Source organism: Balaenoptera ricei, chromosome 4, assembly GCF_028023285.1.
Source record: "Balaenoptera ricei isolate mBalRic1 chromosome 4, mBalRic1.hap2, whole genome shotgun sequence".
Classification (NCBI taxonomy): domain Eukaryota; kingdom Metazoa; phylum Chordata; class Mammalia; order Artiodactyla; family Balaenopteridae; genus Balaenoptera; species Balaenoptera ricei.
Genome location: NC_082642.1, coordinates 63,168,362 through 63,304,564, shown reverse-complemented (window position 1 = coordinate 63,304,564; position 136,203 = coordinate 63,168,362). Strand labels below are relative to the sequence as shown.

At 39.4% G+C, this 136,203-nt stretch overlaps 1 protein-coding gene across 4 annotated transcripts; it reads left to right on the top strand.

Annotated features, from left to right (window-relative positions):
* Window positions 1–39,295: 39,295 nt before the first annotated feature.
* Window positions 39,296–114,296, top strand: GOLIM4 (golgi integral membrane protein 4). Of its 4 annotated transcripts, none has more exons than XM_059920484.1 (16): window positions 39,516–40,102; window positions 81,664–81,738; window positions 83,019–83,068; window positions 84,780–84,833; window positions 86,139–86,289; window positions 90,117–90,199; window positions 91,039–91,122; window positions 94,319–94,477; window positions 96,683–97,015; window positions 98,868–99,112; window positions 99,582–99,661; window positions 101,555–101,664; window positions 104,381–104,548; window positions 104,877–104,945; window positions 112,162–112,242; window positions 112,582–114,296. In XM_059920484.1, the coding sequence occupies exons 1-16, from the start codon at window positions 39,916–39,918 to the stop codon at window positions 112,729–112,731; spliced, it is 2,079 nt and encodes a 692-aa protein (XP_059776467.1). In that variant the 5' UTR covers window positions 39,516–39,915; the 3' UTR covers window positions 112,732–114,296. The 4 variants fall into 4 exon arrangements, with proteins under 4 accessions (XP_059776469.1, XP_059776467.1, XP_059776468.1 ...); XM_059920483.1 differs by having other exon boundaries at window positions 39,523–40,102; window positions 99,582–99,664; XM_059920486.1 differs by lacking the exon at window positions 91,039–91,122 and having other exon boundaries at window positions 39,296–40,102.
* Window positions 114,297–136,203: the final 21,907 nt, after the last annotated feature.

The window sequence follows — 136,203 nt, the reverse complement described above, 5'->3', positions numbered from 1 at the left end:
TTCAGAGAGTCTATTTTTCATACTTAGAAAAGTCCAATTATTTCTTATTCAATTATAAGCTCCTGGATTAGAAGAAAGTCACTAATAGTGATACTGTTAAGGGGATCTAATAACTTGAACAATATTTCATTATTTGGGGTTCTCCTAAATAGAAAACTATTCAAATCTTTTCACTTTAACTTTGTTTCCCACAGAATATATGAATAAAAGGAAAATAAGTTAGTCATATTCTATAATAATTAGTATGTCAGGAATTTCAACATGCTGTAAAGAAGTACTTGAAATGGAAAATGACTGCAAATTCCAGGGTTTCTTTTTTTAACATATGCTAGGAATAAGGTATTCTAATGTATAGAGGATTATTGTCTATATTATATAGAGAGTAAATATTGTCAAAGAATTACAATTTTCTAGATACTGAAGTGCCTTGGAAAATATAAATAATTTAATCTTTCTTTGATAAGTCAGAGGGTATTTAAAACTCTTACACATTTTGGTGGTCACAATAATAAATACCAATTATCACATTCTACCCTATTACTGCCAAAACACAAATGTCATTATTAAGAGAAATGCCAGGTTAATAGAGTGGCCAATAAACCATATTTTACTGTAACACACAATATTTTGGAAGATGTGTCCACTCTTTGTATTTTCATTTAAACTGTACTGTTAAGCAATAACTATTTTAGTGGTCATGAACCTCCACACTTTAGAACTAATCAAATGCAATTGCATATGATTTCTTGCCCCCTGCATGTTGTCATTACAAAAGGGGGATTTGGGGACTTCCCTGGCAGTCCAGTGGTTAAGATTCCACGCTTCCACTTCAGGGGGCATGGTTCGATCCCTGGTCAGGGAACTAAGATCCCACATGCCGTGTAGTGCAGCCAAAACAAAAACGGCGGGGTAGGGGGAGGATTTGGCATGACAAATATATTTCTTATTCCTTACTAAGACCCATGTGACATGAAGAGCCAAACCAGTTAAGAGCCACGTTTCAAATACACAAATGCAAATCTAAGAGATTCAACGATTTCTCATAAACCAATTCTCAACCTAAGAAGAGGAAACAACTTCCCATTCAACTTATAATTTGTAAGGAATCAACCAATTTTTCTATAGAAACTGGAAACAAACAGGTATACTTTTTTTAAATTTTTTTTTATTTTTGGCTGTGCTGGGTCCTCGCCTCTGTGCGAGGGCCCCCTCCAGCCGCGGCAAGCGGGGGCCACTCTTCATCGCGGGGCGCGGGCCTCTCACCGTCGCGGCCTCTCTTGTTGCGGAGCACAGGCTCCAGACGCGCAGGCTCAGTAGTTGTGGCTCACGGGCCCAGCTGCTCCGCGGCATGTGGGATCTTCCCAGACCAGGGCTCGAACCCGCGCCCCCCGCATTGGCAGGCAGACTCTCAACCACTGCGCCACCAGGGAAGCCCAAACAGGTATACTTTTAAAATTATTTCAAGTCATTATGACTCCTGAGAGAAATGTGCTTTTGCAATATTACAAAAGGAACCTCAACTTTCTCATTTGGAGGATTTGGAGGATTTATCTGGTAACTAATATTGATATATTGACTATAAAGGGCAGCTCTTTTGTAAATGGACTGCATTAATGCAACCGGTAGCATTCATTGAATGCATTAAACATCCACCAAACTTTAAAACAGAAATACTAACTGGGACATGCTCATCCATTATTTTCACAATAAAAACAGGCATAGTCTTAACATTTCAGTCATAGAGAGATTTCTAAAATGTTAAATGCCTTTGTAATAAAAAATAATTGGGTGGGGAGCTGTTTTGAGGGTGGAGAATAATAAAAACATTCTGCACATCAAATGGACCAAAGGGAAAAACTCTTGAAAACCACAGCCTCTAAATTATGGAACAATGATAACAAAAATCAGAATTGCTACATAATCATGGAAGAACTTCATGAAACCAGCTATCTGGAAAGTAGTTCTATAACTGTGCTCTCAGCAAGGTCTTCACAATTTATACAAATGTGTACTGGTTACGGTTCCATCATCCCCATTGTCATCTACACTACTTATTTCTATCTTAGCTTCCTGAAGCCAATCTTCAAAATATATATATTTAAAAGTATGTTTATAATTTCAAACATCATCTTCTAAGAATATAACAATGTTTATATAACCAACTTAAAAAGATGTATTAGTTAACCAAAAGTTAAAAATAAAGCATATTAATATTACAAAGTTTTCCCTATTCTTAGTTTTATTTTTGAATAAGCAATTCATTCACATAGTATAAGATTTAGAAGTTAATAATATTTTACAAACTTCTATATATTGTTGAGAGACATGACTATGCCCCAAGCAACTCCTAAAAATAGTAAACTTCCACTAATATCATGTCTTGCTTTTCTTCCACATCCTGTTATAATATTTCAGCCCTCTAGTTTTAACTCTGCATCTGTATCTTCAGTATTTTGAGGCACTGCTTTAGCCAATATGCAGAATTTCATTATGACATGCTTTATAAACTGTGTAGCGTTTAAATTTATATTTACAGACTTTATGCCATCTCTAGGAACTAAAATGACTATCAAAATAAATTGCTTCTCCATCTCATTTGTGGCTAGAGGACAACAGAATGGATAGTACAGCTCTACCACATTTGTTGATTTGTTTGGTATTTGGCGTATGATGGCTTGAAAAGTTAATTACTTTTCATGAGTAGATGACTAGACTCTAGACTGTCAGCTCCTATGTTATGGGAATACTTGCATAGGAGAACAAGTATTCAGTACTGGGGCACAAACAATTTGATAGAAAAAAGCATCATGTACAGAGGTTATCATAATACATTGTTATTAGGGTTAAAATAGAAATGCGAGCCCAATGCTGGGTCAGCTCCACAGTGCTCTATTCCCCTCATATATCTCAGACCTGCTTCTAATTACATTGCACCCAAGGAAGAAGGTAAGATACTACCCAAATAATTGAGAAATTATTAATAATTATAAATATGCTAAGTAAAGTAGAAGTGTATTTGGGAGTTCATAACTGAGAAAAACTCACCTAGTATGACAGTGAAATTTAAAACAAGACCTGAAGGGAATGTAGGACAAAAGGAAATAGGGGAGAGAGGAATGTTCTAGGCAAAAAGAAGAGCCTGTGCAAAGGCCCTCAGGCAGGAAGAAATGAAGAAAGGGCCCTGAGAAGCTACCTAGGAGCCTAAGGCTTGCCATATCCTCAGCACAATACACACGGCTTCATTTAGAACCTAAAGAAGTGAAACGCAGTGAAAACGTACCGTGTGCCTATCAGGGAATTTGGCCACAGAGTCCGGGTCTGAGGTTTGACTAAACCTCTGGGTCTGGTCTTAATGAGTTTTGGTGGCGGTGGGGGGTTATACTCTCTTCAATCCCATAATCTTTGGGAGATGTGACAGAGCTAAAATCTTCTGCATTCTCTCCCTAAAAATAGGATTTTATGAGCAGACATCTGAGGGAGAGTGAGGTCAGTCCCACTTGCTTCATGTTTGAGAAGTCAGAGGTGCTAGAACATCATGTTTAATGATGCAATCATTGATGAGCAATTCCTTGATTAACTGTCTTGATATTAAGATTAAAACAAACTGAAGGAGAGCTACCTTCTAAATAGGAACAGGAAGCCTAAGAATAGAATGAAAGACAAATAAAGCAGCTATATCAAAGTCCTAAGTTGTCCAAACTTCCAATTAATTAAATGTGACAGAAAAAGTCATGGCAATGCTGTTACAGTTATTTATTTTTAATTTGTGTCTCCTACACTCCCAAAATCAATGGAAAAATCTCTAACGGCTGCACTGGTGTGATTACAGCAGAAAGCAGTTTCTAGTTTTGAGTTCCTGCTTCCTATTATTCAGACATGCTTTGGAATTTTTCTCCACAATTTCAATCTTGGTCGCTGCCCTGTTACTTAGCCAACATTGCATGATTTTAATTGAGTATGGCTGTATCTAAGAGGGAAAGGGCACCAACTTTGAAAAGCAAACATCATACCAGCGTGGCTCAAGATTGCTAGCTGTTCTGCTGGCTGATATAAAATTTCTACAGATGTCAGAAACTGAATTATTATGGAATCAAAGTCCCCATTAAAATGCTCTATTTATCATGCTGAATCAATAGGATGCAATAAGTTAATACTGGTTTCCCAATGCAATGAATCATGAAATATTTTGAGGTTATATATTTAATTTCTTGTTCAGTTGAATTGTGAGTTTATCCAATGACTGCATAAGCACTCAATTAGCCTACTATTCTGCGTCCAGAATTCCTGGGACACTCTCCAACACATTTTTCTCTCCCATCAAAATAGTTTATAACTAGCAGGTTATATAACTTAACAGCTTAAGTGATTATTGAAACAAATTTCTTCTTTATGGAATTTAAAATATAAAAATATTTAAATTAAAAAAAAAACTTTTCTTTTCTATGAATAGGTCAGCGCCATTCACAACTCCAGTACTGTTAACAATAACAACAGTGACAAACAAACCTATATTGCGTGGGATTCAAGACCTTGCTACTGAAAAGCCCTTCTCTCATTCTTCTTTGCCAATGGGATCCCATTTTGGGGGGCTTGCCAATGAGCCTAAAAGGACACCTACTTAAACTCCCTTGCACCTGGGGGAGACTGTGTGACCGGATACTGGACAATAAAATATAGGCTGGACAATAAAATATAGGCTGAAATTCTTGGTGCGGTTTCTAGGAAAGCTACTGTTTTCTTAAATGTTAAAAGAACAAAAAGGGAAAGAGAGGGGTGGGGGAGGAAGGAGGGAGAGGGAGGAAGAGTGAGAAAGAAGGAAGGAAGGAAGGAAGGGAGGAAGGGAGGAAGGGAGGAAGGAGGGAGGGAGGGAGAGAAGGAAGGAAGGAAGGAGAGAGAGAAGGAAAACAGACTTTTCCTTCCTGCCTGGCGCCCACAAGTGGAGGCTGGCTATGAAGCAGCCATTCTGCAACATTGAGAGGAAACCTCCTATTACAGAAGACTGAAACAAGATGATCCGTGTCTTTGATGATTCCTTTTGAGAAGCTGTACATCAGTTCTGGACTGCCTCCTCCCAAATTTCTTATGATCTGAGAAAAAAAGTAATCCCTTTATGGTCAGGGAAGAGTGGCCAGGATTTGTGACATAGCTAAAAGAAATCCTCACTGATAAAATACCACTCTATGTGTCCAGTGTGGTTGGGTTACACAAGTCCAGTAAGCATCATTTATTTGTATCCTACACCAGGGGTCCCCAACCCCCAGGCCATAGACCGGTGCCGGTCCATGGCCTGTTAGGAACCAGGCCACACAGCAGGAGGTGAGTGGCGGGTGAGTGAGTGAAGCTTCATCTGTATTTACAGCTGCTCCCCATTGCTCTCATTACCGCCTGAGCTCAGCCTGCTGTCAGATCAGTGGCGGCATCACATTCTCACAGGAGCACGAACCCTACTGTGAACTGAGCATGCGAGGGATCTAGGTTGCATACTCCTTATGAGAATCTAATGCCTGATGATCTGAGGTGGAGCTGAGGCAGTGATGGGGAGCGGCTGCAAATACAGATCATCATTAGCGGAGAGGTGTGACTGCACAGAGACCATAATAAATCAATGGCTTGCAGACTCGTATCAAAGCCCTATCAGGAGTGGCAAGTGAAAACAAGCTCAGGGCTCCCACTGATTCTGCATTATGGTGCGTTGTATAATTATTTCATTATATACTACAGTGTAATAATAATAGAAATAAAGTGCACAATAAATGTAATGTGTTTGCATCATCCGGAAACCATCCCCCGCACCCCCAGATCCGTCAAAAAATTGTCTTCCACGAAACCGGTCCCTGGTGCCAAAAAGGTTGGGGACCGCTGTCCTGTACAACCACGTGGCCCTATAGCTGTCAGATGCTAAGCATGTTCTGAGGATTCAAAAATTAGTGAAATATGGATTCTGCCTTTCAGACGCTTACAACCTACTGAGACAAATTTGTAAACAGACAGTTACAAAATAATGTTACCTGTGAAGTCAGGGTCTCATAAAGGGTGTTCCCTGGGACAGCACTCAATTTAAAAAATGGTCTGTCATTACATCAGTTTGGGAAATGTACTACATCTTCCCAATGCACTCTGGCACATTAAAGGCTCCGAGGAGTACTGTAAATAGCCTGTAAGGACATTTAACTTTCTTTGACCTACTGTTTCTTAAAGCTATTTAATAATAAGACCCTTTTCCCCCCCTAGCAGTACCTCCTATTATCCCACAGACTAGTTTAAAAAACACACTTGAGGAAATGTTGTACTAAGTGACTTAATAAAGTTATAACCTTAGTCCTATGGCAAGTGTTACTTGTGGAAATAATTCAACCATATTTAAATTATTCACATATTAGTCCCTTTTTAAAAAATCATCTGTTGGTAGTTTGAATTGTGTTCTCCCGAAAGACATGCTGACGTCCTAACCCCTGGTACCTGTGTATGTGATCTAACTTGGAAATAGGGTCTTTGGAGATGTAATTAAGATACAAGTTAAGATGAGGTCACACTGGATTAGAGTGAGCTCTAAATCCAGCCACTGGTGACCTTATAAGAAGAACAAAGGATACCAGATGCATAGAATAGAAAGCCGTGTAAAGACAAAGGAAGAAATTGGAGAGATACAGCTGCAAACCAAGGAATGCCAAGGATTGCTGTCAACCACCAGAAGCAAGGAGAGAGCCCTAGAACAGATCCTCCCTCTGAGCTCCCAAGAAAGACCCAAGCCTGCTGACACCTTGATTTGTACTTGTGGCCTCCAGAACCGTGAGAAAATAAATTTCTATTGTTTTAAGCCACCTAGTTTGTGGTACTTTGTTTCCTCAGCCCTAGGAAACTAACACACAATCATACTTCCTATTTGGCTTCTATCAATTCTATTTGTTTGATAAATTTGTTTTCGTATTTTCTCCCTAGTCTAGCGGCTGGATTGCTTGAAGTCCAAAAGAGTTTGAGCCCTGACTCAACCTATTTTGAACTCCGAATTTAGGCAAGTTACTCAGATGTTCCGATTCTCGGTTTTCTCAACGATGAAATAGGGATAGAAACTTTCATTCATTCAAGTCATCCATTCCTTTGGCAAGTACTGATTCAACAGATACTGTCTGCTAAGCACTGTGCAAGATAGATAGATAGATATTAAATAGGCAATTACTAAATTCTGCAAAGGTAAATCAGGTGCTAAGGGAGGGCATAATTTGACCACATAAGCTAACCTTGAGGTGGTTATGAGGATTCAATGAGAAGTATGTGAATGTGCTTTATAATCTGTACTTTAAATATAAACAAAGGTATTATTATAAGTATATAATAATATAAGTAGGATCAGATGGATTAAAGAGAATGCGTATCTCTGTTCCCTCTGGTCAAACTGGTAAATATTAAGTAAAAAAAAAAAAATGTGTTGGTGGGATTTCAGAGGACTGGCCGGAGAAACTGTTGGAGATCATAAGAGGGAATCAAAGCACATGAGAGATTTGTGAATTTATTCATCACTCATTCAACAAAACAGACCCGGTCATGCTCCTCATGGAGTTTAGCCAAAGCCCACCAATCATGTATTGCAATTAAGTGAGATGGTTGATAATTGATCCTTTTTCCTTCCAAAAGGAGATAAAATGGATGTTCATGTTGACTCATTAAGTGGTATACATATAGGAAATAATATCAGTATATCAATAACAGGAAGGTAAAGTAGCTATTGGTGTTACATTGGGAAAACGTGTAATAGAACAGAACAGAATAAATTGTCTTATATCAAACATCTCTGAAGTCAGGCAGCTAAATATTTGAAAGTTCAAGCCACTGGTACCTGCATGATGATGGTGCAAAAATCTCCTCAGTAAACATGTCAGGGGTCGTCGTGTGATTTCTTTTGAAATCAGCCAGCCACTGGAAAGATTCCCCCCTTGGCATTCAGAACACGTGACTCTCCCACTCTCATAAAGTAAGTAGCCAAGAGTTTTCCATGCAAGCACAAGTACTGTCCTATTAAAACTTTATGAAGTGACATACAGTCGTCTTTCAGAAACCAGTCATGCAGCTACTCTATATTAAAATTCCCAACACAAAGGTTCATCCTCTAAATAAAGATGATACTGGAGTACAGAAAGAGTCACAGAGCCGGGGCTCTGGATACAAACACTGAGCACCTCAATCTACTGGCCCAACTCTTGGACTTTCCAGCTCAAGGGTCAATAACTTATCTTTCACTTTTTCCCCCCAAAGTTAAAAAAAGAACACAAGAACAAATACTAAAACAATGATAATATGTGTTGGTGTAAATAAATATGCAAAAGTTTATATTCCTACCTATTTCACAAAAGGCTTTGGAGCTGGGTTTTTTTTTAATACTTTTGACAATAAAATACTTAATTCTGCTATTACAGGACTTATATTAAGTCCTATAATATATGATAGGTTTTATTAAGAATATTAAGTTTTTAATATCACATATAAAAGTTTTAATATTACAACTAACATTTTTTCATGTTAATTCATGGTATAAATTTCATTTTAAAAAACTCATATTGGATTTCTTTTGTCTATTCAAGACTCAAAGAAGAGTAACTGTAGCTCCAAGCCTTGTCAGCAATAATTCAAAATAAACTACCTAATCAGCAAGAAGAGATTTGTTTCATGGACTCTGAGGGAATTCTAGTTAACAAGGCTCATACGCCTAATGGGCATCAAAAAATTGTGAGGAAAATATAGCAGCATGAATAGCATTTTAGTTATAATTATATCTACCTTAAAATATCTCAATTGTATTTATTAATTACCCTAAGATCATCCATACTTCTGAAGCTTTTCTGCTATCATATATTCTGGCCTCTCGATCCTTTTCTTTAACACTTCCATGGCACTTCTCATAGGGTTGACTGGTCCAGCTGAAATTGAAGTGGGCAAATGTGGTTTGAATATGGGAAAGATACGATTGAACAACAAGAGACAATCTGAGAGCCTGAACATTCTACTCAGAGATGGCAAGTGTGTATAAGAGAATATGGACATTTAGAGAAATCACAAGGAATCACAACAGGATCTAGAAGAATCTAGAGACATATGTAATATACATATACACACACATATATACATTCAGCTAAGAGGCAAAATATATCTAATTACTGTTTCAAACCTCTAACTGCAGTTATAAAATGTTAGCGTTGAAAAGGTATATGAGGTGATCTATATACCTCATTTTTCTCATTTTACAGTCATCTTAGTCATTTCAGGCTGCTATAACAAACTACCATAAACTGGTCGCTTAAACAAAAAACATTTCTCAGTCCTGGAGACTGGGAAGTCCAAGATCAGGGGACCTACAGATTCAGTTCTGGGGAGAGCCCACATCTTGTTTGCAAAAGGCTGCCTTCTCACTACGTCCTCGCAGGGCAGAGAGAGAAGGCTCTGTTGTCTCTTCCTCTTCTTATAAGGGCACCAACACTATCGGATTAGGACCTCACCCTGATGACCTTAATGAGCCTCCTCACAGTCCCTATCTCCAAATACAGTCACGAGGGGGGTTATGGCCGCAACTTCTGAATTTGAGGGGATACACACATTCAGTCCAAAACAACAGGTGTGTAACCAAGAGCAGGAAAGGTGAAATTGCTTATTCAAGGTCACAGACTACACAGTTGGTTGGAGGTGGGCAAGCCAAAACCTGAATAGCCCATGGTTAGGACAGGAGCCTAGACGTCACTGAGCTTGGAGAAGAGGGACTGACCTGGAAAGATTATGCTCCTGGAGAAAATCCTCCCCTTCTCTTTCCTTTTCTCCCTTCCATGGTCTAGGTGCTCCTCTAAAACTACATCACCAGTCACTTAGTTTCACTCCACATTGTACTTACTGACAGTCCAAGGGTTCATGTTTGTGTTTTTTTTACTGGAAACTAGCACATCAACTAACAGTAAATCTCAGCAATTCTTTACTCATCTGTGTATGTCCAACAATTATGAAGACATGCTCTTTTATTTATCTGATTGCATGATGAGAATCTAGAGGTTTTTCATTTCCTTTTTTTTTCCTCTTGTGCATTAAAATTGTGCACCCTTCAAGGGGAAACGTAACTGAGAATGTATGTGAACAAACTAAAGTTTGATTTAAATACTACCATTAGTTTTCTTCTATCCACTACCCATAGCTGTTTTTCTTTTTAAAGTAAGTAATTTTTGAACTCAGTATCATCAATATAATAAAATAAAGGCACAGGGCTGGCGTGTTTTGTGGCCCTTCAGCCAGAAAGGTGTCTTGTCTTCTTACTTTTTCTCCTGAGGCTCAGTCTTTGAAAAGAACAAAGTAGTTCTGGAGTTTCTCTTCCTTCCCCAGAGTCATTATCTGAAGAGCAAAGAAAATAAAGCAGAATGTTGCTTCACCAAGGCACTCCTCAATTTTCATGCTTGTTTCATCTTGTGATCGTGGTGGCATTGTTCCAGGCTATGGGGAAAATAGGCTCTTACATGAAGTGCTTAAGCAAAGAGTAATTTGTTAATACTAACACAGATGAGTACATAGGCACTACAAGAAATAAACAAAAGGAAGAAGCCCTTTAGGCATTCTTGCAACAATAAGGCACTATTCCCTCAAGGGCCACCCTAAGAAACAGTATTTTCTCTCAGGCCCTTGTCTCTAAAATTTCACACCTTCTACTGCTTTTTCTCAGTGCCCCAGTTTATTCCTAGGTGAACTAGCCAGTCTCTGGTCAGTCATAACAGAAGATTAGAATTAGAAGTATGTAAGATAGGTTATTTACTGCCTCACCTCAAAATGACATAATTGCTCCCTGAAAATTATCAAAGTTAGAACTGGTTTAGTTTTTCAGCTTGCAATACAAATTCAATATAGAAATGCCTATCTGGTGATTTGTATCTCATCAATCACCAAGGAGAGAAAATTAGCCCAGCTATTTTTTTCTCAGATATCGGACAACTATAATTTCCACACAAAATTTTCTATTTCAACACATTTTAAGTGGAAATCTTTCTAAAATGCATAAGAAGTTTTCACAACTCTACCAAGAGGGTAAATACAACGTAATTTAAGTTGTTACTAATCTCAGGATTATCCAAGTGGGCCCTGGTCTTCCAGATTAAGACACTGCTTTGTCGAAGAGCAACATGGCCTCTCCTAAGTGAACTGCAGCAAGCCAGGTAGCTGCTAGGTAGAAAGGATTCCTATGAGTCTAGGCCAGTGGTTATCAGATACTTGGCATCAGGACCTTCAACTGACATGACTATTCTCAGAAGTTCTGGGAAAGAGTCCTATTTAACTCTTCCAGAGCAAAGACTTGGCATGAGACCACAGCTACCCCAGAGTTACAGATGGGGCTGTCTCGTGATTCTGTGGGAAATTTGCTTCTTTACTTGGCACGTGCTGCACAGTATGTCATTTTCTGCCCACAGTTTGGTGAAAAGAGAACTTCTCTAAGCTCCTCTTTAAGCATGTACATGCAATGCAAAAGCTAGGCTTCTGAGTGCCAAGTATAACTGAATAAAGGACAAAGGAATAAGATCATCTATTCTCTAAAAATACCTTGTGTAATACAACCCAAAGAATGCACTCTACTTTCAAGCCTATGGCTAGTTCAAATAAATGTAATCATCACTACCCTTGAATTAAATGGATAATAAAAGGTTATAAACATGTTGTAAAATAATTCAAACTCAGTCATAGCAATGATTTTTCTATGTTTTGGGCAAAAGGTTAATCTCTGAAGAATACCAATAGTATAAATGGTTAAAATATCTATAAGAAAGATACTAATTCAAACCCCTTCACCTACTTGGATATAGTTTGCTAGAAATAAGTTTTGTTGACAGATGTTGATAGAGATACTTAAGAAAACATTATGAACAAAAAGAGATGTATAAATGTTATAGTTCAAGTATAATTCATACACTTCCTTTCCCAAGTTTCTTCATTATACACTAGCTTCAATTTTTTTTTAATAGTAGGTGTATTTTACAATACTTTGATCCTCTTCAATATTCTGGCATGACTCCCTTTTTCCTAATGAAGCCCATATTTTAGCATTCTTAAGTTTATATATTACAAATGTAAGAGTCAGGTCTCTCAGTTGCAAAATAACAGAAACCCTCCCAATTCAAAGTGGCTTAGTTCCTAAACGGGGAATTTATTGACTCATATAAACGGCCAATCCAGGGGTGCAGCAGACCTCAAATATAAAAGGATTTACGGGCTCAAAGAATTTCATTACAGTTCTCTCTCTCCATCTCTCTACTCTTTCTATATTTCTCTGTCTTCATTATTTAAGGAGATGTTTTCCCCATGGCAGTCAAGAAAGGCACCAGCAGCCTCAAGTCACAAACTCCAGGAAAGATAAACCATTGGCTCTTCTTGGGTTTCATAAAGTCATACCAGATACAGAAATAAAAGCATAGTTTCCTAATGGAACTCAAAGACAATAGAAGCATGCTGGACAGTAAAAAAAAACCCTACGAAATTACACTGCAAATCCAAATTAACTTTTTTTTTTTTTTAACATCTTTATTGAAGTATAATTGCCTTACAATAGTGTGTTAGCTTCTGCTTTATAACAAAGTGAATCAGTTATACATATACAATATGTTCCCATTTCTCTTCCCTCTTGCATCTCCCTCCCTCCCACCCTCCCCATCCCACCCCTCTAGGTGGTCACAAAGCACCGAGCTGATCTCCCTGTGCTATGCGGCTGCTTCCCACTAGCTATCTATTTTACATTTGGTAGTGTATATATGTCCATGACACTCTCTTACCCTGTCACATCTCACCCCACCCCCTCCCCATATCCTCAAGTCCATTCTCTAGTAGGTCTGTGTCTTTATTCCCGTCTTGCCACTAGGTTCTTCATGGCCTTTTTTTTTTCCCTTAGATTCCGTATATATGTGTTAGCATACTGTATTTGTTTTTCTCTTTCTGACTTACTTCACTCTGTATGACAGACTCTAACTCCATCCACCTCATTACAAATACCTCCATTTCATTTCTTTTTATGGCTGAGTAATATTCCATTGTATATATGTGCCACATCTTCTTTATCCATTCATCTGTCGATGGACATTTAGGTTGCTTCCATGTCCTGGCTATTGTAAATAGAGCTGCAATGAACATTTTGGTACATGACTCTTTTTGACCTATGGTTTTCTCAGGGTATATGCCCAGTAGTGGGATTGCTGGATCGTATGGTAGTTCTATTTGTAGTTTTTTAAGGAACCTCCATACTGTTCTCCATAGTGGCTGTATCAATTTACATTCCCACCAACAGTGCAAGAGAGTTCCCTTTCCTCCACACCCTCTCCAGCATTTATTGTTTCTAGATTTTTTGATGATGGCCATTCTGACCGGTGTGAGATGATATCTCATTGTAGTTTTGATTTGCATTTCTCTAATGATTAATGATGTTGAGCATTCTTTCATGTGTCTGTAGGCCATCTGTATATCTTCTTTGGAGAAATGTCTATTTAGGTCTTCTGCCCATTTTTGGATTGGGTTGTTCGTTTTTTTGTTATTGAGCTGCATGAGCTGCTTGTAAATCTTGGAGATTAATCCTTTGTCAGTTGCTTCATTTGCAAATATTTTCTCCCATTCTAAGGGTTGTCTTTTGGTCTTGTTTATGGTTTCCTTTGCTGTGCAAAAGCTTTTAAGTTTCATTAGGTCCCATTTGTTTATTTGTGTTCTTATTTCCATTTCTCTGGGAGCTGGGTCAAAAAGAATCTTGCTGTGATGTATGTCATAGAGTGTTCTGCCTATGTTTTCCTCTAAGAGTTTTATAGTGTCTGGCCTTACACTTAGGTCTTTAATCCATTTGGAGTTTATTTTTGTGCATGGTGTCAGGGAGTGTTCTAATTTCATACTTTTACATGTACCTGTCCAATTTTCCCAGCACCACTTATTGAAGAGGCTGTCTTTTCTCCACTGTATATGCTTGCCTCCTTTATCAAAGATAAGGTGACCATATGTGTGAGGGTTTATCTCTGGGCTTTCTATCCTGTTCCATTGATCTATATTTCTGTTTTTGTGCCAGTACCAAACTGTCTTGATTACTGAAGCTTTGTAGTATAGTCTGAAGTCAGGGAGCCTGATTCCCCCAGCTCCATTTTTCGTTCTCAAGATTGCTTTGGCTATTCGGGGTCTTTTGTGTTTCCATACAAATTGTGAAATTTTTTGTTCTAGTTCTGTGAAAAATGCCAGTGGTAGTTTGATAGGGATTGCATTGAATCTGTAGATTGCTTTGGGTAGTAGAGTCATTTTCACAATGTTGATTCTTCCAATCCAGGAACATGGTATATCTCTCCATCTATTTGTATCATCTTTAATTTCTTTCATCAGTGTCTTATAATTTTCTGCATACAGGTCTTTTGTCTCCTTAGGTAAGTTTATTCCTAGATATCTTATTCTTTTTGTTGCAATGGTAAACGGGAGTGTTTTCTTAATTTCACTTTCAGATTTTTCGTCATTAGTGTATAGAAATGCAAGCGATTTCTGTGCATTAATTTTGTATCCTGCTACTTTACCAAATTCATTGATTAGCTCTAGGAGTTTTCTGGTAGCCTCTTTAGGATTCTCTATGTATAGTATCATGTCATCTGCAAATAGTGACAGCTTTACTTCTTCTTTTCCGATTTGGATTCCTTTTATTTCTTTCTCTTCTCTGATTGCTGTGGCTAACACTTCCAAAACTATGTTGAATAATAGTGGTGAGAGTGGGCAACCTTGTCTTGTTCCTGATCTTAGTGGAAATGGTTTCAGTTTTTCACCATTGAGGACAATGTTGGCTGTCGGTTTGTCATATATGGCCTTTATTATGTTGAGGAAAGTTCCCTCTATGCCTACTTTCTGCAGGGCTTTTATCATAAATGGGTGTTGAATTTTGTCGAAAGCTTTCTCTGCATCTATTGAGATGATCATATGGTTTTTCTCCTTCAATTTGTTAATATGGTGTATCACATTGATTGATTTGCGTATATTGAAGAATCCTTGCATTCCTGGAATTAACCCCACTTGATCATGGTGTATGATCCTTTTAATGTGCTGTTGGATTCTGTTTGCGAGTATTTTGTTGAGGATTTTTGCATCTATGTTCATCAGTGATATTGGCCTGTAGTTTTCTTTCTTTGTGACATCTTTGTCTGGTTTTGGTATCAGGGTGATGGTGGCCTCGTAGAATGAGTTTGGGAGTGTTCCTCCCTCTGCAATATTTTGGAAGAGTTTGAGAAGGATAGGTGTTAGCTCTTCTCTAAATGTTTGATAGAATTCGCCTGTGAAGCCATCTGGTCCTGGGCTTTTGTTTGTTGGAAGGTTTTTAATCACAGTTTCAATTTCAGTGCTTGTGATTGGTCTGTTCATATTTTCTATTTCTTCCTGGTTCAGTCTCGGCAGTTTGTGCATTTCTAAGAATCTGTCCATTTCTTCCAGGTTGTCCATTTTATTGGCATAGAGTTGCTTGTAGTAATCTCTCATGATCTTTTGTATTTCTGCAGTGTCAGTGGTTATTTCTCCTTTTTCATTTCTAATTCTATTGATCTGAGTCTTCTCCCTTTTTCTCTTGATGAGTCTGGCTAATGGTTTATCAATTTTGTTTATCTTCTCAAAGAACCAGCTTTTAGTTTCATTGATTTTTGCTATTGTTTCCTTCATTTCTTTTTCATTTATTTCTGACCTGATCTTTATAATTTCTTTCCTTCTGCTGGCTTTGGGGTTTTTTTGTTCTTCTTTCTCTAATTGCTTTAGGTGCAAGGTTAGGTTGTTTATTCGAGATGTTTCCTGTTTCTTGAGGTAGGCTTGTATTGCTATAAACTTCCCTCTTAGCACTGCTTTTGCTGCGTCCCATAGGTTTTGGGTCGTCGTATCTCCATTGTCATTTATTTCTAGGTATTTTTTGATTTCCCCTTTGATTTCTTCGGTAATCACTTCATTATTAAGTAATGTATTGTGTAGCCTCCATGTGTTTGTATTTTTTACAGATCTTTTCCTGTAATTGATATCTAGTCTCATAGCGTTGTGGTCGGAAAAGATACTTGATACGATTTCAATTTTCTTAAATTTACCAAGGTTTGATTTGTGACCCAAGATATGATCTATCCTGGAGAATGTTCCATGAGCACTTGAGAAAAATGTGTATTCTGTTGTTTTTGGGTGGAATGTCCTATAAATATCAATTAAGTCCATCTTGTTTAATGTATCATTTAAAGCTTGTGTTTCCTTATTTATTTTCATTTTGGATGATCTGTCCATTGGTGAAAGTGGGGTGTTAAAGTCCCCTACTATGATTGTGTTGCTGTCGATTTCCCCTTTTATGGCTGTTAGTACTTGCCTTATGTATTGAGGTGCTCCTATGTTGGGTGCATAAATATTTACAATTGTTATACCTTCCTCTTGGATCGATCCCTTGATCATTATATAGTGTCCTTCTTTGTCTCTTGTAATAGTCTTTATTTTAAAGTCTATTTTGTCTGATATGAGAATTGCTACTCCAGCTTTCTTTTGATTTCCATTTGCATGGAATATCTTTTTCCATCCCCTCACTTTCAGTCTGTATGTGTCCCTAGGTCTGAAGTGGGTCTCTTGTAGACAGCATATATATGGGTCTTGTTTTTGTATCCATTCAGCCAGTCTGTGTCTTTTGGTGGGAGCATTTAATCCATTTACATTCAAGGTAATTATCGATATGTATGTTCCTATTCCCATTTTCTTAAATGTTTTGGGTTTGTTATTGTAGGTGTTTTCCTTCTCTTGTGTTTCTTGCCTAGAGAAGTTCCTTTAGCATTTGTTGTAAAGCTGGTTTGGTGGTGCTGAACTCTCTCAGCTTTTGCTTGTCTGTAAAGGTTTTAATTTCTCCATCACATCTGAATGAGATCCTTGCTGGGTAGAGTAATCTTGGTTGTAGGTTTTTCTCCTTCATCACTTTAAGTATATCCTGCCACTCCCTTCTGGCTTGCAGAGTTTCTGCTGAAAGATCAGATGTTAACCTTATGGGGATTCCCTTGTGTGTTGTTTTTCCCTTGCTGCTTTTAATATGTTTTCTTTATATTTAATTTTTGACAGTTTGATTAATATGTGTCTTGGCGTGTTTCTCCTTGGGTTTATCCTGTATGGGACTCTCTGTGCTTCCAGGACTTGATTAACTATTTCCTTTCCCATATTAGGGAAGTTTTCAACTATAATCTCTTCAAATATTTTCTCAGTCCCTTTCTTTTTCTCTTCTTCTTCTGGGATCCCTATAATTCGAATGTTGGTGCGTTTAATGCTGTCCCAGAGGTCTCTGAGACTGTCCTCAGTTCTTTTCATTCTTTTTTCTTTATCCTGCTCTGCAGTAGTTATTTCCACCATTTTATCTTCCAGGTCACTTATCCTTTCTTCTGCCTCAGTTATTCTGCTATTGATCCCATCTAGAGTATTTTTAATTTCATTTATTGTGTTTTTCAGCATTGCTTGATTCCTCTTTAGTTCTTCTACGTCCTTGTTAAATGCTTCTTGCATTTTGTCTATTCTATTTCCAAGATTTTGGATCATCCTTACTATCATTATTCTGAATTCTTTTTCAGGTAGACTACCTATTTCCTCTTCATTTGTTAAGTCTAGTGTGTTTTGACCCTGCTCCTTCATCTGCTGTGTGTTTTTCTGTCGTCTCATTTTGCTTATCTTACTGTGTTTGGGGTCTCCTTATCACAGGTTGCAGGTTTGTAGTTCCCGTTGTTTTTGGTATCTGTCCCCAGTGGCTAAGGTTGGTTCAGTGGGTTGTGTAGGCTTCCTGGTGGAGGGAACTAGTGCCTGAGCTCTGGTGGATGAGGCTGGATCTTGTCTTTCTGGTGGGCACGTCCACGTCTGGTGGTGTATTTTGGGGTGTCTGTGGCCTTATTATGATTTTAGGCAGCCTCTCTGCTAATGGATGAGGCTGTGTTCCTGTCTTGCTAGTTGTTTGGCATAGGGTGTTCAGCACTGTAGCTTGCTGGTCATTGAGTGATGCTGGGTCTTGATGTTGAGATGGAGATCTCTGAGAGATTTTTGCCGTTTGGTATTACGTGGAGCTGGGAGATCTCTTGTGGACCAGTGTCCTGAAGTTGGCTCTCCCACCTCCGAGGTACGGCCCTGATGCCTGGCTGAAGCACCAAGAGCCTTTCGTCCACACGGCTCAGAGTAAAAGGGAGAAAAAATAGAAAGAAAGAAAGGAAGGAAGGAAGGAAGGAAGGAGGAAGGAAGGAAGGAAGGAAGGAAGGAAAGAAAGAAAGAAAGAAAGAAAGAAGCTATAATATAGTGAAGTAAAATAAAGCTATTGTAAAGCAAAGCTATACAGACAAAGTCTCCCCCAGAAGCATATACATATACACTCACAAAAAAAAAAAGGAAAAGGGGAAAAATTAATATATCCTGCTCCCAAAGTCCACCTCCTGAATTTGGGATGATTCGTTGTCTATTCAGGTATTCAACAGATGCAGGCACATCAAGTTGTTTGTGGAGTTTTAATCCGCTTCTTCTGAGGCTGCTGGGACAGATTTCCCCTCCTCTTCTCTGTTCGCACAGCTCCTGGGGATCAGCTTTGGATTTGGACCCGCCTCTGCGTGTAGGTCGCCTGAGGGCGTCTGTTCACCGCCCAGACAGGACGGGGTTAAAGGAGCAGCTGATTCGGGGACTCTGGCTCACCCAGGCCGCGGGGAGGGAGGGGTACGGAGGAGGCGGGGCGAGCCTGCGGCGGCAGCGGCCGGCGTGACGTTGCAGCAGCCTGAGGCGCGCAGTGCGTTCTCCCGGGGATGTTGTCCCTGGATCACGGGACCCTGGCAGTGGCGGGCTGCACGGGCTCCCGGGAGGGGCGGTGTGGAGAGTGACCTGTGCTCGCACACAGGCTTCTTGGAGGCGGCAGCAGCAGCCCCAGCGTCTCACGCCCGTCTCTGGGGTCCGCGCTGATAGCCGCGGCTCGCGCCAGTTTCTGGAGTTCGTTTAGGCGGCGCTCTGAATCCCCTCTCCTTGCGCGCCGCGAAACAAAGAGGCAAGAAAAAGTCTCTTGCCTCTTCGGCAGCTGCAGACTTTTTCCCGGTCTCCCTCCCAGCCAGCTGTGGTGCGCTAACCCCTTCAGGCTGTGTTCACGCCGCCAACCCCAGTCCTCTCCCTGCGATCCGACTGAAGCCCGAGCCTCAGCTCCCAGCCCCGCCCGCCCCGGCGGGGGAGCAGACAAGCCTCTCGGGCTGGTGAGTGCTGGTCAGCGCCGAGCCTCCGTGCGGGAAGTGCGGGAATCTCTCCGCTTTGCCCTCCGCACCTCTGTGGCTGCGCTCTCCTCCGTGGCTCCGAAGCTTCCCCCCTCTGCCACCCGCAGTCTCTGCCCGCGAAGGGGCTCCTAGTGCGTGGAAATCTTTCCTCCTTCACAGCTCCCTCCCACTGGTGCAGGTGCCGTCCCTATTCTTTTGTCTCTGTTATTTCTTTTTTCTTTTGCCCTACCCAAGTACGGGGGGAGTTTCTTGCCTTTTGGGAGGTCTGACGTTTTCTGCCAGCGTTCAGTGGGTGTTCTGTAGGAGCAGTTCCACGTGTAGATGTATTTCTACTGTATCTGTGGGAAGGAAGGTGATCTCCGCGTCTTACTCTTCCGCCATCTTCTCTCCCCAAATTAACTTTTTAAGAATCTTACAGACTAACATAAGGATTAGCTTTATCATTTTTAAATTTTAGTGAAAACATCAAATCAACAAGCAAATATTATATGACTGTGTGTTATGCTCAAGGGATACAAATGTTATAAAAGCCAAAGTTTCAACCACTGAAGAATCATAGTCTAGTTGGTGGCTGACAAAATTTGATGTATGACAAATGAATGAATGGAAGATGTGATTTTAACCAAGTGCTAAATATTACAGCACATATTATAACCTTAATACTAATTCAGGAAAGAAAGGATGATTGTGGAGTAGAACAATCATTGAAGGTTTATAGAGATGGTGAAAACTATTTTGTTTCATGAAAGATGGATTGTCTTTGAATTGTTGGAAGAGGGTGGGAAAGAGTGAGGGTTGAAGGAAAAAGAATGAAATGGCTCAGAGGTGGGCATTCTATATGTAGAGACCTGATGGTAGACAACAGCCCACTCATAATGGAGAATTCATGTTGAGGATAAGGTAAGAGGGTTACAGAGAAGTTAGCTGATGGAGGATTTTGAATACTGGGTTTGAATTTGAATTAGTTATAATTTCCCTATATGTACGTTTGCAGAAGAATAGAGAGGGAAATCCAGCTGCAGGTCATGATATAATTGGAGTTCATTAGTTGGAATAATATTTCTGCTCTGTGACAGGGGCCATCACATCCATTTATGCAGGTTGTAAGCTGTACAACGCTAGTGGGCACCAACCACGTTGCAGTGTGAACGGTGCTTCTGAAAGTTGGGAAATACACAACCCTTATAAAAATATACGGTCCAATAAAAAAAAAATACGGTCCATCTAGATGACTTCAAGAAACAAAACATATCAATTTGAAGGGGGTGGAAGATAGGTAGGTACTAGGTAGAAGTTAGAGAGAAGGTTAAAGAGAAAAGTGGAGACCAGATTATGGAGTGCCTTGAATTCCAGGCTAAGAAATACAGACTTTATTCTGCGTTTAATGCAGGGAAATTGGGGAGCTATTGAAGGATTTTGACTAGAATAGTGAAGTAGCAATCAGTGTTTGAGGAAAATTAAATTTAGGCTACAGGTCCAGGATTGATTCAAGGGGGCAGAAATTAGCAAAATAGAGAACTATGAAAAGATCATTAGAGCAGTGCAGGAAAAAACTGGACCATAAGATAGAAAGCAAAGAAGATCTTTGGGAGGTATTTTAAAAAGAAAAAAAAGATAAAAAGAAAGAAAGTGGGATTTTGTGAACCTCTTACAAAAGGAACATATGCCCTGGGACATATTATTATTATTTAGGTAGAGAATAAAGAACAGAAATTACGTTTCTTTCAAATCGCTCCCAGTGACTTTACTGCTGGCAGTTATATAGTTCTTTAGAGTTTACACAGTAATTTCAAATATATTATTCCATTTGGATAAAGATATTTTTTGAAATCATGAAACTAAGCACTGTACTAAGGTTATATATAAAGGTAACATCTAAAATACAGAAATTTTTATTCATCACCTATGATAGAATGCAATTTAATATTGTAATGACAAACTTCCATGTGTTTATTTGGACCAGAAAAGAATGGGCAGTAATACCAGCATGCCTGAAACCAAACTTTCCATGTATTCTGGATCTTATTTCTTTCTGATCTCATTCTTCTTCAGGGACCTTGTTCCCTGTCTTTCCTCTTCCCATCCCTGATCTTCCCTTCAGCATTTTAGAAAAATATTCTTTAACCTATTTCCATCCTGGGTCATCTCTTCACTTTCCATCAATCTAAGCTGCTGACAGCGTAAGTGTATGTTTCATGTCTCTACCTCCTCTGTATTGGCACTTCTCAATCCATTCCACCTCTGTAAGGTTTTCTCCCTGGAGATAACACTAACTTCCTATTTGCTATTTCTGTTGGACGTTTTTCAGTATTTACCATATTTGACCTCTTGGCAGTGGATGATAGTTTTCCCCTTCTTCATTCTTGAAACTCCTGCCTTGGGTTCCTGGTCTCATTCTGTTATCTTGCCTCTGTGACTTTGACTTTCTCCTGTCCTTTCCTATTTATAATCCTCCAGGGTTCCATCCTTCACCCTCTACCCTTTCTTTTTATACATACTTTCTCTGGGGAATTTCATCCTCTTCTTCTAAAGCTTATATACTGACCACTGTCAATTCTGTATCTCCAATCCAAATCCAAAGCAGTATATTTACAATTGGATGCCCCATATACGCTCCACAAAACATGTCCAGCACTAAACTTCTCACCGGTACCTCAAGTCTGTCCTTCTTTCCATACTCTCTTCAGAAATTATGGACCCACTGTTCACACAAGGATCTAAGGTAGAACGCAGAGAATTGTCTTTGATTCCTTTCTTCTTCATCCTCCATGTAATGGTTAATTTTATGTGTTAACACAATTGGACCATAGGGTGCACAGATTTTGATTAAATATTATTTCTGGGTGTGTCTGTGAGGGTGTTTCTGGATGACGTTAAAGTTTAAATTGGTAGTCTGAATAAAGCAGATTGAGCAAAATTACTTTCTATGGGGCTGCATGTTTGCCATCCTTCCTGAAATTATATTGATTTTTCACAGGAATTCTTCCTAATAACACTCTTGCACACAAATCCTTTTTTCAAGGTCCCTTTCTGAGGACTCCAAGTTAGAACAACAAGTTTTAATGGCTGGTTAATATTTTTTTTTATACCATTTATACCAGAATTTAACTACTTCCCAATAGTTCAGTGTTTAGATTGTTTCTATTTTTCTCTACAATAACTAGCTTTGTAATGATTACAAATAGTTCAGTGTTTAGATTGTTTCTATTTTTCTCTACAATAACTAGCTTTGTAATGATTATCTTTGTATGCAAAAATGTTCTCATGTGTTCTAGATTGCTTTCTATGGATATATTCCTAGAAGGGAAATTACTAAATCAAAAGGATGTGTTCTAGATTGCTTTCTATGGATATATTCCTAGAAGGGAAATTACTAAATCAAAAGGCATGAAGGCATATTTTACAGTGCTTGATCTATCTGTATTGCTTTAAAAAATATTTTTACCACAATAAGCCAATCTTAATGTAAACATTTTAAAAAACTTATTTTATTAGTTATGAGATTATTAGCATTGTTTTCTTTGATCACTGAGATTAAATATTTTCTTACATATTTACTGGTTGTTTACCCTCTGTTTATAAACTTTGCAATTTTAAATTATCCTAGTGTTTTTTAACAATATACATACAATTATACAACTTAAAGTTGTTAAACTTTGCAATTTTAAATTATCCTAGTGTTTTTTAACAATATACATACAATTATACAACTTAAAGTTGTTAAACCTATACAACCTTAAAGTTGTTTAGGTTTAGCATTTATGCAATCTATTTAATCTATGCAAATATTCTGTTTGCTTTTAAGTGTTTAAAAATTGTTTAAAATACAACAGTTTTGATTTTTGAGTAATCCAATCTATTTATTTGTTTTCCTTTGTGATTTCTTCTAATGGTTCCCTACTCAGAAAGTTGTCCTGCAATTAAAATCAGATAAATTTTATCTTACATTTTTTTCTTGAATTTTTTCTCTCTTTCCTATGTCTCTCTTTAACATTTATCTTGTGAATCCCTCTGTTATTTACTTTGACATATGGCAGAGATCGAAAATAGATTCCATCTTGTGTGCCAAGTTTATTCACTCACTCAATAAAAATATATTCAATGTTTACTATGTACCAGGCACAGTGTTAGGCATCATTGTTAGAGACAAATGTTGAGAGGGATACTGAAGTCACATTTGAAGTCACTCAGTGGGAGAGTGCACTTAACTGATTGCCAATGGGAGAGAGAAGAGGGAGGGGAAATATGTGGCCCCTTAGCCTAGTGCTAGGGATTTTGCCCTCTTTTTGCATGTTATGCTATCAACTCATTACTTGTAGAGAAACAGATCTTATGATCAGGGGATATGCTCAATAATGTTAAAAAATGCAAATGAGTCAAAAGCATAATTATCCTGAAAAGAATAAATAGGTTTTCAGGAGTAAGTAAAAATATCTGCTCCCCCCCACCCCACTGCTTCATTTAATCACTTAAAAGTACTACGATATAACAAATTGCCTTTTATATAAGTATTTTAATATGGTTGTAATCATATTGTTTGTACAATTTTACATTCTACTTTTTCCATTTAACATTATAAAATATTTGCATATGCCATAAGCTTCTTAGTAAACATAATATCTGATAGTGATACCTAACAGGTTTTAATGGACCAATTACTCTTTTCAAAGCAGAGTTAGTTTCTTTTCTTAAATAAATAGACATTTTTACAGATTCTCTACTTGAGATATTATCAGACAACCATGCCCATTTTTTCAGGTGTACACATTTAATCCAAGTGAATTAATATAAGCACACACTACCTTACATCCTCAAGCAAATTTCTTTTTCTATTAGTCAGGCAGTGTTTTCAATTTTCTTCTTTTTGGTAACTCTGAAGACCATTCATTCCATAATTTATTGAGCCTCTAAAATGGAAAATGATCTATAAGAGGGCACTGCCTTAAGAAATCATGTTCCATATATTCTAATATATTTAAATGTAGCCCTTTACATTCTTAACCTACTCCTCTCTACTAGCTCCTTTCCAAAATGTTTAAGTGTATGCTAATCCAAAAACAAAACCCCAAACTCCAAAACCAAACTTTTTCTCAACCTGGTTTCTTCCTCAAACTCCACCCAATCTATCTTCCTTCTCAGCCAAACATAACAAAAGCACAGTCCACTCTTACTACTTCCCTTCCCTTAATTATCTATCACCCATTTATTCCCCAAGTACTGCAATCTTCCACCCCACCCCTAATCAGTTAACTTTACTTGACCTCTCTGTAACTCCATCAGTTAAGACTCCCCTCTCTCTGCAAAGTACTCTCTTCCCAACACCTTTGCTTTCACTGTCACTCCTCTCACATACCTTGTTCTTAATCACCAATTCCTCCTTTTATCTCACTAGCCTTTGAATGTACAGTAGAAGCCCTTAACTCCAGGTAACTAATTCACAGGATTCCCCTCTCTGTAAATGGGTTCCTTCCCCACCACACTTCAGGGCTGAAGGCTCCTGGCACAAAAAAATGAACCTCCAATCCATCTGTGTATACTTACTGACCTATATGCTCAGTCAGTAGAGACAAATAGTTTATTCTAAAAACTGTTTGTGCAATTACACTTGCTGTTTTTATTATGTAATTTAATCAAATGTTACATAAACTAACGAGATATGAGAGTAAAAAAAGAGTTGTTTCTATGAAAATTAATATGAGTGGTTTGGAAAAGCTTCATAATGGTTGGTAGCTTAAAGAAAAATTGCAGTCAAATTAGGTGAAAAACAAGGCCAAGAAAAATATTTTTCAAATCTTGACATATTTTACATTGAGTGACCTTACCATGCACGTGTCTTTAAGTTCTTGCACCACTCAACAAAGCTAAAACTGGAATCTGAATGATGCTCTATGGTTTAACAGAGGAAGGTGAGCTCCAACCAACAACAGATTCACACACAAAGCAAAGACCTTGACCCTGCATCAAGAGAGAATTAAAGGAAAGTAGATTTATATGTTTTAAGATGTTTATGCATCACTTATTTTTCCCAGCTGTAACTGACTCTACTGATTAACCTGTCCCAGTTGCCTTGTCTAAGAGGCATTCGTCAGAAATATCTTGATTACATCATGAGGCCTCTTCTTTCCTTGCTTTGCTGTCTCCTTGAGAAATTTAATTTCCAACCAGAGCTTCAGTGTAGCCTTTAAACAAATAACCACCACATCTGCAAGCTCTTCACAGAGGGGTCCAAGGTTCATTCATCATCAAACCCTCACCTTCTGCTGCCTCCCTGCACTGTGCCTTGCCCACAGTAACTACTTCAAAAATTATTGAGATATAAAGCATAATGAAAATGTTGGTCCATAAGTTACAACCCAAGAATTATTAGAAATCTGGTTGAAATTGGTGTATTACAAGAAAAATCCTCTGTTTGAAGTCATAATTTACCCCACTCTAAACAATTAAAGGAAAGAAACTCAATCGACAATTATAATCGGAAAACTATCAGTTTTAATTGGGTAGCTGAAGCTAACTTTAATTTTTTTTTTTTAATGCTATTCTTGTCTGCTTACATTCTTTTTATGTTTGTATGTATGTATGTATGGCTGTGTTGGGTCTTCGTTTCTGTGCGAGGGCTTTCTCTAGTTGTGGCAAGCGGGGGCCACTCTTCATCGCGGCGAAGCTAACTTTAAAAATCAACTATAGTTTCCCAGAAATGTACAAATTTAGGTGGACAATGGCAAGTACCACTACAGCTTTCAATTTTATCTAAATGAAGGCTAAGTTTTGCTAATCTCTTGAATCCTGTGGGTTTATTCTCTCTGAAGCAATTGCCTCTAAGCTAGATAGGACAGATATGATTATCTCTTCCATTTGACAAATGAGAGAATTAATGGCTCCTGACTTACCCTTGACCTTATAGATAGTTTGTGACTTAAATGGGATTTGTACCCAGGCATTAGGCATCTTGAGTCACCTTTTAATTTTTCCTAAGCTCCTTCCCAATTGGGCAGGAGAATCAGGAACTAAATAGCGAAAAGCCAAACTTTTCTATCCACAATTATCACTCCTCTTTTTACCAGGCTGTCTAGGATTATGCCTTTAGAGTTCAGCCCTTTAACACATTTTCCCACAAAATTCCTGGGAGGAATAATAAGTTAATAATGCATTCTTTAACATCTTTCTATTAATTAATATATCCAATTTGCTTTCCTTTGATTAAGTAATTACCTGAGGAAAAGGAAAGGAAAGGAATGGGCATTTTGAGAAAGAATTTGTTTCTTTTTTTTTTTGCATTTTTAAAAATTGAGGTTTCTTGCCCCATTTCTTTTCAAACCCTCATCCTGATCTCCTGTCGAAGATGGAGCCATCTTTGGCTTCCAGGCATCATTCTCCATCTAAGATCGACAAGGTGCTTACTAAAAAGAAAACTCATGTTAATTGAAACTGTTTTTTGTTTCGTTGTTTTTTCTGGCTATTTACATTTTGCCTGTACCTGTTTGTGACTATCGTTCTGTCCCTAGTCCATGAACGTTTTTCTTATGCTTTCAACAGGGAACTCTCATCATCATAATACAATTCCTAGTCACTTATCGCCTTTTTTCTGGCATTCCTTTAATCCAACTCTTCCCCATCTCATAAGCCTAAATTTACTTATCACTTGTGCTAGGATAACAAATACATCACACAAGCCAAAACTTAATTAGCATATTTTCTGAAATAATGTGATGTTGAATGAAAAATTCTGCTAATGCACATAAAAATTAGTATAACTATTCAGACCACGAAGTTGTTTATACACATTGTCTCAGAAATGGCATTCCTGGGAATTTATCCTTAAAAAATATAATTAGCAGATGTGAAAACAGACAAAAAACCAAATACAGCATTTATAAAATATTCACTGTTAATTATTTTTAAAAAAAGCTATCCAAATGTCCAAATATAGGAGACCAGCTAAGTACATGTTACATCATTGAATAGGATAGATAGGTAGACATTTAAAAGTATAATGATTAAGACTATATAGGAAACCAAAATATTATAAATGTAGTGGTAATTAAAAAGCATTATATAAAACAATATGCTGTTTTATAATTTTAATTAAATAAAATATAACTATGCAGATCAGAAATAGATCGTAATATGCAAAAGTGGAAATAGTTGCTGTGCTAAATGAAGGAGTTGTTAGTGAAAATTTTTTTCAGATATTATTATTGTCGCTACTTTGTTTTCTGTTTGACTTTTAGTTTTATTGATATTTTAAATTAATAAACAATGTTAATTTCATGTAAAAAATTGAGGTTTAATTGACATAATATTAGGTTCAAGTGTACAACATAATGATTTTATATTTATATATATTGTGAAATGATCACTGCAATAAGTCTAATTATCATCCATCACCATACAAAGTTACAAACTTTTTTTCTTCGTTTGATGAGAACATTTAATATTTACTCCCTTTGTGATTTTCAAATAAATAATACAATATTGACTACAGTCATCATACTGTACATTACATCCCCACGACTTATTTATTTTATAACTGTAAGTTTGTGCCTCTTTATCCTCTTTACTTACTTGCCCCACCTGCCACCCACTTTTGCTCTGGCAGCTACCAATCTGTTCTCTGTATTATGAGTTTGGGTATTTTTTCTGTTTTGTTTGTTCATTTGTTTTATTTCTTAGAGTCCACGTGTAAGTGAAATCACGTGGTATTTGTCTTTCTCTGTCTGGTTTATTTCACTTAGCCTAATACCCTCAAGGTCCATCAGTGTTGTCACAAACGGCAAGATTTCATTCTTTGTTAGGGCTTAGTAGTATTCCATTGTATATGATACCACATCTTCTTTATCCATTCATCTATCAATGAACACAGATTATTTCCATATCTTGGCTATTATAAATAATACTGCAATTACAGTGGGGTTGCCGAGATCTTTTTGAGTTAATGTTTTTATTTCCTTTGGACAAATACCCATGAGTAGAATTGCTGGATCATATGGTAGTTCTATTTTTAACTTTTTCAGGAACCTCCAAACTGTTTTCCATAGTGGCTGCACCAATTTACATTTCACCAACAGTACACAAGTGTCCCTTTTCTCCACATCCTCACCAATACTTGTTATTTCTTGTCTTTTTGATAAAGCCATTCTAACAGGTGTAAGGTGGTATCTTATTGTGATTTTGATGTGCATTTCCCTGATGATTAGTGATGTTCAGCATCTTTTCATGTGCCTATTGCCCATCTGTATGTCCTCTTTGGAAAAGTGTCTGTTCTGGTCCTCTGCTCATTTTTTAATTGGATTTTCTTCTGCTCTTGATTTGTATGAGTTCCTTATATATTTTCAATATTAACCTCTTATCATATATATGATTGGCAAATACTTTCTCCCATTTCATAGGTTGCCTTTTTCTTTCGTTGATGGTCTCCTTTACTGGGCAGAAACTTTTTAGTTTGATGTAGTTCCACTTGTTTATTTTTGCTTATGTTGACTTTGCTTTTGGAGTCATACCCAAAAAATCACTGCCAAGACCAATGTCACTTATGTTTTCTTCTAGAAGGTTTATGGTTTCAGGTCATACATTCAAATCTTTAATCCATTTTGACCTAATTCTTGTATATGGTGTAAGATAGTGATCTAGTTTCATACTTTGGTGTGTTGCTGTCCAATTTTCCCAACACCATTACTTAAGAAACTGTTTTTCCCCATTGTGTATCCTTGGTCCTTTGTCACAAATTAATTGATCATATATGCATGGGTTTATGTCTGAGGTCTCTATTCTGTTCCACTGATCTATGTATCTGTTTATATGCCAATACCATACTGCTTTGATTACTAAAGCTTTGTAATATAGTTTGAAATCAGGGAGCATGGTGCCTCCAGCTTTGTTCTTGTTTCTCAAGATTGCTTTGGCTATCTCAGATCTTTTGTAGTCCACACAAATTTTAGAATTGCTCTATTTCTGTAAAAAGTGCCATGGAATTTTGATAGGGATTGCAATGAATCTGTAGATAGCTTTGGGTAATACGGACATTTTAACAATGTTAAATGTTAACATCGTTAACATTTTTATCTTTTATCTATTTTTATCTTTTTATCTTTTTGGTTAAATTTATTTGTACGTATTCAGTGCAATTGTAAATGGTACTGTTTTCTTAATTTCTCTTTCTGATAACTCATTTTAGAGTATAGAAATGCAACCAATATTTGGATACTGATTTTGTTCCCTATAACTTAGCTGGATTTGTTTTTTAGTTCTAACAGTTTTTTTGTAGAGTCTTCAGGGTTTTCTACATATAAAATCATGTCATCCACAAATAGTGACAGTTTTACCTCTTCCTTTCCAGTATGGATGCCTTTTATTTCCTTTTCTAACCTAATTCCTGTGACTAGGACTTCCAATATTATGTTGAATAAAAGTGGCAAGAGTGGGCACACTTCTCTTGTTCTGGATTTTAGAGCTGAAAGCTTTTCACCTTTCAGTATGATGTTAGCTGTGGGCTTGTCATGTATATGTTTAGGAACGTTCCCTCTATACCTACTTTATTGAGTTGATTTTTTTAACCATAAATGGGTTTTGAATTTTGTCAAATGCTTTTTCTGCATCTATTGAGATGATCATATGATTTTTATCCTTCATTTTGTATCATGTTGATTGATTTGCAGATGTTGAATCATCCTTGCATCCCTGGAATAAATCCCACTTGATCATGATGTATGATCCTTTTTATGTATTGTTGAATTCAGTTTGCTAGTATTTTGTTGAAGATGTTTGCATCTATGTTCTTCAGGCATATTGGCCTATAATTTTCTTTCTTTGTGGTGTCCTTGTCCATTTTAGGTATCAGAGTAATGCTGGCCTTGTAAAGTGAGTTTGGAAACATTCCCTCCTATTCAATTTTTTCAAAGAATTTGAGAAGGATAGGTATTAAATCTTTTTTGAATGTTTGGTAGAATTCATCAGTGAAACTGCCTAGTCCTGAACTTTGTTTTTTGAAAGGTTTTTGATCACTGTTTCATTCTCCTTACTAGTAATCAATCTATTCAGATCTTCTATTTCTTCATGATTCAGTCTTGGAAGATTGTATGTTTCTACAAATTTATCCATTTCTTCTAGGTTATCCATTTTAATGGCATACAGTTGCTTGTAGTAGTTTCTTATGATACTTTGTTTATTGTGGTATCATTTGTAATTTCTCCTCTTTCATTTCTGATTTTATTTATTTTGGCCCTATTTTTTTTCTTAGTGAGTCTAGCTAAAGGTTTGTCAATTTTGTTTATCTTTTCGAAGAACCAGCTTTTAGTTTTACTGATTTTTTAAAATTGTCTTTTTAGTTTCTGTTTAATTTATTTCTGCTCTAATCTTTATTATTTCCTTCCTTCTACTAACTTTGGGCTTCATTTGTTTTTCTTTTTCTAGTTCCTTTAGGTATAAAGTTGTTCGTTTATTTGAGATTTTTGTTAGCTGAGATAGGTCTGTATCACTATGAACTTCCCTCTTAGAACTGCTTTTGCTGCATTACATAGATTTTAGTATGTTGTATTTCCATTTTCATTCGTCTTAAGGTATTTTTTTAATTTCTCCTTTGCTTTCTTCATTGACCTATTGGTTGTTCAGTAGCATGTTGTTTAATCTCCACATATTTGTGATTTTTTGCAGTTTCCTCCTTGTAATTGGTTTCTGCTTTCATATTATTATGGTTGGAAAAAATGCTTGAAATGATCTTCTTAAATCTATTGAGACTTGTTTTGTGGCCTAAAATATAATCTATCCTAAAGAGTGTTCCATGTACATTTGAGAAGAATATGCACTTTGCTGCTTTTGGATGAAATGTTCTCTATACATCTATTAAATTCATCTGGTCTAATGTGTCATTTAAGGCAAATGTTTTCTTATAGATTTTCAGCCTGGATGATCTATCCATCAACATAAGGGGGTATTAAAGTCCTCTATTCTTATTATATTGCTGTCAATTTTGCCCTTAGGTTTGTTAATATTTACTTTATATATTTAGGTGCTCTGATTTTATGTGCATAAATATTTACATATGTTATATCTTCTTATTCAATTGACCCCTTTATCATTATGCAGTGCTCATCTTTGGGGCATTAAAAAAACTCTATTTTGTCTGATGTAATTATAGCTACCCCAGCTTTCTTTTAGTTTCCATTTGCATAAAACATCTTTTCCCATCTGTTCACTTTGAGTCTGTGTGTCCTTACATCTGAAATGAGTCTCTTGTAGGCAGCATTTAGATGGATCTTTTTTTGTTTTTTAATCCATTCAGCCACTTTGTGTTTTGATTGGAGCATTTGGTCCATTTATATTTAAAGTAATTATTGATAGTTATGTACTTATTACCATTTTGTTAATTGTTTTCTATTTTGACGTTCCTCTCTGTTTTGTTCATCTTCTTTTGCTCTATTCCTTTGTGGTTGGATGACTTTCTTTAGTGTTATGTTAAGATTCCTTTCTAATTGTTTTTTTGTGTATAGGTTTTTTTCTTTGAGGCTCACATATGACAGCCTGTGTTTGTGTGTGTGTGTGTGTGTGTGTGTGTGTGTGTGTGTATATATTGAGATATATATATAGATATAGATATAGATATCAGTCTTTCATAAGTTGATAGCAAGTTTGAACATATTCTAAAACTCCACATTTTTACTCTCTTCCAACACTTTTTGTTTTTGATGTCACATTTCACTGTATATCCCTTAACTAATTATTGTAGTTATTGTTATTGTTACAACTTTTCTCTTTTAAACTTCATACTAGCTTTATATGATTAATCTACTACCTTTACTATATATTTACCTTTACCAGTGAGAATTTTACTTTCACATGTTTTCTTGTTATGAATTAGTGTCCTTTTTTTTCAGCTTAAAGAATCCCCTTTAGAGCTGTTACAGTGGAGGATTACTGGACTGAATGTCAATATTATGACATAGTATGAGTGTGTTTCATGTGTGGTAATTGCAATCATTGTCGCTTTTGTTGTGGTCATCCATGTACAATGCTTGGTGTCAGTCTATTTATCTCTTGTAAAAATAAAATACAGTGTGTGTGTGTGAAAAAAAATTTTACGAGAAGAAAAAAAAAAGGGAATGACAAATTTAAAAAAATTTTTAAAAATTTAAAAAAAAAGAATCCCCTTAAAAATTTCTTGTAAGGTCAGTTTAGTGGTGATTAACTCCTTTAGCTTTGCTTGTCTGAAAAACTCTGTCTCTCCTTCAATTCTGGATGATAAATTTGCTGGGTAAAGTATTCTGCTTGGAAGTTTTTTTATTTCAGCACTTTGAATATATCATGCTACTCTCTTCTGGCCTGCAAAGTTTCTGCTGATAGTCTTATGGGGGTTTCCTTGTATGTAATAAGTATTTTTATCTTTATCATTAACTTATGATATCTTAATTATAATGTGTTTTGGTGTGGATCTCTTTGGTTTCATCTTATTTGGAACTCTCTGTGATTCCTAGACCAGCATACCTGTTTCCTTCCCCAGGTTAAGGAAGTTTTCAACCATTATTTTTTTCAAATAAGTTTTCTGCTCCCTTTTTCTCTCTCTCTTCTCCTTCTCCGACCCCTATAATGCAAATGTTTTTCCACTTGATGTTGTCCCATAGGTCCACTAGGCTATCTTCAATTTTTAAATTTCTTTCTTTTTTGGGGAGGGTGCTGCTCTGTTTAAGTGAGTTCCACTGCCCTGTCTTCCAGGTTGCTGTTCTGTTCTTTGCTTCATCTAGTCAGCTGTTGAAGCCCTCTAGTGTATTCTTTCAGTTCGGTTGTTGTTTTCTTCAGTTTTGTGACTTCTGTTTGGTACTTCATTACATTTTCTGTCTCTTTGTTGAAGTTCTCACTGTGTTCATTCATTCTTCCCCCCAGTTTGGTGAGCATTTTTATGACCAGTACTTTGAACTCTTTATCAGGTAGATTACTTATCTCCATTTCAGTCCTTTTTCTGAGGTTTTATCTTCTTCTTTCTTTTGGAACATATTCCTCTGTTTCCTCATTTTGACTCTGTGTTAGTTTTTATGTATTAGATGCAACAACTACCTTTCCCAGTCTTAAGGATTGGCCTTGTATAGGAGATGAACCTTTCTAGCTCAACCTTGTCCTAGCTCTTGGCTTTCTCTCAAACATTTTGATTGTCTGAGCAGCCTAATTTATTCTTGATAGATCCCATTTGTTGAGCATGTGTGAAGAGGAGAAATCTCAGTCAGCCTGTTGAAAGCCAGACACTCAGGCAGCATTTTTTTAAGTATGCCAACATATACAGTCCTATGAATGGCACCTCATTCGTAAGCCCTGCTGGCCTCCAGACCAGGTGATCTGGAAGTGTCCCATGGGTTACAGTTGCAAAAATTGGGGCTCCAGATGAGTGTATAAGCTCCTTTCTGGGATGTACTAGTGAGCTGTAGTGAGGCCAAGGGAGAACACAAAGATGGCTCCTCCAGCCTCATTCCTGAGAGCACTTCTGTAGCCTCTAGATGTGTGGCAAACATGAAGCCTGACCCACAAGCTGATGCTCTGGGACAAGTAAATAGGCCTTTTTCACAGGCAGACTTGGGGTGTGTTTCAGTCTGGTGTCTGTGCAGTGCCCTGGGACTGGTAGCCTGCCAAGAACTGTCTCTCCAATTGTTTCGGTCTTGTGGGGCCCAGAAATGCAAGCTCCAGCTACCAGAGCCAGGCAATCAAGGAACGTTTCCTGTGTGGATCACATTTGCCTACAGCCTTAGTGAGGCAGCAGGGGAGTGCAGGGTCAAGGCATGCCCACCAGCTTTATCGAGGCAGTGAGAGAGCACAGGGTTGGGGAGCACCCACTGTTTTTTGCAAGGGAGTGGGAGAGCACAGGCATGGGGCACACCCTCAGGCTTTAGTGGGGAAGCTGGAGAGGGCTGTGATTGCACATGCCTGCAATGCTAGCAAGGTAGAGGGAGAGTGCAAAAAGAGAGAGCTGCGGGTCAGGCCCCTGACCCTAATGCTTTAAGATTAGCAAATGAACCTCCTTCACATTCAGCCTACAAGCTTTTCAAGCTGCTGCTTTTGCGTTGGGTCCCTGGGAACGTTAGTTTGCACACAAGCCCTCTAAGAGAGGAATCTCAGTTCCCTGCAGCCCTTTGGGTCTCCTGGATGTAAGCCCCATTGGTTTTCACAGCCAGACGTTTGAGGGGCTCTTCTCTCCGGTGCAGGTCCCAGGGGTTAGGGTGCCTGATGTGGTGCATGAGAGCTTCATTTCTCAGGGAAAAGCTCCGTATTTGTGAGATCCCTACAGATTGGGGCTCTCTGTGCAGGGGGTGGGGTTTCTGGTGAGAATGTGTCTCTCCCTCTCCTACCTGTCTCGATGTGGCTCTTTTATCCTTTGTTGTGGAGGAGCTGCTCAGCTAGTTTTCAGGTCTCTTTCAGAGGAACTTGTTCCATATGTGTGTCCATGGGAGGAGGTGAATTCAGGATCTTCTACACAGCCATCTTGAACTTCCTCTCAAGACTGGTGGAAGGATTATTTTAGATTAGTATACTTTGTCTTCAAGAAGGAAAGTCCAATGTATTATATGTACATGGGTGGGTGGTGAGGAGTGAAGGGCACAGTCAAAGGCAAGGATTCTGGGAAACTAAAGGCAATTATTAGGATGTTGGATGCCAGGAGTTGGAGTTGAACTAGAGAACAGAATGAGAAGGAGCAGAATAACACAAGACAAATGTTTCTATTTCACAATTTTTATTTGAGCTGAACTTAATCCTGAGGTAACTCGATTCTTCTTATTTATTTGAAAATTTGCTCTACTTTATTTCTAAGTAAAAACATTGATAGTCCCTTTGTTTTGACTCAAAATGTTCCTGGAAACTAGAGCATAAAGAATGTTTATGAAGCAGGTTATGATTTCCTTTAGGAACAGTTCTGAAACTGAATATAGAATATCTGACCCAGGACTCAGCATTAGATACATCATAATATGACCAGCCATGTCTCATGACGATTAAGAAATTACTATAAATACCTATCATATAACATATAAAATTATAATTCCAATTCTATAAAATGGTCATGGATAAACCAAACACCTCTTTAATACAAAGGACTCCAACAAACTATACGTTTAGAGGGGAACATTTAAAGATGTATGTTTCATTGGCCACTGATCTTTTCTGTGGTCCATCTGCTTATCTGAAGTGTTTGAGTTACTGAAGGCAGTGAGCTAGTGAAAAGCTGCCTGAACCAGGCAGCAGAAGATTTGGGAAGTTTGCTTCACTTCTGAGTCTCACTTACGGTCCCTTTCCATTCATTCTAACATTCTATGGAACTAAACTATTTTCTAAAATTAATATGTTAGCTATAATAAACATTAAGCAACAAATTCAAAATAATTTCTTGTGCCATCTTAGAATTTGGAAGAGTTTAGAGTATGATGGATGGTCCTGCTTTAGAAGGTTAAAGAAGTTTGAAATGATAATTTCTGTTTCTTTAGCTACACATCCAGTGGCAAGTAGAACCTTCTAAATCATTTCCTCCATTATCAGAGTGTGCTCACAAAGTATTTACCAGTGGTGCTGATGGTGTGGTTTCTGTTATTGAAAAGCATTTTACTTTTCATCTAATCATCTACTTTCCCCTTTACTCTCCTCTAACTCCTTAAATAGTTCAAAGTTACCCACGTGGCAGCTTAGAGACAGACCAAAGCAAGGCACCAAGACACATTGAGTGGGGTTTCAATTGCTTTGTTAAGCGTTTAGCCGCAGGCTTACCTTGTTAATCTGCTAACAATTACCACCAGGTCATTAGCAAAATCTTGTAAAAAGGAGTTATAAAAACATCTCTCACAGAATCCTCAAAAAGACAGAATACCTTGAATGTAGCTTCCTTTACCCCTGGAAACAGGCAGGTACAGGTGGCATGCAGGAAGCCTGTGTGCTAATTAGGTGCTAGCCAAAAGGCAGAGATAGAGTGAAGTTTCCTATAGAGAAAAAAAGATAGTTGATTTCAGCAGTTTTCATGTGAAAAGGTTAAAACTCGTTTATTAATACCGAAACGCCATTTAAAATTTTATTTACTTATTTTTAATTGAGTATAATTGACATACAGCATCATATTAGTTTCAGAGGTACAATATAATGATTTGATATATGCATTTATTTGAAATGAGCACTACAATGTCTAGTTAACGTCCATCACCACACCTAGTTATATATTTTTAAAATATGATTTAAAATTCATCATCTTAAGTGTTGATTTCTCTTGCAAATTAAAAAATATTGAATTCAATTTGTAAAGAGATTTAAATGAAAAATTTGCTCTAGGATCCTGAACATTATTAATTTAAAGTCATCTATTTTTATAAATTAGCTGTATCTCTTGACTATAATTTTCTTGCCTTCCCCTATTTTGAAAATGAACAAATTTTGTTAGAATGACAAATTTACTAAAACTGGAGAGAATACTAAGGCTCCCAAATGTTGCCTTAGCCCTTCTCAAATGTAAGATCTTGAAGCTCTTTAATTTCTTCCTGTCTTAGGAATAAAACATTAAACTGGTGAAATTCCTCAAGATTTACTTTTTTTTAAATTTTACATACTATATTGTTAAATATATGGCATACAGAAATATAATTACATACTATTTTTTAAATGCTAGAAACAAAAATAAGATAGAACTTAAAACAGAGCTAGCAAGACCAGTATGAATAGCTCATCTATTTCAAGCTCTGCCCAAAGGCAATGTTATGTAAATTCAATTTATAGACCTTGAATAGCCTCCCCAATGTTGGCCTTTGAAAAGCTCTACACTGATATTTTCAAGAAACTAGCAGCACACTCCAACCTGAAAAAGTAATACTGTGAAGACGCTGCCATTAGTGATTTTATGTATTTCTACATACCCTTCTTGAATTTGAAATAATGGATAAGTTCAGGTAATAATTTTTGTTCTCTTTCAAATTTTATGACTGCAATATTGAGTTGTGTTTTATGACCTACATTTATTATATTCTGTAGAGTCAGCCAGCAGCTTTAGGCACAGAATACCTTTGGAGTCTGAAATCAGACTTTGGGAAGAAATCAGAGGTTTAAAATGAGTAATCATGTATTCTGGAAGCATAGGAATTTTCCAAAGATTTTAAAAAACAACCAAATACTGCATACTGTGTAATATATAAGCAATAATTTCCCAGTCCTCTAGACAGTTTCTTTTTCTTTTGTGTCTAGGATAATTATCTATTCATGTATGGGCAAGGATTGTTGCTATAAAACTTAATTTCTTCCAGAGCAGTTTTGGTAGTTTTTTTTGGAGGAAGAGTTTGTTTAGCAAATTGTACACTGACAACGGTGAGGAATTTTTAGTTACGAGGAATTCTGACAAGGTCACAGGAATTACCCAGTCTCAGTTTCCAGTCTCGAGTCACATTGAAAGAATGAAATTTAAACAGTGGTAAATTCAATAACAACTAACGTTACGTAATATTTACATGACAGGACAAAAACTAAAACTTCAGACCTTTTTCTCTTTAAATTAGGTTCTCACGCTAATGGACCAGATATAATTTGTTTATATAACTTGCTTAAAAAGAATGAGAACCTGGCTTCTATAGGAGAAAGAGATCGAAAGAAGAAGATTGTGACCCGGGTTATAATCCTGTTGCGCTCCTAGCTTTCTAGAAGGTCCTAGAGCTATCACAGTACTTTGATAAGCTTTGCTTTCTTTATTTACCAGTATGTGAGCCAAATACTTAACCTGGCTGTGATGAGATAGTAAATGAAAGCATTTAAAAAATATAATGTAAGTTATCGTTTATTAGGGAAAAGCACATGCCAGGCACACTTAGTTTTCATGGTAGTATAAACGTCACAGGCTAGCTAGGTTGTAAATTTGGTTTCTTTTATGGCTTTTAACACTAAAAAATTTCTGCACCGGGGACTGTCTTTAAGTTGTATTTGTGGCTAAACAGATCTACCCTCATTTTGAGTACTCACTGGCCATTATTGATAGTGATAACTAAAATCTGGTTGAAGTATCTTAAAAAGTATGCAGTATGTGATAAATTCCATGACATTACTGAGGCACTTAAGAAATAATTTACTTTTTTAGAATTTAGGTCAAGAGCAGAAGCAAAATTATCATTTATGCATAACCTCAATTTTTTTCCCTCAAGTACATAGAAAGGACAAATGTACTATGGATTTTCTTTGAAGAGGTTTGTAGTTATTATGTTTGTTTTACTTGTTTTTACATAGGGAACCTTTGTTGGCCTTTAAAATGTAACTTAGCAGTGTAACTGATGTATTTTTGCCAACAATAGAACAAATACATATGACAAAATAAATGCATACTCATTTCAGCCTGTAAGATTTGTTTTAAAATTATTCTATTTGCAGCCAGGGAAAACATATGAGATCATTTCTTTCCCCTCTGCCAAAGACAAGCTGATTTCCCCAACCCACGTGTACACTTGAGCGGTAAGTCTAGCATGCTAGCGCGCTCGAGTCTCCGGACTTGTGTCTTGCCATCTGTGAGGACACACGCATCCGCGATAGTACACTGGATGGGGCAAGACTCAGTAGACAAGGCACCTCCGGTTCACAAGAAAATCGTGCTGACCTTGTAGCTATCCCGTGTGCCTGCCGCATCTGCCCACTGGACAGGGAAAGAAAGGGTGCTTGGTGGAGTGTACACAGCTGTTCCTATCCACTCTCTCCCACTTTATACACTGTACTCCTCTCCCCACGTGCGTTCCAAGGGCAGGACCACAAACACACACACACACACACACACACACACACCCGTATCTCTCTCCTGCGCACTCCGACCTCCCCGCCGCTGGCTCCGCGGCCTCTCCCCGCCACCAGCACTCCACGTGGGCGTACCCCGGCGCCAGGCGGCCGCGCGGCCCACGGAACCCCTCGCCGGCCCCCGCGCTCGAGGGAAGGCGCGGCCCCGGGGTCGGACGGACAAAGCGGACGTCCAATCGAGCCCGGCACTGCCTCCCCGAAGGGAGGGAGCGGCGGCTCTGACGGGCCCAATGAGCGGGGAGCCCGAGTGGGACTTCCTCCCGGAATCCCGTTGGCCAGAATAGCGGGGCCGTGGGTGACACGTAAGTTAGGTGGGAGGTGGCGGCGGCCGAGGCTCCGCAGCCCCGTCAGTGAAACCGGCCCGCCGTCCCCCAAACCCGGCCGGGGCAGCCGGCCCCCACCCAGCTACTCACCCCCGCGGGCCGCGCGCCGAGGCGCCGCCTGGAGCCCGGCTCCCTTTGTTGGGCGCGCACCCCCTCTTGGTGGCAACAAAGTCGCGCAGTGGGAGCCGCCGCGAGGGGGCGGGGAGCGGCAGAGGCGGGACTCCGAGCGCCGCCGGGGGCAGCCGGCCCAAAAAGTGGGGAGGAGGGAACAAGGCAGGCGGCATCTGCGGACCGGCGCGAGGACAGCCCGCTCAGAAGTATGCGGAGGGCCCCCTCCCGGGCCCAGGCACTCGCGGAGACACAGCCTCGCCAAAGTTTGGCGGCGGCGGCTGCCCCGGCGGCGTCGATGGCTGCACGCCCCGCGGCGCGCGGAGGCTGAGCGGGCGCCACTTCCCCTCCGGCCCAGCTTTTGTGTCTCGCGTCTCCTCCTCATGCTGCGTCCGGCCACCTCCTGCGGCGGCCGCTGCTGAGGCGCCCGCTCGGGCCGAGGGGAGGAAGGGACGGCGGCGGCGAGGACGGCCGCGGCGCGGGGTCCCGACGGGACTATGGGAAACGGGATGTGCTCCCGAAAGCAGAAGCGGATCTTCCAGACGCTGCTGCTGCTGACCGTGGTGTTCGGCTTTCTCTATGGCGCGATGCTCTACTACGAGCTGCAGACACAGCTGCGGAAAGCCGAAGCGGTGGCCCTCAAGTACCAGCAGCACCAGGAGTCCCTTTCCGCCCAGTTACAAGGTACGGTTAACGGGACGCGCGCGGCCGGTGGCCAACTTTGCCCCGCGCCTCCCGCCCCGGCTGGAAAAGTGGTTTTGATGAGCTCTTGGCACCGCGGGCACCACCTCTGACCTTCAGGGACATCAGAGGCAAGCCCCGCCGGACCCCGGAGTGTCAGAGATGACACATCCGCATCCTCCCGCTTCCTCCGGTGGTTACATTTGAAATTGGCAGCGCCAGCCCAGGTCCCACTGGGCGATGGATGGGCGGGCACACACTGAGTCTTTTACCCCAGCCCTTGTCAAAGGCCCAGCTGCAATCCGGGCAGACAAGCCAGGATCCCTGCCTCCGCTCCTGCCAGCCCATCCGGAGGGGCACGGTTTCCTGGTTTCTAGGCATTTGCTTTCCAGTTGACGTTGTCAGTAGCCTAAGAAATGGGGAGTTTGGCCGAGATTTCTCCAACTGTGCTGTTTCTTCAAGGGAAATTAAGCCATGACCCGGTGGTCCAAACTAATGGCCCAGTCGAATGGAGCCTAGACCTGCTAGTTTCTTATTTCTGTTAACTCACTAGTGTGACTTTAGAGATGTTGGATGTGTTGGAAAAGTCCACGCTACTGTTCACCATCCTACAGGTATGTTTTTGGAAAAAGAAAAAAATAAGTTTTATTAAACTGAGTAACTTTCAGTTTGTCCCGGAGAGGTAGGTGTGTGTGTGTGTGTGTGTGTGTGTGTGTGTGTGTGTGTGTGTGTGTGTGTGTGTGTGTTAGTTACAGCTAGCCTTGAGAAGTGCAAGAGGAGAAACCTGGTTTTTCACTTTGCCAGACACAGAGCAAACACAACGTGAGCAATACCTGCAGAAAGACGGAAAGCTCCTATCCTTCTATGTTAGAATCCCATTTAACGTAAATTTCGGGAACATAAATGATGCATGACTGCAAAGTAAGCACCATGTGGCCTTCTTAAGAGCAGAGTCGTCCTTTACATATTTTTTGAAAGCTTTTTCTTGTACTTGTGGTTAGTTTTCAACACTTATGCAGCCCTCTCTCCACCAAAAAAAGTAAAAATAGTAAAGGGCTGTGAGTAGTGAAATGTTGATAGTCCTTGCTGATCATGCAAATATAGCTTATTTCATATTACTAGGAAGATACAAGCTGCATGGATAGTATCTGTCATTGTATATTTGTACAAATATAAAACAGATACCTTTTCGTTGCTTTAGCTATTTTGAATGTTTTCTAGTAAAAAAAAAATATGAGAGAAAAGGATACACAGCTGATTCTTGGTCTTATTTGCTTTTCCCAATTTAGAAACAAAGGAAGTATTTTTAGCTTACTGAAGCTTGTGTAGCCACAGGCAATGAAAATACGTGAGCTGGGCTTTGCTCAAAAGGAAAATCTGTTTTGATTCAGTCTTACTTTAAAAATTTTTTTCTTTAAAACTTGTTGAAATTTACCCATGAGTTATTGTTGGTATGCAAAATATGGATATTTATTTATTTACTTGTTTACTTAGAAGACACCAGCAGCAGTTAGACCAAGGGAAAAATTTGCCATCCAGTAGTACAATGGCAGGACTGGGTTTTCACACACGTGACTGGAAGGGTGTATATGGTGGATTATGCAAGGTTGATGCCTTGTTCTCTTAGTTCAGGAGAGTCATGAGAGCAGGTACTGTCACATTCACCAATACATCCTCAGCGCTGCACAGTGCCTGACACTCAGGAGGGGGGTCAATGTATATACTTATTCAGTCAACAAACAAATTTTAACTGTGGTGAGAAAACTAGTCCCAAGCACTTTTGTCTCCTTTCTCAGACTTCACTTCCTTGTCTGCTTTTTGAAAAAAACCAAGTAACAACAATGAAATATTTTGCCCAAGTAGCACATTTGCCTAAACTCCCAGTGCTGGAACTCATTGACTGAGGAGGCCCTGATTTCTGAGTCATGGCCTTTATTTGCAGTATTCCATTTAGAAAATCCATCTCAGTTTTTTTTCTCCTTTTATTTGCCTTCTTTTGGTGGTGGTAGTGGGGGAGAGGGGTGGTGAGTGGTAATACAAGACCATTAAAATACACAACATTTGCTTTGCTGCAGTAGATGAAAAAAAAATGTTGTAGCTAGTTTGAACCAGTGGCCTTACAGTCCATTTCTTAATTTAGTCTTTTGCCATTTCCTCTTGAATTGTGGTGCTGCACAGTTGCAATATGATTATGTGTGAAGAATTATTTCCCAAGCAGGCTACAGTTTCTTCTTCTTCTTCTTTTTTTTTTTTTTTTTTTACAATTCTTCGTTTTTCACAATTCTATTCTGTAGCATATATTTTGGATTTCACATCTGCAGGCCATTTAATGAAGATTTTCTGATGGTACGCAGCTTTTGCTTCCCTTTTCCAATGACAAATGACATTTTACTCAGCGGTGCTATGTACACGTATAGATTTGTTTTTAGGACATTAAACTCTCCATTCTTAAGACTTGTTTAGTTATGTGAGATCTCTTGACCTGGCTTGGATTAAAATCAGAGTTAATTATGAGTGGCCTTCTTTTTTTAAAAAATGCCTCTTGAAAAAACGTTAAGTAATTTGGCCATTAATCTGAAGGTATACATTTGTTAAATGAACATATTTAGGTCATCTTCAGTTTAATAATGGGTTGTACACCAGACATTATTCTGAAAGTAGGTTATGTCTAACTCCAAGTGTATTTTGGAGTAGAACAGTTCCATAAATAGGAAATGGCAGGGGTTACATGGGGAAAGTTCCAGACTTTGGCAATGCTCCGTCCACTAAAAACAAATGTCTGTGTCTGCCAGCCTCTCTATCTTCCATCCATAGTGTTCCTTAATTATATTGAGGAGTGGGGCAGAGGTTACCTCTGGTGGCAGAGGCAGTAGTAACAACCTTTGACCAGCTCAGTGTTTAGTTAACTTAGAATTTTTTTTTTAAAAACTGCTTTTGGGACTTCCCTGGCGATCCAGTGGTTAAGTCTTGGAGCTTCCACTGCAGGGGGCGCGGGTTAGATCCCTGGTCAGGAAACTAAGATCCCACGTTCCTTGCCAAGCAGCCAAAAAAAAAAAAAGCAAAAATGCTTTTGGGGCCATGCACCATTTTCTGTGTCTATAAACAGTGGTTCTCAGCTTTGACTGTCCATTAGAATCACCTGGGGGCAACTCTCAGTCCAATTAACTCGCAATCTGTGGGGTGGAACATACCTGGCAATCTCCCCAGGTGATTGCAATGTGCAGTCAAGGTCGAGAACCACAGCTCTGTAATCTTAAGACTGAGCTGATTCAAACGTTTACTTCGCTGGCTTGGCTGCAAAGACATTTGAGGCTTTTTTCTTTTACCCCAAGCATGTGATTCAAATTCTAGCCCTGCAACTTTTTGTGTGATCTTGGGCCTCATTTTTCTTATTTATATAATGGAGATTAGAGTGACCTATTTTATAAAATACTGTGAGGATAAAATAATTAATACCTGTGAAGCTCCTAGCACATACCTAGCACATAGTAGGTACTGCTCATTCAACCTTAGCTGTTGTTATCATAACAGTCCCTGTTTGAGATATTTGATCATTTTCTCTTCCCAGGATCGCCATGGGTAAAATTTTGAAATTGGCAGAATTTGTTTTTATAATTAGCTCCTTTTTTGTTGTACCTAAATGAACATCAGAGAAAATAGGCAGACTGGAATAAATCCAAGTACTTTACTCTGGAGAAGGGACCCTCCCTGACAATTTAAATTTAGAATTCAAGTCTGGTTACTAATTAACTCTCTTTATATCATGTCAGATTAGGAGAGGGTGTGATTGCTAGAGGTAGGCAGTAACCTTGTGCAGTAAGATCTGGGAGAGGGATGTAACTATTTAAATTTTTTTTAAAAAGTAGGGGCAAACAGTCCCTCATTCTTAAAACATTGTATTACATTATTGCAGTGCTCCTGGTCTTCCCAGTGATGACCAGAAACCATCAAGAAAAGGTTCATATGATGTCTTCTATGCTCCTATTCCAGATAAGTGTATTACAGTTATTTAAAACAAACACGTTTGGTGCTTCTAAGGGTGACATGGTTATTCAAGTTAGTTGTCCTTTGCATTATGTTCCCCTGAGACGTAGAATGGCCCATTTGCCTGAGCATGAAAACATATTGTATCTGGTTTCTTCTTTGTTTCCAACCTACCCTGAATTTGCTTTAAAAAAAAAAAAAAAAAAGTTCTCCTTCAGCTCAGGACCAGCCTTTTAAAAAATTCTTTCATCTCCAGTGCTAAGTGCTTGGCATATACTGTAGTAGGTGATCAATAAATATATAGGTCTATACCTATATATTCATTGGCTCTCTGCCAATGAATGTGCTTATATATGGTGAGCAGTGAAATGTAGTGGATGTGGGCTGAGGAGTCAAGAGCTCTTGGATTTGATGTCTTGCTATCTTTTTTTTTTTTTTTTTTAACCAGCTGGGTAATCTTGGGTTACCTAACATCTCTGTGATTTGCTTTCATCATATGTAATAATCAGGATAATGGTGTTTATAATAGTTTGTCATAGGATCAATAGTGTTAGTGGGTATACAGTGCTTAGAAGGGTGATACTTGCATTTTGGAGTACTGGGGAACTTCATGTGCAACAGAGTGGTTCACAGACCTCAGTAATTTAGCCCCACGGGTATAGGCAATGCGTAGTAGGGATACTCGTTTTCAAGCGCAAAGTTAGGACATACAAACATCAATTAGATGTTGTCTATTAAATGGACATTTTCACTGAAATACATACATCGTGCAGTTGAAAGGTGAAATTTATCAAGCTGTTTTTGTTTAATTCTGTTCTATTTTAAAAATGGAACAGACATAAAAACTCTTTATGTAAAAACCCTGCCTTAAGATTTATTTCCTGAATAAAAGATAGATAACTTTTGAAAATATGACTCAGTTAAACATTCTGTTAAATATATATGACATGCACGAATATGTGTGATTCCACACATTGTACCTGCCTTAGTCGTCCCTGTAAATTGGAACTCCCCGATATTGGTTCACCGGGGAAGAGAATTGCTCAGTATCTGTGAGCCTTTTGTTTAAGTCCGAGGTAGAAGACCCAGGCATGTTATACAGTTCACTACATCCAAGTAGATTGGAAAACTTACCTTGACCTTTTAAAATTCCCACCTGTCTTACCAAGAGCTGGGACACAAGACCAGGTTTTAGAGACTTAAGTAATGAGTGAATTGGAGTTTGAGAATGACGACTGAAGCCGGGAGGACGAAAATGCAAATGATTTGAGAGAAAATAGAAGACGTGAGAGAGAGAGAAGGGGACTAACATCAGTTTATGACATTTCAAAGCATTGGGGAAGATTCTTGCCCACATCTGCATGTCCTAAAAAGAAAGAAATGGGGACTAGTGAAGGGGGAGTGGGTTTGGCATCAGATACCGTTTGAATGCAACACTGGTGTTTACCAATGGAGTGACCTTGAGCAGGCAGGTAACCTCTCTGAACTTCGGTTTCTTCCTAGTTCGCTGGGGATAGCAATGTCTATTTTGCACACTTGCATGCACTAGAAATAATACATCTAATGTGACTGGCACAAATCCCAGAGCGCATCACTATGACATTTACTAGGTAACCAGGACTGCTGTTGCAGGATTAATATTGGGCTACTTTTTATTTTGCCCGCCGTGTATTACATCTAGTAGGTAATAGAGTCATTATCTGTGGTCTAAATGTGGTTCTTTTCAGAGCCATATGCCCACCTTGGCTGAAACTTTTACTTGATTAAAGACACTCTCACTCTGTCTTTTCTACCATATTGACCCTTTTTTGGTGAGACAGGACTTGAGAACACTTTGCATGGTAGCAGCTAAGAGTTGCTGTTTTTCATTTTGACAACTAAGTGTTCTTATTTTATCACTGAGGACAAAATGTGTTTGCTACTTTTGCCAGTCAGTGGTTTATGGGTTTTGTAGCTTTGTTTGGAAGTGAAAGGTATGTATAATATAACTTTACTGTAAAATAAAAATGGCCAACTGTATTTTTCCTTTCAAGCCACTCTTATTTGAAACGAATTTATTTTGATAGAAATTTGAAAATTTCCTTGAAAGAATTAAATTATGTTAAATACATAACCATTTATTGAGTGTCTGCCACATTCAGGTGCTGGGCTTAAGCACGTTACATGCATTTTCTCACCTAACCCTGACTGAGCACTTCGGTGTGAAGGAGCAGTCTGAGACTCAGAGGGGTAAATTCACTTGCCAGTGTCAAGGTCGAATCTAATGACTCTGAACTTGGAACCCCAATGTGACTTCCTAGCCTGTGTTCTTTCCACAGTACTCCATTGCCCTCAAAATTATTTTAGTGTCTCTGCGACAATATTACAGGTTTTGAGAAAGTGGGTTAGGTGGGTCGTGTGAGGATTCAAGGTAAAATTTAGAATCAGAAGTAACAGGTGTGATTATTTGATGCAGCATTTCCAGAGTGTAGGACATTCGGTGCTGTTGAAAAAGGTGATTTTAGTTGATACTGGAGTTGATTTTAGGTGATCTGCAGATGCTGCATAAAATAACATCAAATCACATGAGAAACTTCTGCCCTTTTGAATTCCCTTTCAGTGTTTTCTTGACAAGTCAAGGAGACACTCTCGGTTTGATACTAGAGCCTCTCTCCTAGATATAGTTGCTCATTTGTTTTCAGAGAGCAGACTTCAGGCAGCCAACAGCCTGACAAGTAGACTTTAATAATTGTTTTGTTGTTTTATTGTATTTAAATTTTACGGTTACTACCCATTAATGGCACGTTAAGTCAGATTTTTCATTTACAAAGTAGTAGTGTAAAGTTTCCTTTTTAGAAGTTTATGTTAGGGTAAAAAGTGAGCATTTGGCAACCCATTGTACCTAGACAGGTTTTGCATGTGTAAAATAAGAACTCGTGTTATGAGTACCTGCATGTCTTGACGTTTAGGAACGCATCACTTGGTGATGCAGACACTGAATCCTACAGTTAAGAAAACAATCCCGAAGAGGATGGATCACTTAGCATGTCTCAAGCTGAGCCCAGAGCCCACGTACGCTGATTTCCAGAACAGCGTAGCACTCCTCACGGCGCCCGGCTGGAGACCGGCAGCACCCGCCTCTCTGTCTGAGCAGCATGGGTGTTGCTATTTTTAAACAATGCTATGTATTTCTGAATGGCACACTTGTGTTCTTTGTTTTTATTGGCCCGTGGGTGCATTTCCAGAGGACATGCCAGCCACTGCCCTACACTAATAAGGCTCACTAAATAGGCTCATAGCCTGGAGGGACATGGGCATGAAATAAATTGCTCGTTATAATAGTATGACATTTAAAAAAAAATACTGCTTTAGCTATTTTTCACATATAAAATGTCACAATATGATACGTAGTGAATAGAAAAGTGAAAGATGTGCTGTCATTCTGAAGAATGAGGCATTTTAGAACATTTGAATGACACCATTTCCTTTCCTTTGAGAGTAAATGAACTTAAGAAAAATATATAATCATTTTAGGAGAGTCAAACATTCTATTTCCCATTTCACCTCTCATTTAAAGCCCTTCTTTAAGTGGAATTTTTGTAAAAAAAAAAAAATTCTACAAATCAAGGTATGTAAGAGAACTTTGACGTTGCTTGTATGCTCTAGACAATAGCTATGATACTATAAAATAAGTATTCTAAATGTAGATTAATATTGGGCAGCTGATTAAATTTCTTGATTAGTTTGGTTAGTGTAGAACAGTTTATCAAGTTTTACATTAGTGAGATTTAATATTGTAAATCTATGCTTCCTACTGCAATAATCTCTCAACCTATTAACAAACATTTAGAGGTAAGTTTTAAAAGGACTTTATATCCTTTTTAAAGGTTTGATTCTGTAAAACATGTTAAATAGTCCTGATGTCAAACATCACTTTTATTAGAAGATGAAAAATATATCCTCTTTACTAGATAGGTGAGTATCAGCTCAAAATCCAGAAGTCATCTAAGTTTTATCCGGGTGTGGGTATGGCTCCTTGGATATAGTTCCTCAAGTACAACTTCTCAAGTATAGTTCCTCTTCATTGGTAGATCTGTGAGACTAAACCTCAACATAAGCAACATACAACAGTGGGCCAGGTATACGATACCTACATATTCTTATTCAAAATAGCGGAAAGTGCAAGGTGTGTAGGAGTGGCTGGTCCATGAAAATTCTGAAATCCAGTTAGGCAAATGTTCCTCAACTAGGTACAGGCCCGGGAATAATTCTCCATGGTTCTTGATTCTACCCTATGGACTACTGAGTCATGCTTCGTTTTTTCATGAAAGGTAGCATGTGTTGGCAGCTGAGTTTTCTCAGTCAGCTTCCTGCCTGTAGAATTTGGGGCATCTATGGCCTTTTTGCATTTAGGACCGTCTGCATTCCTTCCAGTCCAAACTGGCAGTGTATCTGCTGGTAAAATCCTCGCAAAATTTGTGTGGGTCTCCTGTGAAACTTGTTGAGGTTTACTCTGTTCGACAAAAAACCACACCCATCTTGGAGATGATTCCTTCTCTACCTTGAGTTTCTGCAGAGGCAAGGGAGAGACAATGCCCTTTAACTTACCAAAGGCCTGTTGAGAGTATCCGTGAGTCACACCCTTAAAGTTGTAGGAGATCCTGTGGTCTGATTGAATAGTACTCTGAGATGCCATGTTTCCCAGGGCTTACCAAAAGGATTTCAGAAGCTACACCGTTGATCTCACTTTAGACCATGTTTTCTCAGACAGTTCCCTAGAAATGATCTTTGCTTGGAAACTATTTCTTAACTTTAGCATTGTTTGCTGTCTAGAGAGACTGAGGATTTTCAAAACCTTCGGGTCCTGCCTCCTTTTTTGTTTGGTAGTCCCTCCCCCGATTTATATTCTCATAGTTTGCTATAAACAGCAAGAAGGAACCAGGTAGCATCTTCAGTACTTTGCTGGGAAAGCTCCTTAACTAAATCACCCAGTTCATTTGGCACTTTTTAAACGTCTCACATAAATGCATGGGTCTGCAGGTCACGTAACTACACGTAAGTGTCGTATTGTTAAACCTTTTGCCACTATGTAATTTCTAGTTTCCAATAAGATTTTCCTCACCTTCATTCATACCCTTAATAGAAATCTCTTCAAAGTCCAATATTCTGTGAACAATGTGTCCAAGGCACTTTACACTGTCACTGGCACTCTTCTTAGGCCCACTACATGGTTCCAAAGCCTCTACCACCTTTTAGGTTTTTGTCATGGCAGCACCCCACTTCTAAAATCTAGATTAGTTATCCTGTTGCATAGCAGATTACCCCCAAACTGAATCGGCTTAGAATGACAAATATTATCTCACAGTTTTTGCTGGAAAGGAATCGACTTAGCTGGGTGATTCTCTCAAGATCTCTGTCTCACGATGTTGCAGTCAAACAGCCGATCAGGGTTGTAGTCATCTCAAAATTTGACCGGGACTGAAGGCTCTGCTTCAGAATTCACTGATGTGGTTGTTGGCAGGCCTCAGAAGATCCAATTCCAATCTCACTCATCCGGGCCTTTTTGAAGGAACTTCCATGATTCCAACCTGGAACTTACAACGTAATAGCTGGCTTCCCTCAGGGCAGGAGATCCAAGAGAACGCTAGAGAGAGAGCGTGTATGAACCCAAGATGAAAGTGAAAGTATTTTAATCACCTAATCTTGAAGGTGATAACTCATCACTTTCTGCCATATTCTGTTCATTAGAATCTAATCACCAAGTCCAGCCTATGCTCAAGGGCAAGAATGACAGAAAGTAAGGATCACCTGGGGCCATCTTAGTAGCTGCCTCCCACAAGGTGAGAATGACATTGTCATTGTTGGCATTCTTCGAGCACTTGCTATGTGCCAGGCACTGTTCTAAATTATATTCTTGGAATATCCAACATAATACTTTCGTTAAAATGTTCTATATATTAAAATGTGATTTACCATTTAATTTGACATATATTAGTAAGAAGTGGCATTTGTAAGAAGTCATGGCACTACAGAGGGAAATTATCTGCTGTTTAAACCATCTGACCTGGAAGAATTAAAATTGAAAGAGATTTCCAGGTATCTCTCAGAAGTATAAACCTAATAACTAGGAGGCTGTTAGGGGAAATCCCAAAGTGGAAGCCATCCTGTCCTTGGGGAGTTTCAAAATCCATTGACAATTTGTGAAAATTTCCCACTCCTACAAATGACTGTATTTCTTTGGCAAGTAGATAGGAATGCAGTGCAGTGTGTTTGTTCATATAGTATTTTCATTTGCTTCTGAATGTTCCTTCTGACTTCATATAGCCTGCAGTCCTTGGTGAAGACCTCATTATTTGATAATCAGAAGATATATTTTTTAATGGAGTTCAACTGGTCTTAGAAAGATAAATATCTTTGATTTAAAGAAAGAGCATTAATTGCATGACTAGTAATTTCAACTTGTTCATTCATCCCTATTTTGAAAGTCAAGTTTTAAATATTGCAATACATGAGGTATTCTTTTGTGATGTCGATAAAATAAAAAATAGAGCATATGAGCATATTATGAAAAAGTCATTAAATGTTTTATGAACAATTGTAATTTCAAATTCACAGTACCGCCTCACTCTTCCAAACATACTTTAATAATTAGAGATACATGAGATGAATATTTCTGTTTTCCATTTGACTTCCATTGTACTTTCCTAAACATATTTCTGTAAGAGATTAGATCGGGAAGTGGGTGGAGAATATTTTGTCAAAATGTTTGAGGCCATACTTGATTCACACATCAGGGAGAGTTCTGTTCTTGTCAGTGAGAAGTTGCTGTTGAATTTCTAGGAAATCAGTGATTCTCTTCCTGCTCTCCTGCTATCTATGTGGGTGCCAGATTGCTGCCGTAATCCTCTCTGTTAGGCTGGGTTGCTGGGGACGTCTCTTGGTGATACTGTCAGTGATTGTAAGTCCTTTGGGACATGTGGTCTCTGTTCTTTGTCCCAAAAACCAAAATGGGAAAATTCCCCACGTGTTCTACAGTATAGTACTAACATGTGCAGTGTGGTTCTTAGGGACACCTAACAGGCTGCAGATTGTCTTTTTCTCATTTACCTTTTGCTCCCTGGGTTGGTCAGGGTCCATATGGATTAAGCTAGCAGATGCTCTTTTCTGTTGAAACTGCCCAAGGAAGCAGTAGCTACTAACCCAGTTAGCTAGAATGATGGTATTTTTGAATACATGTGAGACCCCATTTTTTAGCCCCCGAGAAGTGTTCATCTGAGGGTCCCACAGTAGCAATACTTTGAGCAGAGACCGAGCCTGTAAAGAAAGACTGCTTTGTTTTTATTGCAGGCCTCCAGCTGTTCTCAAAACTGCCTCCTATGTGGAGGCAGCTCAGTCCTAAGACCACGTCGTGTGTCTTGTCTGTGAACCCTCTCTTCCCTGAGGGTGGCATTTTCAATTTGGGATCTGTGGGGTGTATGAATTTTCTGAAAATTTATGTCAATTTTGTATAAGTGCCTTTTTCCAAGACAGACGCTGCATCTTTTATCAGATCCTCAAAGCATCTCAGTGACCTGAAAAAGGTTAAGAACCCCTGCTTTTGGGCAAATTCCCCCTTCTGAGGTTTTTTTAAGTCCATCTTGGAATTTGACCTCCCCTGGTTCCACGCCATGAACCCTCTAGAAAGTGGCCAGGTTTGTAATGGAGTCATCGGTGCTGACTGCTATTCCTCTAAAGCCCAAACCCACTGCACCTCCCTCAAATGTAAGAATCCTGATTAGAGATTTAAATGACATCTAATAAATTGCATTCCTAGAATCCACTAGTAATTGCTTAGTAAATAATTTAAAAAAATGCCTTGCTATCACATGAGACATTTATGCTTTTCAAATTGCTTTGTATTCATGATATCATTTGGTCCTGAAAACGCTGTGATGTTGAGTAAAGCAATATGCAATAATATTACCATTTTGAATTTGGGGAAACAGAAGTCACACAGCAAGACAGTGACACACTTGGGATTAATGCTCAAATTGCTTGAATCGTAACTCAGGACTCTTACTAATCCTCAGTTTCCAAGGCTCCCTCACCCTGGAGCTAAAAGGAGGCTTTGACAGTACCTATTCACAAAACAGAGTTTTTTACTTTGCCTCCTCAGAGTTAAGAATATTCCCAGATGGTGCCGCAGCTGGACTTGAGAACCGGCCTCCTTGGGGTCCGCTGCCATCCCCCACCACTTCCCATCTCCGTGTCCTCGGAAGGTGCTGCTGGCTGCTCACGCTACCGCTTGCTGCTTCACCTCTGCAGCTTTCTACTGTCAGCAGCATGTTCACGGTGTCCCTCTCTGCATCTCGTGCCCTGAAGGATGGAGGCAGGCTCCACAGGGTTGGGTCCCAGGGTAATAAGAGTGATAGTCAGTGTGGTGAACTTGGCTTCACCGCCCTTTCCATCTCTCTCCGGCACATTGTCCTTGATCCAAAATTAGGGGCTTGGGCTGTCCCTAACCGTCAGATGATTCTTTCTCAGACTCCTCCGCAACCTGGGGTGTAGACATGGCACGGGCCCACACCGGGATCCTGCTAACTTTCACCACAGGCTCTGTAGCTTCACCTTGACTTCACAGGGGGGCTTTGAAGCTCACCACTCAACTGATTCTCCAGCTGTGTTTTTTAGTTTCCAGATGTAGAAGCCAAATCACTCCTAAATAAATCACAGATTGGAAAAACAGGAAAGAAGCTTTGTAGAACCCAGGTTGCAAAGAGCAGCATATGGATATGTTTTGGTTTGGCCCACACAGTGCTTGGAAAAATTTCACGGTAGTTGTCTACATGGAAAAAGAAAGATATTTCATGTGAGCATCCGGATTTCCAACTTTGTCTGAAAAGTCATAGGATCCCCTCGACACTGCGCTGCATTCCTGCGTGGCCTGTGTTTTGAGTGCGGCATGTGGGCTTCGGTTGGCACACATTTCTGCTGGGAATTCTTCCTCTCGAATACCTCCTTTAGTTTATCAATGAAGAAAGCGAGCCTCAGAGAGATCGAATGACTTGACAACTATGCTGTCCAGTGTGGTAGCCACTGGTCCTGTGTGGCAGAAGCACTTAGAGTGCAGTTAGTGTGTGACTGAGGAATGGAATTTCATATTTTAACTAATTTAAACTTAAAATTTTTAGCCGAAGCATTGTGAAATATTTTTCTGTTAAACACAACTTTATTGCTTTGGTGGCACTACATTTCGATGAACTCTTGGGTCGCATTAGATCTTATTGGTGTATTGCAGTGCACATGTACTTCCTACCTTTTAAAATGTGGCTGCTAGAAATCTAACAATTACAAATGTAGTTCACGGTGTATTTCTGTTGGACAGTGTTGACCTGACAGAGCTCACACAGCTTGTTGGTGGAAAGTCTGGAATTTGTCAGCTGATATCCACGGTTCTAACCATTCTTTTTCTCTATTACTACACTCTTGCCCAGCTTTCCTTCTAATTCTCAAAACCTTTTCATTATACCAGACAATCTCATAAACCCCTGTAAGAGTTTATTTTTCCTCATTTTTGAATGGCACATGATACAGAAATGATTTTATGTAAATGAAAATTTAGCTTTGTGTATTATCAATGATCATATAATAAAGGTAATTTTAAAGATAATATAATTAATATTCATGATATATAAAGACTAAAATTATTTTTCTCATTTTAATTGACACTGACCATTTAGTTGTCTCTGAATTATTTGTCTAAGAAAACAATTTTCAACACATTCAAAATAACATTGTATTTGATTTTCGACACAGATGTATATTAAAATGTGGTCTAAAATTAGTTACATATTGTAGCTCTAAAACTAGACAAAATTACTTTTAGACTTAATATATTGAGTTCCTATATTTGACATGAGAAGAAAGAAATCAAACACTTCACAAAACACTGGGCATGTGAATAGCCCAATCAAGTCTAATGTTTACTTTCTTTTTTTACATTTTAGTTATTATGAATTGTGACATACATACATAAAAGTGTACAAATTGTAAGCAAGGCAGTTTGATGAATTTTCACAAACACATTTGTATAATCAGCAACCTGATCAAAACACATAATACCTGCACCCCGGAAGTTTCCTTGAGCCCCTTTCAGTCACTAACTGTCCCCCACCCCCTAAGGATAATTGCTGTGAATTGATTTTGCCTGTTTTTTTACTTTACATAAATGAAATCAAACAATATATAATCTTGTTTCTGACTTCTTTTTTTTTTTTTTAATATTTATTTATTTATTTTATTTATTTATTTGGTTGTGCTGGGTCTTAGTTGCGGCAGGTGGGCTCCTTAGTTGTGGCTCACAGGCTCCTTAGTTGCAGCTTGTGGGCTCCTTAGTTGTGGCATGCAAACTCTTAGTTGTGGCATGCATGTGGGGATCTAGTTCCCTGACCAGGGATCGAACCTGGGCCTCCTGCATTGGGAGCGTGCAGTCTTAACCACTGCGCCACCAGGGAGGTCCCCTGACTTCTTTTTCTTAACATTGTTTGTGAGATTCATCCAAGCTATTACATGTAGTTATAGATTGTTCACTTCTTTTAGTGTGCCATCTTATATGTCTATCACAATTTATCCATTCTACTATTGATAAGCATTTGAGTAATAGATCTGCTGCTATGAATGCTCTAGTTCCTTTTGACTTCTTTTTTTTTTTAAGGGCTAGTGACTTCTTGATGTGCTTGATGACTATTTTGAGTAAGATAATGCAACTTAAGGACTATTTTGAGTGCATTTGCAAAATTGTTATTTTATTATTTCCCTTCTACTAGTGCTAATTTAATATCCTTATGCATCCTGTCTGTATGCACTGGACTATTATCAGTACAAATTTAAAAATATGAGCAAAAATAAAAACAACTAAAACCTAACATTCAAAATGCAAGTATTGGTGTCATTGCTCAGCCAAGGATAAGGATAAGCTGCCCAAGGGTCCGTCCAGATGTGAGCTGACTTATCTGTTTTCCATTCACCATCATTCCTGCTCTTTTGATACATTCTTTTCCCATTTGTGTTGTGTAAAAGGGTCATTTTTAAAGTAATTATTTTATTTAAAAAGTGGAAATTAAAATAGACCTGATTACCGCCTTTTGTTAATTTAGTGAAACAGGTTCACAATCCCCCTGATTTGGGAACACTGCCTCTCACTGGAAGGGTCCAGAGGATAACTGAACATTTGGGAGCAATGTTATAGAGTTAACTCAAATATCTGGTGGGTGGTTGAAGTAGCCTTAAGAATCTTTCTAAGCTAAAATATTGTTTTTATATTCTGTGATGCTAGCTTTAGTGAACAATAATGAAAATAAGAATTATTTGTAGTGACTCATGCTCAGCCAATTATTAATATACAGTTTTCACACTGTATATTAGTTTTGCTTTATTATATATAAATGGCTAAAAAGGCAATGATGTTCTTGGAATTGATTCATGAAAATCTCATTACTTTTATAACTTGTCTTAATTGAATTGTGTTAGGCCACAGTTTGTCTTCATACAAATTATGACAGAAAAAAACTAATAAAATATTTGTGTAAACAAAAATCTACCCTACTTTTTAAAAGAATAGATTTCTAAATCACTTAGCATAAAAAGGAAAGACATCCTCCTAGCCACAGAATTAACAGATGATTCCTGTCTTGTGATTCAGGCAGACCCTAAAAGTATTATTATTCAAAAGTAACAAAGATGTACTTTCTAAACTCTTCTTTAATTCAAGATTTTTACTAATTTATACTGGTTCCCCCTCCTAACACTGCTTAGTTCACACCTGCGAGGTTTTGAAGGGAAGCTATTCAGGAACTGCTCAAAAAACCAGCGGTTTTTGAGCGGTTCTGGAGTATTTCAGATAGTTAGGGAGATGGGTTACTTTCAGTTCACTTAGAGAACTGCTTGGTAAATTGTAGACATATCTGAGGTTACAAAATTATAACTTGGGTTTGTTAAAATATAGTTTATTTGGCATATCGTAGTTTATTTCTGAGAATTAGACTTCATAGAATATCTTTCTATGACAACTTTTTCTTTAAAAATTCCTTTATTAAAAAGATTTCTAATTCTGTTTTCTGGAATAGAAGATAGCCAAAGAAAATTACTATTATTAATTTAGGATAGGTAATCCAAGGAGGTGTGGTTTGATGCAACTAATGTTACATGAGTAGCCATATAAAGATACTGAACATTGATATATTTTTGTTTTGTAACAATTTCAAAATCTCAGTTCCTTAAAAGAACAAGCATATTCATGGTCACAGGTCTGCAGTTTGTTTGTGATTTGACCACTGTCGACTGGGCTTGCCTGGGACTGATTTGTCTGGATCTAGGCGTAGACAAGCTTGGAACTGACTCACTGTCATTTCTATTATCCCATTGACCAGGTAAGACACGCGGTCAATGCCAACATTGATGGACTGGGGCGTGGAAGAACATTCTGCGCACAGCTAGGCACTACTGCCTGGGTGGCAGGGTGTGAGTATATAATTACAGTAGTGAGGGGTGAAAAATTAGGAGTGATGACCCTATGTACCATAGTCAATTTCAGAATTGGTACAGTGTGAGATAAAAGAAGAAAGCTTCCTTCATTTGAAGAATTATTTTACAGTGATTTGACGTAGACTTTTAAAAAGGTTAACATAATTTTAGTCATATTTGAGTTTTCTTGGCAAAAGGAATGAGTTCATAATGAAAAGGCACGTAGCATAAATTATAAACAAAAGGCAACGAGTATATATGTTCTTTTAATCAACAAACTTTTTCTGAAGCACCTGCTGTCCACAGGCTCTCTTGGGGGATATAATAATTTTACTGGTGCTGCCATTAAGAGATAGACCGTAAATGAAGTATCCTTTAAAGCTGAAGGCTTTTCTATCGGATTTTTATGACTGCTCTTTCAGTGACATAGAATAAGTAGAACTTCTCCACTGAAGTATTTCAACATTTAATATGCTGATTTTAGCAGCAAAAACAGATGTGATCAAATACAGGATTTAATTTAATACACTGATTTATGTGGGTTAAGAAAAAACTAGAACAGTATAGAACATGGACCCATGGATAGGCTTGGGCATTTAAATTTTTTTGTAGACTTCTCATGGATATGCAAGTAATGCTTGGCTTTTTAAAAATATTCATTATATATTCACTGGGATTCTTTTCTTTAAAAAAATTAAATGAAAAAATTATGCCAGGGCTTCCCTGGTGGCGCAGTGGTTAAGAATCCACCTGCCAATGCAGGGGACATGGGTTCGAGCCCTGGTCCAGGAAGATCCCACATGCCGTGGAGCAACTAAGCCCGTGCGCCACAACTGCTGAGCCTGCACTCTGGAGCCCGCGAGCCACAACTACTGAGCCCACGCGCTGCAACTACTGAAGCCCGTCTGCCTAGAGCCCAGGCTCCGCAACAAGAGAAGCCAGCGCAATGAAGAGTAGCCCCCTGCTCGCCGCAACTAGAGAAAGCCCGCGTGCGGCAACGAAGACCCAAGGCAGCCAAAAATAAATAAATTTAAAAAATTATGCCATTAGTATTTACTTGAAGGTTCTAGCGCCTACTATGGCAGCTATATATTTTTATACCCAAGGTCTTGGGAAAAAAATATGGAAAATTTAGAGAGATGGGTGCCCTGTCTTTTTGTCAGTCTTTCTGTCTTTTTAAAGATTTATCTAATTTTAAGCATTTCTTTAAAACACCCTTATTTTTCAAGTTGCATATTTATTAATTCCTTCCATTTAATGTGAGATGTATATATATGTATATATATATATAGTATATATGTGTGTGTATGATTAGTAAGTTAAGAATTATATTGGTCTTCTGTAGTAAGATAATCCTAATAACAATTTGTTTATATTTTTACTTTTTAAAGCTTGATTCTTCATGTCTCAGCTTGAGAATATCAGAACTTTTTTTTTTACTAAAAAAGGGAAGCTGAAGGCTGGTCCCCAGGTACAAAAATATGGCCTTGATTTGGAAATAAATATTTCCTGTGAGTCGTCCTGACATGCTTTTTGTGTATACAATAGAAGAAGCAGTAAGAAAGGCAGGTTTTTTCGACAAATTCATTTCTGTACTTGTGAACAATGCCTGCTCAGAAAATTTTCAGAGTAGGAACATGTAGATTCTTGTTAAGCCCCAGTAAGTAAAACTCGAATACTCTATGAAACCAGTGAATAATTGGCCAGTTACCATGTATTTGTTCTTTAACTTAAAGAAATACTTCCTGTCTTTAACTTTGTCCCTTTGGATATATGTCGATGTGGAAAGAAAATCTGACTTTATATTTGGTTTTCCTTATCTCTGTTTTATTACTTTTTTTTTTTTAAACTCTGCTAGTTGATTGCTTAAATACTTTTTTTTTTTAAAACACTCTGGTTGGCACCAATTGGACCAGATGCCAAAGAGAACATTTCTACTGACTGCTTAATTATTTTGTAAAGGGAAGAGTCTTACCAGACCCAACAGCATTTTAACTGCAAGAAATTACAATTTTTAACCATCACACCAAGAATTATGTCTTGAATTTTGAGTTGTGTCTCATTCGATCATATCTAATTTCCCCTCTTTCTAGGTCTGTTCTGGTGTTATCCAGGTGACTCAAAAACCTATTGGCATGGTGTAGACTACGTGCATGCTTTTTATATAGTTGTGTTGCCTCCACTTTGAAAATACATTTCCTGAATCTTACCAATCTGTGATATTTCTGTTTCTAACATCCTAGTCTGATAACCTGTCATCTCTTGACTGGGCTAGTTGCAGGAAGCTTCTACCTGGTTTTCTTGCTTCCACCCTTACCTCCCACATAGTAGCTCAGTAGTTTATAAAGATTATTCATTGTAAAATATAGGGTAGGTAATATTTCCTATCTCTCTTTAAGAAAAATTTCACTTTTCTCTTACCACTTGGTGTGCTTCACCAAGTTTCCAACCACATGGGCCTTTTACCTGTTGCAGTGACACCCCAAGCTCACAGCCTTCTCAGAGTCTTTAAACCTGCTATTCTCTCTACCTGGAATCTTCTTCCCTAAGATCTCTTCATCATTGACTGACTCCCTTTTATTCAGGCCTCAGCTCAGATGCCAACTCCTACAAAGGCAGCAGTGTTAGCTGTCTATTGCTGCGTAACAAATTACCCCCGAACTTAGCACTTTCACGTAACAAACATATGTAACCATTAACTGTTTCACATAGCTTCCTGAGGGTCATGAATCTAGGAGCAGCTTAGCTGGACAGTTCTGGCTCAGGGTCTCTCATGAGGCTGTACTCAAGCTGTTGGCTGGGCTACAGTCGTCTCAGGATGGGCTGGGGGAGGATCCACTTCCAAACTCGTTCACGTGGTTGCTGGCGGGCTTCAGCTTCTCACTGTTGGTCAGATACCTCTGTTTTCCACTACAGAATGCCCCTCCATAGATTGCCTGAGTGTCCTCATGACGTGGCATCCCCCACAGAGTGAGGGAATCTAACAGAGGAAGAGCCCAACACAGAAGCCAGGCTTTTATAATCAAATCCACTTGCGCTGGATGCTATCAATCACGCAGACCAACCCTGGTACAGTGTAGGAGGGGAGTGCACAAGAGTATGAGTACCAGGCGGTGTGGGGATCATAGGGAACCATCTGGAAGGCTGGCTACTACAGCACCCCATGGGAATTTCACTGGTTACTTTTGAGAAGCCCGCATCTTTCATATTTTTTACCCCTGAACAATCTTTAGAAGTCATAGCTGCGTCTCTTCCTTGATATAAGGGAATAAGCTGAAAAATGATGATAGCTCTCTATCCCATTATCCTACATTATTATCTTTTTGCACAGATGACTATCTGAAATCCTGTATTGTATCTCCTTGTTAATTGTATCTTGTTTGTCTGTCTTCCTCTATGAGAGTATGAGACCTTGAATTCAGAAAACGGGTATTTCATGTCCACTATTTTAATCCTTGGGCTTAGAACAATGCCTGAAATGTAGTAGATCATTTTGTGATAAATGAACACATAGGTTACCTTTTCAACCATTTCATATGGAAGTTGTTTCTACAGGCATCCCTGTATTCTAAAATTGAGTGTACTGAACATAAATTTCATTAGTTTAAGTAATATTTGCTGAGTTTACCTTATGTAGAAGGCACTGTGCTAGATACTCTGAAGTTACAAACGAAATAATCTTACCCCCAAATGGTCTTTACCCCCAACGAGTCCTTTAAGTAAGGGAGGGTATGTGCCATATGAGAACAAGTGAAATAACAAGTAAAGTAAAGAATGAGTAAAATAAAGAAGAGGGAAAAAATTGCAGTGCGAGAGGCAGAGTGAGAATTGGAGGGGGCTTCACAATAGAAGGCCCTCTTGATGTCTTAGGGTCAGTATGTTATTTTGTCGTGTAATATTGTGTTTCTTTTAGCATTCTCAGAATGTAAGAAGGAAAAAAACCATATTTCCTGAACAACTAAAAAGTCAGGAGGCCTGGTCTACAAGAGTATTATAGATATGGTAAATTGTTTAGTTATGTATTTTTAAAGATCACCTTGCTGAAATGACTAAAAATAAAGGAAATCATGTTTCATAATGTGTGGTTGTCATCATATATAGAGCAGTTGCCCATACTTTAAATAGCCTTCAATCAGTGTATCTTTGCAATTCGTTCTCCGAGTAACAATTGTATTCTTGTATTGTATAGTATTCTTCACTGTTATCAGCTTCTTATGGTAGTCATTCTGTCTCCCTCGCCTTAAAAGTTGCTTCATCTAATTTTGCCGTGGACTTGAAAGCCCAGTAACCACGCTTGATAGAATTATGTATAATAAGAATAAACGAGACTATGAAAGAGTTTTCAAGTAATTAAGTTTTAAGGGAGGTTTTCTTTTTAGTTTAGCTCTTGGTGGCTCATTTTTTCATCTTTCTGGTACTCACCTGTGTTTTAACAACTTCTCTTAATAGACAAGATGCTGTTTTACTTAGGTTTGCTGTTGAACTTTTTGTCTCTGTTCAATATGTCACAGTTGGCTTTGAAGTCAGACTGACTCATAAGTCTGCCAAATTTTAGTTTTACGTCCTTAAACAAATTGTTGTATCTTTCTGAGCCTGATTTTTAAAAAGTTGTATCTTACCGTGTCGATGTAAAGAGTAAATATGTTAAAGGCCTAGAACGTTACTGGCATGGATTTTCTTCCGTCCTCTCTTCCTTCCCCAGTCATCCCCACCAGGTTGAATGGGCTTCACACTCTACCACCTGGTGCCTGGCAACAAATGCCTTGGTAAGCAGCATCCATATGCATGCCACTCTGACAAGGATGTCCTAGCTTATACCCAGCGGTGTAGAGCTGGACTCGGAGGACCAGTCCTGCAGACAGCTTTCTTTCCTAACATTGTCAGCACAACTTGGGGAGCAATCCAAGATTGAGTTTCATGGCAGACTGGTACCAGTAACTTGGCCCTATGGAAAATTCACAGTCCAAGATTGACTGTAAAATTAAACTCACTCTCTAGGTATCCTTTAGAGGTTTGATACCCTGAAGCAGGTATTAGCTGCTACATGGTATTTCACTCCCTGCCTGGGGTTTACAACAGTGGAGTTCAGAGGCAGCTCAGCCCTTGAGAAGCATAAGGCCGTGGGGCTTTCATGGGGGGATGTATCAGTCCCTGTACATACTCAGAGTTAACAAAACATTCAGAGCAAGGAATTTTTTAATTAAGTTCTACAGCATCCATGTAATTACTTACATTTTTCCACTCCCTCACATATTTTCTCAGTTTATCCACCCTTGTGACTCATTCAGTAGCAAAATCAGTGAAATCAGCATTCTCTTCTAGTCATCAAGCAAAATGGGTCATCTCCCGGGCCTGCTGCATTGTCTGGTGTGCCCCAGAGACTCTCATTTCAGTTTAGGCCTCTTCCTGCTGCCCTATTTCCTTGTTTCCTCTTGGGTGGTTTCCACTGACCGTCAGAAACTTCTCACCATGACCGGTTTCTTCACTCCAGGTTGCTCCCTTCTGAATGTTGCATTTCTTGCATTTATTCATCATTCATGCCTAGAGAGTCCTGCCAAGATTCTGCCCTTTTCTTGCTTTAAATTCAGCGGAAATTCACTGAGTACCTATTTTGTCCCATACATAGAAATAGGCCCTAATACTTATATTATGGAATAGAAGAGTGAGCTTCAGAAAGGTTTTGTGTTCAGAATGACAAAGGTGGTATATGAGAGAAGGAATTTGAATGAAAATCTGCCCACTCTAAATTCAGGTTTCTTTCCAATTTAGCACAACTCCCGTTTCCTCTAGATGTGCCAGGGCATTGAGAAACTCGGATGATGTTAGCTGGAAGGCTTCATTAGGTCATGCTTAAGTCTGTGCCACTGGCCATCATCCCTTTTCTGACACAGGAGGCTGCTGTAAACACATGTGGCAGATGTGCCCTGGGCACCATTCTCTGGGTCCACCTTGAGTCTGTAATGCCAGCTCCTGGCCTGCAGGATGAAGACAAAGCTGCAGTTTTCAGTGTTGTTTTTTTTTTTTTTTTTTTTTTTTTTTTAAGAACTGGTCTTAAAAGTAGATTTAACAATTGAGGGTAAAAAAACCTCCACTCACTAAGAGGAGCGAACTTATTAAATGTAAAGAAGTCGGGGGAACTCCCTGACCTCAGTTTTTTCAGAGTATGGTTTTAATCTTTAATCAGAAAGGTGTTACATTGAATAAATAAGCTTTCCCTTTCAGGTTATAAAGCCACGTGCCTCTGTCCAGGCAGGCCGCAGAAACTTTTTCTTTTTTTAAATTCTTTAATAACCCTAATGAAAATGAAGGTGGTTTCCATGAGTTGAAAATTAGGCCATTATTGATTAATTTTATCATTGGAAGAGAATATTAAAAATAATTCATTTTGAGTTTTATAATGTGTTTTTAGAGGTCCTTTGAATCTGTATTTGATGAGGCAGACGATTACGTCAGATACTTTAATGAAGCTACAGTGTGAACACCCAACTCCAGAAGATGAGGAAACTATGCACTTTCCCAAAATTTGGAATGAGTGTAGACCAGGGTTCAAATCTGGACTCCAGAATTAAATACTTGGATGATCTTTGACAGGTCACCTAGCCACTCAGCCTGTTTCATTGCCTATTTGAACAAAGATTATACTTGCTCTCTGAAGTTATGAGTCTAATGAAAACATCTATTCTGTGCCTGGTACAGGGTAGACGTTTTGAAAAAGGTAGTCAACTCCACCCCACTTTAATTAGTTGATAAATTATGACTTCTAGAAAAACAAATTAAAATACTCCCCTTACTGTTGGTGAGTTAGTAACTTCATCTTTCTATACAAAGGCTTCATAGTTGAAAACTAGCTACGTTACATCAAAGTTTTCATATAACACCAACTTAGAGCTTTATGTACTATTTTTATTTTCTAATGACACCCTTTTAAGATCTCCATTAGGGCAAGTATGTTTAGCATATTAAAAGACATGATGTTTTTAACAGGCATTTTTATTTCTCTCATGAAGCATATTTTGGAACGATCTTTGAAAGGCTGCTGCTTCAATCGTTAATTCATTTTACTCAGAGACTGTGAACATCAAAGCAATAAAACTCAATTAAGTGGAATAGTCAGGAAATAGAATATTCTGGTGAATTCAGTTGTCAGTGTTAAATAAAAAACATATTACCTTCTCCACCCATGTGTTTTCTGCTCTCTGTATTTAAATCATTCTATTGAATTTGAGGTTGTATTGAAAGCTCCGTACCAAGTTTTTTTCTGGTAAAAGAGAAATCAATTAAATACTTTTTGTTTCATGTTATATTATTGAAAAGCATTTCAAACTGTATTAGTTGCTTTACTTCATTGTTAAGAATGGCCATCATTAAAAACAACAGTTCTCCTCTAGGGATGAAAATGTAGATCAGATATGAAGAAGATTCAACTAAATGTATATTGTCCCTTGGACATGGCAATGAACTTATCAACAGATTTTGATCTTTCCCTTTCTTTTAGAACATGAATACAATAAAAAAAAAAAATTCCACTTAAGTTATGGTAAAATGAGCATTAGCATAATTAATTATTATGATATAAACTTGAGTAGTTTATGTTTGTGTAGAAATTTGAAAAGTGCAGAAAAATTTTGAGACAAAAAGTCACTCATAATTCTTAACAACCAGAGCAATCTCTAAAGTTTTAGTGTTTAGTCTTTATTTAGAATCAAAGGCAAATGGATGTGCAGTTTTCTTTGACTAGTTTAAGCTTTTTAGAATCTGTTTAACTTGATGTTTTGCTTTATCTAGTCATATTTCCACTTTAAGTTTTAGAGAAATTTACAAACGGATGAAAAGAACAGAAATGAAACTTCCCTTTGTGGCTTAAAAACTCTGTCCTTAATCAGTATTGCATTGGGGAAACAGAAAAAAAATAACAGATTATTTTTAAACGGTTTTTATTCTGCAAGAAGTTGATATGTAAAATAGTAAATCAGGTACCTGCTTTCAGAATTCGGGAAAAAAGTTTCTCTGAAAAATAGAACCATTCAGAAGCCAAATTTTAAGAGGTTTTTTTCCACTTATTTTCTGACTTGGAGTATTGAAAGAAAAGTTTTAATCACAGTAATTTTTTGTTGGCTTGCTTTCAGGTTTTTCCATCACAATAAGGAATGTAAGCCTAACAGAAAAACGCAGCCATGAATTATCAATATTTTCTTTATCTTACATGGGTTAATTTCTGATAATTGACTGTAAGGAAAATCTTGTGAAAATTCTTTCAATCCTATAATACAGTATTATCAGATACATATTTTCATCAGATATATATCATATATAGTGATACTTTATAAACTCATTTAAATTCAGAGTGAGAAATTAAGCTCATAACATCTTTTATTTCTTAGTTATGAAGTTAAGGAATTAAAAAGTTATTTTTGTATATTCCTAGTGAAACACCAGGCCAGAAAATATGAATGTGCTCTTGTTAGATTTTTATCTATGTTCTTTTCAAATTCATGAACTCTGAAAGACGAAATGATGGAAATACTCCCTTTTTGCACCTCAGATAAATATCATGTATATTTTGCATGTTGATAATGTAGAATTGTCCTTTCTGCCTTACAGGAATCGGTAAGGGCCTTTTTTCCCCCCTCAAATGCCTGTGTTGTTTTCTCTCATGCTTTTAGTATGGGGATGATTTACTGAGCTCTGACAGTACATTGGCAACAATGTTTAGATCAGAGGGTTTTTTTGTTTTTTGGGGGTTTTTTGGTTTTTGGTTTTTTATATCGTGTGCTTGTGTGTGTGTATGTGTGTGTGTTTGATAGCCTCAGAAGAAAAACTTTAATAACTGTTTAGTGCTATTTTTTTGTTTGCCTACATATACTGCTAAATGTATTTATGCCTAATGTGTATTTGTAGATTTATTGTTTTGGATCAAGAGCTACAATTCCTAATTCATAAATTTGTGGTGTTGAAGGGATAGACTACTTGTAAGTACTGTAGTTTTTATTTCATCATTGAGTAAGTAACAAAGTAGCACAAAATTATCTTCATTAAAAGTAGAACTCAAAAGTGGGTTCTTTAAAATGTTAAAAAATTTACCTAGTGAGTTCCCAAGATTCTAAAGCAAAGATGAAAGAACCAAGCATGAATATTAACTAAAAATTGTCCCAATTCTCCTATGATAATTCATATTCAGCAGTAATTACAAAAAAAAAACCCTTTCTTTTATCTATATACTTAAATTCATACAGCTTTATGGTGGGGTGGTGGGCATGTTGTATCAATGATTTAAAGGTGAATTTAAAGATAATAATTTCTTTCTCACAGTCTCTTGAATGACAATCACGAAATTACCGTAATAAATGGATTCCTTTTCTTATGAAGTATCTCCCCAGAAATTCAGAATAATGGAACAAGAGTACACTAAATCACTAAAAAGTTTAATGCTTCTTAAGTAAATGCCTTTTCAGTACTAAGCTAATGGCTAAAGAAAGGTCACTGGATCCTCTAATGAATAGATAGGAGTAATTTCTTATTAGCACCTTGTTCCCCCACAAATTACATGTGAATTGGGTGTAAAAAAGCTCTTTGTATATAAATTGTAAAGGACTATAAAAGCATAGTTTTGCTACCAAAAGTGGTTCTTAAAGGACACTTTTTTCCCGTGAATATATGAACACTCATCTGCAAATGTATTTAACCTCTTAGTGACAGATTTATCTCCAAGGTGATAAAGAATAGAACCGAGATCTTTAGTGGAATACCTGTTTGCTCTTCCAGAGAAATTCTGATTTACACTTTGTCAACAGGGAAATAGCGTAGCATCAGAGGTGAAGTGTCTAGTATGCTAATGAATCTTGTTTTAAGTTATGGTTATAATTAGTTTTATGCTATATTACTTGAAAATCAAAATGTAGTATAATAATAAATGTCAGCTACTCTTGTCCAAATTACTATAAATATTGAATTGTCAGAATCTGGAACCAGTGAGGTTATTCTGTGCCTGCACTTCCTGTTTTCACCCACCTCCCAATTACTTGCAGCTGTCAAAATAATTTTAATCATTTTCAGATACTTTGCAGAAGAAAAGGGACTTAAGCCCTTCAGCCAAAAAAGATGTTGCCCCTCCTCTTGTGGTCTTCTTTTATAACCCCGCTGGGTCCCCCTAGTCTAGTCAAGCCAGCATTCTTTCTGAGCATCGCTATTATGCTGTAAGATCTTAAACATTTATCCAGGTCATTCCACAGTTCTGATTCTGTGTCCTTGCTTGCTAAACCACATCAGAGAATCAGAGAATCTTAGAGCTGGAGGAAGCCTCAGAAATCAGTTGCTAAGCCCCTTTATTTTACCAGTGATGAAACGTATGACATTAAATAAATACCTTTCAGATTAAAAATTAAACCCAAATCTCTGGACTTCTAGCCTTTGGCCTGTTCCACCAGGAAGTGTTGCCTGCAGATATGTGCAAGTAGACACATGCAAAAATCTGCCTATTCTGAAGAATACCTGATATTTGCATTCTCCCACCTCTGTGTCCAGGCTGTTCACCAGATATGCTTGGTTATGCCCTAGTATGGGAAAGAGCAAATTGAAACATGAATCAGGCAGGGAAAAAAAGGAGCAAGGATGTATGTACTTTACTGCTTTTGTTAGTCATTCAGTATCAAAGAAGGATAATGTGTCTGTATCTTTTAGAGTTGTACCTATAGAAAAGGAGAGCCCCACCATAGAACACATTAAGTATGACAAAAGGTCTTAGTTTATATATAATAGTTTTCAACTTATTGAAAATCATAGGTGACAGATAAATCTGAAATAGTATTCTTTTGTCAAAAACTTTTTCCTAAAAAATCAGAGCCTTTCCCAGCATTCTGCTAAATTGAATCTTTCCTCTCTTATTCAAATTTATTTATATTTTTTTAAGATTTTTTTTTGATATGGACCATTTTTAAAGTCTTTATTGAATTTTGTTACAATATTGATTCTGTTTTGGTTTTTTGGCCATGAGACATGTGGGATCTTAGCTCCATGACCAGGGATCGAATCCACACCCCCCTGCATTGGAAGGTGAAGTCATAACCACTGGGACGGCCAGGGAAGTCCCCAAGTTTATTTTACTGAGAATATACAAATCCACTTTGAAACGATTAGTGTATTGCTGATGCCACCTACTCTTCTCCTTTGCTTTAAATATGCATATTTAGAATTTTAGCATTGGAAGGACCTTGATGACTCAAATGTCCAACTACCTCATTTTATTGCTGAGGAAACAGAATTTGAAAGGTGAAGTTTCTTAAATGTGAGCACAGAACTGGTTAGTGTCTGGTAGCATGGAGCTCAGGAATCTTGGCTCAGGCCAGTGTTATTTCCCCTAAATTACTTGAAAAATTCTCATTAAATTGTCTCTTGGCTCCATCTGTTTCTGTCTATTTCTCTGTCAGTCTGTCTCTTTATTCCTTCTCTCTCTTTTTTTCTTCTTCCAGGTTAATCCATCTCAGTTCTATTAAGTCATTTTCAGTGGATTTAATGTGAATACTAACTATGGAATGGGTTGAAAAGAAAAACTGGAAGTTTAATTAGAATGCTGGTATCATCAACGATTTTTTTCTTTCTTTTAGCATCCAGTTATGTATGCACCTTTCTACAGATCTGGACTGTCTGTTGATTTTACTGTGCTTTCAAAGATCCCCATGTACTTTGTCAATTTAAACAATATAGATATTAGATATATTGTCTCTACCTTTCATAGAAAACCTTGAGAGGTTGCCAATGAATTCCTATGCTTATATTGGTATAAGTCAGCTGTATCAAATTTAAAGTTTCTTAAAGTTGGACTCTTAGGAATCCATCTTGATATGTAACCAAGTACAAGTTTTATATGTAAATTTTGTGAAATAATTGGTATGAAGAGTACATCGTTAATGTCATGTGCTGATTATCTTGGTTCAGTCATTTAATAAACCATCGGCAGCTATCCACTTTGTACCAGACCCAAGGCTGGGTGACAATTTGCACAGATTTGACTCTCTCATAAGTAATTCCACAAAACAGTAGGACTGACAAATCTGTATGTAAAGTATGATAATAAGACCACGGATAGAGATTTGCTTAGGCCCCCACGGAAGAATAGACGTGGGGCATCCGTACTGCCTGGAGAAGCCTCTGGGGACCACAGTGAAGGTGGGCACTGATCTCACATGTCGGGTTTCACATCGTGGATGACTGTGTTTACATGACGGAGGCCGATACAATTGCAGTACCTCAAGGGCTACTCACCAGAATTTCACAAAGCCCTCTGCGTCCTCCTCATGTCACATCATCATCACCCTAAAACCCACACGTCACCCTAAAACCCACACGTCCTGATACGTAATATACCCTTTCTTAAAGCATGAAGAAAAGATAATGTTTTTATTTGACCTTGGAGGGTCTCAATCAGTGAGCTCAGCCTTCTACTCTTAAGGGCTTTGATGGGCCCGTGCAGTGAGTGGAGATTAAAATATGACCCTTGCCCCGAATCAGGCAGTGCCCAGGATTTCAATGCAGGAGATATTCTTATTTAGAGTCACATATGATCTTAGCAAACTGAAAATATTCATTCTTCTGTGGCAAATATAAGGAAAGAAAAGAAATCATACCTAATTATACTCCTATCTCAAAGGAGAGCTTAAAATGTCCAAAAATGGAAAGAGAATGCAGGATATCACTAAGAATTCTAATCAAACTGGTGAAGCAGGTTTTAGACATCTGGTGTTGACTTTGTCCCCACAGTATCTTATCTTCTTAAGTTCCCTCAGTGGTAATTGGTATAAGTAGTTAAGCAGTTTAGTTGTGGGACAAAAAAAATGTCAAAAAACGTACAAGGTGGCTGTGGAGGGTAGGCTGGGGTTTACCTCAAAGGGGTCCTTGTGTTGGGTCTTCTTAGACTTGTAAGTGATAATGAAATAGATCTTCCCAGCAGTGACCTTCTAGCTGCTAGCAACTTGAGTGTTTCTTAGATTACTCTTCCTACTTCCCTGCACTATCTTGGTATCCCTCTCAAGCATTAAACGTGTCCAACGTGGGATGCAGGGTGCGTGATGCCCTGCCCCCGCCCACAGAGCTCCCACTGTCCTCCTTGGTCCTGGACCCTCCTTTCACGCGGTAGCATAAGCCGGAAATCTTTGCACCATCCTTGGATCCACTTTGATAACGTACTTTGAGTCAGTCACTGAGGCATTTTGCATTTATTGCTTAAATACATTTTGTTTCTGTGCATTCCCCTCCCTCCATCAATAATTACTGCATATACTTGAATATTACAAAGCTAGATTCCCTTCCTCCTGCAAAACTACTCCTCAGAAAAGAGGGGGTCTCGTTGTACTGGAGTGAGCATAAAGCCTCTGCTATTTCTGGGAGCTCTCCCAATTGCTTTATTTTAAACCACAGAGCACTGTGTGAGGGAGACACACTGGCCCAAAAGGGCCTCGTTTAATGCGACTAGATATTTATGAAGGGCACCTGACAAAAATCTATTTTTTGTTTTTAAAGGATGTGGCAGCATTTAAGATAGTGTGGGTATTTATTGCCAGGAATGTGATCTCACAACGGTAAATGCAAAATATCTTTATAAATAAGCCTTTTCACTACCCTCCCCACCCCTGCAAAAACAAAACAAAACAAAAACACCCCCAATACGTTCAGGAGTTAGGGCTACCAAAAGCATGAATCTGCACCTCCAAGACAAATGGAGATGTCAGCTATCCTAATTTTTACCAAATATATGTGACTTAGGACGTTTCCAGTGACCGCATCAGACAGAGATTCCACTAATGCTGTATTCCAGTGAAGATGGGTGTGCTTCAGAAAACTGTCAGAGGACTAAAATGCTGACTTGAGGTGATGCAGACGCAGATGTCAGACATGCCTGTGAAGAGTTTGAATCAAATTGGGGAGACGCGGATGGAGGGACAAAAGTGACCTATCTAAATGTTTTATATTTCCCTATTAATTTCACTTATGTAACTGAAAATAACAAGGACCATGATCTTACGTAAACACTTGTACATTCAGAAAAGTACATGAATCTTACGTATGGAGCTCAGTGAATTCTCACAAAGCAGACAGTGTGGAATCAGACCAGGAATCAGACAGTTGCCAGCACCCAAAAATGCGCCCTCCTGCGCTCTTCTGGGAACTACCTGTGCACCTCCCACTGCCAGTAGGCACGGTGTGAACAGGTCCTTCCTCCTCTCGCCACGGACTAGTTTCGCTTATTTTTGAATTTTCTGTAAGCAGACTCATTCAGTAAGCGCCACTTTGCTGTCTGGCTTCTTTCCTCAAGAATGTTTGTGAAACTCAAGTGTTGCTTCATTCGGTTTCTCCACGTTGCTGAGTGGTTATTTCATTTTATGAACAACCACACCTTATCCATTCTCCGGTGATAGATGTTTGTGTTGTTTCCATTTGGGGAGGGTTGTGAAGAGTCTTGTTCTTCCGAGTCTCCTCTGTGACTTCCGGTGACTGCATGCCAGCATTGGCTTGGGTACCTATGTGGGACTGGGATTATAGACCACACAGGATATCCCTCGTCAGCTCTGACGGGTGCTGGCAAACAGGTTTCTGAAGTGGTTGTACCAAGCTCCATGCCCATCAACAAGGTAGGAGGGCGCCTTTCTCCATATTCTTGCCAGCTCGGTACTTTCTGTCTTTTTTATTTTAGTCATTTTGAGGGGAGAATAGTGGTATTACGTTATGATTTTAACTTGATTTCCCTGATGACTTAACCCAGCTGACCACTTTTTCAAATATTTAACCACCATTAGGATATCCTTAAGCGTCTGTTCATATTCTTTTTCACTTCCCACTCATTTTCACTCCTCTAAAATTTTGTATATTCCAGTTGGAAAAGAAATCAACTTTTTTTTTAAATCGGATTATCTTCTTGGCAGAACTGGACATCATCTTATATTGGGGCAATATGGAAGTTATTGAGGTGACCTCCTAACTGATCCATCAACCTCTCCTCTCTCTCAGATCCTCTACTCCGTCTTCCGTGCTACCCATAAAGTTATTTTCTATACGCAGATCTGATCAAGTCAATTGTAGCCCTATCCCATTCATTCTCTCCCCTCCCTGATTACCTACCTTCCTATCGATGCTATGCTAAACAGAGTGTTTCCAGAACTCCCCTTTGAAGGGTCTTGGGGAGCAGGCGTTGGGCGGGTGTCGAGGCACACTTGCTAAATATTCAGATTATCAAGGCTCTTCCCTGGAAATTCTGATTCAGTAGCTTCCAGTGGGGCCCCAGGAATCTGTGTGATGAACAAGCACTCCAGGTTATTCTTATTTTCAGGGAAGTTTGAGGAATACTACAAACAGGTTGATTTTGTTTTTGCCTCAGTGCTCTTACATGTTCTCTGTCCACTGTCTGGGTTATTCTCCTCCATTGGAAGGAAACATCCGCACAAATGTTGCCTCTGGGAATCTAGACTGACTCCTGCAGGCTGAGTAAACCACTCTGTAGTCAGTGAAGTCTTACTCCCGATCTTCCTCATAAACCTAGTCCACGGTGGCTTTCCCCATCTCAGCTGATTACATGTGCTGGTTTTACCTTCAGTTTAAATTCAGAATCAGCTGCAGCTTGCACACAGTCCTACTCTCCCGTTACACTCGGGCCTGCGTGACTGCAGAAGCCCGCGACTAACTAGCTTTCCCGCTTGCATCTTGGGTCAGAGTGATCATTATTTTAAAATCTAAGTTAACATCACATGTTCCTGCTCAAAACGCTCCAGTGGCTCCCCATGTCTCTCAGAGTAAAAGCCAAGTCTTCATGAGGTCCTACAAGACCCATCGCCATCTGACGCCTTCCCCACCTTCACCCTTTGACCTTCTAGGCTCACTCTGCCTCAGTTGTTCTGGCCTCCCTGCTTTTAGAACATCCCAGGTATGGTTGCACTGTAGAGCTTTTGCACTTCCTGTTCTTTCTATCTGGAACACTTGCCCTGAGGCGTCTGTAGTACTAACTCCTTCACCACGTTTTTCAAGTGTTGGCTCAAACGTCTCCTTCTCAGTGAATCCTGTCTTGACCACCCTATTTAAAAGTGAAACCTGATCCATCCTTCCCACAACTCCAATCTCTTATACTCCGTTCTTTTCTCCCCCCCGTGGCATTCACTGACTTCTAATGTACTCTTAATTACGTTTATCATTTACATCTGTCTGCAGAATATGAGTTCCCCAAAGGCAATATTTTCTACTGTTGTGCTCACAATATATTCTCAAATATCAGAACAATGTCTGGCATATAATAAATGCTCAGTGAATATTTGTTTGATTTGTAGAATGTAATATTAAGGATGCAATAGAGAAGAGGCCTTACATAGTATCTCTTTATAAGCCAGGTTTTTTATGAAGCCTTTTCCAAGATATGTTGCATACCTTCACATTTTGAAGTGAAAACTTGACACTGGCGTTTGGATGAAGCTGGGGTTGCTTGTGTACTGCTTCATTGGTTTGAAGGAGAAGCCAGTTGCAGCCCAGCTCATCCTCCCTGAGTTGTGTGTATTCTCTGAGATACAGGTGTTTTTTTAAAAAATTTATTTATTTATTTAATATTTATTTTTGGCTGCGTTGGGTCTTTGTTGCTGCACATGGGCTTTCTCTAGTTGTGGCGAGTGGGAGCTACTTTTCGTTGCGGTGCACGGGCTTCTCACTGCGGTGGCTTCTCTTGTTGCGGAGCACTGGCTCTAGGCGCGCAGGCTTCAGTAGTTGCAGCACATGGGCTCAGTAGTTGTGGCTCGCAGACTCAGTAGTTGTGGTGCACGGGCTTAGTTGCTCCGCGGCATGTGGGATCTTCCCGGACCAGGGCTCGAACCCGTGTTCCCTGCATTGGCAGGCGGATTCTTAACCACTGCACCACCAGGGAAGTCCCGAGGTGCAGGTTTATACAACAGGGTTGATACTTGAGTCCTGGATGTTAGGTTTTTCCCTAAAAAATGCCAGCAAAGATGCTGGCATTACTTGAAGTGTCCGTAGAGGCAGGTTTCCATGAAGAAATCAGATAACTTAAGAAAATTAAATGTCTTTTATGTTTGGTTCAAGCACATCGATTTTGAAAAGTTTATGCATAAATTCTTAGTCCCATTATAAAACCAATGTACTTTTGCCTATTTTAGCCCATCTGAAGAGCATTCTTATATACCCTTGCATCAGTTTTGGGTGACCAGAAACCTAATCTTCTCTCTCATGCATTATTTCTTGAAATGCTGTGATGCAGTCCAGCTGAAATCTGATTGCTAGATAAGCACATTACTCTAGAGGGTCTATTTATATACATCTGATTTTAGAATAACTTTTACTTCTATTACTGTGAATTCGTAAGTTTCTAATGTATACGCATATGTACTTATTCATGCCTTTGAGAATGTAACTTTTACTTTGTTGAGTCCCGCATTTTCATGGGACAGGAGGATAATTTTTCTCTTAGCTTACCAAGAGATTATATGTAAAAATCTGCTGGCTCAGCAGGTCATTCTGTCATCCTGGCTTACCTAACCTTTGGTAAGCTCTGATTGTCTTCTTACTGTTTTATCTGTCTTAGCCTCCTCTCACAACCCAAATTTGTTGATTAGAAGCTTTTTATAAGAGTAATGCCTGTACTTTAGTGTCTCCCAAGGGGCCTGGAATACTGCTGGTGCTATGATAGCTCTGAGCAGCTAAGAGTAGAATTATCAGTAGCTCACCACTCAAAAGAATGCCAAGAAAAAGACTTGTGTGAAGACATATATCTTAAGTCAGCTAATATAATACTTGTTTGAAAAAGCCGAATCTCAATTAGATAGTGTCATGAGGGAAAGCCTTCGTATAGTTTTATCCAAAATAAGAAAGGCAGTTAGGCACCAATTCAAACCATGGTTAAAATTCCATTTAAATGACTTCATAAACTGTATGCATTAGCAAACTTAAAAATAGACACTTCGTGAACTATTATAGGAACTTTATTGTGCAGTAAAAAAAAAAAAAAAAAAATACAGCAATTGCCATGAAGTAGAAAAATACCTAATCAGACTGTCCTTTTTTTCTCTCAGCATTCTGAAAACTTCTATATTTCAGGGCTGTGATTTAACTAATGCTAATCTTATGAGCCTATACATCAACAGATAAATTTATATTTAATCTCTATTCTGTTAGCTGTCTATTCTCTGGGATATGTGAGTACTAATGAGCCAACAAATAGGGAAATTCAGTTAAAAATGCTGGGACTTAAAGGATGGCAGGCAAATGAGGAAGAGAATGAAATAGCTTCTAAATGCATTCATTTATTTCGCAAGAATTATTGAATACCACTAGATATTAGGAGCTGGGGGATTGGAACTAAAGTGGTAGTGAGGGTTGGGAATATAGAAGAGAAGGAAAGAGGAGCTAGCCAATCCCAGCCTTCATGGCACCCATAGTTCATTCATTCATTCATTCATTCATTATCTGTTGAATGCCTATAACTCACTGTAACAGGGATACAACACTGAAATAAATCAAACCAGAAATTCTTGCCCTGACTGAGCTTATATTCTAATGAGATAGAAAGGCAATAAATAAGGCCCCCAAAAGTAAAAAACTTAGTAGAAAGAGTTAAGGACTAAGGAGAAAAATGAAGTGGGCAGGGAGCCTGGAAGTGTTGAGGGTGGGAAGCAGGTGGCAGTCTTAGACAGGTTGTCCAGGAAAGGATCTGATGAGGAGGTATCTTTCTAGTAAAGATCTGAGGGAAGTGAGGGAGCTAGTCGCACAGATACCTGGAGGAGGAGCCACGGGTCTGTCAGGAAGCGGCAGTGTGAGGTGCTGAAGTGAGAGCTCGCCTGGCATGTTCGGGGAATAGTGAGGAGGCCGCTGGGGCTGGAGCAGGATGGACGATGGGGTGAAGCCTCGTGAGGGCTGTGGGTTTCGCCCAAGGCGTGACGGGAAGCCATTGGGAGGTTTTGCCCCCAGGCCTGCAATGTGACCAAGGGAACTAACCATAATTCAATTCAGCCATCAATGGTCGAGCAGACCAGAAAGGTTGACTTGTACTGGAAGTTGTAAAACCGGAATGGGGTGAGAAGCCAAAGCTGGACTTGATGTTTTAGGAGTTACCTGTGAGAAAAACGCTCCATGAGTCAGGAGGATGGGGCAGACTTTGTGGAAAGAGTGGGGTGGAGACACCAAAGAAGAGCCTTAGGGGCACCTTTGCCCACTCACGGGGGCTGGAGGGGGATCCGGTGTGATCCTCAAAATGGTAATAGGTGTCCCCCTTCTTTTGTCTTTTTACTTGTTTTATATGGGTTGTTTTCTAAGAAGATCTTTGGTATTCTTTCTCAGACCTCTTATGAGGTGAAATTATGAAAGAAGGAAGGAAAGGTAATTGCAAAACTGTATCTATGATGTTGTCTTCATGTTAATTACCAGCTCATGGTGCAGCGGAGGAGGTGGGTGGGCAAGTGGCTGGCCTCCAGCCCACTTCTGGCCAGTTAGAACCACAGTTGAGAACTGTTCGTAAAGATATAATAAATATCTACGATTTTAGGCCTAAAAAACCAAAATAAAGCAAAACCTCAAGGGTATTATCTTCTGAGAACTATAGTGATTTCAATTTATTTTCCTTTTTTGTCATCACTCTTGCTATCCTACTTAAAGATCTTCAGCCACAATTATCAAAACACAAATTTGTTCATTTTAATTTTTATCACCTGTAAAATGATAAAGGTACTCGCAAATCAGTGTTTGCACAAGTTGAATTGTGTGCCTTTCATACCAAGACTCGGTTGTGTGTTTTTTTTAAATAAAGATAAAACCCTGTATTGTCGTCAGGACTGAAAGCAAAATTTCACAGGCCGTTGCTTCTGCCAAAGAAACCTTGCCCTCTCTTGGCTTAAGGTGTTAAAACACTTAGCAGTGTTTTCTGTCTAATTTTAAACTGTTGTTTTCTAATTCTGAATTGGAGCAGTTTGTCATGGATGAAATGTCATAGATGTATATTTTACCCCTATGTGGATGCATGCACCTAATTTCTCTGTGCCTTTCGGATGGAAGTCAGAGTTAAAATGGAAAATTGCTGTCGGAAGCTGGCATATTTTTAAACTCTTGAGTGAGTTAAGGGGGGAATAAAAACTCTTTCCACCCTTGACTTCATGGAAAATATTAAACTCCTTGTCAGTAAGCAGGGGAGATGATGAGTATTGTGGATTTTCATCTTTCTCTCACGAGTTCTTATGATTCACATCCTATCCGCGTTGTAGTGTTGGTCTGCATTAATGATCTTGAATGCCGAGATTGAACCATTATTTTTATACTTATTTTTTTCTTGAACCTGATGGGTGCTTTGAGAATATTAATTATATACCTTTTTTGTTGCAAAGGTTCTAGCAGTTTGGTTTCATCTTGACTGATGCCCTTGACTTCAGAGTATAAATAGAAAAATAGAGATAGGTGACAGGGATTGATTAGCAATCTTCCTTCTAAGCAAAACAGTAAATAAACCTATCTAGATAAATCACCAGCCCCAAAGCCTGGAGAATGCATGCTAAAGAATTAAGGGTTGTGTGTGTGTGTGTGTGTGTGTGTGTGTGTTTAATTGATAGGGAAATTTTCTAGAAGAGCCACAAGAACACAAAGATTCTATCTGGTCCGTTTTGCTGTTCTTCAATTTTTATTAGAAAATAGGCTTATAGGTTTTACTAAGCTATTAGAATGATTATTTGCAACCCTCCCCCCTTTTTAAGGGAATTTTTTTTTTAAAGTAACAGGAAACTGCGATCAGTATTTCATTGCTGTTTCAAGTCTCTCTCTCAATATATATGTGTATTACTTTGTTATTATTAGACTTTAATTGTAGGGTTGAAAGAGCTCAGGGAATCACCTGATTCATCCTCTGGCACTTTTAAGCCATCACAGATAGCTGAAAAAATATTTTAGTATTTTTCTGGCATTTACTCTGTGCCCTGCCGTGTTTGAAGCACTTCACGTAAATTAACTCATTTAGCCCTGACATCCACCCAAAGGGATGGGCACTGTTTTTATTCCCGTGTACCGTATAAGGAAACTGAAGCACAAAGAAGTTCAGCAACTCTCCCCATAAGGAATGGATCTGGGACTTGAACCCAGACACCAGAGTCTGTGCTCTCGACCTTTACGTACCGCCTGCCTCTTTCCTTCTCCCATTCTTTCTAGAGTTCCAATTCTAAGGGTTAATTTTTACTCTCACTTTCCTTTACCTAACGTGGTTTCCTCAGCCTATAGTTTAAGGTTCCTTTTCGGTTTTGGGTTTTTTTTTTTTCCTTTTTCTGAGCACTTCTCCAGCTTTCCGTCAGTCACTGCTGCCCCATTCTCTCACCTTCCTCCTCGGTGATATTCTCCATCCCTCAAACCATTGCTGAATTCTTAGGTTGTATATCAGGACTAAAGCTGGTGGCTGTCATAATGGCCAGTTCTGAGTAAGACAATATTAATCGTACAGTTACCTCACGGTTCCTCACATACAGCCTCTGTTCCTGTTCACCACATCTTTTTTCTGCTGCATTTGCAAAAGCACGTTATTCATGCCTTAGGTCACGCTATGAGTGATGCCATTTTATGGATTCGTGGCTAGTCTCAGATTTCCCAAGACCTTTGGATGTGGACTGTAATCCATAAACATGCTCTCCTCTTTGTGGACATTGTATAGCATCTCTTTAGGAGATTTAGGTGATTTCGGAAAGTGTCTAACTGTGTATCCTAGGATCTTCTAGCTCTTGAGACACGCTGCTCTTAAGATGTCGAATGTGTAAATCCCCATTATACATACAACTGTCAAAGACAGTTTGGTCGATGGGGACTTTGGACCGGCCGTTGGCACATTATCCTCCTGGCTGAATCGCAGGGAAGAGAGTAAAGCATGGAGCACCGTCTCCCCTACCCCCCACATAGAGCACTCCTCACCCCAGTCCCCACACCCCCTCTCCGCTAGGTGGGATCTAGTGGCCCCTCCGCCCTTATCGAAGATGAAACCTGCAGATGAGTTTTCTGCTGCCTAAACCAAAGGTAAGCGTTCCGCCGTCACCAAGTGCCATGTGACGTTGAGTGACTGCTGCCGTATCTTATTAAGTCAGGAAGAATTTCACAGGATTAAAAGTTGTAACTACAACGTTTGCCGCCATCCTTACCCTTCCATGATAATAGTTAACATCTAGAGTCTGAGGTGGCTGGGGACGGTGGTGAGCAGTCCCCCACGTGTGTTTTCTTGGCTGTGCTGCTGCTGGGTTTTGTTGTTGTTGTTATCTTGGGTGTTGCTGGGCTGGATTGTCTCCCCATAATGGTCCTGACCCCCATTCAGGAGCCCCCTAGACTCAGGACCCCTGCTGCCACTTTTGACTCCGTTAGAACAAGATCTTGACTACTTTGCCTGTTGACCCTTCTTTGCAAGTGATGTACATGCTTTTGCTGAAATTGTCTGCAATATGTCCAATTAGTGCACCCAGATTCCCTATTACCCGGCATGTTTATGTTCCTGTGACCCTCTACCCAGACCGTGGGAACTTTGGCCAGTGGATTGGAGATGAGGGAGTGTTTTTCCTTCCAGCTGGGGAGCTTAGGTGTTCCCATGGCATCCTCTTCTTGCCTGTGTATATCACGGTAACACTGTAATTTATCTATTCCCCTGTAAGCCTCCACTACCTGACGGACATTCTCAAAGACTGTGAGCAGGCAGTTCTGGGTTTGGCTTGGTGAGGTTCCCCAGCACTAGTCTTTGTTTTCCCTCCCTCGTTCCAAATGTCATTCAAGATGGTGGTGTTAGTACCAATCCAAGGAACCTCTTGGTTTTAATAGGCTTTCAGGAATTGGCCGAGAGACTTATATACTGTACACCTATATGGTTGAAAAAAGTCTAATTTCTCAACAATGGACTTGGAACCAAGCTTTTTGGAACACAGCTGCCTTTAGTCCGATTTCAGCACCGCTGTGTCTTTGTCCCTGTGATGTGTCTTCCAGCAGTGCCTTTCTCCTGTGGTGCTCCCATCTGCCAACTTGTTCTTCACTCTCAAAGCCAGCCAAGAGATTGTCGCCTCTTTGAATCTCCCCTCGCTCCTCTCCCATCCCGAGCTCACCCCTCTCTTTCACTGGGTGAAAGAGTCCCGATGGGCTTCTGCCTGTTTTCATTTCATTATGCCAAATGCATTTAGCTCTAATTATTTAAAATTACCTAATCTATCTCCTGTGTTGGACTAGAGCTTCTTGAGGCCAAGGCCCATGTCTATTCATTTTGCATTTCTACTCATAATATGGGGCCAGGTCCATCGCAGCAGCTCAATAAATGTGGAGCTGGATTAGATCCCTTTGTAATAATAGCACTGGGGGAGGGGGAGGGATTATCTGGTGAATGGAATAGGAACCCAAGTGGAGAAAGGGAATGGAGCAGGTCATTATTTCGATGACTAATGGGAGGCTGAATTGAGGGGAAAGATGAGTTTGGGGCAGGCATGCCATCAGGGGACGACACCACACCAGTTTGGGTGGCGGCAGGCCTTCTAGGAGTTCTGGACTGAGATGCTAGCAGAGGTGTGAGGAGAGCTAGGGGCTGTGGGAGTTGTAGATGGAGCCCTGGGAATGGCAGGTTGCTATGGGACGCCAAGATGAGAGGTGCAGTGTTGGGAGAAGGGGAAGGACCCTGGAGATGATGGGCGTGTTGGAAGGAGGGCAGAGATAGCTGGTAACTGGCAGGGGTGGCAGTGGGGAAAGGGTGGGGGGAGGGAGGGGCAGGGGGTCCATCGGCAACAAGCAGATGTCAGGGAGGGGAGTTGCTGGGACCACGGCAACTTCAGGCGGCCAGCAGTGTCGGGCAGTTGTATGCACTGGACGGCGGACAGTCAGTGACTGGTGATTGAACTGTATCTTTGGGAGTCATGGGGAGCTAGGGATGGTAAAAGAACCAAGTGACGGGCTTGGCTGAGCTTGCAGGGAATGAGATCATTTGTGACCATAATGCTGAACAAACAGGATTAAAGGGCGCGTCAGAAACGTAACTTTGTTCTCTCTGCCTCTCCCCTCCTCTCCCCTATTCCAACCACTCTGCGGAGCTGGGTTTTCTGTCCCTGCATGAAATCTAAGACAGACTTCACTACTTTTCAGCTTCTCTCAGATCAAAAAAAATCTTCCAGTAACTTTTATCCATAAACACAGTCTTAGTTTAGTAAGGATCATGTCTGGTCTAGTCCAGTGCAGTAATACATATTTTTTTCATTTAAAGGTAAAGCTTCTAGCACTCTTGCAGCTCCCATTTGCTGTAGATGTGAAACCTGTAGTGGGGGAGAGAGTCCCGATGGGCTTCTGCCTGTTTTCCCCCTAACACATCTGCTCTCTCTCCCCGACTCACCAGGCAACTCCAGCTACTTCAGAGTAGATGGGGGAGGTGGGGTTGGTAAAATGCAGGAAGGTCCTACAGCAGGACATCAGTTTGCCTTGGGTTTCCTGCCATGGCAGATGTAAACCTGACTTGTTCCTTTGTGGGCACTTGTATAGGTTCTTTAGTGGGGAGAGTCTCTCCCTCCTTCATCTCTGTGGCTATCTTACCTAAGTTTTTCCTGACATGGTGGAATCCACCTCTTCTTTCAGCAAACCTTACTATGCTGCTGAGGTTTCCTCACCCACCCAGGCATCTTTAACTGAGACTCACTCAGCTCATGTTGACTTGGCAGTACTTATGGGATATCTGGCTGGAAATCCTCTCCTAGCACCTGAGAGAGAGGTGGGAGCTGGACACACAGATGTGAGGGTCAATGCTGTGTAGATGTTGGCTGAAGTCGTGAGCGTGGACACGCTTGTCCGGGAAGAGACCTGGAACCTCACAGAGACTCATGTTCCAGAAGCAGGAGGGCAAGGAACTGGCCAAGAAGGTGGAAGCCTCTTCCAGAGTGCTGGTTTTACAGAGGGGCAGACCGCATAGGAGTCAGCCCAGAATTATGTCTATTATCGTTTCCATCTTCTACCAACAATGTGGAACTTAAAATGCATACATTTTAATTTTAATTGTGAAAGGACTCTAAGCTGTCTTCTTCCTGTTTTGAAAATTGATGTTAATTTTACCTTAGAATTTCTAATTCTTTGAAGATAAGTTTTAACTTTTTTTTTTCCAGTTGTGTATGAACACAGATCAAGATTAGAGAAATCCTTGCAAAAGGAAAGACTTGAACATAAGAAAGCGAAGGAAGGTAAATAAATAATGTAATTTGTGTTCTGTGTTTTTATCATACTCTTCTTTGAAGCATCACGTACTTGCTTTACTATTTTTTTGCGAAGAAATTTTTCAAATCACCCAAAGTCAGTTTTATTTGGTGGGTGGAGAAGGAGATACCAAGCAATATGCTATACGTTGTGCGACAAAATAATTCCTGCTCAAGACTAGATTTAGAATCTTTCATTCAGTTGGTGCCACTTTGAGGTCATTCATATATTGGTTATATGTATTGCTTTGGAAATAACACACAGTTTTTCTTTGAATATTATCAATGCATACGTTACTAACACCTGAAACTTCTGTCCACAGGCATCCAGGAAAGTAACAGCATGCATTGTCCAGAATATGACAAACGTTATATAAACATATATGTATACATGTACATTTAGAACGTAATGAATTGATCTTATCGTACGATGTCTTTTAAGTTATACGCCTGTTTTCATCTTGTGGTAAAGGCTTTACTGGCACAACTGATTGGTTTGGTTTGAAAAATTAACATTTAGCACAGGTATTAGGCAATGCTGTTGATTTTTATCAGAGTTTTTCTATAAAGCATGGAGCTTATACAGGTTGTGATTTGAAATTACCTGCATTCTATTTTTATTTATTCATCTTTTTGGTAAATCTTGAGATTGAAGTGAGGTGTTCCGTCTGATTACCTTGGTGTGAGGTAGAATGAGGGAGAACAGAGGAGGGCAGTGTGGGCTAGGATGTTTTACTGAGATGTTTAAGATCATTAAAATGCTTTGATAGGATTTGGATTTCCCTTGTCTTTGAAAGCAGAGTGATTTTATAGAGCCATCTAGTGGACAATAAAGCTTTAAGAGCATTAAAGGTGGTTTGCACAGCTTGATTTCCTTTTCAGGTCCTGAATGATTTTCGTGTGCCATCTAGTGGCTGGCAATAAATCATCTCTGTCCTTAGGTGCACTTCATGTTTTTTTTCTCCTTAATTTCATGGACAGTTCATCACCAAGTACACATTCTAAATGAACTTTTAATCAGTTGGTTATAGTGTGTATTTTGTTGATACAAGATTCACAACTTTAAGGTAAAGAGGAAAATTATATAACAGTTTTTTTCAACTCTTTCTAAAGCATTAAAAGACAAAGTATATAAGTCACCAAGTAGATTGTTTTAAACCTGAAACATTTTTTAGGTCTGAGTAAAGTACGCCTATGTTCTTTTAGATGTCTAAAAATGCCACAGTGAATTAACTTTTACTCTCTTTTCTCCATTTTGTATTTTCTAGATTTTCTGGTTTATAAATTAGAAGCACAAGAAACACTAAATAAGGGAAGGGTGAGTTTTTTTTTCTCCCTTAATTTTTTATTTCACGAAACTTGAAAGAGGGGGAAATACAGCGCAAAACCTTTTACTCTGTTGATCATTAGGATTGAAGGGCTGAGATACATTTCCCTGCCTCCCTCCTTCCCTCCCTCCCTTCCTCTCTCCTTTCCTTCCTTCCTTCCCAAGAGATTCTCAGAGGAAGACCTAAAAACTGTTCTTTTGAAACCTACCTTCCTTTGTTTGTCACATTACTGTGATAGTGATAAATTGGAAATAGCCTTAATGTTCAACCATAAAGAGATTATTTTTATTCACTCATTTATTAATTTGTAGTCTCTCTTTTCTACAGAATGTGATATTTATTTTCATTTGCCTTTGCACGACGTTACTGTCACTTGCATAGACATTGCTGTGTAATGTCTGGCACGGTACCTGGCCTAGAGTTCCCATGTTCAAAAACATTTGTGGAACGAATGAATACATAAATGATATTGGCAGTTTAAAAAGTTTTAAAGTCCAAATTAACTGGAGAAAAACAAGTTTTTCTCTTACGTTAAGAAAAATATGTAAGCATTGGTTGAATAAAGCATTGGCGTTTTGGGGTATTAAAACTGAGAAGAGCCTGTCCCTTGAATAGCTAGGAGGCTGTCGGCTTTCAACTCTTACCTGCTTTTAAAAGCCCTAGCCAGAATTGTGTGTGTTCTGTTGTGCATTTTGTAATGTAATTTATTACAAATTAAAATGGTAAAGTTATCAAATAAAATGATAAAGCAAAAATGCAGTTCATTTAGAAGCTGCAAGAATATGAAAGAAAGAAGTAATTGAGGCTGTGCTCGTACCGGTGACGGGTAAAGCAAGGAGTGGGGCACATAAGATAGAACAACACAGCAGCCTGGGGAGAGAAAACTTTCAGGCGGTTTGTGGTTTGCACACTCACTGGTTATGGTTGCCCAGGACTGCACTTGTGTGAGGTCCACATGTGAAGATACTCCACTGGCACACAGAGACACACTCCTGGAGCGCGTGCTTCAGCCATAGGTATAGGCTCAAGTTTCGGTCCTGGCTCTGCTACTAAAGGAAATGTTTGCCCTGGCCTGTTCCTTAGCCTTTCTGTTTCTCACTCTGTGAGTTGGAGTCTAGTTGGGGTAAAGTCACATATGTAGAATTTCTTAGCGCTGAAGCTCAAGGCAGGAAAGTGCCTTTTCTCTCCCTTCCCGGAAGCCATGCGAAGCTGGTGAGGCCTGGTTTATCTCCTTTTCCCCTTGGAGCACCGGGCACAATATATTGCGCCACATCAGCCACATGCGGTGCTGCATCTCAGGACAAGTTCCCCTGTGCCTCTGGCATCAGTTTTTCTTCTCAGTATGAGAGTGGAAGTAAATCACCTCCAAGGGCCCTGTCAAGCTGCTGTTTGTTTCTTTGTCCATGTCCATGATTTTTCCATGAGGGGAAAAAATGGATGGATCTAATCCGTGGATCCATCAGGATCCATGTCCTGATTTTTCATTATTAAAGTCTAGCAAACTTAGAGCAATGTGAAAACTTCATTTCTGCTATTAAGTAAAGAGATGGCCTCAGAATTGTCCTGTTTCGAGCTTAGAGTTCATTTTCACTTAACACAAGTGAAATGAGTGAAATCCTTCCATTAAGACCTTTAAGCTCTGGTTAGCAAAAGAGCCAAATTTGTTACTTTTGTGTTAACTGTTTGCTTTTCAATTTACAGCAAGATTCTAATAGCAGGTACAGCGCGTTGAATGTCCAACATCAGATGTTAAAGGTGAGTAATTTAAAGTTGTTCTTCGTGAATGAATCAAAGGATTAACTAAGTAACTTAAGTGATCAAGGAAAGTTTACAGAAAGTTGATTTGTATTGTGATATGGTATATTAAAGTCATTTCTGGCTAAAAGTGATACATAATTGTAATGCTCCATCATGTTTATTACCTGATTACAAAGAACATATTTAGCTCATTACACATTTTTTCTAAATCAGGCTCTCTGGTCACCTAATTTTTAATTTTGTTCTCTATCCTTTAAGGATTTTTGTTTGTTTTTTAAATCTAATTTCTCAGAGTGGTTTTTCTTAGGTATTTTCTTTTATCTTAGTCTCACTGGAGGCAGTAGAAGTATTAAAATGTTGCCTTCCTGTTACTAATGTGTAATAAGTGTTCTGCCTATCACAGGAGCACAATTTATGTTTAAAGATTCTCCTTCCTTTGTTCTTGGATAAAACTCATTATTGTGTCAGGAAAATTGAAAAAAAGAGAGAGAGAGATGCATTATTTCTGTTCAGGCCAGAAGAGATGAGCAGCAGACATTATGCCACCCTGCACAGCAGGGAAAAAAACCGCGCCACTGTCTCCAGCCCCTACCCCCCAGCTTTTTGTTTGGTGTTGTCTTTTCTCCTATATCAGTAGGGCATATGCTTTTTATTGAAACCAGCATCTTTCCTATTATCAAGAAAGCAATACATGAATTAAAGCAGACCACCCTTTCACATTAAGCATTTGGAGACTGTAGAATTTATCTAGATTGTGATTACAGTATTATAATCAGGAGTAATATACGTAAGAATCATTCTATAAGCAATAGATTTATTACTTCCCCCAAATGGAAAAAAGTCTTTTTTTTCCCCCCCTTCTTTAAACTGGGTTACCAGGAAGGCTGAAAATCAAAGAAGGGAAATAAAAAATGTTGCTGGGAAAACATCAGATTGAAAGAGGCAGTCTAGAGTATCCACGGAGGGGTAATTTTTTCGTTAGCTTTACCCCGTTTCCACAGTAACTTGAGTCCCTGGGAATTTCCCCAGTTCCCTTCCTTTTCCATCTCTCATGCAAACTTCCAACTTCTTGTTGTTCCCATTAATGTTAAAAATTCAGGAGAAAATTATTTTTGGCCATGATCGCAAACTGTTCATTTGGAATGGAAGGGAGCTGCACATATTCGAAGCAAGCTGAGGAAAACGAAGTCTACTTCTTCATTTGTGCTTACTTTCTGGCAAGAGAAAGACTACGCTATCGAGAGACAGATTCTGATATAATTTAGAGAATGTACATCCCTGCTAAAGTTTTCATCTTTGCAGAGTCAACATGAGGAGCTAAAGAAACAGCACAGCGACTTGGAAGAGGAACACCGCAAGCAAGGAGAAGACTTCAGTAGGACATTTAATGACCACAAGCAGAGATACCTGCAGCTGCAGCAAGAGAAAGAACAAGAGCTTTCTAAGCTAAAAGGTATTTGGAAACCTAATTAGTCAGTGTGCATGGAAATGAATACTCATATTAACGTTTGAATAGAACAATAGACTTTTGTTTTATTTTGTTTGTTGCTTGGTGATTGATTACCTTACATGTGGTCCTTTACCAGTTACTTCTTACTTCTTTATGAAGTTTCACACTTATACTTATCTCTTTGGGTTCGTTTAGGGAAACAGAATAGAATACTTAGTGTTTCTCAACGGGGCACATTGGCCATGTTGGGCAAGACAGTTTTCTTTTTAAGTGTGTTGTGAGACATTTAGCATCTCCAACCCCACCCACAAAATGCCATCAGTGCTCCCCAGTTACAGTGATGCATTTCCAAATCTCCACAGGGGCATAAAGACTCCCTGTTGATCGCTAATAGTAGCTTCAAAAAGCTCAGGCTCTGGAGTCAGACTGCCCTGGTGAATGCCTCTTCAATGACTAGTTTATATCTGACCACAGGCAAGTTGTGTAGTGTAAACCGTCCTCATCTGTAAAAGCGGGATATTCATAAAAAGTATCAACCTTGTAGAGTTGGTATGAGGATTGCATTATGCAGAGCACCTAGAACAGTTACTGGTACATGGTAGACCTTCAGTCTATATTAACCACCATCAGCATCAGCATCAGGTATTTTCATAGTAATATGGAACAAAATATATCACTTCTAAGTACATGTGAGTTCTGGAAAAGGGCAATAGCATATTCTACAATCACCTATCCAGGTACTAAATAAGTTTGAAGTGTGAGATTTGGTTTAAAAACATACATGGTGCTTGCAGAAACACGGGTGAAATCCTGGTGCTTTGCAAAAACACGGGTGAAATCCTGGTGCTTGCAAAAACACGGGTGAAATCCTGGTGCTTTGCAAAAACACGGGTGAAATCCTGGTGCTTGCAAAAACACGGGTGAAATCCTGGTGCTTTGCAAAAACACGGGTGAAGAACAATTTCCTGGTTTTATATAAAATGTCATCATAGAAAGAAATTGTGTGAAGGGTCCTTTGGACTTTTCTGCGCTTTTTTTTGCAATGCTTTGTCTCAAAGTATTACAAAATAATAGGCTAATAACAGTATTCCAAAATAATAGGAATACTTTGTAAGTATTCCAAAAAGGCACCTGGGAGTTAAATAGCCACTGAGGCAGTTTACAAAGGGTTGAGGTGGTCTTGATGGAGCCAGATGTCAGCAGGTGACACCCAAGAGATGTAGACATGTAGGGGCCTTGGCTTGTTGGTGGTGAGCCAGGTGGTGAGGAGTCAGTAAGATAACAAAATAGAGAAAGGAAGAGACTAAACACTGAAAGTCCTTACAAAGGTGGTAAGAGGAAGAGAGAACCAGAAGACTCCATTGTGCAGACAGCACTTGCCACCCTGGGGATGCTACACCTTTGTGGTGAAGGAGGACATTTGACTTGTAGGATCCACTGTTTAGCATTTTCAAACCTGAGCCAAGCTGAGGAAATATATTTAATTATATTGCTATTAAGGAGATCCATTAAGGAGTGAGAAGTAAAATTTTCTAGGTGTCTGACCTTGGCATGCTTTACATAATTTAGTTCATTCAATTTTAGTAATAGCCCTAAAAGGCATATTATCTTGTGTCTACTCTATAGTTACTTCTTTCTTTGAAACCAAGTCCATGTATAGTAAAATTTTAACAAGAAATCAGAACCATGGAAAATAGGAGGATACTTGTCTGTGAGTTCTGCATACTCAGATAGTTCAAGCCTGATGGCCTGGTCTGAGCTTCCTAGAACCCAGAACAAAAGGAGAAATATAGTAAGTGATAGGGCTCTTGTCATCAGAAGAGAGAATCTACCAATACCTTGGTGGGTGAGGGAGCGACAGAGAGAGACAGAGATGGAGACAGAGGGCGAGAGAGAGAGAGAACAGTATTTTTGGTGTCAGTTAATTTTTGGAAGAAGTTTCTCAGAGAGACTTCAAACAACTTAATGTGACAGTGACTTTAATGACACTTTGGTAAGTGATTTTCACATCAGCACTTTTGTTTGATTATGGTCCCTGATAGTAAATTAAAGATAGACGCATCGTGATAGACGCGGGTCTGTAGCGGCAAACCTATGACGTGTGTAATCCGAGTAGTCTTTGGCAGATTACTATGACACGAGGAGGGAGTTTAGAATTTAGAATATGGATAGCTATGAGCTGATAGCATATAAACTTAGATGATTATTCTTCCCATTATCGTTACAAGAATAGCTGACACTTAACAAATGTTTTCCATGTGCCAGTACTGGGGGAAACTCTTCGTACAGGTATCTTATTTAAGTCCCATAACAACCTGCAAGGTAGGCATTATATTTAGTCTGATTTAACAAGTGAAGAAATTGAGGCCTGCTAAGGTTAGGTAACTTGCTCAGGGTCACACAGCAAAGGCACAGGAGACACCGTCATTAAGGTTATAAACTGAATTCCTTTAAAAGCCAGCCAAGTTCGGGTGTTTCAAGTGCACGTGTGCCTGTGTGTAGACTGAGGGCCCATCCAGCCGATAACACGCTTGTAGTCCTCTTCAGTTGCCACAGTGTCCTGTTTTGACCTTTGAGAAGATCCGGTGTGACGTGTAGGTGGACAACCCAACCACTGGCCACAGTTCCCACCTTGTTCTTGATCTCTCCCCAAACCCAGTCACGAAGCCAGCGCCCAGGGATCAAGCAGGGACTCAAGTGGAGTGAAAGTGGACAGAAAGTACGAGGCGGGATGGTGACTGGCACCTTCCCTCTGTGCTGAGGGCCACCCTGGAGGCATAAAGTTCTGCCTGCAGCGGGTGGCTGCCACTTTGGGGACGGTTTGCCCCACGTAGTGCAGGTCCACACCTGCTGCTGTCGCAGCGTAATTCTTAACAGCACCCCTTCCACTCTCAACAGTATCTCCCGTTGGAAATGAGTCATTATGGTCACCCAGCCACCATTTAACTTCTGCTGAGTGCTGTCTCATGAGAACTGGCCTAATGTTGCCAGAGTCTTATTAGACCCAGATTCTTGATTTTTAATTGGTGACAGCCCTTCAAATGTGGAAGACACTATGTGTAGGCCAACACTGCAGGGGCCAAAAAAAATGTTTGTGTGTTGGATTTGGCCCAAGCACTGCCAGTTCATTGCATCCAGATACAGAAAATGTGGGAAAATTAGCAAGAGGTTGTTCCCTGAACAGTGGAGCTTGTGGTTCAGGAGGTTTTCAGACTTTACTCTGATTGCTACAGTCTCACATGGTAGCCCTGGAAAGAACTGTCCTATAGCTATCGGAGGGAGAATTTGGATCAGTCAAGAACTCAATGGTGGGAGAAAGAAAATATATTTAGAATTTTTGAGCAGATGGGGTGTCTCTCTGTCTCTTGTTTATTTCTTGAGTTGCTTTTGTAACTGAAATACCTTTTGGGGACTGTGGAAATTATTCATGCTCTGAGAAATGTGGTTTTGCTTTTTGATAGCCCTGTTTTTAATTTGTGAAGAGATCAAAATCTTAGATGACTCCTACCCATTACATTTCATTCCTAAGGGTTTGCTTCTTAACAGAAACATTTCATTTTCAGCACAGGAGTAATTAAAAATCCTTAACTTCTGCGACGTGTAGCTTGTTTAAATGTATTTAAACCACTGAACCAGATTGTATTGGGTTGTCCAGCTGAATCCATGCCACATCCCAAAATGGTATAGGTTTTGTTGATTTGGAATATTGTACTGTCAAAGTTCAAAACAGTCCTAGAAAAAGTTATGTGAGGCTTTAGATGTGAAAATAATAGAATCAAGAGCCCAAAAGGCCCAGGGCTTTACGCATGATTTTCCTTTTTCTAAAATAGAATCCGTGTACAATTTGAGAGAAGAGAACAGACAGCTGAGGAGAGCGCATCAGGACATGCACACACAGCTGCAAGATGTCAAGGTAAAAAACAAAAAACAAAAAACCCAGCATTTGACTGTTTAGTGTTTGCCTGCTTTACTTTGTAGAGTGACCTTAAAAGTCGTTCCCTATTTGACATGCTTTACAGCGCACACTGTTATTTTGGGCTTTGCATAAACTGGACCAGGCCCAATACTTTTACCACTTCTGCATCATAAGCTAAACGATGATCTGGAAATCCCAACATTTCCATTAGTACTGAAATGATTCTTTTGCTAGATGGCTCAATCTTAATAAGCTTTTTTTTTTGGCAATATAGAAATACCTTTAATATCTTAAGTGAAAAATAAGTACATGAAATAGAATGCAGGCTATTATGATAGCTATATACAATTATGTAGAGAAGACCGAAAGGAAACATATAAAATCGTTTGTAACTTATTTAAGGATAGTGGGATTATATATTTCCCCATCTATTTTTCAAATATTCTGCACTACTGTTACAATGTTTTAATAATAAAAATGTTAATTCTAATATTATTAATAATATTTTTCACTTATGTCCAGTATGGCTGTAATGTTGCAGGTTTGTTAGATTAATAAGCTTTTTATTTACAAAGGTTTATTAATAATGAGAGGTATTTTTTTGTGTGTGTTGATTTCACTGTAAGTGATTGTGATATTTGGGTAGCACGTTTTAGATTGTGGAATACTACATTAATCATAGTCTTCCCTCTACAAAGATTTTGGAACTTAACAAATACTGCAAAAACAAACAAACCAGCAAGCAAGCAGCATCTGGGTGCTCATGCCACTGTCTGCCCAAGAAGAGTTTGTCCTAGAATGTTAAAACTCAACCTGTAAAATTCTTTTCTGTGTAGCAACAGCATAAGAATTTACTCTCCGAGCATGAACAACTTGTAGTGACTTTGGAAGACCACAAGAGTGCACTAGCTGCTGCACAGGTTAGAAGGGTAGCGGCCTCTCTGGGTTCTTTTTAAGTCTGCTTAACATTTCTGAATTCCTCTTTGCGTGTAGTCTCTTAAAGGCCAGGCTTCACTGAGTTCCTTAGGACAGAGCTTTCCTGATCCTGAAGATCATGCATGCTTTCAAAACTTGATCAAGAGAATATTAAATAAACCTTTGATTTTTTTTTTTTTTTGCACTGGCAGTGTGGTGCATATTACTTTTTCTACCCTCCTCCAGCCCCTGCATGCAGTAGTCTAATACTTGTTTCAGTCACAGAAATTATCCCACATATGTGGTCTTTTGCCACCGTATGACCTGTATTGACGCACGCTATATGATCTGTAGGATTTTATGATGCTAGCTACCTAAATAAATGATTGTCAAGCTCTATATTTTATTCCTCCCTCCCTTGCTCCCAGCTTTACAGCCTGCACACACTGCTTTTGGGACTAGGCTTATGTGTTGTTTGGTCAAATTACAGGAAATAAGAAGAGCTCTCAAGTCAATAGAGAAGGAAAATGAGAGTCGTAAGCTTCATTTGTTCAAAGCCTAGAACAGTCCTCGGCACAAGGCAGGCCCTCAGTAGACACTTACTGAATGAACAAATGAACAAATACAAGTGTTGGAGAGCTTATTAAAGTAATATCACATTGAGTGTTTTACAGCTTTCTAGTCGAAGCAAAGAAATAGGAATGGCTAGTTTAGTTGCTATGTCTTCTTAATCACCGGTCTTCACTTTTCTTCTCTTGGAAGAATGAAAAGAAAAGGGCAAAGGAAAACCAACTATCTGTGCTTACCAGGAGACCATGTATTATCTTTTGTCTTTATAAAATTATTAAAAGAATCATATGCTGGGCCCTGATTCATCTCAGAGGCTGTAGCATCTGTGTCTGTGGGGCCCTTTTTCAAGGCAGTCATTGATTATCTCCCTACAAAACTGTAGCTGTGTGGTAATTTTTTCCATGGGTATAAATTAAATTGACTTTAGAGGATATTATTACATTCAAAACCTTCTTTATAAAATTTTTACCAAGTATTATTATTTTCTCTGAGGCTGCTTTTCATACTGAAAAATGTGACAAACCAATTTGAATACTCTATGTACTATAATAGCCCTAAACATTAGACTAAGCAACAATGTGAAAATTCAGAAAAATATAAGTAAAATAGTTCATTTAATGACCAAAACCAGATTCTGTCGTAAGCATCCTGGGAGTACTGCCAACAAGGTTTTGCAACAGAAAAAATTTTTTTATTTAACTTACATATGATTTTCTATTTCTTTCAATAGCTTTTTGGTTCTTTTGGGTGGGGCCTCCAAGTTTCTCCTGCTCTTTTACCCCTGTATTAAAACTTTCCCCAGATCTGCTCAGAAAACAACTGCTATTTCAGGCATCTACGTCTCTCATGTAAATCATTTTATGAGATTCTGTCTTGACAACCTGATTTTTAAATGTAATAATTAAGGGCGGGAGAAAGCAGGAACAGAGTAGAATTTGAGAGTTTACAATTTATCAGGGATTATCATAATAACTTTATGTACAGAATTTTATTTACTATTCACAACCTACTGAGTTATAAAATATTGTATCTTTTTTATATCTAAATAAAGTAAGGTCAAAAGGAGTACTGTAGCTGGCCCGAAATCATTGCCCAGAACCAAGCTGGAAGCTTAGGTCATCCGGACATCAAAGTCACACTTAACTCTTCAGCTGGAATTTGTGGAGACTCCCTGTATCACAGTTACCTGGGCCTTGCTCCAGACCTACTGAATCATCATTTCTAGGGTTGGGGGGGTCCAGGAGCCTGCATTTTTAACATGATCCTTCCATAATTTAACATGATTCTTAATGCACGCTAGTATTTGAGAACCACAGCATTACTGCCTTCAAAGGTTATGTATCTAGGAGGAGGAGAAAGAAGAAAGACTAGAATATTTATCTTATTAAAAGTATCACTGTGTGGATGTCATCTTTTTTTCTTTGACCTCCAAAGTTGGTTTGCAAATGTTTTGGTAGATTTCTGGGCTAAGGGCCACTGTTAGCCGTATGGCACGCCTTTGTTCAAATGATAAAGAAGCACTCCCCTGAAACAGATTTAGCAAGCGGACTTCTGCACCTCTGTGTGAATTAGAAAAAGGCAGAAAGGGGGTGGGAGAGCACCATGCAGGTGCACAGCTGTGGCCGCAGGAGCACGACTCAACCAGCCTCGACTCCCGCTCTGCTGTGCACACTGAGGGCGGCGGCCCTGGCCAGCAGGCTCTTTCTTTCAGAAGAGATTTCTGGGTGCTTTGTGTTCATGTAAGTGTGTGTTTACACACACAGTATTTCTGTTTTAGGGTTACAGTGTTGGTGCATATGATGAGCTAAGTATAGTCTCTTGGTTTTCCTACTTAAAGTGTCTGATTTTTTCCGTCTTTCTAGCTTCTTGTATTAAAAATATCACAGACACACACACACACACACACACACCCTATCACATATACACACAGGTACGCACATATGAGTATATGAGTATATTCTAGACCTATGCCTTCATTAGTGCCTTTGTTGCTGTAGAAGAAAAGGACATTCAGAATTGAAGAATAAAAATCCAGCCTCATTTCATGCCTATGCTATTGCTTTCCAAAACTGCAGAGCACAATACAGGAAGCGTTCTGGAGAGGAAGGGACCCTATGTGAGCACATATTGACTGGAAGAAGAGGGTGGTCTGAGTGATTTTACATATATATTCAGTTAACTTATTTGAAGCCTATGGTTCTTTTCTGCTGAAAAGTGTTACTCAGACCATATTGGTAAAAGATAATCTGCACTTATATTTATATAATTGTGGAATTTTAAAATAGAGTTTAATGTCATAAAACTGATTGCATAGCTTTCTTACTTTTAATAATGATATTTAGACTAGAAATTTATATATAAAAATCCTGACTTAGTTTAATGTAGCATGGGAAACTAACATCTGTCTTAGATACTTTTTCTCTGTTCCCTTTAACTCTAATTTGCATGTGCTTAAAAATGGTTGAGCATGTCCAAGTAAGTATAGCTAATGCATGGAAGCAGTCTGCATATTTATCCTTTCTTGCATTTAGGTATATTTTTGTCTAGTCTTCCAGTGAACTGTCTATGAATGATATCCTTTTCCCTCCTCAAATTGTGCAATTTGCATCCAATTGTGCAACTTGTATGCAGACTCAAGTTGCAGAATATAAACAACTGAAAGATACTCTGAATAGGATTCCAAGCTTTCGAAAACCAGAACCAGCAGAGCAGCAAAATGTTACCCAGGTGGCACATTCTCCACAAGGTGTCAGCGCAACAAGGGACAAGTTACCCGGAGAGCTTCGGGAGGTAAGAGGCATGAACTGGTCATCTGTGGTCAGGTCAAGCTGACCTGTGCTTTCCCTGTCAAGCTGTGCTTTCCCTGTCAAGCTGTCCTCAGGTGAACGGCTCTAAATATTGCCAGCTCTAACTGCAGAACACCGGTTCTCACATTTTAGCATATATCAGAGTCCCTAGCAGGGCTGTTAAAACAGGAATAACTGGGCCCCAGCCCACAGTTTACAGTTCAGTTAATTTGGGGTGAGACCTGAGGATTTGCATTTCTAGCTGATTCGGCTGGTCTGGGGACGCACACTTTGAGAACTGCTGTTCTGTTTCCTGGAAAAGACTGAACTAGTTTTGTCTTTCTTCATGTGGGTATATTTGTCTGAAAGGAGCTGTTATGTCTGAATATTTTAGGGGTTTTTTGGGGGGGAGATTGGGGATAGAGTGAGACGGTTAAATGATCATGAGGATATTATATGACAATCAGCCCACTTAAGTATTAAAGCTGATAATATATTTGAACTTGATGCTGTGCTTGGTCCATACAAAACATGTCAAAGTTTGTATTATATAGCCTTCATAAAACTACAAGAGTATAAGTGCTAGTCACAGAATCCATTTTTTGTATTCTGTTCTTGATAAAATTAAGCCTTGTTGCTTAAGAATATCTCCCAAGTGAAACATCAAAAGTGATGTCGCCCATATGATTAATTCTTACAGAGGTGTTTTTGCAATCACACCTGTAATAAAAATGGCAAGTATGATTATCTTTCCCCCGACAAAGTCGTTTTAAACAATGAATGTTTGAGAAGACCTTCCCCAACTCACCTTCTTATCACCTTATGGGAATAATTAAGTTGAAGTGAGTGGACTTCGTTTGAATCTTCAGTCTGAGCAAAGCATTCCTTCAGACAGATTCTGTATCCTCCTGGATGCTTGTTCTTTGTCTGGGTCTTCTGTTGCTCCTAACTTAAGAAAGCACAACCAGAGCCCTGGTGTGGAAATTGGTTCTATTCTCTATCTAAGTTTAACTACCAGTTTACTGGATTAATCTTTTAATGACTCAGACTTTTTAGTTCTTCCATCTGGGAGGTGGAGATAATAGTCATCTGCTCTAACCTTTCTCACGGGGATGTTGTGGAGATAAGTGACAGGTGTTGGAAAGTACTTAGGGCCCTTCAGAGAAATATTTCCTGTAAAGCCAGGGCAGTATCAATTCAAACTTGCCAGGTTTGCAAGGACTTGGTAAAATGTACACCTCCAAAAGCTGTCCTCAGATGTCTGAGAAAGGACTTTTTTCCTTGGCTTATTTGTTTATGTATACAATCCAGTTTCTAAGTTATGTTTCTGCTAATTTAAGAACAGGGCTTCACATTTATTTCAATTACGGGACAGCAACCTGACCAAAGAAAGTATTCTTTCTGCTAAAGAAGGTTGGTGGGAGGGAGGACAGTGACACATTTTCCTATTGATATTATACCATCTCTCTTTTGCCTCTCTTTCCTAAGTAATGAAGACCATATAGAAATCTCTGAAACTTGCAGAGAAAACTGATTTAAATCAACCAGTTTTAGAAGAGGAGTTCTCTGTAAAAAGACACATCTTTTTTTTTTTCTTCAGGGTTTTCTGTATTAATAATATAAAATACTCACAAAAGACTTGCTCTGGTTTACAAAGAAATACCACTTTAATACGTCAAAAATGTTTAATTATGGCACTATTATAGCCAACATGGATGTCCATTAGTAATGGCATTCTTTTTTTTATATTAGCTAACAAAAAAGCTAACTCATCCTCTATTTGATCTTATCCTTTTCTTTTCAAATAATTATTGAAAACAAAATTTACCTTGAAGAAAATTATGTAAGTATTTGATCACTTGAAGTATGAGGGTTTTTCCCTTTCTATTCTAAGGGAGAACAGGCGTTAGATTGCTTTCGAGGGTAGGGTCTACTGAGATGTGGTCACTTGTAGGCTTTACTTTTAGGTTATTTACGGTATTCTTTCCACGATGAAATTTTGCTTATGTTATCTCTGTTTTGTAGGTGAGATCACACAGTGAGAAGAGTTAAATGACTCCATTGCAGCCATACTTTTCAGTCAGGACTCTGTATTGCTAGACTCCAGGATTTTGCTTATGTTGTAACCCGGTAGACAGTGGTAATAAAGAAATTCTGTCACTACTTTCGAAATAGAAGAGTGTCATTTCCAGTGATGTGCTTGGCCTAGGTGTCTCGAAACGGCCAAGTGTGGCAGAACCGTGAAGCAGTCCCTGGAAGAACGGAGGAAGCAAAACCGTACCCCCCCACCCAGAAGGAGGCAGGATCCCAGGCTCCCGCAGGACTGACCCGGCAGGAAGCGGGAGGCGGAGAACCCGAGGAGCGCCAGGTGGAGGAGGAGCACCGGAGGGCCCTGGAGGAGGAGGCAATGGAGCAGGTCGGGCGGGCGGAGCGCCTCGAGGAGGAGCACGACCCGCCGCCGGAGGAGCAGCGGGGCCGGGAGTGGACGGAACGGCGCGAACAGAAGGAGGCCAGACTCCCGCAAGGGCAGGCTCGTGCTGAGGTACGAGGCCACCCAGCCAGCTGGCTGGGATGAGGGGTGCGCCGCTGTTTCTACGTGCACTTGACCCTTGAGCAAGGCAGGTTTGAACCTCACGGGTCCACTTATACCAGGATTTTTTTCAGTAGTAAATACTACAAGATCCGTGGTTGGTAGAACCTGCATGTGGGGAACCGCCCAGAAGAGCCCGTACAGGGAGGCTACTGAGGAACCCTATAAACAGGGGGCCGACTGAACGTTATAAGAAGATTCTCCACTGCACGGAGGGTCAGCGCCCCAACCTCCCACGCTGTTCAAGGGTCAGCTGTGTTAAGGGAAAAGCCCTCATGTATAACAGTCTATAAAATAAAATTGGGGTGATCTTGCTAAATGTTACATGTACGTATTTAAATGTTCTATTGTGATGTTAGTAGCATAGCTTCCTTATCCCAGAAAGATGGTTGGGGAAAAGAGAAGGTGCTGTGCATGTGTGTACGTGTTGTCTTTGTCAAGGGTGCGCAGTGAGAGAGACTCAGGCACATCCCTTTAACAGCGTAGGAGAGTAGACGGGCACCTCGTCCCGCACCTTCCCCTCTGTGCTCGAGTCCCGTGGGCATCTTGAGGCCGAGAAGTGACTCAGTTTCTGTGATCAAGGGTACTTTTCTCCCTGTTCACTTACTGTCACATCCTACGTTGGCTTCTGCACGCTCGCCTTCAGGGTGGTTAGCAAGTCATCAGAAAGCTGACTTAAGGACACGCCACCAGGTGAGTGTGTCTAACCAGTCTCTGCTCAGGCTCCACCACTGAGCACTCCCCTCTCACATAAGTAAGACTCAGAAAAACATCCATTATTATTATAAATGACACTTTAAAAGAACTGAAAGCAATCCTGAATGCAGCCAGGTGTACCTTCCTTACACAACCTCGAAGGTGATACCTGACGGTAGGCTTCCTGGCCCTTACGTGGATGCTGGTCACCTTTTATTTATAGCTCTGAAGCTTTGTTTGGCCTCAAACTTTCCAAGACTTCAAGCCGCTAGAGGCTTTGGCTGGGCAGGTGTGAAGGCCCCTGCAGGTGCACTCTTAAATTGTTGCAAACGTGGCATGAAGAAGCCTCTCTCCCAGTCTTGGGTCCTTCATAGCCTTCCTCAAAGGTAATTCCCCACTAGGTTTAATTTCCCTCAACCATGCACCCTCTTTCCTTCGCTGAGAACTGCGTGGACTTGTATTAGTTGAGGGGGTGGAGGAGGGAGTGGTAGACGGCTTAATGGAAGCAGAGTTTAAGAATTCCTGTATCAGGTTTTCCTTTAATCTGAAAGTTCTCTCTTCTCGTCCATTTTTGGTTTCTTTGAAGAGAAATGGTTCTCTGCTTTTCCACCCTAATCTGAAATTTGACTTGTTTTGGCTCCGCTTAGCCTGAGATTAGTATATGCATTGCTAGAGTTAATTAGCTTCCCTAGGTCTTTAGCGCTTCATGGAAAAGCCTTAGCCTCAGCCTCAGCTCACAAATCGCCCCATTTAGTCTGAGGTTATTAAGTGCCCACATATACCAGAGCCTTCTGAGCATAAATTTAATTAGGGTCGAAACATTTCTTCTGTTGCGTCCTCCTCCATTTGAGAGGGAGCAAAAATCTGCCTTAATGCCAACAAATGGAGAAGACCAGCTGCTGAAAGAAGCCAGGGGTGATTCAGAGCGTTGGGAAACAGGAGTGGAGTCCAGCCGCAGGTGGCTTTGGACCGCTATGACAGTTGGCCTGACAGATAGGTGTTCGTAAACCAGCCCCGCCTTCTGCGCGTGTCGCGCGAGACGGATGGAGGGAGGACCCAGGGCACCCGACAGACAGCTCTTGCTCAGCACCGACTCTCTGCTCCCCAGGTGTATCCTTCAGGCAGGCCGGTTGCCAAATTCCCGTCGCCGTACGAGGAGCGGCTGCAGCAGCAGAGGCTGGCAGCGCGGCGGGCGGAGGAGGCCCAGGGGCTGAAGGAGCGCCAGGAGGCCCCACCCCAGCAGAGGCTGCAGGGACCCCCGCCGCAGCAGCACCGGCCCCTCGCCGCGGAGACGGCCCAGCAGAGGCAGGCTGGGCTCGCGCAGGGCCGGCCGCAGCGCCCAGAGCACACACGGTAGCCTCCTGATGGACCTAGGCAGCCCGCCTCTGGCGTTCACAGGCAGCATAAAGACAGCTTCCTGTATCTGTTACCCTTGAACTTGAGGGGCTCCTATTGCTCACGTAGCTGAGGCAGAACCACTACCTGAAAATTACATTCCAAACATTGAATTTTCAGAATAGTCAACATTTTTTTTCCCTGCTTAAAAATGGCAGTGTATGTCTCAAAATAACCTATCAGGTTTTGTGCTAACTTCATTTTATTTGATCATTTGAAAGGTATTTTCTCTTTTATAAGGCATGTTTTGAAAGTATATCTGGAATCTTTATTAAACCTAATTGGATAAACTTAAGAAATATTTTTATGGCTTTTAAAAAAGTGTCGAAAAATTCACTGATAACTCTCTTTAAAGATAAATGACTTATGTCAAACGGTGCTACTTGATTTGTGTCCCTGAGGTGATGATTGTTTGTTTCCCTTGCAGGCAGCAAGCTCGTTATGATGCTGTAGATAATGATATTGTTCAGGGAGCAGAGGACCAGGGCATCCAGGAAGAGGAAGGAGGTGGTGAGCTTCTTAGATGATGAATGTTTTAATAAAACTGCTTGGTAATATATAACATCAACTCAGAGTTATATGTGTATCTGCATACATGTTTCTCCCGCTCTCTGAAAGCAGAGCGTTCCTGTGAAACCTTTTGTAAACGGAAATGGTGTAAAGCAAAGAAGCAATTACCATAGGACACATCTTGCTAAGGGATACACAGAATAAATCGAGGTAAAGCACAGATGCTCACAGGCACAGTTCAGAGCTCTGGGGGCTGATGCTGAGCCGCTGAGTGTAGGTCCTGGGGAAGGAGCTGGACGATGCCACTCTCGCCGCTCTGCTCTGGGTGTGTACTCTCTCCACGAGACTCTCTCTCTCTCTCTTTCTCTCTCTCTCTCTCTCTCTCTCGCTGCAGAACCAACACTAGTCACTATTTTTGCTTTTCACCTTTTTCCATAAAATTGGAAATCCTCTTCCGAATTCTTTCGGTTACCCAAAACAGGTACTAATGTAGGTCTTTCGTGAAAGTGAAGTGACGTAAAACGAACTTTCAAAAAGTGGAGGATACCTGTACGCACAGAGATTTGCGTACCATCTGTCTTTTGTTGGTGGTGGTATGCTTTTCTTAATCCTCCCAAACAGTTCACGTTGGTAGCCTAAATCACGCAAGATAGTCTGTTTGTTCCCTGACATCTTAGAGAGGAAATGGTAGTTTAAGCTTTTTGTATGCTAAATACTTATTTCCAACACATTGTCATAGGACTGTTATGCTTTGGGAAACTTCTACATTTTCTTCTTACCTTGGAGGTGTTTAGATTATTGCCTTGAAAGTTTTTCAAATTGAGTCAATAGTAGCTTTCATTTGCAGTGCGCATCTATGTGTCATTTATCAAATACCGCTTACTGTGATAATAGGACTAGACAGTAACCGTTTCCCTGGCAACACTAACACTTAGCTCTGTATCCTTTCCTAAAGAATCTAAAGGAAGGTGATTACCCAAACTCCCTCTACAGCCTGTTCTGATATTTTATAGCCCTTATAGTCAAGAAATTGTTTTCCTTATGTCCCCCCATGCAGCACTTTAAGCTTTTTTCTTCCATTATCAGTAAGACTAGAGAACCATTTGTTCTCTCTTTTATTTAATGGATCCCTTGGTGCACTTGAAACCTGATGGAAAGTTACCTGAATCTTTATTTTCTACAGGCTGAATACTCTCCCTATAGTTAACCTTTCCTCTTGCATCTTACCGAAAGAAGTTATTTGTTCCTCTCTTTGTGTGCTCTTATCTATCAATAAATTCTCTTAATTGAAATAATTTTCTTCAAAACGTAGCAAGTAAATGTGTGTGTGAGTATAAACATGCCATGCTTGTCGCATCATCATTACCGCCACCTCAGAGAACACAGGACGACTGGCTGAATTTGTTTTTTTAGCTCCACAAATGGGGTTGTTATTTCTTTCATTTCCTGAAATAACATCAGTTTCTTCTTTCAGTGCCTTGCCGTTTTCTCTGACGTTACCAAAAATTAGTTGATAATTTTAGCGATGTCCAATTGACTGGGCTTTATTTTATCAAGAAAGTTTTGATCGTTGTTTTTGGCATAATGGGGGGGAAATGCCGCTTTTGTCGTAAACATTTGTTTTTGGAGAGTTAGAATGGTGTCACTTACCCACACTGTCTCTGTAGACACAAGGCCTTTCCACACTATCTCTGTAGACAGAAGGCCTGGGGAAAGGGCATAACTTTTCCAGAAAAGCTGAGACATACACCTTATGTTGAGCTAACCTAGCAGGAGGAGAGAGTGGGTGAAGTGGTCTGTAGGAAAGCCTGCTGGTGACTTTGCTTTGCTTTGAAAGGAAGAATCCTGTCTGGTTTGTTTGGGCTGATATTAGTTCCTTTGATTTGCTAGCTTATGAGAGAGACAACCAGCACCAAGACGAGGCAGAAGAAGACCCAGAGAATGGACATGAGCTTCAAGAACAAGGGCCCCACGAAGCTGACCCAGAATCCGAGGCAGATGTAAGTGTCCTCTCTTCCGGTTGTGACACTTGGGAACTCGCAAGGCAGAAAGGAAATGTGAAGGTTTACCTGACACCGTGACTCTGGCTCCAGATATGTCTGTTATTTCATCAGAACAGAAGGAAGGTGGCTTACACAATTATCTGATACGAGCAGTGTTGTTAACTGTAAACCACAGGGTGTGTGTGTGTGATGAGAATGGGTTAAAGGTTGCTCTGGGAAAACATCCAAGGAGGTTCCCTCTGGGGACTTTTAGATTAGTCAAATTAAAATAGAAAAGCAAAAAAGAGGCATTGAAATATGTAGTAGTTCTGAAAGATGAAAAAAAAAAAAAAAAAAAAAAGCAAGTGTGGGAGTTGGAGAGAGAACCAGAGAAAGGAGATTAACCACTATGGAGCACGTGGAGCCGTCTGCTGGGGTGTGAATGTGTGTCATGTGACTCTGTAATCTCCCAACAGTCCAGTGACTATTTTAATAAATACACAGATAAGAATGTGAGGTTTGAGAAATGAAAGAAAAAAATTTCCCAGACACCATGGTGCTATAGAAAAATTAGAATATTAGCAGGTAGAGATATAGTAACCAGAAATGTTCTTTTTGTTTACTCAAAAAGGACCAAGACTCCCAATTCAGTTGGGTGGTCTGGGGCCTTGGCCTTGCCTGCAAATGAGTGTGTCCTTACGCTTATGTGTAGGTGGTTTTCACAGTGTAAAATCCTAGCTCTCCTGTCATCTTTTGCTAGGAAATCCACCACCATGTTAATAAAATTCAGTCTGTGCTATCCTATGGGCCCTGTCCATATTCTTCCTTGATAAACATTGAGAAGGTCTTCCTGATAGATGCTTGAAGCCGCCCTGATGGAATCAGCTTTTGCACATAACTTGCACTGAGAGGTGGCAGAACACATTTACCCACCAGCCCCTGAATTGGCATTTCTCAGAGTATGCTCCAGGGAACGCTAGCCCTGAAATATTTTCAGGAAAGAGCAAGAGCTATAGATAGCAGGAGAGCGTGAGAGAGCCAGAGGATGTGAAAGAGGAAGAGAGTGTCCATGAGAGAGCAAGAAAGCGAGTGTGCAAACGCCTGAGAGTATCCTGAGAGCGATGGAGGGGACAGAGGAAGGGTGGGTATTCCAGTCACTGACTGTGGGAAACGCTGTGTGTTTCGATTGCTTACCTGACTGCATAATCCTTTACTGTCCTTTCATCAGTTGACTTGCTCTAGATAACACGCTGGGAAACGCTGGCCTTCCTACCATGCCTTCTCTTAATTAGAAATTATTAGCCTGTTTGTCCCTCTCTTTGTCTCATACTTTATCCATTTATTTTTAAAGTAAAAACAAACTGAGATTTAATTGATCATCTAACTATTTTTTGAACGTAACAACCATGCCTATTAAACCTTTTTTACCACTTGGTTAGAGTTGGAACTAATGTGTACATTTTCATGTACTTTTGCAAAAGACATCTTGTACTTTTTTTCTGAAGAAAATGTGTTACATTTTTCCTATATTTCCACACGATTTATTGATAACGTACAAAAAGTGATCCATGTAACAAGATTGTGGAGTAACTGGAGTTTAGTGTGAAGGTTATGATTTGTCACTCTCTATATTCCCAAGAAAAGTGTCATTTTGCTCTTGAACAAAGTACATAGCCAGGGATGTGCAGATAATACATCAGCTGAGACTGCAGTGAGCTCTTGTACATGTTCAAGGCTCTGAGGTGAATTGAAGTAGAATTTTGTGGTCTGGAGACTAAATCTCACTCTGAGGTTTCACCGTCTCTGGGAAGCATTTGCTGCTTCAGTGAAGTGTCCTATTGATGACCCTGGTGTGATCAGGGAAGCTCTTACAAGCATCGCCATTTCTGCCCGGCTCAGGCTCTAAAATCCGAATCTTTATGAGGGCATGTATTATTTTGAAAGGTGCTTTGGGAGCATAAGTGGGACATCCAGATAATTCTAAAGTTGATAATGTGAAGGGCATTCATTGAACACCATAACAGAACTACTACTTGAGAGGTGGGGCAGGGAGGGGGAGGTATTTTTCAAAATATGTTGCCGGAGGCTGAGTTAGCCCGGTCCCTTTTCTCCTGTCTCTTGCCAGTGCAGCCTCTCTCAGCTTCACGGTAGTGTTCATTATAAAGAAATATGATCCACACTAGAACGTGATCGTCTACGTGTGAATTAGCCTCCTCTTGTCTCCTCGTGGGCCCTCTTCTTGGGTCCTTTCTGGTGTGGGCTTCCTCTCTCCTCAACTGCTTTTCACTCACTTACATGTAACAGCTGGTTTTGCAAAGGATAACTCGTCTGTAAAAAAATCAACATACCAGTGAAAGAAGTTACTATTTGCCTATCTAAATCTCTCATTTTAATTATTTCTCCTACTTGGTCCTTTGGCTTTCATTAACTGTTTTTCTTGTCATCTAGTTATGTTCATATTACTTGTGATATTAGAGTTTTGAGAACGATTTTGGAATCGCTTGCAGGAAAGAAATGCTATTTGAACTTAATTCTGATGCATCAGTCTCTGACAAATAAAGCAGAGGCTTTATCTTTTGACAGTGGGATGAATACTTGTGAGTCTTGGCAAGGATAGATCTGAACAATCTGGTGAAGGACAATTGCATTTTCTGCCAGTGTGTGGCCTTTCAAATGAAATTAGACTTGATCCTGGAATTTGAAGTGGTGGTTGCTTTTCATTAAAATTTTACAGAGGGCAGCTGTAGAGGATATAAACCCAGCAGACGACCCTAATAATCAAGGGGAGGATGAATTTGAGGAAGCCGGGCAAGTGAGGGAAGAAAACTTGCCAGATGAAAATGAAGAGCAGAAACAAAGTCACCAAAAGCAAGAGAATGCAGAAGTGGAGGAGCATTTGGTGGTAAGCGGATGCCACGATGGAGGGTGGTTTTCACTCGGGTATTTTAACAAATGCCTGGTTTTACGCAAAAGGTTAGCCATAACCTCGTGGACAGGAGGTTCACCTCTTTGGGTTTTTTTGGGGGGTCATCATGTGAAATGCCCACCCTCAGAGAGAGCGGGTGATGGGCATCCTGGGCTTTGTGTTGAGAGTGGTTAGTCATCATTTCCTGGCCACTGATGCGTTGAAAGTGTACTGTTCATGGTGGCCTGCCTGTTCTTTGTCCCAGAGGACTGGACAGCCCATCGCCAGTGTTCAGTAACCTGAGCCTCCCCTTTTGTTTCAACAGATGGCAGGGAATCCAGACCAGCAGGAGGACAATGTGGATGACCAGTACCAGGAGGAGGGGGAAGAGGAGGTAGGAAGGGGGAGGGCAGGACGCCAGACTGCCGGGGGCCTCACGCTCACCTGAAACAAACCTCGGCCGCGAGGGCTTCTGTAGAAGGGTCCAGAGAGCCGTAGGCTGGATAAGGAAGGGTGGTTTCGAGGGGAAATGGACCAAGGCCGTGGAGACATTTGGTTAGAAGATAACATAAATGGGGTGATAAAATCCTCCTCTCTGGTTTTCCCTAGAAATTTTGAATTGGGAAGACACTTGGCCTTCCAGAAATGGCGGACTTAGGTTTATGTGATCTTTGTAAGAATTATTTCCTCCTGTCTCTTTCCCTCACAAGAAAGAAGAGCAAAGCTCTGCACGCTGAGGGTCTGGACTAACCCCAGAGACTTTCCCTGTAGACACGGCCACAGTGCCTGTGTCACAGGGGCACCCCATGGTGTCTATCAGAATACACTTGACACCCCCAGACACTTAAAAAATTTTATAGCCTCTCCTTTTAGCCTCTGCCCTTCTAAGAATTTAGCATCTTAATCAAGTTTAACAAAGAAGAAAAGGAAAAATATGTAAGAAGCTCTGTTGAGTAAAATGCACTTGGGTGGAATTTCTTAACATTTCATTTTAGTTTGCTTTTTATTGTAAACCTCTGGCCTATCATTGTTAATTAGGTTTATAGAGCATCCATCTTGGTGCCACAATCATGTAATTGACTGATGAACGCTGTTGGTTGTAGCTGGTTAGTCATGGCAGGGTACTGTGTGGACCGCTGAAGCTCAGTTCTCGGGAATATGATACGGGTGAGGCCAAGGCCCCATGTTTAGTCTCTCTCTGGACCAGCAGATGGACCACCAAATTAAAGCTCTGGTTCAGAGGCACCTCTCAGCCAGGCCTCTTGCAGACGTGTGGCTCTTGACCCTAAGGGGAACAGCAGGAGAGGATGGACAAATGGCGGCCTGAACAAACCCCCCCAACCCCTGAGAGCCTGCTCAGAAGGCACGAGCTGCTACACTCACGGGCATGATTCCCTTGACCAGGTCTGCCGTCTCGTTTAGATTGCATTTATCAGCTTTTCAGAGCTGATGCTGAAATTTGTGTTTATCCCGGGAAAACAGAAAAGAACATCATTCTTTTTTTTTTTTTTTTTAATTAATTAATTTTATTTATTTTATGGCTGTGTTGGGTCTTCGTTTCTGCGCGAGGGCTTTCTCTAGTTGCGGCAAGCGGGGGCCACTCTTCATTGCGGTGCGTGGGCCTCTCACTATCGCAGCCTCTCTTGTTGCGGAGCACAGGCTCCAGACGCGCAGGCTCAGTAGTTGTGGCTCACGGGCTTAGTTGCTCTGCGGCATGTGGGATCCTCCCAGACCAGGGCTCGAACCAGTGTCCCCTACATTGGCAGGCAGATTCTCAACCACTGCGCCACCAGGGAAGCCCAGGAACATCATTCTTTGCAGCCATTGGCAACATACACCTCTAGTCACATGCAGTCTACCTGGCTTGATCTTCTTATTCTCTCTCCTTTTTCTCATCCTGCTGTTCATCCTAATGAAGCCCCTGAGCTGTGTTATCAGAAGAGAGCGTTAGAGAACCCAGCAGCCTTGAATATTAAGACATTTGGCAAGAGAAAGATATTCATCTGGACCTCTCTTGTAACAGGATGTCTAGACTAATATGACTTTGTTTCATTATGTCAGATGCTAGGAATCTTTGGGACATTAAAAGAGAAGAGATTGACCTTGGCTTCTTTTTAAAAATTCAGAAGGGTAAACATAAAATTTTAATCAGTATTTACTGATTTTTTTTTTTTAACTTCTATATTCTATCAGTTAAGGTGGAGAGAGAAATCCCGGGATCCAAGAGGGATCAAAGATAGAAAGAAAACAAAGGCAGAGAGGCGGGAGGGAAGGAGGATGGTGACCAGGCAGAGCCTGGTGCCCGATGCCGCCGTCCCTCCTCCCTCAGGTGGGCTGACTGACTGGAGCCCTTCCCCCTCCCCCGCCTGACCCCTGGTTCCCTGCCCAGAGCTCCTAGCTGTGGCGCCCCTGTCCCCACTTCCTAACCCTCGCACAGAGGCTCCAGGTCAACACGCCCTCTCATTTAGGGTGGTTGCCGTGTTAGCTCTCAGCGGAAGCCCAGTGTGCCTCTCTTCTTCCCTGGGTACCTTTCCCCTCCGCCCCCTAAGCGCCCCTTGCTCAGGCTGTGTTATATTTTTCTGGTAGTTCCTGTGGTGATTAGTTATTGGATTTTCCCACCTCTTTCCATTGTTCTCAGCTCTTGCCTTGAGGAGGGAGAAGCACTTCCATATACCAGGCATAGACTAGTAACAGAGACGAAGTTCTCAGCAGACTGCAGCAAAATAAGAAAAACAAACAGGGATGCAATACGTGAGAACACATAGCGTGTTGTTTACAAGTGCTGTGTGTGTGAGCACTGAAAACCGTAAAACGCTGTGTGATTTGCATCATTCTTATCTTCCTTAAGCCTCAGAGTCTTCCACTGCCCCAGCTGACCCCTGGGATGTAAGGCCCATTGCTGCCGTGGGGTCCCCTCCCTTCCAGCCCACAATCAGCCTGACTTCTGTCACATTTGCCCCTAGGGAGGAGTTGCACCTTGCCAGGGTTATACCTGTTCAGAGGTACAGCTCATCAGACTGATTGAGCTCTGAGAATAGAGGACCCAAAACATTCTCCGTGCCTTCTCTTATCTGAGTGCAACAGTGTTATCCTTCTGAGACATAAAGACGATGGCTATTAACACGCATTCATTGTTTACTGTTTGGGATCCTTAGAGTGAAAGACATTCATATGGTGTGCCCATCCTCATGTTGCTTACTTTACAGATTTTTTATATCCTTATGAGCAAACGAGACGAACTATGACATTGCCAAAAAGTACTATGTGTGCTTTAAAATTATTTAAATGTTTAAAAATATATAGAGACTAAATGACCGCTTTGAAAAACCCGAGTGCTCAATTTCTCCCATCTAACTGAAAACAGATTGATCTGAACACTCACGTAAGAGCAGGTACAGGGTTACCTGGCTCCCTTTAGTGGTTTGTCAGCCTGTGAATCACCACATCAAGAAGCTGTCCAGATAGCAGAACCTCTCCTATTAAACATTCGCCGGCAAGCAGGGGTGTTCACCACCATAGTGGACATTGTTGGAAGGCCCTTCCATTGTCACATCCCATCCACTTCTTTGGATTCCAGGATTCTTGACTACTTAAGGTGCAGCCTTCTGGTTCCTGGCTCATCCCGTAACATCTCTGATGCATCAGAGAAAGGCGCGAATACATACGGGGACTGGGTAGCTAGCCAAAGCCCATTTCAGATTCAGAAGATCTGTTTTATCTTGTTTTGTTTTCGCTATTTATTAAACTTTGCCACATCACATAGGGACCATTTCTAAAATGCCTAAAACATTAGATTTCAGTAATGAGTAATGAGGAGCGGTGTAGGGAGATATTTAACAAAATGTTTGCGTCGGCTTTAGCAGGATAATAAAGAGGGTCAAGTGTGGAAGACATAATTGGCGTGTCTACATTGTAAAAGAGTCACATTTGGCTTCTGGTTATTAGTGTAAGCATATTTTAAAATGAGAAACTCCATATCACTTTGTCCCATTTCAGCAGTGCCTTTAAGATGGATTTGAATTACTTTTGCCCCAAACATGAAGAATATATTACTAGAATAGAAAAGGTAGATTTATAAATTTGAAAACCTACAAAATTTTCATTTGTGCAATCCCTAAATTAAAAAGTAATTTAAATCCGTGGTTCCCACCTCAGATTATATTGACAACTGGTCAACAACCTAAATTTCCTACAGTAGATCCCAAGAGAAGGGAAGACAGAACTCATAAACAGGTGTTTATCTCTCTAGCCAGAGACATTCATTGTCACTCAAGCGAATGGCTTTCAGGCTTTGCTGTGGCTAAGAATCACCTTGGAAAGTGTGTAAAAAATACAAATTCCTGGATCAGACCTTACCCTTGGAGATTTTGATCCTATCTGTGTGGGGTTTAGGAGTTGGAGTTTTTCACAAGCCCCCCAGCTGATGCTCATGTTTCAGGAGCACGCTGTTTAGAGAAGCAGGCATACGACAGGTCAGTTCTGTAGCTAGACTTTGGGAAGTCTGAACCTCCTGAAACTTCCATGCAAAATTATGTGTACCTATGCCCATTTACTAAAGACTTCCTAACCAAAGTGTTAAAAGGGTCCATGACTCCCCCTACCCATCCCCCCTCCTCCACAGAGAGAGAGAGAGAGAGAAAATTAAAAATCACCGCTTTTTATCTAACCCTTTCTTTGACAGATAAGACATTTGAGCTTCAGAGAGGTTAGGTAAGTTTTCAGAGGTCACACAGCTTGTTATTGTTAGAACCACGATTAGACCCTACCCAGGTCTGCTTTTAAAAGCTACCATGATTAAATATACTAAGCATAGTAACTAAATAGCTGATATGGGCAAATTTTTCTTTATAGAAGTTAGTCAATACAGAAGGAATGATGGAATTAGAAAGTCACCAGTTTTGTAACCCCCTAATTAAAACAGTTGATTTAAGAGCAGTCATCAATGGATGATATCACCAGATGGATGGAGGTCAGGGGATTTTACCATGGAGGGATCAGGCTGTAGCTATCTGAGCTCACTGGCCAACCTCAGCTTCACTAAAAGTGGGACAAGCATTATATGCCTCCTGATGTGATGAAAATATGAAATCTACAGCATCACCTCTGAAAAGTCCTTGTTTTGCAAATTGAATCTGAATTCATTCAAGCCTTTAAGCTAACTTCCTTTTATAAGAAATGTGGAGGCTAAAAAAATGAGTTAAGTGATACCTTAAAGAAGCAAATAAATCCAGAATGTGGGTCATTTTACTGGACAACAATTCAAGATAGCATTAAGGGAAAAAGAGGGGAGCGGAACTGGTGTTAGATGTGGCCTTTGTTTGGATCATGATTAGAACAAACCAACTATAAATAGACATATTTAAGACAATCAGGAAAATGTAAGTAAGGACTAGACATTAGATGATACCATGGAATTATTTATCAGACGTGATAATGGCATTATGGTTATATAAGAAAAGTCCAGTGTGTTTAGAAATACATTCCGAGAAGAGTAGGGGTGAAATTACATATCTAGAATTTTAAGGATAATTCATCAGAAAATAAAGAAAAGTGATAGGTGATGCAAGTGTGGCAACATTGAGGTAACCTTTGAGCCTTGGTGATGGCTCTAAGGAGTTTATTGAATTATTGCCTTTATTTGTGTGTGCTTGAAAATCTTCACAGTAAAAACAAATGACCTTGTTGTTCATACAACCTGGAGAGTTGAGGAGCCAAGGTTTTAACACAGGTCTGTCTGACTCCATGGTCTGCAGACTACAGAGTCTGGGCCTGTTTTATCAGTGAAGCCTTATTGGAACACAAGCCATGCCTTCTTGTGTACATGTTGTCTAAGGCTGATGCTGCACTAGAGTTGGGTAGTTGCTAGAGACCTTATGGCCAAGAAAGTCTGGAATATTTACTCTCTGGCCCTTTGCAGCAAAAGTTTGCCAACACTGGTTCTTTTCACCATACCACAGTTTCAAGGCAGTTCCCTCCCAACCCCAACTAAAGCATGTTTAGTGTTCACTAGTATATTTTCATTATTAAGGCTGTAGAAGACATGTCTGTTCACTGAAATTGACTGGGGACACTTCAGCAATTTTCAATTAGTGAGACCTTAATATAGTCTGAAATAAGTGCGTCACTGTTTTCGTTACAATGTCCTGGGAAATGTTGTCATGAGATTCCATGACTAAGGGCAGAAGAGATGTCATTGGCCACTGATAGAAACTGCAGGTAAGACAGAGGTGTCTTCTTTATAGCTCGCTCTACCAGGACACATGAATATAAAATATACTCTATACCTGTCCCCACAATGTATTTATTTGGTGCCAGCGTGGTGTAGGGGCTGAGAGTCCAGCCAACAATTGACTGGTTAGAAGAGGTTCGTGAAGGCTGGGCTCCGTTAGGGCATCTTTGAAGGGTCATCTTTGTAAGCTCCTAACAGGCCAGGGTCCCTCCGAAGTGAGTCTGGTGGGTTGCAGTTCACCCTGCTGAACCTGGGCTGGACACCTTGAGGCAGCCCTTAATTAGTCGTTCCTTAATTGTAACACCTGCATACTTTCCTTCCCTTGCCCATTTCTGGGATACTTATCATACATACACCCCGCCCCCCCAAAATTAGGTAATTTTGTGTGTTATTCAAGAAGACTTCCTTTTATGCCGCTCTCCTCAGAGAGATCAGGGTTCTTTCTGGTACCTGGACACTGCATTATGCTTAATTGGTAGTCAGCAATTTTTTGAAATGTATTCAAATGACTTAAACCTTTTGGCATATGTATAGTTTTCAGAATAGTTAAGTTAGAAAATATTTTACCCTCTATTTGTGTGGAATGTGATCATTAAATAGAGATTATTTAGCAAAAATATTTGGATGCTTTGATTTGCATTTTGAAAAAAATCGGAATCAATGACACATGATAGTAGTAGCATACATGAAGAAAACTACTTAAAACAGAAATGTGTTAGAACACTAAAGAGATGTAGGGATTTGAGGTAGCTTAATAACTATTTTATGAAGAAATTGAAATGTGTTCTAGATATTTTAGCCAGAGAAGTTTATTCTTAATGTTAGAAATGTATACATACAGGTTTTCCTCAGTTTTCTACTACATTATATATAGGTAGTGGTGCCTGATTTCTGTGCCTTTACAGAGCAGCTATTTTTTGCATTGATTCATTCATTGACTCATTCATTCAACAATATTTATTAAGCAATTGCAATGTGCCAAGTATGCATCTAGGCATTGAAGGCAGTTAGTTGAGTAAGACAGATGGTTCCTGTTTTCGCAAGAACTTACATTCTGTCAGAGCCTTCAGACTTCCAGCGGTTCTCCCATTTAATTTTATAAGGTGAATTTCTTCAGGTGTTATACTTGGAGTGTTAAACAAATCAGAAACTCAAAACACAAAGGTCCTAGATTCTGAATCACGTTGATTTTTTTTGTAGTAGGTGTATTATACATTTCTTCATGGCTAATAGACCAGTCAAATCTCTAACTTTCTCTTCAAATTTATTTTTAGTTTAATTTTATCTCTGCTGCTTTAAATGAACTTTTGGGAAATCAAAACATGTTGTTGCAAGTGTTGAAATGATCAAGGTGTCACCTGATGTCTCTGGTTTGTTTTAGGTTCAGGAAGATTTGACTGAGGAGAAAAAAAGGGAATTGGAGCATAATGCTGAAGAGACCTATGGTGAAAATGATGAAAATGTATGCGTAGGATCTACCTATTTCTATTGCGCTTGTGTGCCTGTGTGCTAAAGTATGGGAGATACGTATGTATACTTGGAAAGATACCAGTGGGTACATCTAAGGTGCCGTAGAGTTTAACAGGCCAACCTAGAACTAGGAAAATTTGTGACAACGTGAAGATTAGAAAAGACTGTAGCACTCGCCTGTTGGAACATTTTTCTTCACTTGTTTTCTTTCTCCAAAAATGAATAACTTCATACTGGTTTTTTGGGGTGTTTTTTTTTAGAGGGAATTATTTATACCACTAACTCTGTGCCCTCTCTCTTAGTTTTCCTTTTTTTTCTTTTTAACTTTAAGGCCGATGAGAAAAACAATGATGGAGAAGAGCAAGAAGTTCGAGATGACAACCACCCCAAAGGCCGAGAGGATCACTACGAGGAAGAAGAAGAGGAGGAGGAGGACGGAGCCGCTGCTGCTGAGAAATCTCGGCAAAGAGCTGAAATGTAGCCATGTCCGATTTCACAGACAGAGCTCAGCCGACGGATTCTTTTCAAGCTGCTCAAAAATAAATCTGCCTACTGAACTCTAGGATATTTAACTACAAAAATTAAGAATTTAGACTTTTTTTTTAACTTTTGTATTAGAAATGCTCATACATTTATATGAATATATTTTGTTAACCTAGGTTAGAGCTTCTTTTTATATTCAAGCAAAACATGAATGAGAAGAAGAAGAATAAAGCAGACCTTAGGCTCTGAATCTCATTTTTCATAGATTATGTGATGTTGGAGAAGACATTGATTTTGTATATGTTTCAACTTGTTCCTTCTCTGTCTTCTACGTTCCAAGCATTCTGTTGTTTGCCTTTGATGAAATGCAGGATAGAGAATACTGAAAAATGCTGTACAGACATTGAGGAGAATGGCCAGTTTACTAATTGCTGCCTTTCCGAGGTTCTTATGCATAGTTCTGATAGAATTTTCACCAGTCTGTGTATCTCTAGGATAAGATTCATGGACAGAGTGACATACAGTTAGAAAGACGTTTTTGTTATAAAGACATTTTTTTCAGGCTTTTCAGATCAGTTAGAAGAAATGTTTGGCTTTGCTTAAAATCACAGCTTTTCCTCTTGAGAGGAATTAAATTTAAATGTGAGATAGAACTAAAACTCACTTGACAGTATTCTGGACTTAGATATTTCAGGATTCAAACAAGGTATGACACATCAGCGTATTAACCTTTTTGAAGGACTGACACCTTGTTTAATAACTAATTTAGTGTGTATGGGTGGCGTTTTCCACGTGAGCACCCCTTTTTTTTCTGTAGTCACCCAGTGATAGCTTTGTTTTAGTATCTAATTCTCTACAGTAATATATATTTTCCCTGTGAGCTTTGTGCCTCTGTATGTACTCACTGATGACAAGCATGAATATGAAGACATATCAAATTGTACAACTGAATAGGGTATTTTTCAAAAACTATACGGTGAAATACACACGGTGGTATGGTTGACCCTTATGACTTTTCTGTTTGCTGGGATTGGGTCTGCTTTATGCCCATGGATAGACTTTTAATGATTATGAATTATACAAGTCCCTTAAAATAAAAATATTAAAAATCAAAAATTTCCCATGGGATAGAGACATATTGCAGTCTCCAGTATAAAGATTTTTAACTAAATAGAATTAGGTTACATCATTCTTATGTGTGTGGTTTTATAATAGTACTTTCAAATCAATAAAAACAGATTTCAATTTCTACCATTATCGTATGAATGTAATTTTATTTTTTAATAACCACACTCATGTATGGTTTTGATTATCCCAGTTGAGTGATTATGTATGTATGCCTAGGAATGTTTTGTTCAAATGTATTTTGGATTTTCGGTAATCATGAATCAAATCTTTATGTATAAAAACCCTTTATGTAATGTAAAATGTATAATATTGTACATAATATTCAGAATACAATTATTTTGGTAAATTAGTTTGTATTTTTAATGTCCCAATTGCAGTATTTAATTATTTGAAACTTGGTAATAGTCAATAAAGCTATAAAAAGCAAGTGATAAATCTTTGAAAGTATGTGATTTTTTATTAGTTTCTGATCCTGTAACATTATTCAGTTCTTTTTCATAAAAGGAAAAAATTTTAAGAGGAACCAATGTATATTAATGAATTATAAAATGCCTTTCCCAATCTTTCTCGACTTGGATTGGCACATGAGTTTTTTTTTCCTCCCTTTTCAAAGGAAGAGCTAAGAATTTTTATTTTATTTGAGCTAGTTCTGGAGGAAGAAAAAAGAGAAATGTAAGAGAGTGTCGTGTGCAAACACACAAACAAAAAAACTATTGACTCCTCCCTGGGAAAGCAAACAGAACGATGGCAAACCATTCTACTCTGTATGGCACCAAGTTACAGGGATGTTTAACCTAATGTGTGGAAGAGAACTAATCACCCAGAACTGATCTACATTAATGAGATGAGCAGAAATAAAATGCCACTTGTATTTACCTTGCCAATTAATCTATGACTTTTGGTGCAACCCATATGTCAAAGGATTTGGTACCAGTGACATAATCAGAAGGGAAAAAAAGGTACTTTTTTTTAAGGCCAAGTACAGTGGAGCACAAAAATGCTATATTAGTACAGATGTAATGACTGGATATTTATGAGTGATTGAGTAGGATCTAGGAGTAAGTATAATCTGAGCCACGTGGAGGTCACAGTGACTCTGCTATAAAGGAAAATGATGGACACTTACTGAATGCCTTCATAGTGTGAGAAATGTGAAAAAAGGACCCACTTTATCCCCTCAGTGCTCCTTTAAGTTTGATGGAATTCCTTTCTTATCTTACAACCAAAGAATTTTGATTTCCTGAAGCTTTGAGTTCTTTGTTTTGTTCTTAATTCTCATTACCTTGTGGTACATTGTCATATGGCATGTTGCACAGCATTTAAAAAAAAAAAGTCAATTTCTACTCTTGAATTATCTTCTTTTGGCTTCCCTTCTACTATCTGTTCTTAGTTTTCTTCTAACCATCCTGGCTACTCTTTCCCAACTTTTTTTTTTTTTTTTTTATTTCAGGTATCTCTTCTGCCTGCCCCTAAAATATCCGTGTTTTTCAGCTTTTGTCCTGGAGCCTTTTCTCTATCTAGCCTACTTCTCTCTCATGTCTTGGACATGTCTCCCAATCCATCTCCTCAACCTAGCTTTCTATGACCCGTCCTACCTTAAATTTATAATTTTCAAAGTTGAATTTGCCTTCTTTCCTTCCTAAAACTTACTTCTCTTTCTAGGTTCTGAATCTCAATTCACTAAGTTTCCCAAAACAGAAGCAAAGTTTGTCCTTGATTCTGTCTTCGCTCCCTATTGATGCTACCAAAATATCTTTACATTTGCCCATTTTTTTCGTCCCTACTGTCCTGGCTCAGGTCCTTGTTATCTATTACCTGGACTATTGTAATAGTCCCCTAACTTGTCTCCTCATTTACCCTCTCCTATCCCTAAAATCTGTGCTACTGTGATATTTCTAATGATAACACTAACACTACCCCATTATAAAATTATTTAATAAATCCCTATTGCACATAGGAAAAGTTCCAAACTCCTTAATATGATTACATAGTTCTTCATAACCCATCTTACTTCTTCAGCCTTATAATTTGTACTCTAATTCTGAATCATAATAAATATGACTCATCTTTGTCAAGCACCAATGTCATAGTAACCGACCTTGACTCCTGTCTTTAGGTGGGAAGTTGATTTTGACCAGAGCCAATAATATTACCCCATATCCTGGGACAAAGTGCTTGATCCAAGATGGGCACGTGACCCAAGACACACAAATTCAATTCCTTCCCTGGGATTTTGGTTGGAGGGCAATTCTCCGTGGTGTTTCTACACATCCTGTGACAGCTTTTATCCTGGACTATCTTTTCAAGGATATTTGCCTATCAAACAGCCAGGCGTTAGAGATAGTATCTCCCTCTGGGTCAGAGGACATTTTTGTTCCCTGGCTAGAATAATAAAGATAATGTCTCCCCGCAGGGTGAAATTTGAGCAGGTTTGCTAGCAGTCCCTCTCTAAGATGGAAAGTTTCTTAAGATCAGAGATCCTTAGGGGTGACACAAGCCCACTGTGGGTGCAACATCTACCTGGGATGCTCCACATCGTCCCCATGATGCTAGGGGACCAAGGGGGAACTGATGTGAACAGTAAGCTCACGTTGCCCCGCTGTGCCATGAGAATTACATGTCTTTGAGCCAGCAGTCTGGAGTCCTCTACCAGCATCCATGTAACTGTGGCAGGCCAACTTGTTAGCTTGTAAGGTAAATCTCAGACCCTGCACAATTACTGACATTTTTGCAGCCTGGAGCAAATGGAAAATAGCACCTCTCCTTCCTTTTCAATAGCAAAGCTACCGTTTGTAAATTCACATCAGTTGGTATCTATTTTCTCAGTTGTGTGGAGAAAATAGTCTACAGAAGTAGAGAATAAACCTCACCTGCAAAGACAAGCAAAAGGCAGGGGCAGAGATGAAGAGAACTGTGACATTTTTTTTAGTCTTTATATCTTGCCATCCCTGATGCCAGCCAAGTAGACCCATAGGTTGATTAATGAGCCAATAAATTCTACTTTTTCAGTTGAGCCAGTTGGAAATGCATTTCTGCCACTCACCACCTGAAGATTCCTGTCTTGACTAACGTTCAGTTCCTTTAAATCACCATGCTCTCCTGTATTATGATAAATTTGCTACCCCCAAACACTGTTCAATCATTATTCACTCTCCTCTCTTTTCCCTGGCTCACTGCTTTGAGGTCTCACCTTAATACCAATTCTGGGAAGTGTCTACTTCTCACCCCCACCCCTGTCTAGGCTGAATATCATTTCTATGTCCCCTTATAGCATCCTGTGTTTCATATCACAGTACCTCCCACAGTACATGGAAATAGCCTATCAATGTGTCTATACTCTCCTTGACATACATGTTCTGTGAGGGTGGAGAACTTATTTCTCTTGTTCATTGTTGATATCGAAGCACTTCAATAAATATTTACTAAATGAAATCTTATAATCCTCATCTATGAAATGAGAGTATTATTTAAAGATCATACAACACGTAAGTCACAGAGCTAGGATTTCTTCCCAGGTGAATCTGATTCCAATGTTAATTCTAAATATAGCCAGGGTTCTATGGATCATTACCCAGTGTCACATTCTGAGTTTCATGTATTAAGAAGATGTGTTTTAAATTTGGCAAAAACAAATGTTACAGAAGTAAAAAAAAAACCAACAACAAACAAAAACGAGTGAACTCTCAGCTATAGGGTCTTGAGGAAGAACCAAGAAATTGGAATTATTTGCCCTGAGAAAGATATGGTCAAAGGAAAACGTAACATTGTATGTCTATCTTCTATGAAGCATCAAGTATAGCATGAAGAATAAAGAATTTCTTGAGAAACAAGTGAATGGAGTTGTGAAACCTAGAGAGGTTTTCAAATCACAATATATTAAATAATTACGATTTTCAAGAGCCATGCCTAAGCCAAGGAAGAGATGGAATATCCTCTTAGAATTTCCTTGGGTCTTGTCACTAACTATTACGGCAGGGCCAGTTGGTACTATGGAGTAGGCTGTGTCCATCCATTGCTTGTCGTTTTGTCTTCACACCATTTCCTCTTCTGTTCTTCATCTGTAGAAAGTCCTGTAACCACTGCAGTGGGCCCCAAACCAATCATTGTACTTCATCTTCTGGGATTTCTATACTGAGGTTAGATAAGAGAAATGCTCTCTTGGCTGCTCTAGTGATGACAGGAATCATATATTTGGAGCTTCCAGGAGTCACACTCCTTATGACATGGAGAAAACTCAGTTGCAGCAAAAAAACTGAAGCCAACAGAGAAAGACGAACAGGATTGGGGTGTAGGGGGGAGCGCAGGAAAGGTGGGAAAGGGTGAGAGACAGAATCATAAAGAAAGAGAAGAATGGTGTTCAAATTCCCAGGTTCTGACTCCCTTTAATTTTATTTGCCGATAAATGTCTCTCCCTCTTTCTCATGAAACTAGTTTAAGGTTCTTTTCTATCAATTACATACTAAAGAGTACTGACTTACTTCCAGATTACATTTTTACTTACGGGATGAGAGGAAATACTCTCATTAACTTTTAGTCATATTGCCCTAAATATAGCAAGTTTTAATAAATAATGGCATGCTTTTTGCCAGTCTCTTGATCATCATTTTTTCTCTTAGATCTGTCTTTAAGCCCAGAGAATCTATCATAAAAGCTTTGGGATTATTGTAATGAAGTTAATAATGCTCATATATCCCCATCTTGAGTCTATAAGACTGGCAAACTTTTTCTGTAAAGGGCCAAATAGTAAATCTTTTGGTGTTGTGGGACATAGAACCTCTTTTGCAACTACTCAGCTCTGCTGCTGTACTGTGAACACAGCCAGGGTAAATGTGTAAGGAATGAGCATGGCTGTGTTCCAATAAAACTTTATTTACATAAACAGCAGGCCAGATTCGACCTATAGACTGTAGATATCTAGTCTAGATGATCCAAATGCTTGCTGTGAAAACAATTATTTCAATAGAAAATAGAGCATTTTGAGATCTTCTGGTATCAAGGCTTTCTAGTTCTTTCCTATAATCCCTTCTATTTTAAGTTGGCAAGCACTCAACATTATCCTAGCTGCTGCATTTGTACACTATTTTAAGTGATTGGAAATGAAGTACTTTTGTCCTTTACCATCTTGGCTGACCTTGTTCTCACCACTCTCCCTATTCCCTTGTTCTCACTAATGGAGCTTGAAATTAAACGTCATTTCTGTTTATCTGTTAACAACATGCATAGCATTCCCCATAAAGTACATGTCTCTTAAGGAACTGATTCACTGTAAAACAGGGGTTTGAGCAAGATGAGATGACTTCTTTTGGTCTGGTGTGTTCTTTCTCCTTCTTAAGACTTAAGGTATGAGAACCAATTGCCATGGCTGCCCATTAATACATTAACAATCATGAAATTTGTGATCTCCACTCCGAGAGTTTTTGCATTCTGTAGGTGTCTGATTACTGTTAAGTTGATGCATCCTAGTGGAATTAGACTTTTTTTTTTCATAAAGGCAATGTAAGCACATTTTATATTCCCTTAGCCATATCCAATTATCTTCTGTGGTGGTTTTAAGATTTGTCCACAAGATCTGACAGTTTTCCTTCAAAAGATGGAGTCTAGTTTCCCCTCCCTTGAGCGTGGGCTAGACTTAGTTACTGGCTTCTAGCAAATAAAATTAAAGAGGGTTGATGGTGTGTGACTCAGAAATTTGGTCAAAAAAGACAATGCAGCTTCCTCTGTGCCATCTCTTAGAAGCCAGCTACCATGTCATGAGGGTATTCAGACAGCCTTATGTTGAGACCTACACCCATGTGGCAAGAAATTGAGGCCTCTTAGCAACAGCCACATGAATGAGTTTAGTGTGGACCCTCCAGCCCCTGTCAAGCCTTCAGATTACAACTTGATTGTAACCTCATTAGAAACCCTGAGCCAGAACTACCCAGATAAGTCATTCCTAGATGCCTGGCTCACACAACCTATAAGATAATAAATGTTTATCATTTTAGGTTTTGGAGTAACTGGTTACACAACAGTAGACAACTAATACATCTTCTAAGGGTGTTTATGGCTCCAAGCGGAGAGGCCAGTGGTGAAGGCAATGTGCAGCTGCATGGTATAAATAAGCATCCAGCCAGTTGCTCAGCTGGAAGCCAGGCCCAGATGTGCAGGTGAGGGAAGATGGAGTTCAACTTAACGAGTTGAATAAATTTAAGCCAATTTATTTGTTCAAAATTATTAGATTATTTTTGCCAGATGTTAGTAGCCTCTAATACAGTGGTTCTCAGCCTTAGCTACATATCTGAGGAATTTCAAAAGTATCAATAGTGATACGTGGATCCCACTCCCAGAGACTCTGAATTAATTGTAGTAGGTTGTAGTCTGGGTATCAGGATTTAAAATTTCCCCAGGCGTTTCTACTGTACAGCTAAGACTGAGAACTACTGCTTTAAAAGTTAGAAGTTGGAAAGCATAATGTTTTCCCCCAACATCTCTCTATCGGATGGTAAATTACAAAGAAATCAAGTCTCATACCAAATTTGCAAAGCAAACATTTAGAGGTAAGCAGAGACAGAGACATCAAACTTCTCTGAAGTCTCAGTGAAGTCACAGATACCTATCCTTTTAGGCACTCTAGACAGCCATGAGGCATAAAGGATTTGCTCATGCAGATCCTATAATATTCTAGGGACAGAATTCAGCTAAACATCTGGTCAGATCCTGCGCCTGACAATCTTCCTTGACGAGGCCCATGGCCTTCTGCAATGGGTGATGGGCTCACCAGGTGCCCAGTCCTCTCTGCGGGGGGTGGGGGGAGGTGCCTGGGCAAGACTTCTTCCAGGTCACTCACATATTTTGAGCAACATTCATTTCTACAATGAAAAAAAAAGTCTTTAATAGCCATGATCCCAACTAAACACATACTGCAGATTTGAGCTGAAGTGAATAGAAGATCTTGTGATAGCAGCCTCGGGAGTGTGGGCTTATGAGGGCACCAGCTTCTCAGCCCTGGAAGCACATTAGAGCCACAGAAGAAACTTTTAAATAAAGATCCCAATACCAACCCCACTCTAATTTAATCAGAAACTCTGAGGGCAGAGCCTAGGCATTGGTATTTTTTAAAAACCTCTCAACAAATCAAGATTGGCATTGGACCCTGAAGGGGTTGTAATACACACAAGGGAGTTTTTTGGGTGGAGAAACTCTTCTATGTTCTGATTGTGAGAGTTTTATACAAATCTGTACATGTATTAACACTCATAGAACTATACAACAACAAAGGAAAAGGTCAATCTTATTGTATGATAATTTTAATAATAAAATATTATACCTATTAAATTCTTTAGAAAAGTCTCAGAGTCTAATGTACAGCCAGGGTTGGAAGTCACTGGCTTAGATTCTTTCAAGGGCGGATCCACCAACTCTGAGAAGAGCATTCACAGTTAGTGTACCACCAGCGTTAACTTCTTAAGTTAATAAACCTCCCCTCACCGTACATATGCACATGTCCACATATATAAACTCACCACATTGTCTATGCGAAAGTATTTTAAAGTAAATTATAAATACTGTAATACTGAGGTAGAGCTGTCTTTTGCAGATTCACACTGGGGAATTTCAGAATATTACAGTGGGGAATTACATGAGTTAATAGTTCTATTAATCTCTGCACTTGGAGAAAAAAACTCATAATGCAATTGCTTTGCCTCAGAACGATGTTTCTCAAACCCATAAACTGGGGTCTTTATAGAATAACAAAGAATCCCCAAAAGAGAGTAGTTTGGCAGTATAATTAGTTTCATTTCTGAGTAGGATCACAGGAAGAAATAAAGATAGTTTATATCACAAAACAGTGTGCATGAATATGTGTGTTTAGATTACATAAATGAAACAAAAGTTTCAAGAAACAACTCATGCCTCTCTTACTTTATTTCATGGCAGTGTTGGTCATGACTCAGTATCTTGCTATCATGATGCACTAATGGTGAGAAAATCACAGTTAAAACACTCTGGGAGAATATAACCAGGTGCCTATGCTTCTTCCTGCCACCAGGCAAGGAGACAGATAAGAATTTGACCACTGGCTGCACCATTCTCTAGCTTTCTGAAGTTAGACAAAATTCTTTATCTTTGTGTGCTTCCATTTGCCCACTCGCAAAATGGGAATAATCACAGAAAACTTCATGCTGTGGTTGCGATCACTGAATCCTCATCTGACAAACTCAACTCTTAAGTTTCTCTCCCTCTACATTTAAGACTCACTGAAAAAGAGACAGGACATGGACACCCTGAACTATTTCTGAGTTTGGAGGCCAGAAGGCTAAACCTGAATTTATCGTCTTTTTCCTTTGAATGATGAATGATGAAAGTCTTATCAGAGCTTTCAATATGTGAAATATCCAAAGTTCTAAAAATTTTTAAAAGGTCTAAAACTTCTTTAATCTCCAATGATTTGAGACACTCTGGTTGGCACTTTGCTTGGAGGAAGAAGAATAAATTAAGCAGTTGTTCTGGCCAAAGAGAACTGAGCAGTGATCTAAGTTGATCTGTCCCATCCACATCCTTACGTTAAAATAACCAGGAATATTTCACTTCTATGAATTTGCCTTATGGAAAACCAACAGTATATAAGGGAAAATGAGACGATTATCCTAGCTAAAGAAAAAGGCGTGCAAACAGTCTCAATGGAAGGGCATGGCCACACAAAACAGTTCTGGTTGAATTCCTCACCATTCACTCACCCCCAAGGCATCCCAGGGCATCTGGGGACCTAACCGACTAAGCAGAGTTTATTCACATATTCACCAGGGCACTTCCTAAAGCTTTATAGACATGGGAAAATATGCTATATGTATAGAAATATAAATCATGCAAAATGCAAGTGAATACTAAGAAATAAATCACAAGGCAGGCAACCCGGCTACTTCGTTCAGCCTCTCACTTGTTATTTTGGGCAAGGGCTGGGGGGTGGGTAGATGCTTATTGTCTCACCGGCAGCCAGTCCTGCTCTTAATTCACACCTTGGGCAGCAGATCTAATTCACTAACATGTGCTGTTCAGCCTGATGTCTGTTCAGGCCAAGACCAGAAATTTCTCCAAGTCCTGGAGTAAAACAGGGACCCTGATGCAAATTTCGCGGCTAAGTTAGCCTAGGTCAATACATTTAAATCTCCAAACTGGCGTTCAGATTGCAAAAGCTATCAAAAAGATTGCTAATCCTGTGGCTTCCCTGGTGGCGCAGCGGTTGAGAATCTGCCTGCCAATGCAGGAGACACTGGTTCGAGCCCTGGTCTGGGAGGATCCCACATGCTGCGGAGCAACTAGGCCCGTGAGCCACAACTACTGAGCCTGCGCGTCTGGAGCCTGTGCTCCGCAACAAGAGAGGCCGCGATCATGAGACGCCCGCGCACCGCGATGAAGAGTGGCCCCCGCTTGCCGCAACTAGAGAAAGCCCTCGCACAGAAACGAAGACCCAACACAGCCAAAAATAAATATAAATTAAAAAAAAAAAAGATTGCTAATCCTAAGAGAAAAGCAGGTGTTGGTTCACAATTCTGGGAATCCCCCCACCCCACCCCGGGGCGAAATCTGAAACTGGCCCCTGTACACAGAGGGCGGGGAGAGACCGCCACTCCAGATCGGTAGGTGGCAGCTTTAATGAGCAAGGAAACTTACACTAGAGGCTTGTCTCTGGCGGCCGCAAAATGAGCAATCTCCGCACCCGACCGCCAGAATCTTAAAAGTTTATACAGAGGCTCTGACTGGGTTCAGTCACGTTTTCAGTCCGGATGGTCTCAACACCACATTGCTTTCTCAAAGCTGCGTCCTGGAACACAGCTCCTTGTGTGGGAAGGCTGGGCAGAAGGTACATTCCAAGCACGGGGAGGGGCTGAGAAGCCGCCGACTTCCGGGTCCAGCTTCCGGGTCAAACAGCGATCACATCCTCCCCACGACCTCCGCCGAAAGCAGGAGCAGTAGGTTCTTTGAAGTGAGACAAAATTACTAAGGGGGCTAAAGAGCACAAACCGTGCTTAATAAGAATGAAACTGAATTGGGAGGAAAATTAGCTATAACGTACATTTCGAAAGGGAAGAAACGTCAGTGTTGAACCTGAAAACGATAATTTTCAAATTACGCCTGGGGCCGCGCACGAAGGGACTGCAAAATGAAATCTTGGCTTCTCACTTTGAAAAGGCACTTGAGTTTAACATGAACGTACACATTTGACTTTTGCGTTCTGCCGGTTGGTTACACCACAGGACAGCCCGGGTCAGCGACATCTGTGTCTGAAAGCATTGGAAACCTTCTCCGGGTCTCTCTTGAGTCTTTCCGGCCCAACATCTCACAGGGTTGCTGTAACTTCAATGAACTATACCAGGTAATCCTCACTTGTTCTTTTTCCTTTTCCTCCTTGTTTTCTTCTTCTTCTTTTTTTTTTTTTTTTTTTTTTTTTGCTAACTAGCTTACTAAGATTTGAAATGGCCTTAACTGAACAGGAGGACTTGAAGGCTTCAAGTCCTCAATGAGGAATGAGTGGTGTAGTACAGGGTTCCGTCTGGATGAAGTAGGTTATCCACCTCCAAAATCTCACGTAACTAAATGTGTGTCGCTGAATCCTGGGGTTTGGGGTTGGGGTGCTGCTAGTTGAACAGCCAGAGAATGCTGGCTGCCTTGAGGCTGGAGAAGGAGGAAGGAGGGAGCAGATCGATTTGCCTAAAGCCTGCTCGCCTTGTTTGCCTTTAGCTGTGAGTAAAGCAAAAAAATAAAAAAATTAAAAATTAAAAAAAAAAATTTGCATTAAAGTTCAAAGATTCTGACCCTTTGCAAAGTCTAGGAGTAGTACTTTTATCCCAATGGATTGCAGACCTTGGTTTCTTAAATGGGTTACTTAGTAATTTTGTCCTGCACCCCTACTTTGGTGTGGGTTTTAACAACCCCTGGGAGCCTCTTCTATTCTGCCTCTTCATAGTGTCTTGGCTTCCATTGGCTCAGAGCTGTAGGAAGGCACATGGGCAAGGTCAAAGCTAATGGAATGGAGACTGTGATTCCCATTCCTTTCCTCAGCTTTTTATACTTTCCTCTGCTTTTTACTCCTTGGTCTCCACGTCTATAAATATTCCTGATTTTGAGGACAGACATCTGAATTAATAAAAACCTGTGCATATGCACATAGCACAGCAGGGACATATGTGGGCTTTAATCCTTGGCATTTCCCTGTTCTCAGCTCTTGAACTGACCTTTGCTTCCTCTTCAGAGGCAAGCTTGGCTGAGGCCCCTTTCCTTGCCATCCCACCACCTATTCTTCTTACCTGGTAGCCTGGTAAAGGCAAGGTTCTGTGAGCCAGGATTCAGTGTGAAGGACCAGCTGACCATTGGCCAACATCCCATGGTTTCTTGACCTTTTTATTATTTTTAAAAGTTTGATACCATAAGAGTAACACGACAAAATTTGCATTAAGCCAGGAACCGGCTTCTGGAAGGAATCTTAATGTTATACTTCTTTGTTTTTAGATAACTTAGAAAAGCAAACATCCTATGGCTGGAGATCAGTACTAATTTTTATATAATGTCTATGTTCTAGAGAGTTTTCTCATTTAATATAGAACTCTCAATAGCCATTTAAGATGGCCATAGACATTAGTAAATATATTCCAGAAAAACTTCACAGTATAGCATTAATTTTGTTTATATCTGAGAGTCTGATGTAAGCATACAATCTGTTTTAATGAAGAGGTAACTCAGCAAGCTCATCCATATATAGAATTGATGAATTAAGAGGGACTACAACATTTACTTTTGTATATTTCCCAGCCCACAATTTTTTTGAACATATACCACTATTTTGCCTTTTTAAAAACAGTATCGTTGTGAATTATGAATCTGTAAATGGTGATTGTTTGGTTCTACTTATTTTGAGGTTTATTAAAATGATTGTACATCCCAGTTTTTTGACATGCTTTTTTGGTTCAATGTTATACACCTGACATTCATCCATATTGATGTATATAATTGTTCTTCGTTCGGTTTTGTTGATGTATAGCCTGCTTTTAAAATGTATTCATTCATGGCTTTGTCCAGGTATTTTGGAATAAAGGAATAGAAGGGGGAAAAAAGGAAATTCAGATTTTTGAGAAGAAATTTTCAGAGAGCAAAACTTTTGCACATAGGGACGTCACCAGCCCACAATTTGAGATCATTCAATTATAATACTACCTCTTTAATACTTCCTTTACCTTACATATGAAAAATTAATGAACTGTAATTTATATTTTGATGGTAGAGTAAAGAACTAGTCGTCACCTTCATCTCACACTCTTCTCTCATCACTTGCTCTGTGTTATTTCCCCAGGGATACAGTGCCTGTATGTCTTTAAATCTATAGGTGATGCCAACAGCAAGTAAGCTTTTCTAGTGATTCATACACACTTAAGTCCCAAATGAAAAATTTGAAAAAAATTCCAGCTGTAAATATAACTTTTATACCAATTGAAAAATCATGTATTTCTCCCTGTTGCTTGGAAATGGCACTCAATCTCTTAAGTGGTAGCTCTTAGAGAGCCAAGTAATTGCTAAAATAAGAAAAAAAATTAGTAATTCTAGGTTTCAATTAACATTGCCATTATTTTAAAGTATATTTAAGTTGTATTTTCAGAATTTAAATGCACTTGCCAAGTAGTATCAGAAGCAAAATCTAAATATGAATAAGTTTTCTTTGTCCTTATTTCAAACTGAAAATATTCCTGGGACTTGTGCAAATAAATAAAACAAATGGTTAAAGTGTTTTGTATAATTACAAATGGCTTCATGTAGTCAGAACTGACTTGAGCAATTTTTTTGTCAACTTAGTTTAAAATAATTGCCAAAAATTCATTATTCAATAATTTAACATTTAATTAATAAATTGATAAAATGTAGCTTTTGAAATTGTTTCCAAAGCTCTTATATTATCTTTTAAAAACAACCAAGAAGGAAAGGTCATTATTTTGAAGAAAAAATGGGGTAGGTCTGACTTGCCTTTGACTAAAGTTTCTATCGAATGAATTGTAAATATGAGAAGCCCAAAGCTTTATCTGTTAGGCAGGAATTAAACAATCGATTGTTAATATTAATGGAAAAAATATAGAACTAGTTCACATCACTATATAGCAACAAATCATTAACTGGCAGAAATTAAGCTTATTAAAAAACTTAAATACTGCTTCAAAAAGTGGTCATTTTAGATAAATTAAGACCATGTATGTTTACAACAGGAATAAAAACAGTGATATTTAATTATTATTTATTTATTATTATTATTTTTTGGCTGTGTTGGGTCTTCGTTTCTGTGTGAGGGCTTCCTCTAGTTGCGGCAAGCGGGGGCCACTCTTCATCGCGGTGCGCGGGCCTCTCACTATCGCGGCCTCTCTTGTTGCGGAGCACAGGCTCCAGACGCGCAGGCTCAGCAGTTGTGGCTCACGGGCCTAATTGCTCTGCGGCATGTGGGATCTTCCCAGACCAGGGCTCGAACCCGTGTCCCCTGCATTGGCAGGCAGATTCTCAACCACTGCGCCACCAGGGAAGCCCAAAACAGTGATATTTATAAAATAGTTTTCCTTGCTGATGTCTCAACAATTGAAGCAACAGCAAATTTCTGTCTAATAATGAACAAATACTAAAATTTGACTTTAGTGTCTACATTAGTTCCCTAGGGCTGCCATAACAAATTACCACAAACTGGGTGGCTTAAAACAATAGAAATTTATTCTCTCACAGTTCTGGAGACTAGAAGTCTGAAATCAAGGTGTCTGCAAGGGTGGTTCCTTCTGGAGGTTCTAAGGGAGAATCTGTTCCCTCCCTCCTGGCGTCTGGTGGTGGCCGGCAATCCTTGGCCTTCCTTACATTGTAGGTGCATCATTACAGAATCTACCTCTGTCATTACATGGTGTTTTCCTTGTATTCTCTCTGTCTCTGTGTAGGCACATCACCTTCTTATAAGGACAAATCTAATCTAGTATGACTTCATCTTAACTATTTACATCTGCAAAGACTAATTCCAAATAAGGTCATATTCTGAGCGTCTGGGTAAATATGAATTTTGGGGGGGACACGATTCAATTATTCAACCCAATATCTCAACAATTGCAAAGAAAAAATTAACAGTTCAAAAAAGTGGCTCAGAATATATTTTTGGTATTCATGTACTTGAAGTGGCAGTTAAATAATTTTATTTGGGAAGTACGTTGCTTAGTTTTTATTGAATTTTATCAGACTAAAGAATGAGGAAGTAACTTAATAATACTTACTGTTTTTAGGAAATATTGGCATAGTCATACACTTTATTAGAAAGAGCCAACAAATATTTATTGAACTTTTACTATGCTCAAAGCACAACTTTATGGAATATCAGTCTTTCATTTATCTAAGACATGATTACTATTGATTAAAATATTTATCATATCTCTTCTTGATTGCTTGCAGTACATAAAGAAGGACATGAGGTATTGGCAAAAGGAAAACAGAAAAGATATAGTACTTTTCTTGAAAAGCTTTTAAATAAAGGTATACTATATTATAAAGAGAGAGGGGCAGTTTGGTAAGTTGGGGCATTACAGGCTGCTGCTGACTAGCCAGGTGAGTCAACTTCTCTGCATCTCAGTTTCCTCATCTGTAAATGAAGGCAGTAATACTTGTACCTGCCTCCCAAGACTTTTAGGAGGATTAAATGAGTAGATGCATGAAGAGTGTTTAGAACCATGCCTGGACACAGGAAGCTTGGTATAAGTGTTAGCTATTGTTACAAGAAAAACTAGTACATATAAATAGTTAAGAATAATGCGGGACAATATTGGAAAGTCTTTTGGGCCCCAAATATTTATCAGAAAATGGTTTCCAGAGAACACTGGATAACTTGGTAGTAATAAACAAATTATTTGTGAAGGTAATTGATCTTCTTATTGATAGGAATCGTATGTCTATTTCAATGTAATGAGTGGTTTTTGCTTGAATAGTATAATAATTTATTCTGGAGTTGAGTTTCCTGTTAAAAGTTAATCAGAAAAATCAGTAAATGGAAAAACTTTTGAAGAATTTGAATTGTATTGTTTTTTTATTCTTTTTTATATCATGTGGGTTTATTTCCCTGTGTGAGGTCTTCTGACAATGGTCATGATAAAAGTCTGGACTTTCTGTTTTTTACCCCACTTAAAAAAGAAAAACACTGAAAGAGGAAATAAGACAAAATAGGACAGTCACCTTGAGCATACCCTTGTCATGGGTTCTTGTCTCTAAAGAGGAATCTTCTGCTGCCATCGATTTCTCAGACCAGCTATACTTCCTTGGACATCTACTGCCACAGACAAAAACATACCAAACTAGAGCAGTTGAATTACCCTGATTTTAATGTTTTCTTCCCCAAATCCAGCCAAGACTAGTAGGGGAACTGAAATGAAGGCTGAGTGACCATAAATCTTGTATGAGTGCAACTCCACCACTGACTATTGGGCAGTGCATTTTGTTTTGCATTGACCAGCAATATTTAAGGAGGAAGTGAATCGAGGTGGTTAAGGCATGCAATACTTGCTGCTATAGCTGTCATCCACTCTGTATATTTGTTAAGGTGCCTCTGAGCTGGGAAACCTGCGATAAGCCAGGTTCTACCAGTCGCTGGAGGATGGTGGGCCAGATAATTCCGGAGCTACAATTTCACAATGTCTCCAACCAGAAAAAGGTTGCACACTGCATTCTTGTCCTATGTGCTTAAATGTGTCTTCATTTTCTTCTACCACATCTACTTCCTGCAGGTGCTTTTTAGAGTTGCTATGAAGAAAAGGACAGGACTAAAGTGTCCAATATTGTCCCAGGCAAACATGAATGTATGGTCACCCAACTTATTGTATGTCATATTAGATCCTTTAGGGTGATAATAAATATTTGCTTAGGAAGGAGATAGTGTATAGCATTTCCAAAAAATGTTTGGAACACATTGAGGGTCTAGGTGGACCACTGTTTGTGAAACGTTTTATGAAACAAAACATATGTTTGTGAAATGGATTTAAATGTTTTCTTAGAAACAATGGATTCTGCATCTGCATCCTCATTCAGATTTAAAAAGAAACTACATAAAAACCAAAGGAGGGAATTATCACTTCTATATCAATTTAAATGCCTGTGGATTATGTTCAATTCTTTAATGAGGACCTTAATTGTGTAATACAAATCTTTGGGATTAAAGGTTTCTAAGGATGACTGATATCCCATTAACTTTTTAATAATGTTACAGTACCTCAGGAGGAAATTAGGTCTGTCCCTAAAGATCGTTAGGACAGTCTGCCTATTTTGCTTACATTTTCATCATGGTGACTTTTGATTCTAAGAGTCTTTTATGGTTGTTTCAGGAAAATGGTTTATTGTAAGTCCCATTCATTTATGGGTATAAGATCATTTAAGTGCAGATTTCCCTGTTGCTGGAAGTACCCCTCCGTATAATTCTAGCAAGTGTTCCCAATTTTATAAGATGATAATGAGAGTTTAATGGCTCTCTACCCCCTAGAGGAAAAATGGTTTCTAGCACATTAGAGATATAAGGACTTTGCTTTCTCTGGAAAGACAAAAACCAAAATTGACCCCATTCTCAAACTTTAATCCTCCAGTGGTTAATTGGATATTATTCTTAGCATGTTTCAGTCTGTTTTCAATGCTTTCTTATCACATCTGCTGTAAACTGATTGATGATTGATGATTTTAGAGATATTAAATTATGGGAAATATACACATCTTCAAATAAATGAAACTTATTATCTGCCTTTCCAAACTGGAATAGACTCAAAAGGAAGGTAGAGAGGAAATAAACCCTGTGAAGGTTCAGGGTCTTTTCCGCATCAGTGTAGATTATAGGACTCCAGTGGCCTGGGGGCATGTTGCGATATCCTCTCAGAAATAAAGAACAAATTGTTGTATGTTGCACCTCTCCCCATTTAGAAGGATTCGTGATGCTTGGTAGGCCACTTCAGCTTCTGGAGGCAGTATATTCCAGGGTTGGAAAATGTTTCTAACTCACTTACCAAGTGACAGAAAAGGCCGCGAGCACTGATTGAAACGTGGCCTGGGAAAGGTTTCTGCGGCAGACCCAGGCTGTGGTACAGGAGGTCTGCTGCTGGAGCTACACCACCCAGAGCCTCTTTGGTATTAGAGGGACCATCTGTGGGAAAAGGTAGTTGGGGTTCGGGAATCTTCTCTAAGGAAACACTACTTAGAAAAAAAGAAAAGAATGAGTAGGAGGAGGGAGAGCAACAGAAGAGGATCCTATACTTAGATGTTTCTCACCATATATATATATATATTTTTTTTTTTTTTTTTTTAATTTCTCTAAGTGTCCATGCATGTGACTCCTCACCATGGCTTTGCCAAAGCTATCCTTTTACAAACTAAAATTTGCAATATCAATCTAGTATGGACACATGACAACATTTCCGGAGAGGTGAGCTGCTTGGCCCTCAGACATCAATAGTACGTCAATTCAAATATGGTTGAGAGTAAGAAAGAAGACTTACAGTAGTTTTATTAAGTAGCTTTTCATAGGACATCTAACAAAAGTAAATTATTGTTTCTCACAATACTAGTTTTTTAAACATTTTTAAAATTTATTTATTTATTTTTGGCTGCGTTGGGTCTTCGTTGCTGCGCGCGGGCTTTCTCTAGTTGCCGCGAGCAGGAGCTACTCTTCATTGCGGTGCGCGGGCTTCTCATTGTGGTGGCTTCTCTTGTTGCGGAGCACGGGCTCTAGGCTCATGGGCTTCAGTAATTGCAGCACACGGGCTCAGTAGTTGTGGCTCACAGGCTTAGTTGCTCCGTGGCACATGGGATCTTCCCGGACCAGGGCTCGAACCTGTGTGCCCTGCATTGGCAGGCGGATTTTTAACCACTGCGCCACCAGGGAAGTCCAACAATACTAGTTTTATTATAAAAAATTAAAAACAGCTTAAATGCCAAGGACAGGAGAATGGTTAAGCAAATTGCTGCACCTTCAGACTTAGGGATACTATGTAGTAATTAACAATAGTGTTTAGAAAAAATGCTCATGTTAAAATAAATATATATATTCTTACTATATATAATCTCTATATATGTATCTATATACGTATGTCATACTATCTATACAGTAGTTGCATAATAAATTATTAACATCAACATCATCAACATATTCATGATAGCAACAAAAAACAAAAATATCAATCATTTATTCATTCTACAGATAGTTTATTGATAACACAATGCCTAGGCACTAATTGTCAATATAATATCCATGACAGTGGAATTTTTCTCCTTTGTTTCCATATTCTCAAAGCCGAGAATAGTGCCTGGCACATTTTTAGGAGCTCAGTAAGTATTTATTAAGTGATTTCATTCAATCTTTATGACAGTATATGAGATAGTTTTTAATTGTCCATAAGTTTCTTTAAAATACTTTATCCTAGGCAGTGGACTGTAAGTGTGTATATTGGTTTTTACTTCTAATCCAAAGACATTTGGTCAACAATTCAATATTCAGATCGGAAATACACAATCCAGAGGTGATTGGTAATATTTGAAAGATGTTAATCAGGAATCTCTACTGCAGGGGTATCTATACCAGGTTTCAGATATCACTATGTGATTTTTTTATTAGAGAGTTCATTAGTTAACATAAGGAATATTAGTGGTTATTTCTCATGGGTGAAATGAGTGGTGTTCCAACTATGTTGATCAGTTAGAAATACTTTATATTAACCTGTAAATTTGCCTGAACGATGTATTAAACCTGGAAAGCCCAGCAGCCTAACACCTCCGGAGTAGTGTTTTAGCTGTCATCATCTGTTCCCACTAGGAGGATAGTCGATCCTCATCTTAGAATAGTGTTAACATCTTTGCCTTGGAGTGTAACTTCCAAGAAAACTGCTGGGAGGTTACCTAAAGAGATAGAGAACTGGTATTCCTGGTCATCATGAAATGTTCGTATGTTTGACAGAAATCAGTCTGAGCTTTGCTCTCATTGCTACAGATCTTTTGACAGCCAGAATGTTGGAGAGGAGTTCTAATTATGGTAGATTACCAATATTCACCAAAAAGAACGTGACAATTGTGAGGACATACACTCAGTTCAGATCACAACAGACAAATGTCAGTATTATCCCCATTTTATAGATGAGAAACTAAGGCTTAGAGAATTAAGTGATTTGTCAAGGTGACAAAAATAAGTCAGAGGCAGAACTTATTGAGATGGGATTTTAAATATCATTCTAATGTCCCTCTCCTTGTACTTAAAACTACTAAAAAAAAAAAAGATACCAAATTGTATTATTCTAACCATGGTGGACAAATAACACCAAACCAAAAAATATTCATTAGAAAAACCAAAAGGAATTATACCAAAAATATTACTAATAGTGGTTTTATGGGCAGTTATTTTTCTTTCTACTTTTCTGTATTATACGAAATTTCTGCAGCTAGCATTTTTCATTTATAAAGAGGGAAAAACCCAAACTTTATTTTTCTTTAAAAAAGTTTCTGGCTGAAGCAAACTGTTCTACGATGTTCCTCAAAATAAGATGTGTAGAGCTAAAAATACATTCATAGGCCAAATAAAATTCTTCTTGTGTCATAGTCCTAAAATATACTTATGCTGTTGAGAGAATTTTTGAAACTCACACAGAATCCCAGCCAATGTATTATTTTTTCTGTTGTTAGAGTATTTTTAAATTTTCTAAAATTCATTTCTTAAAAACAGAATATTGGTTTTATTGACTAAAATATAGTGTTACTCATTATTTCAAAACCACATCGGAAGACAGTGTTGAAAAGGAGTAGAAATAAATCAAACCTCTACGTTCTACTTTAAATTTCCTTTTGCATAGTTTATGTGAATATAATAATAAAATGCATTGCAAATCTTCCTAAGGACACCCTGGATGAGAGAGAGGGTTATATTTATGTTTTCTGTTGTTGTTAATAATGTGAGAGCTCTGCTATATTTCACTTAAATGCCCTTTGGAATTTCCAAGCTGATGAATTGGAACATTATAAATATGTGTGTTATTGACATGACGGGTAAATAACACCATTATAGTGACAATCATTTTCCAAAATTGTTTTCAGTAGAGCAGTTGCTCACTAAGTTTTGTATTAAGTAACTTTGCAATGTGTGAGATATTTTAAAATGTAGGCTTTTGGTTATGCTAAGAAAAAAAATGTAAGCCAATACGATAGTAGGATTTTGTTTGTAAAGTAAGGGGTGGGTGGAATGACCACCTCTCTTCTTCTGATGCTTCTTTCTCCACTTATATATGTGTATAATTATTTATGTTTACATGTATGTGCTTAAACCACATTTTTGTATTATTTTGATTTATTTCAATAAGCATACTGTCTAATGTTTGAGACATGTTCTGATCTTGGTAACAAAAAACAACAAAAATGTTATAATACCAGTTGCTAGAAATGCTAGACAATGTCATTTGGACTATTTCTATTTCTTCAATACAAAAGTAAATCAATACACTGATTATGTCATTCACCTAATATATTAACAGGTGTATGAAGACCTGTTTTTTTGTGGTGGTGGTGGTGGTTATAAAGTATGGAAAAATTCATTTGAAACAAAGAAATGAATGAAATTGCCTTTAGCACTGCCAGGGAAGGAGACTAGCCTCAGTGAGGGTTCATCTGACATATGAGAGCATACCTCTGGCCAAGATGAGTCACTGAAGTCTCTACCATTGCTTAGATTCCAAAGATTTTAAAGTTGCCTGTTCTAGAATGTGAGAATACAAGCCGGGGGAAATAATAAGCTAGTCTTTGGCCTGTTAGATTAAAGAATGTCTACTGGACTCCCCGGGATGCTAGATACCTTCTCACCATTTCACTGTACTGCTCCCTTGGAAGCCCTTCCATATGAAGCAAACATTATACTATGAACTTAGTCATAGAGCACTTGGGGTCCATTAAAATTCTGCTTAATTCCTGGCCAACCTAAAAAAAAAAAAGAAAGAAATTTTATACTATAAATGAAAGTTACACTAATTTTTTGCTTAAATAACTATGGAAGAAAGGCACTTTATCTTTTAGATATAAATTTATCTGATTAGTTCTTTGAACTAACAATACCAATGGACTTGTTTTCTGTTTTATTAAAGTTGGAAGAACTTTCAAATTATAACTAATTTGTATCTTGAGTTCTCTTTTAGTAGAACTAATAACTATTTTTCAATGTTTTATACATTTCTTTAGCTTGTTTTTAAGATGGCTTTTGTGTGTGTGTTGCATTATTTGTTTTGAAAGATTAATCTCCAGTTCCCCAAACATGTCTTAGACTGTATTGTGTCATAATTAGTTTTTGCATATTTCTTTCCAAGTAGATTGTTAAATTCCCCGAGGGGAGAGATGATTTCTAAATTTTTTAATCTTTATAATACCACTAATAGAGTCCTGTACCTAGCTGGACTTCAACAAATACTTGCTAAATTTAATTGAATTTACAGATTTAAAAAGAAAGAGAGGAAGAAGGAGAGAGAGAGAGATTGAGAGGGAGGAGAGGAAGGAGGGAAGAAGGAAGGGAGGGAGGGAGAGAGATTGAGAGAGAGGGTTTGAGAGGGATGGGGAGAGAGAAAAGTTGGAGAGAGGCAGAGAAGGACAACCAAGATATTAATAGGGGGGAAAATGCCCTTTTAGAAAAGGTCAAAGGAAGTGGGATTATTTTGCTTGTTAAGGAATTAACCTCGTTATAGGTTTCACATGTAAAAAATTAAGATAGGCTTCCAGGGTAGCAGGCAAAATGACCTGAGATAATGAAGAATTTTTTTGACCAGAAAAAGGGTTAGAATGGTAGCCCAAAATAAATGAAATGGCAGTGATCTCTATGCTTTTGACCTCCATTAGCGTTTAGAGAGAAAATTAAGCCAGATGCAAGAAAGATTGCTTCCAGTATGGAGAGAGGAGAGAACAGGGAGGATTCACAGAGGAGACAGTTAAAAGGGTCTAGAAGAACCCTACAGACTTGGGCCCTCAAAGAAGAAAGGGAGGCAGAAGGCCTGAAGCGGAAGGTTCAGCATGAGCAGAGGCCCAGGACTGTGGTGGTGGAGGGGTGTTGAATAGGGTACAGCTGATACACAGGTGTATCAGGGTTTGAACCCAGGGCCAAATGTTAATTCTCTTCTGTAACTTCAAACTTTGCTCTTAAATGCTCAGAACTCATTTTCCCAGAGTTTCGTAGTGTCAGAGTATGAAGTTAATGGAGATTTTTTGGTCTAGAATTTCTAAACTTAGAGAAGGGATGGAGTGGGAAAGTCAGGTGGCAAAACTTCTGGGCTTGTCAGTGTTTGTAGAGACCTTCTGGTTCTCCTCTCTCCTTTCA

Bases quoted from the DNA above. Each gene is read 5' to 3' on its own strand.
- GOLIM4 (XM_059920483.1), top strand. From the start codon at position 39,916: ATGGGAAACGGGATGTGCTCCCGAAAGCAGAAGCGGATCTTCCAGACG. The intron at 83,069-84,779 runs GTGAGTTTTTTT...TTCAATTTACAG, and splicing joins AAACACTAAATAAGGGAAGG to CAAGATTCTAATAGCAGGTA. The intron at 104,946-112,161 runs GTAGGAAGGGGG...GGTTTGTTTTAG, and splicing joins AGGAGGAGGGGGAAGAGGAG to GTTCAGGAAGATTTGACTGA.